At 42.3% G+C, this 120,601-nt stretch overlaps 4 protein-coding genes across 10 annotated transcripts in view; 3 read left to right on the forward strand and 1 right to left on the reverse strand.

The window, feature by feature from the left end:
* Positions 1–2,253, forward strand: part of LOC117965592 (zinc finger protein Gfi-1-like) — a 6,713-nt gene extending 4,460 nt beyond the window's left edge. For both annotated transcript variants that reach the window (XM_059007157.1, XM_059007158.1), the window contains exons 5-6: positions 1–33; positions 853–2,253. The exon at positions 1–33 is cut by the window's left edge and continues 133 nt beyond it. In XM_059007157.1, coding sequence (XP_058863140.1) covers positions 1–33; positions 853–1,046 — 227 coding nt within the window. In that variant the 3' untranslated portion in view covers positions 1,047–2,253. The remainder of the gene's footprint in view (positions 34–852) is intronic.
* Positions 2,254–6,311: 4,058 nt separating this feature from the next.
* LOC117962433 (volume-regulated anion channel subunit LRRC8C-like) lies at positions 6,312–18,998 on the forward strand. Of its 2 annotated transcripts, none has more exons than XM_034910317.2 (3): positions 6,312–6,377; positions 13,381–13,523; positions 15,488–18,998. In XM_034910317.2, the coding sequence occupies exons 2-3, from the start codon at positions 13,386–13,388 to the stop codon at positions 17,843–17,845; spliced, it is 2,496 nt and encodes an 831-aa protein (XP_034766208.1). In that variant the 5' UTR covers positions 6,312–6,377; positions 13,381–13,385; the 3' UTR covers positions 17,846–18,998. The 2 variants fall into 2 exon arrangements, with proteins under 2 accessions (XP_034766208.1, XP_034766207.1); XM_034910316.2 differs by lacking the exon at positions 6,312–6,377 and adding an exon at positions 10,293–10,628.
* A 5,931-nt stretch (positions 18,999–24,929) lies between these two features.
* LOC117968259 (KN motif and ankyrin repeat domain-containing protein 2-like) lies at positions 24,930–93,821 on the forward strand. 2 transcript variants are annotated; one of them, XM_034915884.2, is made up of 13 exons: positions 24,930–25,073; positions 53,746–53,872; positions 77,506–77,607; positions 78,203–80,002; positions 80,466–80,705; positions 80,883–80,991; positions 81,461–81,790; positions 82,718–82,805; positions 83,472–83,691; positions 85,287–85,429; positions 86,186–86,386; positions 87,273–87,371; positions 88,734–93,821. In XM_034915884.2, exons 3-13 carry the CDS (start codon positions 77,571–77,573, stop codon positions 88,782–88,784), a joined length of 3,318 nt encoding a protein of 1,105 aa, XP_034771775.2. In that variant the 5' UTR covers positions 24,930–25,073; positions 53,746–53,872; positions 77,506–77,570; the 3' UTR covers positions 88,785–93,821. The 2 variants fall into 2 exon arrangements, with proteins under 2 accessions (XP_034771775.2, XP_058863000.1); XM_059007017.1 differs by lacking the exons at positions 24,930–25,073; positions 53,746–53,872 and adding an exon at positions 71,441–71,717.
* Positions 91,424–117,258, reverse strand: LOC117965607 (transforming growth factor beta receptor type 3-like). 4 transcript variants are annotated; one of them, XM_059007018.1, is made up of 18 exons: positions 117,055–117,258; positions 114,126–114,266; positions 112,254–112,423; positions 111,575–111,712; positions 111,217–111,397; positions 108,943–109,111; positions 107,413–107,560; positions 105,874–106,057; positions 104,766–105,043; positions 103,792–103,941; positions 101,367–101,492; positions 99,725–99,901; positions 98,516–98,920; positions 97,171–97,330; positions 95,800–95,865; positions 95,444–95,551; positions 93,174–93,267; positions 91,424–91,858 (listed from the first exon to the last, which is right to left on the reverse strand). In XM_059007018.1, exons 2-17 carry the CDS (start codon positions 114,184–114,186, stop codon positions 93,176–93,178), a joined length of 2,613 nt encoding a protein of 870 aa, XP_058863001.1. In that variant the 5' UTR covers positions 114,187–114,266; positions 117,055–117,258; the 3' UTR covers positions 91,424–91,858; positions 93,174–93,175. The 4 variants fall into 4 exon arrangements, with proteins under 4 accessions (XP_058863001.1, XP_058863002.1, XP_058863003.1 ...); XM_059007019.1 differs by having other exon boundaries at positions 116,980–117,258; XM_059007020.1 differs by having other exon boundaries at positions 101,385–101,492; positions 117,055–117,257.
* Positions 117,259–120,601: the final 3,343 nt, after the last annotated feature.

Genomic DNA, 120,601 nt, shown 5'->3' on the forward strand with positions numbered 1-120,601 from the left:
CCGACATGAAGAAGCACACGTTCATCCACACAGGTAAGAAACACCTGGGCCGGCAAGCCTTCCCTTGTAAAGGTGTACCACCGTAAACTTGTACAGGGATTTTCCAATTTTCCCCATGCTTTTCATATGGTTATACTCTGCATCTACCATAGTTTACCATGTTTTTTTGTATATGCTTTACCATACCTCTGTGTGCTTTACAATGCTTTGCCATGTTTTCTCTATGCTTTATTACACTGTGCTGTGCTTTGACTGCGGGAAACTTTTATAAGGGTCAGCCCAACTTTTTACCCCATGTGTCCCAACTAATCGATTTTGATAGGACAGAATCTGATCAAATTTGATAGGACATAATCGGTTTCTGTTTTGCTATTATTTTAAGTTGCCAGACAACCCACTCAGCATTTTGCCTACAGAGAAGCAGACATTTCAACACGCAACAGTGGTAAATTATTTTACCCCCGATTTTTCCTTTTTTTTTTCTCCCCAATTTAGAATGTCTAATTATTTTAGCCCCTCATCGCAGCAGTTCCTCACACAGCTGTTTAAGAGAACTGAAGGTTCAGTGTGCGTCCTCCAATCCCACGACAGTGCCAGCTTCCTCTTTTACACCCAGGAACTCGAGAGCAAATGTCAGCGCGCTACTGACCTCTGGAGGACAAATGCCAGTCCTGCAGGTGTCTGCTCTGAGCTCACTAGGCGTCTGGCCAGCAGGGTCCGCTGTAGCGCAATAAAGAGAAACCGCCCCTGACGGTTTTGCCTCCTTAACCCGCGGGAGAACCAGAGCCAATGCAATGCTTGTTTCCGTCTTGTTTTTAAGCTGAATGTAAAGCTTGTTTATCTGTGTTGCAGGAGAGAAGCCCCACAAGTGTCAGGTGTGTGGGAAAGCATTCAGTCAGAGCTCCAACCTGATCACCCACAGCCGCAAGCACACAGGCTTCAAACCCTTCACCTGCCCCACCTGCAGCAAAGGCTTCCAGCGCAAGGTGGACCTGAGGAGACACCAGGAGATCCATGGGGTCTACACCCAGTCCAGTGAGAAGTGAACCCAACCTAACCCATACTCCCAAACCAAAACCAAAACCCCACACCCCAGCTCTACTGCACTGATCTGAACTGTGATCTCAGCAGGGCTTCCTGCGCAAGGTGGATCTGAGGAGACACCAGGAGATCTATGGGGTCTACACCCAGTCCAGTGAGAACTGAACCCAACCTAACCCACACTCCCAAACCCAAACCAAAACCCCACACCCCAGCTCTACTGCACTGATCTGAACTGTGATCTCAGCAGGGCTTCCTGCACAAGGTGGATCTGAGGAGACACCAGGAGATCCATGGGGTCTACACCCAGTCCAGTGAGAACTGAACCCAACCTAACCCATACTCCCAAACCCAAACCAAAACCCCACACCCCAGCTCTACTGCACTGATCTGAACTGTGATCTCAGCAGGGCTTCCTGCGCAAGGTGGATCTGAGGAGACACCAGGAGATCCATGGGGTCTACACCCAGTCCAGTGAGAACTGAACGCAACCTAACCCACACTCCCAACCCCCAAGCCCTAATGCAATGATCTGAACTGTGATCCCCCATTGTGGAGAGGACAGAGCTGTCAGAAAGTCTGGCAATCTGGCTCTGGGTAGTATAGGAAACTGGAAGGATCTGGAACAAAGGCAAATGATTTTCAAGCTAAGGTTCGGACGTTGGCAATTTTGAGAAGTTCTCATTTGTGTTTTTTGTTTTGTTTTTGGAAACAAGGCTCAGGGAATCACTGCACCTTCACTGCCTGACCAAAAGCTCCTCCCCTCCCCTCCCCTCCGCTCCCCAGCTCAACGAGGGGTAAGCGTTGAGCCACGGCTGCAGTTGTACTTTCCGCTTTCATAACTTTCTTAACTTCCAATGGCCAGCAATTGGCGAGCTGATTCCGCTTCGGTGTACACAGGAGTCCTGCATTTACCACGCTCCCACTTGAGCAGACACACGCAAATCTTTTCTATACCAAAGAATCAGAAGGCAGCTGGGTCAGACCTATTTATTTTTTGCAGTAGCCTGCCCTCTAGTGGCTAAGGCATCTAATAGCACTGCCAGCCAGTCTTCTGTGCATTATTTAAAGAATTGAAGTTAATGTATTGAGGGAACCACATGTTTAATTTAAGCAATATATATATATATATATATATATATTTGAAATGCATGCATTATTTTTGTAAAGTGGATTAATTTCTTTTACTTACGGTTACAAGGCAGAATTGTGTCTAAATGAGATTTGTTGTATATCGAGATTTAAATCTAACTCGAATGCGTTTGTATATAAGTGTTGTACATTATTATTTTTTTTGTTTTGTTTTGTGCAATTGATGTATAAAGAAACCTGACTCAGAAACCTGCCTCCATTTTCCTTCAGAAGCATTGGAGACATCTGGCCATATTATTAGGATCACTGTCTTAAGTGATTCTCATCTACAGCTCTGACCAAAAGTTTTGCATCACCTAGAACTTTAGGATCGAGACATCATTTAAAAAAAGAAAAAAACTACACGAACATAATTTAGATGTTTTATTTAACATCATGTAATCAAAGAAACTACAAAATTATATTGCAAAAGTCTACCGGAAGCCATAATAGCAGTACAATAGTATTTCATGTTAGATTTCAAAATGTCACATTTTTCCATGTGTCCGTTTTTCGTTCAGTATATGGAAAACTACAAAGCGGTGTGTAATTCAATATGTTAACGTAGCATTATTCAGCAGATTTTATTCGACTTTATGAAGCAACATGAGTTAATTCTATCAGTGATGTAGTCCAAAATTCCCCACGGTCCAAGACCAGTATATATGCAAACTGCATAGAAAGTAATATTCAGTGTCTTATGGGCTTCAATAATATTATTCTCATGTTTTCACATACACATAAAATTACTTAATCTTTCACATCAGACTTTTAGAAATAATCAAGCAATACAATGCATTCACTTTTTAAAATATTATTATTATTATTATTATTATTATTATTATTATTATTATTATATGATATGATATATAAATTATATATATATATATATATATATATATATATATATATATATATATATGATATCAAAATATGCATAGGCTGAAGAACTGTGTTTACTTGATACATTGTTCATAGTGGATTAGCAGAAGGTGCTGGTATAATCAGATTACAGTATTGTATATATATATTATACAAAATTATTCTAATACATCGTTGCTTCTGTAGTTTTGATTTGTTGTGCCTATGAAATCAAACCACTGTAACCGAAAATCCTAGAAAATTGGCAAAACTTAGTAAAAAATGGCTGATTGTCTAATTGATGACTTTAAAATGTCACACGTCCAATTAATTTAAAATAGTAATAGAAAAACACATAGCCGCAAATGGTTTAAATGCATGAAACTATTCAGTTGATAATTAAGATGCCTAATTAATGCACAAAGCGGTCAAACATTTTCACATGAGTGCCTGTTGTTTCTATATCGCTAATTACTGAACGAAAATTGAATTGAGGGTTTCTTGCAATAAATGACATTGAGGTGTTATAATAAATTTGCATATATATATATATATATATATATATATATATATATATATATATATATATACACTGAGCATCAAAAGAAACGTATCACTTCTATTTGGATAAAATTCACTAGATGTGATGACAAACTCTGTTTTAGAGCAGGTGCAGTGACTTTTTATTGTGCTGATTAACAATTGACATCACGAAGATGCTGCTGAATCATCTGTGGATCTCGGGCAGGTGTTGTGACTCTTGCTCTCCCAGTTCATGGCCTGTCATTGACAGAGTGTGTCTGGTTCTACCGTCTCACCAGGTTTGAAATCGCTGGCTGTGAGCACACAAGACGACGAGCCACAGTACGCTGCCCTAGTCCAGCCGCCAACATGCCGATCGCACGAAGGCGCTGCTCTCTTGACAGACGTGGCATATTTTTTTGTTTGTTTGTTTGTCAAAGTGTACGATAGACCGTGCAACAGAGGTGCATGGTTACGAACTGTCCACCAGGGGGTGCCAATGAGAACGTATTCGTTTTGGTAAAACATTATTTTTTCAGAAGGGTTTTCATTTATTTGTTTATTAATTGCATTTATATATTGCTTTTTATACAATAATATCGCAAAGCATTGTACAAAGAACAAACCACAATACATGTGTATACAATGTCACACATACAACTGTCACAATCAGACCATTTAAATAACAGTATACACGTAACAATACAAAAGCAGCCATTTTAAAGTTACATTAAAACCCACCAAGATAAGAAAGCCACTTTATAAAAGTTGGCTTGGCTGTCGCCTGCAGGAAGCATTTCAGTATGTATCTCGTAGACCCTTGACCTTTGACACCAGGAGTCTGGTTCACTCGACAGCTCTTTGGTTTTTATTCAGCACCTCCAATATATCTGCTGTTCCCTGTCCACAGTAAACACAGGGCAGACAAGCATGACATATTCAACCCAGGAATTAACAAGAACACCGCAGCCTGCTGCCATGGCAACAAGGCCTCGTGAAATTGAGTTCTTCAAGAAGAAGCGTTTATGGGGTGTGGGGTCAGGGCAGTATGGGATCGTTTGCAAAGGAACAGAGGTTTGGCTGACGTGCAAAGGGGGCACGAAGTATTTTAAACACGCTGGTGTGGAATGTAAAAGCCCATCCTGGCCTGGCTGACAGACATGAATCTGTCACCCCCTGACTGGTGTCAGAAAAGCTGCAGGGCAGCGTTTATAAGTGTGTTGCTTTTAATTTTTGAATCCAGCTCTGGTTCTGCTACGAGTACAGCCTATTCCCCAGGCAGCTGGTATGCATTTAAAACCGAAAATAGCTCCCTAAAGAGGCGCTGGCAAAAGAAAACAAATAACAAACCCTGACTGCGCTGCTTGTGCGCTAGAGGCCCTGCACTGGCCAAGCAGGGGAACTGAGAAAAAAGCACAGTCCAATCATTGCTGTGTTTGTGTCAGTAAACAGCTACATTTACCTGCTCCTAATCAGCCATTCACGAGTGATCATTCATTAACACCTCCGGCTGAGATCACTGTCTGGGAGGAATTGAATGCAAATGATGTGACTTCCCCAGGATGTTTTGGGAGGATAATGAGATTAAATGACTGGGAGTTCCACTTAACCAGCGAAAGCCAGGCTGTTAAAATGAAGACAGTAGTAAAGTAATACACAGCCTTTGTAAAGGAAGTACAATTTCTGTTATCGATCTCCGCAGTTTGGGTTAAACAGCTGCAGTATGTCTGTACCGATGAGCAGACATCATGAGTGTGTGTGTGGGAAGAAAGACCGCATGCTGATCTCACATCTTGGTAATGACTTGTTTTTTCCATTATAAAAAGGCTGCATCATACCTTAAAACCGCCACTCTCTCATTTCCCTTATATTAAAAACAGAGCTAATTATATCCAATCCAAAACTGCACTAACCAGATTCCAGGCTGTAGACTGAGCACTGAATGCTACAAGCAAGCAAACGGGGTCGTACTTAGATAAATATAATATAGTAAGGTGCCTCAACAGCACTGTGTAATTAAAGGGAAGCTTAATGTATATTTGTTCTGTAATTGCTTTAACATCACTTTAAACAAAGTGTTTTCCCATCTACAGCTTCTTGTCTTTTGCTTCAAATCATTTTTTTTACATTAAAGGTGTAAGGAGCAAGATTTGTTAACTTTCTGTGTGACAAGTAATAGGCTCCTATCTGCTGCCCCTGTGGGATCAGGTGGGGTTCCATTACCTGTGACACAGTGATGTAGAGGAAATAAGTTCACACCAGTCCGTTGTCTTTGTAGCGAGGAAAAGCTTTAATCACAAGCCCGGGAGGTTACACGAGTGGCATTCCACAAGGCAAGCTCTCAGAACAACAGTTTGCAACGTTACTTATACCTCATTATGATTGCACAATTAGTACCACTTATTGGTTAGAGTTTGCCGCATAGGTGTGTGAGTCCATTTGTCACTTAGTGATTGGTGCTGCTTCTGCCACACGGGCTGTCTAAGACGAACTTTCTGGAAGTTTCTGTATTTGGCTCTGGGCTAGAGCTCCCTCTGTCCTTGCATGCAGCTTATCAGGTACACAGCCCATGGTTGATTTCGGCTCCTGGTATTCTTCACATCACATGTTATCTGGTGGCTGCAGCTGGTGTAATATCTGTATACACACCCTGTTTAGTTGCTAGTTTGTTACACTTATAATCCCTATTTCACACAGGAAGTGTGAGTTGGGGAACTTTTTTTATTCTTCATTAGAACTCTTTCAAGGGTCTGCTCCAAAATACGCTGCTGAGGTGAAATGATCCAGGAAGTGCAAGTGTAACAGATTCCCTGGAAAGCAAGGTAAGCAAACGGAGAGCTTTCTTTGACCTAGTGCAGTCCTAGATGCCTTGTTTTTAAAATGGCAATCCGCGCTTGCGATAGCGTGTGCTTCTTTCAAAACTGCACAAATCGAGACCTCAGTAATGAATGTTAGTGCATGACAGGTCAAAACTACTGAAGGGTTGAAGGGTTTTATTCCTAGCTGTAAAGCATTTGATTCTGTTTAGAAAAAACGAAAACTTTGCAGAGCCTCTAAAGCCCAGTAAATCTGTCCCTTGTCTCATATAATCATCTACTGAATCGTGGGGAATGCGGTGGAGAGCAGAATGCCTTTGTCTTTTTTTATCAAGTGCTTTTCCTGTTGGGAGCACAATGCAGTCCCATAAACATCTGGAACATTAAACCAGTTTGATTCTGCGGTGCTCAGCTACCACCCTGTTCTGTTTGCTTCGTTCTAATGAAACCTTTTCTTTATTTTTTGTCGCTGTTTGCTTTTGTCTGCTCTTGCCTGTCTCTAGTCATTTTGACTCATTCTTTTAGTTATTTACTGAGTGAGGAAAAAAAGGGTTCGCCTGCCTGCTCATTACATAATTACTTGAAAAACACCCAGCTCCTCCCAAATCATTTAACTGACTGGCTCACAATGTTAAAGGATTGCTTGGCTTACATGAAAAATAAAAGGTTTTTTTTTTTGGTTGTATCTCAACTCTCAATGTGAACCCAGCTGCTTTGGAAAACAATCCCAGCCTGTATGATCAATGGACCTCTCGGAATGGCAGAAAAACAGCTGTAGTCTCTTCCGAATTGAAGCATAAGAGCATGACAAGTAAAGGAGAAAAGGTTGTTCGACACACCCAGGCTCATCCCTTCTTAGCACACCCTTTTCCTCCTCCTATCGGTTTTACTCAGCTTTCATTCATGCCCTCTTGTTCTGCTCTCTGTGATAAATATGGAACAGTGTAATGGGTTAACTTTATCTCTCACTTAGGATCCTATGAACTTCCATTAAATCCAATCTTTTCCTTCATTTTTCTAGACTGGTTGAGTTTGTTTATCCTGTAGCTCAAGCCCTAGTTAGACCCCCACCTAGAATACTTGGTGCAGTTTTGGTCACCTCACTGCAAAAAAGACATCACTGCACTCGAGAAGGTGCAGAGAAGGGCTGATCCCAGGACTTAAAGACATGAGCGATGAGGACAGGTTAGAAGAATTAAATCTCTTCAGTTTAGAAAGAAGAATGGAAAGGGGACTTGATTGAAGTTTAAAATAACAAATGGTCTGGATAAAGTCAACCCAAGACACGACTTCAAATTTAGCACAGAGTGGGCATAAGTGGAAGGAAGCTGAGTAACAGTAAGTTTAGAACAGAAGCTGGGAAGCACAGTTTTACACAGAGAGTTATAAATGCACGGAATAGCCTACCAGGTGAAGTAGAAGGATCTAAAACACTGGGATTAAAAAAGATTAGATTCTGTGCTTTCAAACTCCTTGGTCTCTATTTGCATCCCATTAATTTTGCACTTACGTGTAAGATTTCTATACCCAATATGCAATGTTTTACAACTCTCTCTCCACAAGTCTGCCCAGTCTCACACCCTTTACTGTGATGGTGAGTATTCGCTACATTCCTCTCTAGTTTACCCTTTTGTACTCTTGTTTACATTTCCCTGAGTTGCTGTTTATGTTTATTGGAAATAGAGCAGCACATGTTTACAGATTATTAATTTCTTAGCAGACGCCCTTATCCAGGGCGACTTACAATTGTTACAAGATAACACATTATTTTTACATAAAATTACATTATATTATTGGGACATGCATTATTATTATTATTATTATTATTATTATTATTATTATTATTATTATTTCTTTATTTAGTTGACGCCTTTATCCAAGGCGACCTGCAGAGACTAGGGTGTGTGAACTATGCATCAGCTGCAGAGTCACTTACAATTACATCTCACCTGAAAGACGGAGCACAAGGAGGTTAAGTGACTTGCTCAGGGTCACACAATGAGTCAGTGGCTGAGGTGGGATTTGAACCGGGGACCTTCTGGTTACAAGCCCTTTCTTTAATCATTATCATCATCATCATCATCATCATCATCCTCCTCCTTTTTCAATCCACTGCTGGATGAAGGCCTCCCCAAGATTCTTCCACGAAAGCCTGTCTGCTGCGTCCCTCATCCACGTTGCTCTGGCGTGTTTCCTAATTTCATCTTGCCATCTTCCTGGAGGTCTTCTTCTTGGTCGCTTTATACCTCTTGGGATCCAGTCTAGTATCTCCTTGGTCCAGCGATGGTCTCTTCTTCTTGCTACATGTCTGGCCCCACTGCCATTTCAGTTTTTCCACTCTTACAATAACATTGCATACTTTTGTTTCCACTCTTATCCATATATATACTGTATATAATTTCATTTACATAGCGCTTTACAAAAACGCTCAGCAAGCCAAAAGAGCTCCAAAGTGCTCGCTATTAGTGAAAGGCCAAGTCAATGAGATATGTTTTAAGCTTAGATTTAAAATACTGATGGACTCAGCCTTGCGGATAAAAGCTGTTTGTGAGTTCCAGTGTGGGAGCTCGAGAACTAAAAGCCCTCGCATTGCAGGGTTTTAATCGAGTTCTAGGAATTAAGAGACCATCATTGGATCTTGGCAGATCTCAGACTATGAGCCAGAACCATAAATAACCTTTTAAGTAAGGAGCAACGCTGTGAAATCAATATGCTTTGCAGGAAGCCAATATAGTGACCTTAATGGGAAATATGTCAAATAAACATGTATATACCTGTGTCGAGGGAAAGTGTGTTTGAGGGAAAGTGTGTTTGAAAACAAACAGCGGAGGTTCATAGGCTTTCGATGCCATGGCAACTACACTCATTTCTATTGAATTCTAGTCATGTATTTGTGATGTCATTTACTACACAGTTAATGATGTAATGATCTACTTTTTCTTTCTATTTAAACCTTCAGGCATCGTGGTATTGAGTCTACGTATCCATTTATTTATCTATATTCTTCTGTATTCTACATTTCTTCTAAAACTGCAAATTGTAGGTCATTCATGTTACATTCATTTTTTGTAAAGTGTTGAACTATCTGTTCATTTACTTTTTAAATGTGTTATGTTTGATAAGTGATTAATGTAATGATATTATCAATCTATCTATCGATGCAGCAGAGGTGTTGTGTTACTGTGTGGGTATCCGCTGATAGACGAGAGAGACACACAGAGGGTTTGATATTGAAACGCTGCAGTCGTCCACGTTTCAGTGTAATTCACAGGTATTTCAGGCAGTTGCCACCACTAGGGTACCAACACAGTTATCCCTAGTGCATATATATTATATACACACACACACAGAGGTGTACATTAATATATACAAAAACACTGTACAAAAACAACTAGAAAATAAAAGGTGTCCAAGCTTCGGCCTTGCGCTGCTCTCACTAAAAGGGAGGTCCCGCACCAGGAACCTTTTCCCTGCAAAATCAATATATACTTTTGTGGGACTCAAATCATCTAAATGCATCCCTTTTAAAGTATCCTGCTGTCGTTTGTAGCTCACACCCACTCACACAGGTTCTCTTCCTTCACCTCCAGGCTTGCTGAAGAAAGCACAGCACAAACAAGAGGGACAAAGGGCTAGCAATCAATTATTCAATTGCCATCTGGCCAGATGCTGCACATTCCATTTCAATTCGGCAGGGAGGGTAGTCTAACCTCTGAGCCCTGCCATATCCAGTACACACTTTGTTTTTATAAAATAAACACATTTATTTTAAACACGGTAATTGAAAAAGGAGGCGCTCTGCATATTAAGTACAGTATATGAAACACAGAACATGTGTAATGTGTGTAAAGTAGGGTATTGTTACTGTGTGCTATTGTTTTTTCGTTTTTTAAATACGGCTCTGCTATTTAATAGACCGACAGCCGCACTTTGACGGACCGTGTTTTGGTGTTTTATCTTGAGACTGGAATGGCTCAAGGGGCGGAGGGCATGGATAGCGAGAGGGAGGGAGAGGATCGGATTACACAGTATACAACAACTGCGATAGACCGGTAGACTCTCGCTGTGTAATGTAGACGGAAAACTGGGTGGCAGTGCCGATAGGACAAGCCCTGTTTTCTGTGTTTTGGGAAGCACAGATTCACCGGTGTAGGGCACGATCAAGTTTATCTCATGGTGGGGACTGTAGTCCTTTCAGCCGCTGAGCTACGTGTTTGTGTTTAGTAGTAGTTTCCTTTGGGACACGCTGAAGTACAGGTACGTGTGTTTCTTTGTCGCTTGTTAAATAAAGTTTGACCGCTCGTCTAGTCACGGACGTCACGTTAAATTGAAACAGAAGGGGGAAGGGAGATGTTTTACCAAACGTTACATTCGTTAGGTGGTCCAGGATTAGTGCAAAGCGGGGTTTCTGAAAACTTTAAAAACATGTGCCGCAACTCGTAGACTGCAGCAAACTAGGATACTGAAATTGGTCTGAATGATTAGGTTTATATATGTAGGCCTACTTTTGTATTATTTAAGTTTATTTTATTTGTGTGTGTTTATTTGCAAGTGTAGTTTTGTTCTTTGTCCCGATTAAAACGTGTTGTTTAACTTACTTTAAGTCATTGCTGAGCTAAGGGGTCGTACAAAATGTTCATCAAATACAGAAAGCGCACGCAGCCCCCTCCCCTTTATACTGTGCACAAAGGCAGTCGTTCAGGTAATGCCGATACCCGAAACATTTGTTAAAAAAAAAAAAAAAAAAAAAAAAAGTCATACGAGGTGAAATTTTCTGAAGTTGGAAGTATTTGAGTTTAAATAAATACAGGAATAAATAAAAACAAAACCGGTTGAGTTAGTCGGGTCTGTTTATTAGTGTGTCGACCTAATCACAAAATAAATGAATGGGGCAAAAGCATCGAAAGAAAATAAAAACGTTAACGGAGGTCCAGCTCAAGCGTGAACCGGGCGAGGCAACACAAGCGACAATGATGCGTCGCATATAATGGACCCACTCATCCAAAAAACAACTTTCTTATACTAGTCGTTTGAGGAATACCGTGCTCTCAAATAAAATTAATAAAATAAACACCTGGATTCAATGGACGTTGCATCTGGAATTATTTTAACAATTGTTTATGTATTTGTACACTAGGGGAACACTAGTACAAACAAAAGCATCATTTTCCGTCACTGAACAATAATATTTCCATGTAATGGTACGTGCACGTAACTATATTTGCCAGTCAAATTATCGCCCATGATACACACTATTAGCATTATGTCCCCTACGTGATGATAAACGTGATTTTTTGCTTCAATTTTCACCAACTAGACACCTGTTTCGAGGTTGCACTTGGTGATAAACTCTTAATTTAAAATATATATTTTCAACCGGTACGTTAACGCTTTCACGTGTGTACCTATATGCGCTTACATTCAGACTGTTACTGGCTGTGTAACCGCGTTGTTATCCGGTACCCTACGATTATGAGGACCCTCTGAATATGCTGGAGCTGGTTAATACTGACCCGATTTAAAACGGCGAGTCCGGCCTCTATGACGCCAGAACGGTCGTTACAGGCCGGTGGGCCATACAGTCCAAGGGATGGGTCTCCAACCCCTGTCCCAGAGAGCTACTGTGGCTGCTGGTTTTCATTTCAACCAATTTTGCAGTGAACCAATTACTTGCTTAATTAGTCAAGATTAACATGTGTTCCAGATCTTTAGCCAGTGATATACACAGTGGCTAAATTTAGTAGTAAAACCTGGAATGGGTGAAACTGCTATGCAAGAGGAGTCTTGCATGTGTATTTGGAATCTGTGATTCAGTGATCCATAATCAACTCCTTAAACTCAATTCGCTCACACCTGACCGGTATGAAAATAAGTTGCTACATTTATTTTGGAACATAGGGATGTGGAAAAAACAATCCTGGACAGCAACTCAAACAGAGTTTCACGTTTCCTCTGAAACAGAACATCTTGAATTGCAGGGATGGGAATAAGACTCCCATTGCATAGCAGTTTGATCCATTGCTGGTTTTTACTATGAGTTTAATAAGACGTGCCTGAGCTTGTTACCTCTACACACTGTAGCTGGTCAAGCTCGTAGTAAAACCTGGAATGGGTGACACTGAGGAGTCTTTTTTCCATCCCTGAGTCGTCTTTATTACAGGGTTGTCTCTGTTTCTAATACTGTATTTGAAGCTGCTGGCCCAAGTGCAGCTGTAGTACTATTTCAGGAAGGCATGTGCATGTCTCTAAAAGTGTCCTCATTTTTAAAGTGTGCACAGGGAGAGGGGAGAGAGAGAGGAGGAGGGGAGAGAGGAGGAGGAGAGGAGAGAGGAGGAGAGGGGAGGGGAGAGGAGAGAGGAGGGGAGGGGACAGTGTACATTTTTAAAAACTTTTTTTTAAAAGCGTACCCACAGAAAATGCTGATAATTTTGAACGCCCCCTAACGCAGTTTGCTTAATGTACTGTTTAAACACATGCCAAGTTTAACCATACTTATTTATTTAATCCTTGAGACATACAGTTCATTTCAAGGGGGTCCTGGCAGGAGAAGAAATACTGTTAATAAATCAATGGCAGAAAGAGACTAATCATTCAAACAGGACAAAAACACCTAAAACAATCATACAAACTGTAATTCAAAATAAAATCCCAGAAAAGAAAACCATTCTAATTCACATGCTCCTGGTCATAGTCAGGATTTGCAACCCTGGTCAGATTTAAAATGAATATTGATGAGTGATTTTTAAAGGTATTGTGAAGAGGCTGTTTTTATGTTCCAGCAATGAGTTTCAAAGATGAGATGCTTGATATACAAAGGCATGCTGGCTCATATTAGATCCTAATCTAAGGATTCATCTACATGATGACTGTAATAACTGTCTTGATTTTGCCTCAGTTTTCTAAAAAAAACTTTCACCATGCTCTCCCAGCCTCAGTTAGATGTTTGGGATCGCGTTTGTCTGTGATCTGATAAACTCTCGATTTTCACTCTCTCTCCTGCTTCTTCCAGGCAGGATGATCCCGGTCACAGAGTTCAAGCAGTTCACAGACCAGCAGCCTGCGTTCCGTGTCCTCAAGCCGTGGTGGGACGTCTTCACGGAGTACATCTGCGTCTCCATGCTCATGATCGGAGTGTTCGGATGCACCCTGCAGGTGGGTGGAGCTGCCCAGGTGGACCGTCCATATCGGAGCAAAACGCTTTAACTGCACAGAAAGGGAGCATCGGTGACCAGACGCCTAGAGCAAAGGGCCTGGTTACAAAATAATAATGCCAGTGATAACGGCAAGACTCGATCAGAGATCGTTTTAAATGTCAATTAAGAAATGTTCCTCTGCAAGTGTAATGGAGCTGACTGGTTTGGGTTAGTGAATGAAACAGGGGGCAACGTTAGTTATGCTAATAAGAGCACTTCTTTCGAGTATGCGATACAAAACCTGATCAGATAGCGGAGCTCAGCCGCTTGGGCAAGTCGTGGAAGCACCATGTTTTGTTGCCATGGGCAGGAGCGCCCAGCACTGAACACAGGGCACTAGCTGGGTGGTGTCCAAACTGAGAAATCTGTGCATGTTTTATTTAAGAAGAGCTTGCAGCAATTGATTCTGTGCATAGCGGAGTGCCGTTGTAAGCATTAGCAAGCTTGTAAATGCCAGGATGCAATGCAATTAGTGACATGTTTATGATGTGAATCCCTGACAGAAGTAGAAGGGCTTGTCTGTACTTTGTATAGTCTCTTAAACAGCAGGTATTCATATGCAGAGCTGCTCACTAAACCCACAAGACCAAGTGTTGCATCTTCTTTAAGAACAAAGTCCCTGTCTGTGCTGTCCTCTCATAAACAAATCACTTTGAAACACAAGTTGCAATTCTCATAGTGTGTTTGGCACTGTTACTTTGAAGGTCTTTTTTTATTAATGGCTGTTTTGCTTTCTGGGCTATAGCTCAGTGATAACAAGGCACAATCCGAGATGATAACGTGTCCCTTATTTTAAATGTTAATTAAGAAGTGCTCCCTTACAAGTATCCAGGAGCTTGTAATGAAACAGAGGCAACGTTGGTTCGTGAAAACCTTTTATTTTAACAAGAGCCCTCCTCCCTCTACCTCCCTCTCTTTGTCTCTCCTTCCTTTACCCAGAGAATACCGGTATTTAGTGAGGTTTTGCTCTCCCAGTCTTTCCCTCTCCTCCTTTTCCCTCCCTCCTTTGTTTTGTCGTTGCCTCTTTTCCCTGAGAGAATATTTCCTTTAGGGGCACGCACGTGAGGTTGGGATCTGGGCAGCTCTGTGCATTCCTGAGCTGTCACACCCCTATGAAAGAAAGAATGTTTGCAATCCAGCTGTCTGCACTGGCTGGCATTGTGTGTGTTTCTAAGATTTCCCTGCGTCTCTCTGTAATCCAATGCCTTCAGATCTCCGGGAAGTCCAGCTTCATGATGTTCCTCTGGGACACGGTTTTGCTTTTCGAAATTGATACTCGAACGCTGTAGAGCAGGACAGCCATTGCTAATAGAATTCGATTTTCACATGTTTCTAACAGGATGACTGGGACAGCACATAACAAATGGCATTTTAATATATGCAATCGATTAAGAGAAATAGAAATAAGAGAATTACAGATGTTTTTGAATGTTCTTTTTTTAATGTTTAGAGCCTCCAATGCTCTACTCTCTAATGTAAATGTCCCAAACAGAAAACACATGGTTTAGACAAACAACGCAAGTCTAGGAATGAGCTGGAGGATGTCCAAGCTGAGAAGTCTGTGCATGTTTTATTCAAGAACAACTTACAGCATTAGTGGTGTGCAGTTGCAAGCATGAGCAAGCTTGTAATACCAAGATGCAATGCAGTTATTATTCCCATGTGGGGGATATGATTCCCTGACAGGAGTAGAGGGCCTTTTGTTTTGCTTTCTGGGCTGTAGCCCTTTTAAGAAGCTGTTTTTAACATGCATCTGCTGCTGGTAGTAGCATGAGCATGTCTGCTTGGCTCGCAGAGGTAGTCCATACAGCTTAAACCGGCATGCCAACAAAGCCTGCTTTCTCACAGGGCCTGAGAAATTACATTTTGCAATCTCAGAATTTTTGCTCCATTTCATGCATTTGTTTTCTGTTTGTAACGCAGGTGACACAAGACAAGATCATCTGTCTCCCTAGCCATGTCTCTGATCCTTCTCGGGGAGAGATCGACTGCCAGCAGTTCAAAGACAGAAGCCAAAATGCCAGCGCTAGCGTCCGATCCCTGTCCCCCTTGCCCAGCCCCTCGTCAGCTCCTCCTCACCCTGGAGCGGGACCACAGGAGGGACCTCGTGAAATGAGCGGGCTGAAGAACAACCTGGACATCCAGCAGTACAGCTTCATTAACCAGGTCTGCTATGAGCAGGCCCTGCACTGGTATGCCAAGTACTTTCCCTACCTGGTCGTCATCCACACGCTCATCTTCATGATCTGCAGCAGCTTTTGGTTCAAGTTCCCCGGCACGAGCTCCAAACTGGAGCATTTCATCTCCATCCTAGGAAAGTGCTTCGATTCCCCCTGGACCACGAGGGCCATCAGCGAGGTGTCTGGGGAGGCTCAGGAGGATCAGAACGGGTGGGAGAAGATGAAGGATCTGGCCACCCTTTCCAAGTCCAGGTTGAATGTCTCCAACGTAGATGCGTCCCCTGCTGGTGATGACACCGCCAGCTTGGTGCATTCGCCCTCGGTCAGGTCCATCCCGGATAAAATGGTAGCGGACAAACCGAACGTCTCTCTCATGGACAAGAAGGAAGGAGAGCAGACCAAGGCGCTCTTCGAGAAGGTCAAGAAGTTCAGGCTTCACGTGGAGGAAGGGGACATTCTCTACACCATGTACGTGCGTCAGACGGTGCTCAAGGTTTTCAAGTTTGTGCTGATCATCGTCTACAACGCTGCTCTGGTCCCCAACATCCACATCATAGTGCCCTGCACCTTGGCCGTGGAGGATATGACTGGCTACGACAGCTTCTGCTGCAACCACACCAAAGCGCACCTCTTCTCCAAGCTGGCTATCTGCTACATCTGTTTTGTAGGGGTCTACGGCATGGTGTGCCTTTACACTTTGTACTGGCTGTTCTACAGACCCCTGAAGGAGTATTCCTTCGAGTACGTGCGGCAGGAGACCGGGATTAATGACATACCGGACGTGAAGAACGACTTTGCCTTCATGCTCCACCTGATCGACCAGTACGACTCCCTGTACTCCAAGCGCTTTGCCGTCTTCCTCTCGGAGGTCAGCGAGAGCAAGCTGCGTCAGCTCAACTTGAACCATGAGTGGACGGTGGACAAGCTGAGGGAGAAGCTGCAAAAGAACAGCCAGAATCGCTTGGAGATGCACCTTTTCATGCTTTCGGGTCTCCCGGACACGGTCTTCGAGGTGACAGAAGTCGAATCGCTAAAGCTGGAGCTCCTAAACGACGTCACCATCCCTCCCATGGTGTCCCAGCTGGCGTGTTTGGAGGAGCTCACCCTGCTAAACTGTCCCGTCCGACTCCAGCTGCCGGCTTTGACCTACCTGCGGAACCATCTGAAGGTCTTGAGGATAAAATTTGACGACATGCGCCAGGTTCCCCTGTGGATGTACACCTTGCGCAGCTTGGAGGAGCTGCATCTGGTGGGCCCCCTGACCCAGGATCTCTCCAGGAACGTCTCGCTGGACACCTTGAGGGAGCTGAGGAACCTCAAGATCCTGACCCTCGCCAAGAGCAACTTGAGCAAGGTGCCGCAGAGCGTGGTAGACCTGGCTGGCCACCTCCACAGACTCTGCATCTACAACGACGGCACCAAGCTCCTCACACTCAACAACCTGAAGAAGCTCTTCAACCTGGCACAGCTGGAGCTGGTCCACTGCGACCTGCAGCGGATCCCCCATGCCGTCTTCAGCCTGACCAACCTCCAGGAGCTGGACCTCAAGGAGAACCATCTCACGTCCATCGAGGAAATCCTGAGCTTCCAGCACTGCCGCCGGCTCACCTGCCTCAAGCTGTGGCACAACAGCATCGCCTCCATTCCCGAGCACATCAAGAAGCTGAAGTCCTTAGAGAGGCTCTACCTGAGCAGGAACCGGATCGAAACCCTCCCGCCCCAGCTCTTCCTCTGCACCCGGCTGCGCCACCTGGACCTGTCCCACAACCACATCCGCAGCATCCCACCAGAGGTGGGCGTCCTGCAGAACCTCCAGTACTTTTCTGCTTCCGGAAACTCCCTCGATTCTCTACCCGACGAGCTGTTCTTCTGCAAGAAGCTCAGGACCCTCAAGCTGGGCCAGAACAACCTCACGGCTCTCTCGCCCAAAGTGGGCAACCTGACCCAGCTCACGAAGCTGGACCTGAAGGAGAACCACTTGGAAGTGCTGCCACTGGAGATCAGTGATTGTAGCTCTTTGAGACTCAGCGGGCTCCTAGTGGAAGACAACCTTTTTGATCTCTTGCCCACTGAGATACAGCAGCAGTTAAAGGATGAATAGGTGCAAGGTGTCCTGCAACGTACGCAGAGCTATGAAATCTTTGTGATTAGCCACAACATTTCTGTATTCAGAACATTCCTGTTTGATTTACTGGCAACAGTGGCAAGCTGGCTTTCAAAGAAGGAGAATGTTGTTGTTGTTGTTGTTGTTGATGGATATAAGAAACTTTGAACAAACTAAGTTTGGAGATTTTCTTCATGAAGTAGATTTCACAGAAGGATGAACCATGGAAGTAAAACTGTAGAGAGCAATATCCCAGGGAATCATGCACAAGAAACTACAGCCGTTAATAATAATAATAATAATAATAATAATAATAATATTATTGATAATTATAATATTTTTATTAATTCAATCAGTGCCCTTGACAGTTGTCCCAGTGGTGCTAACCACGTCTATTCTCAATTTTACAGTTATCTACTTCTATACAAAATCTGTAGCTCAACCTTGTTCATTAATCTAGTACAATTCAGGCTAATGGTTCACTATCAAGTCAGATTTCTTTCAAATGTACCATGATTGCAATACCCTGAACCTATTTAAATTAATTACTATATCTGTTTAATGTTAGCTCTAGTATTTATGTGCATAACGCATTAAGCTATTTTTTTTTAATTCTTATTATTCTAGTCTAGCAGCACCCCCTAGTGTTTGTAAAGTGAATAGGCACCACCAATATATTTAGTACAGGCATGTGTGCATTCTGTCAATACCAGGGACAAAAGTGGAGAAAATGAATCGATTGGGGTTTGTGTATGTAGCCTTGCATTGACAACAGGAATTCATAAATATGCATAATGACTGTAGAACTTTTTGAATACTGGAATATGTCTTGGTATATATTTATTTTATTTTTATTTTATTTTTAAAGGTAGATGATGAGAACCAAGCATTTTAAAGTGGTGATCTTTTTCACAGCATTTTAATACAGAACATTTTGTTGTTTGTGTGAAACTACCACCAACAATCACACCAACTTAAAAATGAACCAGTGGAACTAGCATAAGAAGCCCTGCTTTAAAGGAACTTCTTCAGGAGTCTTACCATGTAAAAGGAGTTCAATAAAATACCATATGATCTCAATCCAGACCTCCACATTAGAAAGGGTTAAGATTTTAAAATACGTATAGTCACATACTATTCACCTCTTTTTTTTTTAAAAAAAAAAAGATATTTAGGAGGTTTGTTCATTAAAACCTTGTGTTTTTATATATTAATGAATTACATTTTATATTTGCCACTGTGTGGCAGTGTTGTAATCGTTCAACGTTGCTACTGGTACCCATTCAAGCAGTACACCAAGCAATAAGAGAATATAAAAACACATCTTTTTTTTCTCATTCTATCAAGTAAAGGTCAGTAAAACGTGTACATGGACCACAGTGTGTGTTTCATTTTCACCCCTTCTGGATGAATCATTTCCCTACAAGCATTAAAAAAAAAGAGTTTTATTTAAAACTTTCCACCGAAAGGGAAGTTACTGTGACCCCGGTCAGTGCAGATTCAACCCATGCTTCTGTTCAGTACTGACCCCGGTCAGTGCAGATTCAACCCATGCTTCTGTTCAATACTGACCCTGGTCAGTGCAGATTCAACCCATGCTTCTGTTGAATACTGACCCTGGTCAGTGCAGATTCAACCCATGCTTCTGTTCAATACTGACCCTGGTCAGTGCAGCTTCAACCCATGCTTCTGTTCAATACTGACCCTGGTCAGTGCAGATTCAACCCATGCTTCTGTTCAATACTGACCCCGGTCAGTGCAGATTCAACCCATGCTTCTATTCAACCAAGACGTTTCTGAAGGCAGGAAGGGTTTTAGACCCTCAAAAAGACTTTTATTTAAAATTTATATATATATATATATATATATATATATATATATATATATATATATATATATATATATATATATATATATAATATATATAAATACAGTGCCTTGCATAAGTGTTCACCCCCCTTGGACTTTTCCACATTTTGTAGTGTTACAACCTGGAACTAAAATGGATTTAATTGAGATTTTTACCATTTGATTTACACAACATACTTAACACTTTGAAGGTGCAAAATATTTTTTATTGTGACACAAAAGTTAATTAAACAAAAAAAAAAAGACATTTGTTGGTTGCATAAGTATTCACCCCCCTGAGTCAATACTTGGTAGAAGCACCTTTGGCAGCAATTACAGCTGTGAGTCTTTTTGGGTAAGTCTCTACCAGCTTTGCACATGTGGATCCTGCAATTTTTGCCCATTCTTGGCAAAATTGCTCAAGCTCTGTCAAGCTGGATGGGGACCGTTGGTGAACAGCAGTTTTCAAGTCTTGCCACAGATTCTCAATCGGATTGAGGTCTGGGCTTTGACTGGGCCATTCTAAGACATTCAGGTTCTTGTTTTTAAACCACATATTTCTGACAGTATCAATATGGTCATTTTAGGTTGCTGTGGTTTTTCTGGGAGACAATTAGTTTTAATCTTTGAAATAATATGGGTCATCAAATTGTAACATTAACATCATCATCCAAGGGACTTAATATTGCTTTGCAGTTTACATTAACAGTCTCTAAGCTTTATAAGATGATAACTTTTACCTTTGTAACATGAACAGGATCTGCAAGAGGTTTGTTCAACTTTTTTTTTTGTTTTTGCCTCAGTAAAAATCTAATCCTAGCTACCCCCCTGATCTATATCAGATAGCATGAATATTTTATGGTATTTAAGATAATTGTTTAATATATATTTTATAAGTACACATTACAGGATGTTGCCGAGTTATATATATATGTTATACTAAATATATCGTAGGACAGGTGGGGTTTGGAGAGGGATAGATAGGGACCGAAGTTCCACCTGTATTGTAGGAAGAACACCGGGGTTTAAATGCAGCACAGACGTCACAGTTAGACACTACATTTCCCAGTAGCCCCAGCGAAGCCAATCACTGCCAGGTGGGTACTGGCACCAGCTTTATAAAACCTTCTTTAGATAGTAGCAAAGCAGGATGGCAACTGAAGATCCCTTTGTGGTATGGAGCAGACACAACCTTGGTGAAGGAGCTGTACAGGTGCTGTGAGATATTGCTGGGAGTGCTGTCCAAAGTGAAGGGCAGACGCAAAGCAACGCACACCGACACGAAGCTACCACAACAGTGAGTACGCTATTATTTTGTGCTAACGACGGAAAGGACAGGACGCTGTTTTTTTTTTTTTTGTATGTCCTGTGTTTTAAACTTACTGTTTTAAAATAATTACCAAGAGAAGTCAGCTGGGTTTAAAATACATTTTATTGACTGTTCAGAAGAGAACGGGTTGGTTCGTGGAATATCACAGATGGGAAGTGGTACCTGAAAAGAACTGTGGATTATAAACGCATTAGTGTTCCTAAAAACGGAGTACTGGACTAATACTCACCCGTACAGCAGCCTGGTTGTTCCGTCTCCATTAAGGGACGGCTGGGAGCCGGTTGCATTGCAGTACCCCAGTGAACCGGCGGACTTTGAGCGCAACATCCTGGTACTCCTACTTTACCTGATGAGCCTGGCCTCGCAGCGCCATCTGGTGGTCGATCCCGGGAACATGGAAAAGAAAAATCAAAAGCCAAACTGAACCGTACACAACAACAAAGACTTACCTGGGAACTCTACGGAAGAGGAACTGCAGGAACCACCAAACCCGAGACATCCGCTCGGGATTATAATTATTATTTACTATTGTTATTGCAGAGGAACATTTCTGTGTTTTATTGTTTCATTTGGAAAAATTTAAAAACAATAATTTGTCACTCCTGGTTTCTGCCACCTCATTCTGCATTACTAAAGACAAGCAGCAACCCTATCGTTATGTGGGCCTCACGGGTCTCTGTGTTTCTGTCTCTGTATACAAAATTGTAATAATCAGACATTTACTGTCACTGAATGACTGATGTCTTGTACATTGCCTCAACTGTATGTAAAAATAAGCAGAGAACACACCACCTGTCCACCCGTATAGACGTTTACTAAAAGCGTTGTAAAGCCCGGAGATATGATAAAGTATATTGACAACCATGTTAAAATTTGATCAATGCTTTCGGTAAGCACGAGAAAAGCACAGTTTACTAATTCACCAAGTATTCTACAGTAACGGTTAGTTTTCAAAATGTGCATTTTTCACACGTGCGTTAAATGATTTGGTGTTGCGTTATTGTAATATTTATTTTACTGTTTTATATTTGAATAAAACCATGGTTTTAAAGTCTTGGGTAATCCGAGTGTGTCCTGCAGCAGTGTGTCTAAAACACTGAATTTTGAAACATTTTAAAAGGAAATGAATGTCATATACAAGGGTAGCGTGGTGGGTAGTGGTCTAATTCAATTACCTTGCACACCTCTTGGAGGGCCGGGTTCGAATCTCTTTAACCAATTTATTGCAAATAAATGATGAAGTTCCTATATTATCAATGATAAACCAAGCTTCTCCATGGACGTGAGATGGCGCAGTAGGTTTATTGACAAGCATGCTGTGCCATCCTCCTCAGGGGAGAGGATTCAAATCATCCAGAAGCCTTCCTTTTGGTTTTAAAGGAAAATTGGTTAATTGACAAAACTGTCCTGGGGGAGCTTAAACATAATTTAAATATTTTATTTATCATGTAATAAATAATAATAAAAAAAAATGATATCGCAAAAGTCTACCGGGAGCCATAATCGTAGTACAATATTTCATTTTAGATTTTGTATATGGAAAAACACAAAACGGTATGTAATTCAACAGGCTAACGTTATTCAGCAGGTTTCATTCGACTTTATGAAGCCAATGAGTTCGTTCTATAGGGTGACGCAACACTTTTGTAGATACTTGGGAAACTTATGTTTAAGGAAGCATTGTCGCTTTTAAACTACAGACACAGATTAATACACTGAAAAAGATTCCCACAGTCAGCCACAGATTCAAATTATACAGTATGGTTTCAAAAGATTCGATTGTAGAAATTCAGCACCAAGGGCAGCTCCGAAGAGCTGTTTAAATTCAGCACCAGGGACAGCTCCCAGAAGAGTTCAACCAAACCCCCGGAGTCTTGCACAAGGAGCCCCCAACACAGGGCTTCCACCGGGCCAAGACAACCATGTTTAAGAATCGTGCATCAGACAGGTCAACTTTTAAATGTCTTTATTAAATCAGGATAGAACCCTTGATCTATACATCTCGTTATCAAGAGGGTCCGGGAAAGAAAATCAACAGCAAAAATAAATAAATAAATAAATAAATAATTCAAACAGGACAAAACCATTATTAGAAGACAGTTTAAGTCCAGGATTAAAGGTACTGGTCTCTGTTGTTTTCCTTTCCCCGGTGCACAGTCATAACCCTTCCTTACACATCTGCTTTGGGTTTGGAAAGATGAAAGCGGCTGTGATCAATGACTCGCGTATAACCAGCCTGGGGAATCATAGAGGAAGGACCAGCGGCAATTATGGTTGGAAGCATTAGCAGTTTTAAGCCCACGCTACCCAGGCAGCAAGGGGCCCGCTGTTCTCGTGGCTCAGTTACTATAAGCTTATATTCACCTCGAGTCTGCACCAGAATGAATGACTTGTTAGCCATTGTAACGTTCTTTTTATCGATACGCCATAAAAAGAAAAAAACAACGTGTAGCGGTTGAAAGCCGAGCGCAAGTTTGTCATTATGTGCCTCGTAATCATGTAACTCACGATTTAAGCTAAAAAAAAAAAAGGTAAGACATTTAAAAATGAACTAATTTTGACACACTGCTCGCCTCTTGCGATGCTCGACTACATCTAAGGGCAGTTTGCTGGGCTGCACTAACATCAGCATTGGCTTGCGTCTGCTCTGGACTGTGCCTGTCACAGTAGCGTCAGGGGAGAGAAGACTTTCTTCCCTGAACATGAAATTAATCAAAAACTACGTACTTCATGTCGTAGGAACGAAAACTGCATTTTCCATCTATAATTGCAGACTTTGCCGCTGCGAAATCACGAAAGATTCATTTCTAACTGTCTCTGTGATTTTGCGATTGCTGTAGTAAAACGCAATACATTTATTAGTGTCGTTGTTGCCCTGTTTGAAAGTCATGGTCTCGTAGACAATATTCATATTACAAAAGTAGTACTAAACAGCAATGCGGGGCAGGAGAGGGGCCTCTTAATGACGTTATTTAAAAGCACTGAACACCTTGTATCACGATACCTGTATGCTGACACCGTTTACTTTACACACGGATTCAATATGAAATAAGATCATTTTAAAAAAAGTGTAGCACTTGGTTCAAACCGCATTATTATTTGCAATTGCGAGCTCTTAATAAACGTGATGTCGTTGTTCAAGTTTGTGAGTGTGTCTTGGTGAGTGGATATTGCACCACACTAGCGTTAGCTATGTGGCAGCGCCATGCGCTCTGATTTAATTAATAAAGAATACAGATAAAGAATTAGCTGTACTGCGTCACCATGCCCCCCACCCTCCACCCTCCCCGCTTTACACATTTCTGAAATGAATATACAATGGCATCGAATTAGGACATCCGACACTATGCCCCAAACTCTAGACACGGATCTGTCCGCCTTGTATTTATTTCATTCAAATAGAGAACAATATGGGTGGGATTATCTTTTTTTTTTTTTTAAAGGAGAATGATGAATGGTCGTGATGTATGACAAGCTGCATAATCAACAACGCTAGAGCAATGGAAACTAACGCTTTATCATTTTTTGAGAGACATCTCAAACTGGGAATGATGAAGTGGTTCAAATGAATTTTTACCCCTTCCACGTGGGCTGACCAGTCGAAATTTGCTTTAAAAGACATAAAATAGAATGAAAAATATCTACACACACACACACACACACATTCATATATGAAGGGTGTCAAATTGACCAAAATAAGTTTGATGTTAGAAAAAAATACAATTATATGCATAAATACATGTATCAAGTTAACCAAAAGGATGCCAAACTAAGCAAAACATGACCGTAGAGTGCAGAATTTTATAAGAAGTCATTCTTCTGAATGTTTCTAGACTAGTGCGTCTTTAAACCCCCGTCTGTTTTTGCGCGCTTGTTCCTCTCTCGAGTCGCGCCGGCGCTGGCGTTGCCCTTTTAAGAAGCAGGCAATGGGAGGCGACTGGGCTCTGTCGGGTCTCGGAGTGTGCAGGAGCCCCCTGTCAGTGCGGGTCCGGCTTGAAGCGGAGCCAGGGCGGTGTAGGATCGACTGTCTGGACAGCGAGAGCGAAGGTAAGCAAAACCTACCATTGCACCGAACTCTGTTAAACAGTAAGATGAGAAAAGACTCAATGCGCAGAACTTAACTTTCATTTGCTCTTATTACTGTATATGCTCGCTTATTATTCTGTTTTCAGCGACATATACAGAACAGTGGTCTAGCTGATGCATTATAACGGTATGGATTTCTTTTTAAAGGCGCCTCGCAAAGTTTGGGAAACACGTCGCTAGTTTTCAGTCTCCCTCTAAATATGGAGTTTAGATCATATTTAGATACTTAACCACTCGATTAATATATATCCATCATCATTTCATGCTAAAATGAATCATGTTTAAATGTTTTATTCTGGTTTGTTGGAATACTTTTTAAAAACACACGTTCAGGTTAAAACTATTGTAAATGTCCATTTTTGTTTGTACCGTATATTAATTAATCCTTTTTTTAAATGCGTTGACTGGTTTTGTCTGACGGTTTTGTCAAGTAGATAATCGGTTTCTTTATCGTGCGGTTTTTAATTCTCGTTGCTTTGCTGTTTACATTTCATGCAGTAAAAGACTACACTTTATTATTGTATCCGATTGAGCTGTATTATTATTATTATTATTATTATTATTATTATTATTATTATTATTATTATTGAGGAAAACGCAGCAGTATGTTAGTCTTCATTTTAAATAAAGTTTGTATTTTCTTTTAAAGTCTTTCATTATTACGTTTGATATATTTATTTATTTATTTGTTGGTCTAATTCGCGTGTTTTTAATGCACTTTTATGAAAAAGTTGCAGGCAATGGGGATAATGCGAGAAGCAAAACTTTTCCACCACTGCCTAGGGTAAACAGCGCTGTGTGTTTGTGTTGTTAATGTGATACGCATGTCTTTCTAATAGCCTCATAATAAACACAGCCTACAGCCGTACTGCATGTCCACATTGCGGATCGGTCTGCGGACGGGTCAGGCACAATAATAACATGAAACTAGATACTTCTGTTTCTTCACAGAGAAAGAAAGAGCGAGAGAGAGAGAGAGAGAGAGAGGCGTTTTCATAGACACAGCGCAACTTGCGACTATACAGCTTTACTGCTTGTTGCTGAGTAGAGGGTGGGTCGGTTGGGGGTCTTTCCCTCTCCCCCCTCTCCCCCTCTCCCTCTCTCCTCTTATTGAACTAACATGTGTTTGTCATTAACTCCGATTGCCTTTTCATTCACTGCTCCGCCGCTTCTCTCCATTCCGTTCTGGGACCTCTTTTTTTTTAATACTCCGCCGTGACGTGAGATTTGTGATTCATGTTTGCAATTAGTCACAAGCTATGAAAACATATCCTGATACAAAAAATAAATATATTTGGGACGCATTGACCGACGCCCCCTTCCTCTTCAATGGCAATTGAAATGCGGCACACGATATAAAGGCACACATAATTACGTTACCATACACACATGAATAGTTTATTTGCAAAATTAACTGTATTACAGTTAAATACAAATGTATTTATTATTATTATTATTACCGTATCATCATCAAGATTTATTTTTAGCATTCAGCATTTTCCTGTCTGCGATAAAAGTTGAATTCAAACTGTAGTGTACGCCCTTTTTCTGAACACAACAGGACGCGACAACAAAACATCATTGAAGTTCCACTTCACTTACCACAGAACACGAGTAAAATAAAAGTTCGATCTGGAATGTTGCTTTGAGATTCGCATTCCCAATTAGGAGTCTGGAATGTGATGCTGATGGAATGTTCTTGTGGAATTTCATTTAGAACGCTGGTTTTAATCTGGAATTAGACAGCACATGTATGTTTAGCATTTCTATATTAGTTCACAATTATATTGATCATTGTTATTACTGTATTGCTATTCTTGTTGCTGTTTAGTTGTGGGTTTCTCATTGCACGTACATATTTTCTCACGTCGTCTTTTATATATTTTTTAAATCAGATTTTTAAATCTCCGTTTGTTTTGTGCCTCTGTCGACTGAACTTGTCCTGTCAGAACCTAGCAGACCCTGTCCTGTATACAACTTGTAAGAAACTGCTCCATACAGTGCAACCGCCCTATTTCTTGCTAGCTCGAATAGGAAACTTGCCCTAAAACAGTGCGTTTTCTGGTACAGTCTGCTGGGTTGGGGGTTTGGGGGTGTATTATAAATGGATTGCATAGACTGTCTGGAATGCAGTGCAGCTGAATGGTCTGTGTTCTATTGCAACGTGCAAAAAAGCACGGAATTTTAGATGAACTGTTCTGAATGGAGTCGATTTACTGCAAAGAAAGGTATGCTTCTGACTCGAGTATGAATATCTATGTAGATCTTGCCCACTAGAAATAATGACTCTTCTATTAGAAATCTGAGCCCAGAGCTCTGTGACTGTTGCAGCGAGACTCTAGGGATGCGCGCTTGAGCACTGCCGAGTCGCTTGTTTATATAATATGTGCATCGCTGCTCGGTGTAATCTGATCGACCGCGGCTGCGTGTAACCCCCTCCCCCCTGCGTTTCTTATATGAAAAATGAAAAAAAAACACATGGAAGATTGAGAAGTCAAGCAGATGTCTGTGTTTCGTCCCTCTGCTTCAATTAAAACAGTGACATCAACCCCCCCCCTTCCACTATTACTAACACAGGTGTCTGTTCACAATGGCACACCAACAATGACGTTAAGTCTGCCACACAGAATAGTTCTGTACAAAGTAAAGTAGTAACTTCATAAAAAAAAAATCCCTACCTCTCAGAAGCCTAACTTTCTTGCAAGTCAGTTTTTGCCCGTAGATTGTTTGTTTTCCCAACTTTTCACTTTGTATCCGGTATTTAGGGTCCTACCGACACCACTTAAACGGAGTGCAGCTGGGTGCGGTAATACCTGTTGCACTGGGGTGTACCGTGTGGTTGCAGGTTAAATGGGCGTGCATCACCTGCAGTGTTTTTAAAGGCACCATTATCGCGCATTTGGAGGTAAAGGAGTTAGCCCAGCACATTTCACACTGCAGGTACAAGTGTCGGATTAAATAGATGTTCTTCTATTAAACTACTTTTACTGCTTCACGTATGACAGAAAACTTGGAAGGAAAGGAAAGCATCGGTGGTGTTGCATCACTGATAATTACAAGCTGTCTGGAATACGGTGCTAATGTTGTCTACTGGTATAAAAACAGACAGATACACACAGAGAGAAAGAGGGGGGGGGGGGGCACCTCCAGGCTGTCTGGTCAGAGATACAGCAGTTGCTCAAGAAGTCAGAATATTTTTTCCAAGTTTTACTAATCTGCTTGGTTTCTTTAACAGGAAGGCAGGGACAATCTGCTTTATATACATGGCTTATGAGAAATCATCCAATTACAGTGCGTCTTACCTGTTTATACAGTAGATATCAAATTCTAAAGTTTAAAAAACAAGAAGCCTTTTTATGTTTTATAGTAGTTTGTGAGTTCAGCACTTTGTTTTTGTGATTTATAATCAAACTGCATTCAAAGACATCTCATAGCAATAAGCGACTGGCTACACACAATGTATTAACTTATAAAAGTTAATACCCCAGTCAGGTACTTATCTGAAGCAGCAGACAGGAGCAGCAACTGGCTGTGGTTGAGATGGAAAGATTCAATAGAAAGAAAGAAATGCTGATGTACGGGTAAGTAAGCTGGGCTGAGTTGAGTGGGGGACGGAGGGGGGTGATGCTGGGACGCCAGCATCACTGTCGAGCCCTCTTGAGGTGTCGTGGGCTAGTCGACGAAACACTGAGGATGGAAGGTGCCCACTTGAAGACCCCAGAGATGTTCCCTACTTAGCTCAATCCAGACGGTTGTCATGCTGATGCACTGGGGAGACCGCACTGTGGTTGATCCCCGGAGCCAGCATCGCAGCCGTTGTGTGTGCTGATGCACTAGCGAGGCAATAAGCTGATCCCTGGAGCCAGCATTACACTTTAGCCATCAACACCAGTCAGAAGGACATCTACATCATCATATGGAAGGAAACACAAATGGATGGAGACACAGATGGATCACATTAGTTTACTGTAAAGCTACGTCTTAGTTAGTGCTTATCTTGGCGAGAGCCGAGTTCAAATCAGCATGAAGTTTTAACATCTACTCTCATGTAATGGAAATCACTAATTTCTACAGGCAGCTCAGTCATCATCTTTCTGCCACAAAGTAAAGCATTGCGAAAAGGTGGAGAAAGACACTTTGTGGAAGTACCTGTAGAAATGAGACACATGCATTACCTATTATAGGTCTTACTAGAAGTTCAGTATACACATAAAATGGGAATTCGTATAATAAGAATTCTTGTGTAAGAAAATCGATATTTTAGCGGCGTTCCGGCAGATTTCGGACTACAGTGCTGGCTGACCCAGTGCTAATCAACGGTTGTTTAAAAGGCATTACAACTGTGGAGTTCAGGAATGCGCTGTGGCCGTCTGAGTGGAAAATCTCCCTCTAATGACATCGTATATTATCCGGGGGAACAGGGAGAAGCTATTTCGGTGTGTTTTATTAGGCTCTGGGCTTGTTTACTCCTCCTCTCACTGCAGCAGCAGCATGCACAGGATTCCAGGAGCCTGGTTCCCCTGAAACCGATTAGAAACTCTGCTGAAGGCTCGAGTCGGAACATTTGTCTGCTTCGCTTCGGTTTCTCGTAGGTTTCACCTCAAGGCAACCATTTGAAGTTGTGGAGAAAGGAGTTCTCTGTTTCCAGCTGTCCTTTCCAGACATTGGATGGATTGTATTGAACTGTAAGGATGAGAAACGGGTTACCTCTGCCCTTCACTTTCAATGTGATTCCAATTCTGTTATCCTGCGGTAACACGACATGGATAAACAAACGTCACAGAGGGTCCATTGACAGCACAGCAACAGCAGCTTATCACTGAGCCGAATGACTGATTCGATTGCATTAGGAGGAGCTCTTAGTTGGTCTGGTGTTAAAATCCAGGATTTTTGAAAAAAAAATTAAAGAACGAAACACTACAAACTATATCCCCTTCGGTCATGAATGCTCAATTTAATTTATAGAAATTTTAAAACAGGTTTGTGTGAACTCTGCGGAGTTCGAGAAGTTGCCCTGCCATAACTTTGAAAAAAAACAACATATATGGGTTATATAATAGATACAGAGCTAGGAAACTTAATGTGGAACAATTATGCGCACAGTGACTGAAGGGACTATACAGTACATACACATGTAAAATACATTCTGAGACAGCCACCTACCTCCCTATTATAAAAACCTTGACTCTGTCTTGGATTGTATCATTCAGAAGACAGTTACCTCCTAAATACATGCACCCTGTACTTGTCTTTTAAACGTTATGTTACACTTTTTTGAAACAGCTTAATAATAGCATGACAGCAGACTAACCAATACAGAGATAACTAATTCTGAATACTAAACCACATACTGCACAGAATGTCATTTATGTAGGCAGAGTTTGAAGGTACAGGGATGGCACTGTATTCTTTTCAATGTCATGTCAATGACATTATTATTATTATTATTATTATTATTATTATTATTATTATTATTATTATTATTATTATTATTATTAATAAAATAATAATACTAGTCATTTAGCAGATGCTTTTATCCAAAGCAACTTACAGAGACCAAGGGGTGAAAGGCAATCATGTTCCATTTTAAAATAGAATCTATCTGTATCAGTTTCCTTCATGCTTCCACACATTAGTTCCAGGTAGTTGTGTCAGTGTGAGACACAAGCTTACCCCTCCTGCTCCTGTCAGTGTGCATTCAGATTCGTTCTCAGCAGCATGTTGCTGTTTTGATTTGTTTTTTCTTGTCTGCAGGTCAAGGGCTTCGGAGCCTTGGCCGGTCACTTTGTGTCTGGGATCTTGTCACTCTCAACAGCGTGTTAATGAACTCAGCAGGATTTTGAATGCAGATTAGCGAGTCAGACTAGCGAGGAAATAGAAAGTGACTGAAATGGAAAGGTCAAAGGGAGGTGTTGCTCACTTATCATGTGAGCTGTGAGCAGCACAGCTCTACAGCCCAGCAACACTGGCACGGCATGAGCCAGCTTGAGAACGGGTACTGTAGCTTCAACACAAATGTTGTGTTATTAGACTGACAACGTTTCTTTTAGATGTGAAACTGTTCAGTGTGCACAGCTATGGCCAAACGTTTTGCATCATCCTAGAACACAAAGTCGAATGAAACCAGCTGAATAATGTTACGTTAACATATTGAACTATATACTGCTTTATAGTTTTCCATATACTTCATGAAAAAGTGACAAAAATTGAAAAATGTGACATTTTGAAATCTAACATGAAATACTGTACTACTATTATGGCTTCCGGTAGACTTTTGCAATATCATTTTGTAGTTTCTTTGATTACATGATGCTAAATAAAAGATCTGAATTATGTTCATATACAGTAGTTTTTTTAAATTATGTCTCAATCCTAAAATTCTAAGTGATGCAAAACTTTTTGTTGTAGCTGCAGAAGTGAATGGCGATACTTCCTTTGCATGATCTATAGTCTCGTGATGTGAAGAACACCCAGCTGAATCCATCGTTCGCAGGGTACAGGCTGAGGGACCTAACTCTTCTTTAGCAAGAACAAAGAATTAGGGAGGACTTGATTGTCTTTAAAATCTTAAAGGGGAGTTGACAAAGTTAACACTAACCATTACATGCAGCACAGAAACCAGGACACTGCTGGAAATAAAGGGAGACAGACTCATAATTTATTTCTTAGCAGACACCCTTACCAGGACGACTTACAATTGTAACATCACATTATTTTTGCATACAATTACATTATTGTTTACATACAATTACCCATTTATACAGTTGGGTTTTTACTACATTACTGGAGCAATCTAGGTAAAGTAACTTGCTCAAGGGTACAGCAGCAGTGTCCTCCACCGGGGATTGAACCCATGACCCTCAGGTCAGAGGGTCATGAGTCCAGAGCCCTAACCACTACTCCACACTGCTGCCTGCGACAGAGGGTAGGAGACACTTCTTCACACAGTGAGGGTATGCCAATGAAAATGAGCTCCGCTAAATCTGGGTGCAATGCATCTTATGACACGTCATAGATGTTAAAAACTGTCCGCTGTCCCTGTCAAATAAATACATACATAAATACAAATGGAATGGGTTGCCTAGCCACGTTGTTGATGCTGACTCACTGAGATCCTTGAAGATGGGACTTGACAGTTTTGAGGGCAGTCGGCTACTAGGAACCGGACAAGCTTAGATTCCCATTCGTAAACTTTCTAATGTACTGGAACCCAGGGATGCATGAAATCCCAAACTATTTTCAAGTACATTTTGTCCACTGTGCTCTCTTAGATCACACAATTCAACTTGCATTCGCAGAGCACCTATTAGAATAGAATCTCTTTACAAAACGCTGTGCAGCCGAGGGAACCAGACCATTTAAAGCTACCTACGCTCTATCTTTAGCTCCGGTTGCTGGTGCCGTCTACCCAAGTGGCTTATACCGTCTGCCGGACTACTTGAAAAGTGCAGAGATCATGTAAGCAGGTGTCAAAACTTTAAATAAATAATATTAATAATAATAAAAAATGCATCGGGAGCTTTTGATCCAGGAGTGCTGCATCTTCACAGAGACGCATTTGTAATTAAATATATGACATGTTAAATAGGCAGACAGGATACAGTCCATAACTGATAGAAACAGACTATATAAAACAGGAATCCTTAGATCACGAGGAAGATTACACTCTCCCTTCCAGCTGCCTTTGCCTCCGTGTGCACATTTGCGTTTACACTTTCACATACACCAGCGTGCACACTTATTGAAACACCTCCTTGCTTCTGTAGTTTTGATTTGCTGTGCTTATGAAATCAAACCACTGGAATCTTGGAAAAATGTCAAAATAGCCAAATTAGCGATTGTCTAATTCAATTGATGACTTAAATAGGCCACACGTGCAATTCATTTAAAATAGTAAGATAAAAGGAACACAGCCACAAATGGTAAATTCCATGAGACTTTTTAAGTTGTTTAAGATGCCTAATTAAAGAACAAATGGGGTGTAACATTTTCACACACAAGTGCCTATTGTTTCTGTATTGCTGATTGCTGACCAAAAATTGAAATTCTCACACCGAGGGTTTCATGCAGGTAGGTCTATAAAGGAGATAAATGACACATCTTGAGGTGTTCTAATAAATATGCACATGACTATGCAATAAAATGTACGAACGGCTGGCCCATCGGTGCTGGTTAATCTCAAAACGTTATCAAATCGTGTCTTCAAGATTGGCTTGGTAACACATTCCATCCCCTCACCACTTCCCCTGTGCAAAGAAGTGTCTCCACCTTCCAACTCTGTGCCCTGGTTTCGTGCTGCACTTGAATTTCTGGCTATTGTCCAATTGCGATTACATTTGGTTACATTTATTTATCACAAGAGCATCACATTTAATTTTTAAATAAATCTCTTCATATTGAGAGCAATGACATGTGGGGGTAATTGCATTATTGATCATTACTGCTACTGTACATGGGGTCTCTTCTCATAAGCAATTCCCATGTAGAAGTTTCCCATAGTAAACGCATATCAAAGTGTAATAAAGGATCGCGAAATCGGGGTCCCAAGTGGCGCATCCGGTGAAGGCACTCCACCAGGAGTGCAGGATGCGCCCTATAGCTTGGAGATCAATGGTTCGAATCCAAGCTAAGGCACTGCCAACCGTGGACGGGAGTTCCCAGGGGGCGGCACGCAATTGGCCAAGCGCTGCCCAAGCGGGGTAGGGAGTCAGCTGGGGAGTCCTTGGCTCACCGCACACCAGTGACCCCTGTGGCTAGCCGGATATCTGCAGGCCGGCCTGTACGGAATTCAGAACTGTGTGGTCCTCCGATGCTGTACGTTGTGATATAGCTGCATGGCGGGCTTGCAGAGTGAAAACAAGCGGATGGCTGATGGCACTCATTTCGGACGCTCATCTCTCCCGAGTTAGTTTGGGGTTTGCAGCGGTGAGCCAGGTTGAATAACTAATTGGACATTACAAAAATTGGGAGAAAAATTGGAAAATGAATACAAATAATTGTCAATTTTTTTTAAATAAAAAATAAAGGATAGCGAAAGCATGGTAAAGCTTTGGTAAAGAGCAGGGTAAATGTATAACCGCAGGACAAGCATGGGCAACATGACAGGTTTGAATTACCGTTGAAAACTTTTCTAAGGATTCATCTACAAGGATGTAAGTAAAAAGCTGCTGTACTTGTAATAAACGTGGAGCTGGGAATGTTGAAAATCTTTTGCTCAGCTGAAATGGCTGCTGCTGCTGCTCCCAGGCTGGGGTCAGAAAGTTGTTTTTCATGTGATTTTTTTTTTTTTTTATCTCTCGCTTGCTCTCGGGGGGAGGGTGGGCCGACAGGAAGTGCCAGAGGTTTTTTTGGGATCCGCAGGGACCTCTGAGAGTGAGGCCCTTTCCTTTAACCCCAAATTGGCCGGATTTCGAGCGGCTTTACGTAAACTGTGTTAAATGCAGAACAACGTGTGTCAAAGCAGTGAGGAGCACGGAAAAAACGGGGAAAAGTACAGTAAAGCACAGAGCAAGTATGGCAAAGCAGAGAGGAGTAAGGTAAAGCACAGAAAAATATGGAAAAGCAAAAGAGCAGTATGTCAAAGCCTGGTTAAAAACCAAAGTGAATAATATGCTAAACTCCCAGCTCTATTTAAATACCAGCTGAACATTGAGCCCACTATCTGTCCCTTCCACTCTGGAGTCTGATGACCAGCTTTTTATTAAAAAGTACACAGAGTTAACTAAATAATTCCAGTAAATCCCGTCTGATTGTAGTACCATCCCTTCAAAGCAGGTCTCACATTTTCCTATATTAAAGATGCACGCATGCAGCAATCATCCATACACTGTGCACACAATGTCCCACAGTAAAAGCAGAATTTGAATAAGCACACTGAAAGCATAGGTAAGCATTGTATAGAACAGAGAGGTGTGGTGCACAATATTATGGCAAACTATGGTAAAATGCATGGTACTGTAGCTGCAAAATGACTGTGGTAAACATTTATTATAAGGGTACTGCTGTATAAACCACACACAGAGGCCGACAGCTGCATTTCACATGCTTATCTTTGGCAATGGGAAAGCAGTTAAGCAAAATGGTTTAACGTGTTCCAACTCTTTCAATTTGATATTTATGCCTAAAGATGGTGCTGACTGTCCTTTCAGCGATCTCGTTCTCTTTCACTGCTTCCTTGCGTAGTTTACTGGAGCGCTCTTCTGCATGCTACAACTTAAGATCCAGTCATTTTATTAAACTGCTTGTTCCCCTGAAGGGTAACGACAGTTTTTGGTCGTCGCTCATTTCAGTTTGCAGCAGATAAACGACTCTGGAATGAGTTTCAACAAAAGATCAAATTAGAACGGTTCATATCTGAGGTTGCTTTAAGCCGTAGGGTCGACTCGTTGCTGACTGACATCTGTATCTAAGTTGCTGCTGAGTTTTATGTTTTATGATTGGTTATGTGTTTCTTACTCCTTATGTATTGTGTTTGATGTTTTTTGCTGTGGTGATGTCAGCCTCTTGCCAGGTCGTCCTTGGAAATGAGAATTTGTTCTCAGTTGACTCATCTGGATAAATAAAGGTTTTGATTGACTGGGAGTCGAGGGATGTGTTCAGATGTTCTACAATTAACTTAGCCACTCTGCATTCACGACCTGCCCCTCGATTAAGAGGAGGTCTCCTGTCAGCAGCTCGGTCCATCTGGCACCCCCCTACCCCGAGCCCACCTACCACCTACCCCCCTGCCCCCTACAGACAGTTGTGTAGCATAGCCTTCATAGTTGCTCTGCACTGCCATCACAGACCATCCGATGAGAGCTTTCGTACCAGGGACATTTGGTAGTGGTTGTGATTTACTGGCAGGCGTTGCATTGGCAATCTGTATGATATGTTTTACTGGATCGTGGAAACCATTTATAGTTTTTTTGTATTTCTTACTTCTGCTTTGATCTTGTTTATTGTATTGGAGCACAATCAACACGCATAAAGATCCTCAGATAATAATACAAAACACAGTCTGTAGCGCCTGCCAACTTAATAAAGATCACAAGGGCTTGGAAATTCAAAAACATAACGCTGAGGCTGCCTGGAAGGACTAACACAAGTTTTAGCTACACTACGTTTGAATTTTGCTCTGGATAAAGCTGGCCCTAGAAAAATCACTGGAAAGCCCGGGGCTGCTTTAGGGTTTAAATGAAATGTGAGCTTGCTTCCCTGCTTGTCTGATCTTTCCTTGGCTGCTTCAGTCGCTGTTTTCTGTGCTGCTTAAGGAGTTTCCAACCAGCCTGCGTCTCACCACCTCTCAGATGTGTGGCAGATGCTGGCGAGAGCGAGCTAATTGGTGCCATGTGTGAGTGATGTCATCAATTCCATACACCGTGTACCAGGGGCAGTGAAAACAAACCGAACAGAAAAACAACATGCGTCACACTGTAGAGTTCTACACATGTTCTGTGCACATAGATATCTTGCTTTATATACAGCTATGGCCAAATGTTTTTTCATCACCTTGAATGTTAGGATTGAGACATTAATTTAAAAAAAAATAAAATAACAACTATCTGGACATAATTTAGATATCTTATTTAACATTGTGTAATTAAAGAAAAAAGAAAGTATTTCATGTTAGATTTCAAAATGTCATTTTTCAATTTTTGTCATGTAATTAATGTATGTAATTCAATATGTTAACATAACATTATTCATTTGACTTTATGAAGCAAAATTAGTTCATTCTATAGGGTGATGCAAAACTTTTGGCCATCACTGTAGAATATAGTTATTAAATTCATTAAGAGAGTCGTGCATGTTGAAATGCAGTGTAACAGGTAGTGCATCAATAAGGCAAACATCCGCTTTATTTATTGTTAAGTGATATGCATAACTACACTGTTCTTTCAGAAATGGGAATTTTCAAAGGGAACTACATATTACACGGGAATGGGTAAATCCGTGATCCGTACTGTGAAAAGAATACAGCCTCAGAGATCTTCAGAATCTGGGCGATAACATCTTGTGTTATACTTGCATGTTTACTTGTGTCCAGAGAACAGCTTATCTGACTGTGGTAAAGCTTTGCTTCCCACATGCATCATCACAAGCTGTCCAGAGTACCAGAATCTAGAGGTATTACTACTGGCCCAAACTTAACTCTTAAGAACTATCTAATTCTTTACCTCAAACCACCATGGGAAAACACTTGCTTCTGCCCCTTTTATAAAGAAATGAACTTGTCTGCTTCAAGCTGATTCTGAGACACTGCTCAATGGACAGTTTCATTTGGGATGGTAGTATGTAGAGGGAGCTGATAATATCAAGCGATACAGTAACAGTACCGCTACAATATACTGACCAAACATCAGCCCCTGTAACCCAGGCACGCTAGCAATCCAGTATGGACACACACAGCTATACATGTCAGTGGATGGCAGCCTCCTTTGTAACAGTCAGTCTCTCCTCCCCACTAATCCTGTTGTGTAAACTCTCCCTAGCAGTTGCTATAAACAGTGGCCCATGCTGTTGGGATCTCTAAGACATGCTGATTCCATTATCTCTGCCCAGGGTGAACCATAACCACACATCAGAATGAGTCACCCAATCAAACTAGTCATGGGGTCTCTGAAACAGCACTGGGAGTGGCCGCTAGCATCACATCGCTCATTTATGGAAAAGGAAAAACATTGCAACAGTAAAGCCAAGAAACACCCATAAACTGCACTCATCTTTAAAACCCGACAACGCCCTTTTCAATTCCACAAGGAAAAATGTGGCTGTGCTTCAGTACTGCTCCCCTGCGTTGCCAAGCACTTAAAGATCTCTGGGCTTAGCAAAGCATAGTAAAGCAGAAAAGTAACCCTTATGAAAGTTTCCCGCACAGTAAAAGCAAAGTTTAATATGTAGTGGAAGCATGGTAAAGGATAAGCATGGAAAAGCACAGAGCAGTATGGTAAAGCATGGTCAAAGGCATGGCAAACCAGGGAGGAAAAGTGACGGCTCATATATTATTTGGTTGGTCCCCACTACTATTCTCCCCGCATGTTGCTACAACTGTTTAAATAATGAACTTGTCATTTTTCTTTTCATTGTTAACATCCTGACAGCTTTTTACACTTAGAACTTTGAAGTCTGTTTCAAAGCTCTTTTCGAAATGGCTGCTCTAGTGCACTGGGGTTTGAGATCTGTCCTCTAAATCTCTGCAGGATAAAAAAAAAACACATAACAACAAGTGCTCTGCTTTTCTGTTCCGTACCACATCATGGATCGTTATCGCTGTGTTACCTGTTTGAGAATGTTGGCATTAATCCTTACGCTATCAGTGCACTAGAGCGGAATTTTTTTAAAGAGCTTTGAAACAAACTTTAAAAGTTAGAAGTGTAAAAAGTTGTCAGGATGTTAACAATAAAAACAGAAATCACAGGTGCGTTATTTAAACAGTTGTAGCAACACGTGGGGACGTGGAGCGCTATATTTTTCAGAACCCCGCTGCTTACTCTGTAAAGTATAGGACAGGGTTAACTTTTATCTTGCTCGGATTGTAACTGGATCTTGGAAACAGCTTGTCCAATTGTAACGGTTGAGATGCACTGTACTGAATCACAAGTTATGAAGTTCACTGAATCTAGCTCATGGTGTCATGCGTCAGTTGTGTCTTGTGATGCTGTGTTACTGAACACACTATCCATGCTGATCACACCGAAGGCAAAGGGTGTTCATGTGCATTTTTAAAAAGTCTCATCCTAGCAGCTCTAATAAAACTTTCCCATAGCTTTGAGCAAGGTACTTTACCTAGATTGCTCCAGTAAAAACCCAACTGTATAAATGGGTAATTGCATGTAAAAATAATGTGTAAAAAATAATGTAATTGTATGTAAAAATAATGTGATATCTTGTAACAATTGTAAGTCGCCCTGGATAAGGGCGTCTGCTAAGAAATAAATAATAATAATAATAATAATGGTAAAAGCACAGGAAAGTGTAATAAAGCACAGTGAAAATATGGTAAAGCATAGGGAAGCATTGTAAAGCTCAGAGAGGTATGGTACAGCATATAAAAAACAAACCATGGCAAAATAACCCTTATAAAAGTTTCCCTTAGTAAAAGCATAGCAGAGTGTAATAATGCATAGTGAAAGCATGGTAAAGTATAGGGAAGCATTGTATAGAATAGTAATAATACTGCATATTAATAAGCATGGCAAACCAGGATGGAGGTAAAACTGCAAAAATACCCTGGTCAACTTTTACAAGGCAGGGGGTTTGCATGTTACTTAAGATTACTTTCCAGTGCTATAAAAACACGTGTTCATGTGTTAATTGTAACTTCTAACTGCTGCAAGTAGACCCACAGTGTTTTTGCCCGCCAAGTGCCCAAATTCACCCCAAATCTTAAAACAAAAAGCATTTCTTTTTGATTGCTAGTGTATGAAGTTATAGTCTTAGAAGTCTCTTTGCATGTACACTGACACACACCGCACGTATTTCCCTGCGTAATTCACTAGGCACCCTGGCTCTGGAGCTCTGACTCAGAGATTCGACTCCAGGCAGCTCCACAGAAAATGTCTGCAGCGTTTAATCAATTTCGGACAGGGAGTGGGAGTGGGAGTGGGGTGGGGCATTTGGGGAGGCTGGGGTTTCACAGCTTTTTTTCACTAACCTCCCCCCCCCCCCCTTCCAGTCACGCCTGTCAGAAAGAAATATTTCTCAATGGACATCTCCGATCCTGTTCCCAGATATCTATTTTAATAAACCTGGTAATAAAAATGAATGCCTGTTTACGTCTCGTCAGAAATTCCTGTGTCAGAAAGGGCTGCCAATAGCCCAATCATGCGAACACAGACCAGCACACTTAAACTACACATACAATCTGTGGTGTAACTGCAGAAAACAACCCTATTACAGCTCAATACAAGATGCCCTTCAGAAGTGTTGAGCCACACAACCTTTCAGTACCCCCAAATGCAAACAAATAAACCACAGGAAGCATTAATAAAAGCTTCAGGCTTTGTGTATTATGTGCGTGCATATCTGGGTCAGACACCACTGACAGGCAACTAAACTTACAAGCAGTGTCCTTACCCTCAAAATCAATTCAGATCAGTGTTATACAAGAGCTGCAGGGCTAGCAATAAGACTCCCATTGCACAGCAGTCTGCTCCATGCCTGGTTTTATTATGTTTAATAAGACTCACCTGAGCTTGTTACCTGTATCCTGTGGCTAATCAAGCTTGTGGTAAAACCTGGAATGGGTGACACTGCTATGCAATAGGAGTCTTGTTTCCATGCCTGATTTAGCAAAAGTTAACGGGAGTATCCGATTGTCCTATTTTTAAGAGTACATTGAACAACCGATGGATAAGAAATGCTGGCGTGGGCTTACAACTTTTTATTTATCTAACTGTAATCTTATTGTCATAGAGAATAGAATGAGTTTCCACTGGAACCAGATCCTTTTAAGAGGGGCGAATAATAAACTGTTTATCTAAATATTCCAGGAGTTTAATTGTGTTTATTTCTCATAAAATGTCGGTGATACTAAACACTTCAAAATACCAACAGTGAGAAGTACTGCTGGAAGTGAAACTTTTGCTGCCCCCTCAGACTGGAATAAACTACCCAGATCCACAGAGTCACTTTCTCATTTTAAGAGATTCCCGTTTGATCATTTGAACCAGTCCTGTAATTGTAATAACTGTGGGCTCACTGTATGCTTGTACTGTGTATAGCTGTAACTTGCTCCTGTGTTTCTCCTGGGACGCCTTTGTAAACAAGCGGATTACAGCTTGTATGCATTTTCCATTGCATACAAATTTGTAATAAAATCTGTTTAAACCAGACCAAATCACCAAAATAAGCCTGATCGGTGTTTCAGAAAGAACAATACGCAGATGCCAGGGGCAACAGCAGCAGAAGTAATGGAGACTGTTGTCGAAAACCTATCCTCAAGCTTTCGGAAGAAGTCTTGTTCTAATTTAGTCAGCCCCGTCGGCTGTGCTGCAGCTTTGGTTCTCAGGGTCTGTTGTTTATAGCTAGCGTTGGTGGAAAAAAATATCCCAGATGCTGTTGTGTGGAGCGTGCCAGCTACAGATAAACAAAGAGCGCTGTGAGAAACCAGGATCTTAAAATACAAGGCTCGCTCCGGAACTGAAGAGCTGCAGCATTGTTTTCTGCACCAGACAGTTTGGAAAAGAGAAAACTGCGATAAACACATACTAGATCCATGGGAAATGCGCTTTGGCAAAATCTTGTGCTGCTTCAATTTTTTGTGTCGGGTTAAATCCTCTGCTGCAGAGACTCAAAAACTGCCCTGTCACCTCCCCCATCGGAAAAGGTTAGAGGCACAGAAACTGAACTGCTCTCTCCCTCACCAACCTAAGAGAAAGGGAGCTCCCTCCAGTCCAGGGCAGGCTTGAGGTATGGAGACTGAACTGCTCCCTCCCTCCCTCCCTCACCCCCCTAAGAGTAAGGGTGCTCCCTCCAGTCCAGGGCAGGCTTGAGGTATGGAGACTGAACTGCTCCCTCCCTCCCTCACCCCCCTTAGAGACAGGGTGCTCCTGCCAGTCCAGGGCAGGCTTAAGGCATGGAGACTGAACTGCTCCCTCCCTCCCTCCCTCAACCCCTAAGAGAAAGTGTAATCTCTTCAGTTCATGCCTGGTCAGCACTGTTTGGATTGTGATGATCAGCTCAATAACTCAATAAACCTAAGACGTTTGGTAAAGGTCAGGTCAGTACTTCTTCTCTCAAGTGTGATTTGCTCAGATCTCAGAAGGCTAGCTGCAGCAGCAGCAGGGTCAGGTCTGGTCAGTACTGTTTGGATTATGACTTGATCAGATTCCATGCTTTACAGGGTTAAAAGTCATTGCTGGAGTCTTTGACCAAAGCTGCAAAAAAAAAAACACCCATGCAACCAGCAGCTAAGTGCGGAAAACAAACTACCCAGTGGTGTTGAAGGCGAGAGATATAAGTTAGACTAGGGAGTGATGGTAGAGCATTCTGATCTCTCCTACAAGATTTTAAAAGACAGCCCATAGATCATTCCCGAGTGTGAGAACATTGCTGTCTTCCTAATGCTCAGATCCAGGTTAGGATTACAAGGTTATCTGCTGGGAGGAGTTGTAGGAACTGTTCCTTTAGCTCAAGATAAGAATCTCGTCATTGGTCCTGGGTCCTGTCCCTCAGTAACTGGACTCTGAACGCTTAAGCTTGAATTAATATCGTATTGCAAGAAAATCTTTACTATATTATGATGAAAAATGTGCAAACATTTTAATGCACAAAAAACGTGGCCTGCCTTACCCAACGTAACTGAAAATATACCCACTGCAGCACCTGTTTGAATAAAAACTGTAGAAAAAAGTACCACTGTAGTCGTTTTCACAATCAGTATGAAAATCCTCAATACAGCCTGCAATTCCAAACGCTGTTTCTCACTTAAATGGTCGCTGTTTAGAGTCACTGTCCGTTCCTTCAGGTGTGTGTTCAATCCTTGAAGGATCTCTCAAGTTCTTAGAAAGTCAAACTGAGCCTTGCCTTTCTAGCTCTTCTTCTGGGATTGTGATTCGATCAGAAACCACAACCTTTAAACAGAGTCAAGCCTGGCCATTCATCCTTAACTTTACCAAAACACTAACAAGAAACAGTGTCAGGCAGACAGACACTTCAGCTAGTGCCTTTAAGTCAGATCCCAGTGACCTGATCATTTATCTAATGCACAGCAACAAAGAGTTTTAATTCCTTGGAAAGGGGAGAGGGGGTGGTGAATACATTGCACACTTAAACAGCTTAATTAACCACTGGGCATTACTGGAGTCTGCTCTCCATCATTACACCTTCTCAGATGACCGCTCCGCAGACACACAGAGCTGTTAAGTGAATGCTGGGGTAGCACCTGAGCGTGGAGAGAGGACTGGACAGTGCAGGAGAGCTGATGGGTCTGACAGATTTATATCCCTCCATTAAAGAGTCTGCATTGCTGTGTTAGTAAACACAAAGACAGAGAGTCCTCCCATGGCCCTGTTTGTTTTTATGTAGCCATCAGAGCCTGAACCAAGACTAAACAAAAACAGAGAGTCCATGTTTAAATAATACAGAGGATTTATTACTGGATAAACTTCTCAAAGTGTATCCCGATATCACGCTCTCAAACAAGTGGGTTTCAAAGACATATCGTCTAGGTGTGAGAGAGAGGACGTTTGGTATTTTCACAGCCAATTCAAAGTCTATTTATCAATGGCTGCAGATGCCTGGTTTAAATCTGGCTGAGTCACTATTGAAATGAGTTAGTGTTCCCTCCCTCACCCCCTAAGAGAAAGGGGGTTCCCTCCAGTCCAGGGCAGACTTGAGGTATGTGAGGGACTGTTCCCAGTGCCACTGCTACACTATAGAGGACTAAATATCCTATTATTCTTTCTCTGTTTCCAGTCCTGCAAATCCTGCACCTTTCACAAGTACCGAAACAGAGAAAAAAAGAAAGAAAGAAAGAAGGAATCAAAGAAGTTATTTATTTTTTTAACTAAAACAGCCTTGTGTGTAATTGAACAGAAGCATGCTTTTAGGTCAGGGTTCGGGTACAGCCCAGAAAATTATTATTATTATTATTATTATTTATTTATTATTATTATTATTATTTATTTCTTAGCAGACGCCCTTATCCAGGGCGACTTACAATCGTAAGCAAAAACATTTCAAGCGTTACAATACAAGTAATACAATAAGACTTACAATCGCAAGCAAATACAAATACATTCAAGTGTTACATTACAAGTAATACAATAAGAGCAAGAAATACAATAATTTTTTCAAGTGTGACAAACCACAATTCAATAATACAGCAGATAATAGTGAAAGTTACATCAGGATATGATGTATATGATTATACCATTGCAATGAATTCAGTACAAGGCTGAAAGGGAGGGCAGATCTGCTACTGCTAACGCAAACCCAGATGTTTAGGGCCAGATTAAAACACTCTCCGCTAAGCATTGCCTTCTTTAGGCAGGGCTGTCGATTGTTTGGCTCAGGAGAGATAGAGCGGCTGTGCAGAGGGGGCAGAGAGAATTCATTTATATAACCAAAAAAAGACAAAAAGTCTTTCACCTGCGCCGCCCACCGCCGATTATACAGACCACGTAGCTGAGAAGCAGAGGCGTCAATGCATCAGGAGCCGAGCAATTCAAGAAGGTCTAGCGCTTTCTAGGCGTTTCTTACAAGATCGTTCCAAGAAACAACAAACTCCAACAGCAATCGAAGGAGGAACAAGCAGAGCTGTGTTTACATTGTTGTATATCTTCCTTCCTTGAGATGAAACAGACGTCCATACCGCCTCCCTCTGCTGCTGAAAGTTTCAAGGAGGGAGGAAGCGTGTGGGCTTGCAGCTCAAACTATGTTAAGTAGAGGCTGGTTCATATACTGCAATTGTGTGATTGTCGCAAAGGGGGATTTTTAGTCTCCATAGTTCTGTGACCGTTCCAGGAGCATGGAGACTGAACTGCTCCCTCCCTCCCTCCCTCATCCCCTTAAGAGAAAGGGTGTTCCCTCCAGTCCAGGACAGGCTTGAGGCATGGAGACTGAACTGCTGCCTCAGCCCCTAAAGAGAAAGGGTGCTCCCTCCAGTCCAGGGCAGGCTTGAGGTATGGAGACTGAACTGCTCCCTCCTTCCCTCAGCCCCTAAGAGAAAGGGTGCTCCCTCCAGTCCAGGGCAGGCTTGAGGTATGGAGACTGAACTGCTCCCTCCCTCCCTCAGCCCATAAGAGAAAGGGTGCTCCCTCCAGTCCAGGGCAGGCTTGAGGTATGGAGACTGAACTGCTCCCTCACCCCTAAGATCCTTATTACTCCTGGAATAGTATAACGGTGCGAGACTTTGATGAGGCAGCTGCTGAGGGAGTGTTGGACTATATGGCACGTACAGCGTCTCTAAGGGGTTTAAAGGTCAGTCAATAGGCTTGGTGATGCTACTAAAAACTAGCAACAGGTGTGGTCTGGTGGAGCCACACGCCAGGCTGCAGACCCCTGGAATCGGGTTCAAATCCCTAGGGAGGCAGCTGGGTGTCTTTGTTTTAGATGCTGGGCTAAGGTTTCACACCACGACTTGCTAAGACATCAGCAATACCCCTTCCCTTAACAGCTCTGCCTGAGACAGGCGGTCTGTACTGCAAAGTTATAATCTAGCATAGCGCCGGTGGAGACACGTACGGTCACATTGCATGGCTTATCTTGATTCAAAGACACACTTGGTATTGGACAGCTGAGGTGAATGTAATCTAAACTTAGGGAGGAGAATTAATAGAACTCGCCATTGCTGCAGAGAATATTTGAAAGGCAAAAAATATTACAAAGTCATTTGAAGGCTTTGAATTGCGTTTACCTTGGTTTTGCCATGTTTATTAATATGCTTTACCAGACCTCTCTGTGCTTTACAATGCTTACCTATGCTGTATCATGCTTTCACTGTGCTTTATTATACTTTGCTGTGCTTTTACTATGGGAAACTTTTATAAGGGAACCACTGTACATTGTATACAGTGGGCTTACACATACATATAATTAACGCATTAAAAAAAAGATTCTTGAAGCTAATTGCTTCACGGTACTAATTGGGTTGGAGTTTATAATTTATAAGCACTTTACAGACCTGTCATTATAGGATGATGCATTATGAAGCACAGATTTAGAAAAGCTCTATATGATAAAGTAACTAAACATGCAGAATTGAGTTTGACTCACACAAGTATTTTCTATAGAGGTACTCACAGTATGGGAATCTTTTCCTATTGGTTTGGGCAGCGTTTTGTTTTTTTTTTCTATTAGGCCGGGTAAAGCAAGGATTTCGGATACATAAAAATGACACCCAAAGAATAGCTTTAGGTTACCTTCCACTGAAAGTACCGTTTTATCAAAAGAAAGGCTGTAGAATAAAATATGAATCTACACTTTAACTACATGTACAGCAGTGTGCACGTGTAGCAGAACACACCATTGCTTCTGCAGTTTACTGCGCTCTATTCTTGACAAAACTACCGACTGTACAATAGAAAGGTTTTGGATACAACTTCAAGAAAAAGTGAGACAAATGACACCAGCGATTTTGAGACACGTTGCCAAAAAGATGCCCAGCTGTTATTGATGCCAAAGGGGGCCATCCTAACTATTACCACTAAAGACACTTTAAGACATCGCTGTGTTTTTAGTTTTGAATGAGTTTCATGTAAAATGCGTTCGCAAAAACTCATTTCTGTAGTACATTTGTGTGCGCAGAACTCAATAAATGACAAATCTTGAGGTGCTCTAATAAACCTGCACATTAGTGTAGCTACACTATCCTTTGTTACCGAAGCCACCCACCCACTCACCCACCCACTCTGTGTTTGTTGAGGCATCAAAAAAATATACTGCCATAAATAAAAGGTGCTAATATCTACACTGTTGAGTTGTTAAGTTGCTCTGTTGTACAAAAGAACAGCAGACTGGCAAGGAAAATGATTTGGTGCAGGATGGGGGGAGTGGGGGGGGGACATATGGAAGCAATTAGGCAACAGAGGTCCCGACAGCACCCCCCTCCCCCTGACAGCCCCACAGAGTCCTGCCTGCGTTAAATCTCTGAAACACGCTTGTTTTTCCTGCTGGACTCTCCAGTGATTGGGAGTGTCTCTCCCTCTCCCTCCCCCTCTCTCCTGTGCTTATTAAATCCAGCTGTGGCATTCTCCTCTGCATAAATGGCTCTTTGTGATTCAAACTGCATTCCATCTCTGGCATTTTTTTCGCTGTCTATAATCAAGCTTCGCTTTTTATGTTTTTTTTGTCCAACCTTGGAAAGCCGGTATGTTGTCGAAATTTTCCAACCCCAAGACAAATTAATAATGGGAAGAATGCTAATATAATAACTAGTAAATGAGACACATCTCTCTCGTTCCCTCTCCGCATGTTCCAGCATCATGACGAGGTTTTGTTCTGTAATATAGTTGGTATGTCGTGTGTAGGGTGTCTCTGATTATTTTAAGAGGTGTCATCTCATACAGTTTGGAGGAGAGGACCACTAAGCAAAGTTAAGTGGTTCTGTTTGCTTAAACTGTGCATTGATTTATTTTATGAGAGACACCCTACATGTGATATAATAACTTTACATCACAAAAAAAACAAACTGTACTCGGGAACATAAAGGAGGGCTGGTGTTTAACTTTAGAGCTATGCTGTGTGCTCTATGCACCAGATGACATATATACCAGGGAGAGAAACAAGACCCACTGCATAGCAGTTTGATCCATTCCTGGTTTTACTAGGAGTTTACCTATACCTATATCCCCTTCGGTCACAATTGTTTTTTTTTTTTATTTAAGTTTTAGAAATTAAAACATTTGTGTGAAGTCTATGGAGTCTGAGAAGTAGTCCTGCCATAACTTTTGAAAAAAAAAAAAAACCATACATGTATATAAAATCAATACATAGATAGGAAACTTAACATGGTGCAATAATGCCTATAATAAGTCATATTTTCTTTTGGAAGAAATCACAGTCCGGTTTACTATAGGGTCTTAAGCCTAAATTGGGTGCTCTATTCCATATAAAAGTCTCCCATAGTAAAAGTGTAATAATGAAACGCAGTGAAAGCATGGTAAAGCACAGAGATGTGTGGTATTTAAAAACACACCCTGGTAAACTAACCCTTAGAAAGGTCTCCCATAGTAAAAGCACAGAAACGTGTAATAAAGCACAGTGAAAGCACACTGAAAGCCTGGTAAAGTACACGCACGCTTTGTAACGCACACATACTGTATGGCAAAGCATATTAAAAAGCAAACCATGGCTAACTATGGTAAATGCCTGAAACCTGCCAACTTACCATTCAGAGTACCACGATACACTTTTCTAAGGGAAGCGGTTAACAGACGGGGAGCTGAAGCTTTCCTCCAACCCCTTCTGTTATCACCATCCGAGTCCTACAGCAGGGGCTGCAGCCACACACGCGGAGCAGCCTACCCTGTACCGCAGCATGGGTGTTTACATACAGACAGCTACGAATAACACACGGCTGGTTTGCATCCTTGTTGAGTGTTTGCGGATGAACATCATGCAGTGTATCTCAGGGTGGGTCTATCTATAACGACTGGGATCGAAAGCGCTCAGCGGTGCCGTTGTAATAAATCTTCCCTTTCAACACCCTCAGTGTTTTCACTGTCCTTGAAACTGCAGCTGCACGGCATTAATAAAGAGGGTGTTTGGACTTGTGCCTGACAGTGCTGCAGGTGTGAGACACAGACAATGACAACCACTTCACTCACTGTCCTGCACAGAAATAAATAGCACACTGAATTGCACAAGCCTTGTGTTACACAAATTGACCTACTGGCTTTTTCAACATCGGTGAATTGCTTTGTGATAATTAAATGGTGTGCTATACAAAAGGGCATGCGTGTATATATATATATACACACACAGTAATGTTCAGAGGACATTAAAAGGGCTCATTGAGAAAAACAGGCACTTTTCAAGCATTGCATGACTGAGAAAAAGGGCACTTTTGGGGCATAAGGGCAGGAAGGCAGGGGCTTAAGGGGAAACTATGGCCCCCAAGGGAAGAACTTTAGTTACCAAAAGGGGACTATAATGCCCAAAGCCACAGCATGATGATGTAATTTGAGAGAGTTTGTTAGAAAAAAAAAAAAAAAAAAAATTATTGACTATCGTCACAGGGGCAATAGTTGGATCTATTTTTGGTTATGTGATGAGGTTTTAACCCATCACATGCCAGAATTTTAAAAAGGAAAACTGCTGTGTACCATAAGGTGCAAAATCAAAAAGAAAAATAAAAGTAAAGTAGGTACACAAAAATGTGAATACTTAAAATTAATTATATCAGGACGTTTCGGACTACAAGTCCTTCTTCAGCTGGATGGGAAAAAAAAAAATAATAAAATTATATATATAGATAGATAGATAGATAGATAGATAGATAGATAGATAGATAGATAGATAGATAGATAGATAGATAGATAGATATAATGTATGGCAGTAAAAATGTCAGCGCCCAGGATCAGCTTTTAAAACACACTCAGTGTGGAATCTGATTGTCATTGATTGGTACTCAGTTGTAAAGGTGAGGTAAGGACAGCTTTTCTTGTTTTGAAATCAACACATTAGTGAATGGATTCACTTAATACCTGCCTATAAATGCTTCTTAGAAGGGGATTTCGAGTATGAGTACAAGTATAAGCACGCCACAAGTAAAGATATTGATGTGATACGGCCACCTGAAATTTCTGTGTGTCGGATGGCTTGCATCAGATGGAAATGGTGTCCCATTAAAATGATCTGTGCCGTTTATTCTTCCATCAGTGTGTGCTTTTACTAGAGCACCTCAAGATGTGTCATTTACATCCTTTATATACCTACCTGCATGAAAACCTCTGGGGGTGAGAATTTCAACTTTCGGTCTGTAATCAGTCATAGAGAAACAATAGGCACTCGTGTGAAAACATGACCATTTTGTGCTTTTAATTAGGCATCTTAAACAACTTATAAAAAGTCTCATGCATTGTATCATGTGTAGCTGTGTGTTCCCTTTCTCTTACTATTTTAAATGGATTGCACATGTGTAGCTTATTAAAGTCATCAATTAAATTAGAAAATCACTACTTTCCTATTTTGACAGTCTTCCAAGATTTCCAGTTCCAGTGGTTTGATTTCATATGCACAACAAATCAAAACTACAGAAGCAATGGGGTGTTCTAATACATGTGCACACTACTGTAGATGGATATATATATATATATATATATATATATATATATATATATATATATTTACATATGTTATTGGGTGTTGTGTAAGATAGACAGTGATAGCCAGTAATTCTACTTGTGGATATGGGCCTGTACTGTAGAGCACCCTGTGTCATATATATATATATATATATATATATATATATATATATATATATATATATATATATATATATATATATATATATATATGACTTGGCCAGTCTGTGATTTTTGATTCCAGAAGAAAAAAAACATGCAAATCCTTTCATCTCTGCTGGCTCTGCGTGCTTCTATAAAATCCCTAATAATGAGACTACAAAAAGGTAGGGGCTAGTAAGGTTTGATGTTTTTTTTAGTTTTTCGTGCACAATTAAAACTGTTAAGACACAAAGCATCCGGTACACAGGGGTGAACCAGGAGGTGTTCGTGACACACGCAGGTGACCTGGTCCACATCAGCTTATTATAAGTTTATCTCCGATTATTCTAAATGAATTGCATGTGTGGCCTATTAAAGTCATCAATTACATTTTCAGTGACTGTGCTTTGATTTCATGTGCACAGCCAATCAAAACTACAGAAGCAATGGGGTGCTCTAATAAGATCTTTATTTAAGAACGCCAGAACATTTTAATTGGCGATCTGAACATCTAATATATACACGTGTTAACCTCTATCCTGTTCGGAATGTGTCCTCGTGTCACTTCTGTCTGTGGCCTCGGGTCCTACCATGTCTGGGTTCATATTGACACCATGCAGCACTCTGATGTAATGCGATTGGACAGCCTCACTACAATACTGGAGGCTCACTGATCTGCAGCCTGGAAGGAGGGCTTTTCAAGTCCAGTCCTCTAAGGCGAGCAGATCTGTTCGAATGCCAGACGTCCAACCCCAAATAACTTGTGGTTAGAGCTAGGAGCCTGGGGGTGAAGCTGGCCTTGAATCCCAATCACATCTCATCCACTCCTAGAATGATTGTGTGATCTGTAAGTGGTGTAGGCTAGCGGTTACAGAGAGGACAAACAATGATGGGAAAACTCAAAAATAATCAAGTGAGGTTCAGTTAGGAAACTCATGTGATAGATGATTTATTAAAGCTCAGACAACACTACTGCATTATACATATTTTCATACTACATTCTTTGACCTCATCTTTCGAGGTACCCCTGCCCATAAATTAGCTTGCTGATAAGTGGAGAGGCTGACCGCAGAGATGCCATGGGCAGGGGGGAAAGATAGCTGCCCTCCCCTGTAAGACGAAGCTAACAAGCAGGAGGCAAACTGGCACACAGGGGGGACGTAAGGGATTGAGGTGAGATAGAAATCCTTTCCTTGCCGATCGTTGGATGTATCGTTTATCGAAAGATGAATAGATAGTAGCTATTTGATGGAGGATTTGATCTGGTATTGGATTGATCTCAGGTTAAAAGGGAGTTCCCTGCCTGAACCACCGCTTTGCGTAATGAAGAGATAAACACAGAGAGACGATCATCTGAGCACAATGACGTACCCACTCTAATGTGAAGATTATCTCTATGGAGGGTTGAAACTTTTTCTAAATGTTTTAATATAGATGACAGACTAAGAGGGACTGTCACTAATTCATTGTGATTTATTTAAATGATCTATTTTCGCTTTACGAATTAATCACTGCAATTCTGAATTCAAACCCTGGTGAGGATGCTACTGTGTCAAGCTGGCTGTTGAAATATATAAAAAAACAAACACATGTAGTATAAAGCAAGTGGACTGTCCTGCTTATAAACCTCCCTCCTCCCAAACACAATCTCTGGCATATTGCCAGCGAGCACCATCCTTCCTGCCCCCCACCCCCCCACGCCAATCAAAACTCTACCAGTGTTCAAACTGCGAACATCCAGAGCACAGAAAACAAACTGCACCACATTCTGTCAAAGCAGCAGACAGGCTTACAAAAAAGACATCCAGAGTGCTATTATGATAAGCTTGTTAAAGCAGGCGGGGCTAAATTATTTTTAATGCCTTTTTCGGCTCAGATTATTATTAGCATGGTTATTATGGTGATTCATGAGATCTGAGGTCTGGTTCTCCAAGCAATTGTATTTGTTGACGTAATACAAAAAAAAACACATTTTAAATGTTGCAAAACTATCCTAACGGTTAAAAGTTCACTGCTGCAAATGGTTACCTACCACATGTAGCACACACTTTTTAGTGACGTCCTGGCTGCCCAACCCATGCAGATACAGCTTCACCAGAGCTGGAGTTTGACTCGTGGCCCAGGCAGAGGTTAAGGCGTGGGCCCCTCCCTCCTCCCTCCTCCCACCCGCACTCTGGACGACTTCCAATGCTGCTTTGCTTGGAAAAGGACTTTCACATCAGAAATAAACAAATCACTTAAAACATTCAGAATGTGAACGAAAAGATCAGTCGGCCTAATTACTGTCACGTACCTGTTAAAAGATAATGCTAGCATTTTATGTGAGCAATTAAACAGTGTCATGAACTAGACTATGCAACTTTAAGGTGACACACCGTAATGTGCAAATGTATTTGAACACCCCATTTCTTCTGATTTCATTTGCTGTGCATATGAAATCAAACCACTGTAACTGGAAAATTGGAAAATTGTCAAATTAGTGATTGTCTAATTGAATTGATGACTTAAATAGGCCACACATGCAATTAATTCAAAATTGTAAGAGAAAAGGAACACACTTTGTAGATATGACCTAACTTAGCCTAGTGGGGTCCCCCATGGCCTGGGGCCCCAGGCAACTGCCCGGGTCGCTGGCCCCTAAAACCACCTCCAAGCGTCACGACTGAACTAATGGGTTTGAACAAAGAATACAAACTAAAAGCAAAGAAGTCATGGGGAGAGTGACAGGAAATTGAGAGACGTGGATTGTGGCCAGGATAGGAAAGGTGTTGAAAGCTGATTGAGTTATGATTCAGAGGCACTTTAGTTAACATGCGGCAGGTGTCAATGATGCTGTGGTTACATCAGAATGAGTCTGTCTGTCTGTCTGTCTGTCTGTCTGTCTGTCTAGAGAGAGAGAGAGAGAGAGAATCTAGGCAGAGTATCTAAAAGACAAACACTTATTAACTAAATACAGTCAGTGACCACAAATTGGATATTGAAACAGAGACCCAGAGACACAGCGGAGGGATTGAGACTGAGACCCACTTCATCCTTCACTGTGAGAGACACAGAGAGAGCGATACTCCCTCAGACTGGCTGACAGAATAGTGGGGCTGCCTGTTCCAGAGCCAAGAGGAGAAACTGCAGGTCTTTCTGGGGGAGAGGAGAGGAGAGAGGGAACAGTAACAGCTGCAGAGTTTGTAGAGTCCTGCCACAAAGCCAGAGACACACAGCAGACGAGCCCGACACACACAAATACCACTGTTTATTTAATGTCTGTTATTTTGTGTTCTCTAACACATTGTATCTTTGGCAATACTTGTTCAACTTGTCATGCCAATAAAGTATTTGAACTGGAACTTGAACTTGACAGAGACAGAGAGAGTGAGTGGGAGACCGTTTTCCTTCATTTGAATACACAAGTACACTTAATTTCGACGAGAGTGTAGATCTCCCACTCAGAATGTCAACAGCAAAGCATTATAAATGTTTAAACCACAGCAGGTTCTAAATGAACAAATTAATTAGGTAAAAAAAAAAATAGATTCACATCAGCTGTTCGTCTTTTTTTTATTTCGATTTCATGACTTGTATGATATGTTTCAAAGTGGCTCCCTCTAATCAAGCTGAGAGAGTACTTTCTCTTGCACTCTGTGTGACAAACCTGGCAAAGCAGAGAGTGTGTGAGAATGAAATACACTCTCAACTTGATTCGAGGCAGCCCCCGAACACTTACAAACAGACGTGATAATAACAATGCCCCTGTTGTCCTTGTCTAGGTTATTTAACTGAGAAAGCACATGTGGGAAAGTCAGCTCTGAATGGAAGTGGAAGTGTGACGGTATGTTTCTGGCAGGTAGCCCTCTCCTATCAAGACTGAAAAACCTTCAGGACTCCGACTGTTAGGTGGGTGCAAAACTTCAATTTCAGTTAGAAAAGCAACAATTAATCGATTATTGATCGTCACGGCGATCCTCAATTAAACATCCATTGATCGATCAGTAACTAGCTACCTGGTTACTCTTTGCTTTCCTTCATGGAATGGAAATAAGACTCCCACTGCATAGCAGTTTGATCCATTCCTGGTTTTACTAGGAGTTTACTAAGACACACCTGAGCTTGTTACTGTACCTATATGCTGTGGCTTATCAAGCTCGTAGTAAAACCTGGAATGGGTGAAACTGCTATGCAATGGGAGTCTTACTTCCATCCCTGGCGTTGCTAGTCGATAATCATTCTATTAGGAAACTGGTTGACTTCACCTCCATTGATTTTTAATATCCGTCTAAAATACTGCATGATTCTTCAGTGTCTGTATTGCACATTCATCCCTAGTTACCTCTCCGTGCCCTGTGCCTCATTACGTGGCAAGACCGTGTTTACATTCCAGTATGTTTGCATTGAAAGAAAGCTGATACCTCAGGGACAGGGTGAAGATAATGTTTAACTTGCATGGTCTGGCAGTGCAGATAGAGTGGAGGGTAGCAGCTTCATAAACAGAAAGCTTCAAACCAAAAGGATATGCATGGTGTTCCAGTCATCATTGCGGGCACTCATTTGTTTTTAAATTAGTAATAATGGGGGCGGATTGCAAGAAGCATATTTGAGGAGAGACGTTTATCTGTTCCAGTAAGCACCAGTGTCTAGTTTGAAGACCAGTGTCTAGTTGGAAGACGGATTTCTCTTTCTTGACCGTGGTAACAACCTGTGAACTGTTAACCTTGAGAAAAGCTCAAAAGCAAAATAATATTGTTTGAGAGAATTTTTATGATGTTTAATAAAGTCTCAAGGCAGCTGCTGATGGGAGTGGGGGGGGGGGGTTCATGAACCAGACAAGCACTTCCGCTGTTTCGGTCTGGAATGTGGCGGGGCAGGGGGGCTTACATAATCCACCGGGATCAGACAGCTCCAGAACTGGGGCTTCTTCAAACATCCTGCAGGATATCAGTGGTCAAAGTGTCTCTTGAGGAGGCTGTGGTGTCCCTTATAAAATGTTTTTTTGGTATTTTTGTGGTTTTCCCATGGTTATGTTATGCATTTACCACAGTTTACCCTGGTTTGCCATGTTTAATAACAAGCTTCACCATACCTCCCTATGCTTTGTTATACTTGGCTATGCTTTTACTGTGGGACACTTTATAAGGGGTCTTCTTAGATTTGCTGGCTACAGTTTAGTGTAATCAACAAAAACTACAAAATGATATTGCAAAAGTCTACCAGAAGGAAGCTATAATAGTAGTACAGTATTTCATATTAGATTTTGAAATGTCATTTTTTTTAACTTGTCAGTTTTTCGTTAAGTATATGGGAAACGACACGGAACATTATTCAGCAGGTTTCATTCGACTTTATGAAGCAACATTAGTTAATTCTGCAGGGCGATGCAAAACTTTTGCCACAGCTGTACAGTGAGTGTACAGGGCGCTGGCGGAGTGTGTCGGAGTGCAGTGAGGGTGTGGGTACAGTGAGTGTACAGTGCACTGATGGAGTGCAGTGAGGATGTGGGTACAGTGAGTGTACAGGGCGCTGGCGGAGTGTGTCGGAGTGCAGTGAGGGTGTGGGTACAGTGAGTGTACAGGGCGCTGGCGGAGTGTGTCGGAGTGCAGTGAGGGTGTGGGTACAGTGAGTGTACAGTGCACTGATGGAGTGCAGTGAGGATGTGGGTACAGTGAGTGTACAGGGCGCTGGCGGAGTGCAGTGAGGGTGTGGGTACAGTGAGTGTACAGGGCGCTGGTGGAGTGCGTCGGAGCGCAGTGAGGGTGTGGGTACAGTGAGTGTACAGTGCATTGATGGAGTGCAGTGAGGATGTGGGTACAGTGAGTGTACAGTGCACTGATGGAGTGCAGTGAGGATGTGGGTACAGTGAGTGTACAGGGCGCTGGCGGAGTGCAGTGAGGATGTGGGTACAGTGAGTGTACAGGGCGCTGGTGGAGTGCAGTGAGGGTGTGGGTACAGTGAGTGTACAGGGTGCTGGTGGAGTGCAGTGAGGGTGTGGGTACAGTGAGTGTACAGGGCGCTGGCGGAGTGCAGTGAGGGTGTGGGTACAGTGAGTGTACAGGGCGCTGGCGGAGTGCAGTGAGGGTGTGGGTACAGTGAGTGTACAGGGTGCTGGTGGAGTGCAGTGAGGGTGTGGGTACAGTGAGTGTACAGGGCGCTGGTGGAGTGCGTCGGAGTGCAGTGAGGGTGTGGGTACAGTGAGTGTACAGTGCACTGATGGAGTGCAGTGAGGATGTGGGTACAGTGAGTGTACAGGGTGCTGGCGGAGTGCAGTGAGGGTGTGGGTACAGTGAGTGTACAGGGCGCTGGTCGAGTGCGTCGGAGCGCAGTGAAGGTGTGGGTACAGTGAGTGTACAGTGCACTGATGGAGCGCAGTGAAGGTGTGGGTACAGTGAGTGTACAGTGCACTGATGGAGTGCAGTGAGGGTGTGGGTACAGTGAGTGTACAGGGCGCTGATGGAGTGCAGTGAGGGTGTGGGTACAGTGAGTGTACAGGGCGCTGGCGGAGTGTGTTGGAGTGCAGTGAGGGTGTGGGTACAGTGAGTGTACAGGGCGCTGATGGAGTGCAGTGAGGGTGTGGGTACAGTGAGTGTACAGGGCGCTGGTGGAGTGCGTCGGAGCGCAGTGAAGGTGTGGGTACAGTGAGTGTACAGGGTGCTGGTGGAGTGCAGTGAAGGTGTGGGTACAGTGAGTGTACAGGGCGCTGGTGGAGTGCAGTGAGGGTGTGGGTACAGTGAATGTACAGGGCGCTGATGGAGTGCAGTGAGGGTGTGGGTACAGTGAGTGTACAGGGCGCTGGTGGAGTGCGTCGGAGCGCAGTGAGGGTGTGGTTAACGGGATTGTTTGCAGCCCGGTCAAGGGGATCCTATTTGAGAATCAAAGCAGAAGCAGTGGCTCCAGATGGCGGCTCGTTAGAGGCAGATCACATGCTGGGCTACGGCTCAGGATCGGGCTAATTATAGCTAATCAAGCATGCTAGACCAACCCCCCACCTCCCTCCCTTAAAGAGACCTACTCCTGCAATGAGCCAGAAATCTGATATTGATGATGAGCCTAGGAAAATACATACAAAAAATAATGCACCTTAAGGGGCTCCCACCTTATAAACGTTTCTCATAGAAGAGTAAGAAATCATCATAGAAGAGTAAGAAAGCACAGAGAGGTACGGTAAAGAACATTAAAAAAACATGGCAAACCAGGGTGAGCTATGGTAAATGGATAACATAATAACCATGGGAAAAAGGGAAACATACCATGCCAAAATACCGTGGTAAACTTTGATAAGGAGATAACAGAACAGGATTAGGAGGACATTTAATTCATTATAAAATGCATCGGAGTCAATGGGGAAGTCCTCCTTTCTTTAAATAAATACTTAGTAGTCTCTATTTTTGTTTGTGTTGTGTCCTTTTAAGAGAGTCTTTCTAGAAGAAGCTGGAAGATTGTAATAGTTTCCATAAACCCAAACTATAGCCTGGTACTTACTAACCCCGAAATAAAATTAAAAAAAAAAAAAACCCACACACACACCGAAAAAAACAAAAAATAAAGAATTGTATTTAGTGCAGTTCAGCGGTTCCAAGTTGTGGGCTCAAGCAATCCACAAACTCCCACAGCGGTGGGCGTTGTTAGTTTGAAGCTGAACACTTTGGACACTGAAGCCAAGATTTTTTTGGTCTTTTTCTTTCTTTAAAAGCTCAGGAAGTTCTCATGTGACGGGGCAGCAGCTCTGTTTATTCTGCAGGAAAATTGCTTCCATATACAGGAAAGGAGCCTTTTTAGCAAATCCTTGATTGTACGGAGGGGTAGGTTTCTAATAACAACCAGGTGCCAGAGCTAGTAGGCCTAAAACAAAAGAAAACTCTAAAGCTGAGGGAACACAAAGCCACTTTTTCAGGAACTGTGGCTTGAAACCTGGTTCCAGGAGACCTAGTTTGAGGCAACTTTGTTGTCTCCCCTCAGTGGCCTGAAACCTAGTCTCTTGAAACCAAGTTCCAAGCCCCAAAGTGGCTTCGTGTTCCCTCGACTTAGGGATCAGATTTGCTAAATTTAGCTAGGGGGCTTTTTCCAAGGGCTGAAACCTTGCTGTAGGCTGATAAACTACAAGTTGTTTTTTTGAAGCCCGGGGTTTCAAATCCAGCCCCCTTTGCACTGGACCCTCGTTAGGCAGCTTCCTCCACCAGTATGGAGAGATCCCGTTCTGCCAGCCCAGTAATCCTAACTGGGGCCCAGTTTGAAACCGGTTTTGATTTCTGCTGGTTTTTCAAACTGCTTTGATGTTGTCAGAAGAAAACATCACAAAGGTCAAGCTAGACTGAACCTATATGCTTGAAAGTCTTACGTTGCCAATAAACACTGCATTCGGCTGCTAACAATAAATATAATTATGTACTGCGTCGATACAGTTTTTTATTTTGTTTTAAGGTACCCCCATGTTTGAAACAGACCCTCTTTGTGTCTGAACTCCTCTTTCTCCTTGCCGTTGATAAATGATCTTTAAGAGATCTTTAAGACTGCCGCACACTTCCTGTAGGTGGATCACAGGAGCACAGGAAGGAGCAGAGGTCAGTTCCCTTCTTCAAGAAAAAGGGAATTCCCAGCAGAACACTGAGTTGCCATGGCAATCCCAGAGGTTCTTGGAAAGTGCTGTGCGGTTCCATTTTAGAGCTCCAGAGCGTTTGGGGTTTCTTTAATTTAAGACCACACTGCTGGTTGGTGACAGGTGATCTTAAATTGTACTCGCTTTTAGACCGTCATCTAACCATTCAAAAAATAAATACATGGGTTTAAAAAGCCTTTGACCACTGCATAAATACGCCTTGGTGCACCAGTGGTTAAAGAAAAGGGCTTGATACCAGGAGGTCCCCCGGTACAAATCCCAGCTCAGCCTCTGACTCACTGTGTGACCCTGAGCAAGTCACTCAACCTCCTTGTGCACCGTCCTTCGGATGAGACATAAAACCGAGGTCCTATTGTAAGTGACTCTGCAGCAGCAGTTGATGCATAGTTCATCCCCTAGTCTCCAAGTTGCTTTGGATAAAAGCATCTATTATATGGGATTGAGCTCAGGTGCTGAAGTCATTAAATGGAATAGATAAAGTTAACCCAAGACTTCAAAGTTAGTACAGAGAGAAGAATAAGAGGGCATACATGGAAGCTGAGTAAAAGCAAGTGTGGGAAGGAAGGTAGGAAGCACTTTTTTACCAGTTATAAATGCATGGAATAGCCTACCAGCTGACGTAGCAGGATCTAAAACACTGGCACTAAAAACAAAAAGACTAGATTCTGTGCTTTTAAATTAGACCCCCCCCCCCCAGTAGGGGAGAATGGTGTGCTAACAACGGACAAGCCTTGATGGGCTGAATGGCCTTTTCTCGTCTCGGATTTGTGATAATTGCTTTATTTTTTGAACTCTGCGGAGAAAAGCGATCCACGCAAACCCAATCAGCTGTTTCTTCACTCATTTCACTCAAAATGGTAAATTAGCCAAGTCAACACTAACTGCTAGACCCTAGAGATAACCTGCTATGACAAAAGAGTTTCATTTCCATCTCTGGAATACATATAGGTGGCTGTCAGAACACAAGGACGACAAAAACTAAAACCAAGTTCAAAAAGCCAACTGCAGAACTCAAACAGTTATCCAATTATGCCATGCAAGCCAAGAAGTAGTACGTTCTTCACACTTAATCGCAATGTTACAACGGGTCTTCTGTTATCCATGAGGCACAGAATCACGGTCAACGTTTCAATGCAGGACACAGGAAGCGAGCGGTGTGGGTTGTGCGAGGGTCCGATCGGGCCGAGCCGTACGATTGGGAAGACAGCTGGACGGGTCTCGCTCTGCATCCCACGGTCAGGCTGTCTGCGAGGGAGTGCAGCTGACCGCCCTAAAGCAAGATGAAGAGTTTAGGCTGGAGCACACCTGCCAAACCCTCCCTGCTCTCCAGCTGTCCTCGATCACTGCACTAGAATGAGTCACATTATCATTGGCAGTTTTCCTGGTGCTTCATTTTCAATGTCAGTAATTTAGATGTAAATGTCTACTTACTTTTTAACTCTTTACGCTACACACTTCTACACTAGAACTAACGAAACAGTTCTGCTGTCTTCTGCTGACGAGCACGCTTTTATATAAGGAAAGCCTACTGTAAAGCTCTGGCCAAAAGTTTTGCTCAATAGAATGAGCTCATTTTGCTTCATAAAGTCGAATGAAACCTGTTGAATAATGTTACGTTAACATACTGAATTACATATCGCTTTGTAGTTTTCCATATACATAGAGAAAAAAACTGACATTCCAACATGAAATACTACTGTACTACTATTAAGGCTTCTGGGATAGACTTCTGCACTGCAGTATCATTTTGTAGTTTCTTTGATGACATGATATAAAATAAAAGATCTAAATGATGTTCATATAGTTCTTTTTTTATGTCTCAATCCTAAAATTCTAGGTGATGCAAAATTTTTGGTCCGTAGCTGTACATTCTTGTTATGAGTGGAGTTCTCTGCCTTTGCACACCTCAGTTGCTTTCACACTGCAGGAAGCAACCATCTGCTCTTTTTCCAATGTGAAAACGTGCAAAATGCCATCATTCCCTTCCATCTGCCTTAAAACACTGAGCGTCAGGAACAGACTGATAGCGAGCAGAGCAACATGGGCAAGGACAGAACACTGCAGTAGCATGCTTAAAACATAGCAGAGCTTTACCACACACTGGTATTTTATTCTGCTGTTCCATTCAGTCCCTACAGCCAAGGAAACGCAAAGGTAAGCATTGCAAAAGCACAGAGAGGCGTGATATTGTTCACTGTTATTGCTCATTGTTACTTATTTTAATATTTGTCTATGTTTAATGTAAAGTGCTTTGGGGCGATTTATCGTGAAAGGCGCTATATAAAAAAAAAGATTGATGGATTAATTAAGCACATTAAAAAACAAGGGAAACTATAATAAACTATGGTCAATGCATAGCATAACCATGGGCAAACCTTGGGAAATTACCATGGTTATAGTTCACAGCACAGACAGTGGTCCTGATGCAGTACAGCACTGGTTGGTACACTTGCGAGACCACTGGTGGGTCAGAACTGTGGTGCCACTCCACCAAAGGCAGCCACGTACCATGGCATCTTCCCTCGTGGTACAGGTTCGGCACATGGCCCCTTAAGATCATTTTGCAAGCGTTCCCAAAAACACAAACGAGAATACCGTCAAGAGGAAGGCAGCACTGGAGACAGAAATCCCTGCTGCTTTTTTGTTGTTGTTCTAATAATTCTCAGTTACTTGGTGGGAGTAATTTGCTCTGCTTGTGAACCAGGCTCCTGGGACCCTGCCGGTGTAAAGGAAATGAGTTTGGGGCCTCGTTTCTGAGCCCGCCCTTCCCTCCGCTCTTATCAGCATTGCTCATCGTGAGCCGAGGAGCACCCAATAAAAATATAAACCGGGGGTTAGCAGTAGTACTGCTCTGGCATGTCTCCGCTCCCTCTCCCTCTCTGTGTGTGGTTGGGGCGGGCCGTCTGAGGTCAAAGTTCACCCCTAATGTCTTTTTAAAACAATGACAGCTTTTGTTTTTGCTGGTGTGTGTGTGTGTGGTTGCAAGTCAACCATTCAGCCTCCTAACTTCCCACAGAGTAATGTGAAAAACATAAAAACCCAGCATCGTTAAAATAAGTGCTTCACTGCTGTCCATATCCATCGCCAGGCCTTTCTTATAAATAAGAGGATTCGTCTGAGAGAGGCTGTTCTGTTCCAAAAAAGGATTTCCGTTTCTACAATGGTCGTGTAGAACACACATCTTGAAGTAACTAGCCCTATTCATGCTTTGACTGTATTAATATTGATGGTTTCCTACCTTTAATGCTGCCAAACAGCTTAGCGCTTATAGTAACACCAGTTTTAACATGAGAGGGCTGTGCTGCACAATGGAACACAGTTTGTACCCGAGTAATGTTTCTTTGACAAGTTTAAATATGCTTTTTTTAATTAAAAATGAGTATGGCGAAATATCAGTATGACGAAAACGTTGATGGCCGTCACGTATGTAAACAGTATGCGTAGAATAGTACAGAATAATAAATGGACGGACGAACATACTGATGGATGGCTGTCTTCGCTGTACCCACTGGAGAGGATAATTAGAGGGGGGGCGTGACTGACCTAGTGCGTTATCGATTTTAAAATCCTGTTAATTAAAATGTCTGGGTTGTGTTTTTACCAGGCAAGAAGCCACAAACGCTGCAGACTGCCCTGCAGGCACTAACAACTCCCTTGATCGCTGCATTCACTTTTACAAATGGGCTCTATGATGTGCTTAACTGTTGTTCAAATAAATGTGAGGCCGATCAATGAACAGTCCATTGTGGAACTGCATCTGTTTTTTTTACATTCTTCACATGGTTTAGCATTCCATACATTCATCTATTTTCTTTTACAGCACACAGTAACACAGTATTGAATACAACCCAGCCTGATACCTTTGGACATTTTCTAAATCTGACTATCTGACTACAGTACAATACAAATGTATTTTTTACATATAGCGCCTTCCCTTCACGCCATGGCATCGCAGAACACTGTGACAAGTTAATAAACAAAACAAGAGAGCTCATATGTACAACACACTCCGGCTACAACCACTTATACACAAGCACATTCAAAAAGGAATGTTTTCAATCTAGACTTTGAAGAATCCATCGTATCATCCTGCCTAATGTCAACCGGAATAGAGTTCCTCAAGCCAGGAGCACAACAGCAGAAAGCTCTGGCTCCACATGATTTGAGACGATTTATTTTGGAACAACTAAAAATTCTGTATTTTCTGATCTCAAGGAACGAATAGGAAAATACAGAGTTGGCAGTTATTGGAGACAGGATGGCCCTAACCCATGAAGGACCTTGTAAATTATTACAGCAACTTTTAAATCAATTTGGTAGCTCACCGGTAACCAATGTAAGCAGTCTGGCAGCTGTAGCCTGCTGAGTTTAGTGACAGATATACCAACAAACAACTAGGTTGCCTTTGAATGCTATGTGTTTTTTAACAGCAAATTAATAATATTTTAACCGATGCACAGCTTGCAAATAATGGAAAATAAAAACATATAACCCCCCCCCCCCCCCCCCCACCAATACAATCTCCGAACCACCAGAAGTTTACCTTAGACTGGTGTCTGTATTCCTGGCAGCCGTACCAGGGTTAGTTTGATTTGTCTCTGCAAGCTGGTTAAAATTAACAGGCAAGTTCTGTGTGTTATTTATACGAGTCACGTGGTGCACAGCGCGGTTTAAATCGCGTGCCGTTTCCAAAGCACTTTAAAAGAACCTGCAGTGTTGTCGCCAGGCTGTGATTAAACGTTACGAGTATACCAACGCGTCATTTAATTACATTTCTTTTTTTTTCTTTTTTCTTTTTTTTATGTCAGATCCAAAACAGAGCTGTCATATGGCAGTCATTACACCCCCCAAACCCTGCCACGCAGCTGCAGGTAGTATGAGGCGGTTGTCTGTGTTCACTACCTTAGTTAAGCTAAAAATATATATATATTTAAAAACTGGCAACAGTATCTAATGAACCAAAGTGCACTCACAGAAGGCTATAGGAGAATATTAAAAATATTTCAAACTGAACCGGGCACTGCTAGCTGTAACGCATATCAGCAACATACCGTACGCTGCATTAAATAGACGTCATGCTGTCTAATATCTCTATACTCATACGCTTCTGATTGATCTGTTTTCCATAGCCAGGGGATGTGTGGTGTAATTGTAGTAGTGCATTACTTCCCCCCCTTCAGTCTTCACTCGTTTCCTATTGGGGTTTGATGCGACTGCTGTGAAAGCAGCCAGAGAAGGTGCAGCAGGAGACGCTTTGCCAAATTTCCTGAGCTCGTCCGAACGACGTCGCAAACATCCGAGCGCCGACTTGAAGCGTTTATTGTTCCGAGGAGGTTTGAATCGGTCACCCCCGGCCCTTTCTCAAGCAGCAAACCTAAATATTTAATCCACGCTCTGTCCTTGGCGCCTTTGTGGCTGGATCACCTCCGAGGATGACAAATAATTATTTTTAGATTTTTTTTTTTTTAAGCAAGGTACAATGTGATGCGTTTAAAATGCAGCAATTACGGTTTTAAATTGTTGCAAAATAAAATTATAGGTCTAGGTAAGCTAGACGACTTGTTGTTAATTGGCTTTGTGTTTAAATAATTAGCTCACTGGACGAAATGGAGGCAGATTACTAGCTTTATTTTCTTGTCTTTGCTTCACCTTTGCAAGCAAAGAATAATCCAATCCGGACTCAATAACAAATCACAACGTCAACGCATTTTTTGCGTTTGGTTCCCATTGGTTCCCATTTTCTGCATGTTTGAATTTGAACCACAAATGTGATCTTATGAACAGACTTAATTGGCTTAATTAGCAAATTAAACTAAATTAGACTTGCATCACATCAATATTCAATAACTTTCACCCTTTTTTGTTTAAACCTCATCACTCAGTATAACTAAAAATACCTTAGGATAACAAACAAAATATGAATCCTTTTTAAATTTGACTTTGCACATAATAATAATAATAATATATTTATATAGCACCTTTCATAGTGGGCCACCATCACAGAGCACTTTAGAGAGGTAGGCTGTGAACTGTGCATTATAAGCAGAGTCACTTACAACAGGACATTGATTTAACATCTCATCCGCAGGACAGAGCACAAGGAGGTGAAGTGACTTGCTCAGGGTCACACAGTGAGTCAGTCAGTGGCAGAGGTGGGATGTGAACTGATGACTTGCTGGTTACAAGCCCTGGACTTTAACCACTGGACCACACTGCCTCAATAGTCATACAGTTTTAACACTGCCTGTTACATTAAGAAGGGATGCACCATATTAACCTGTACCAAAAACAACAAAAACGCAAAAAAGTGAGGCAAGACCAGAAGTTTAAAGCATGATCAATGTAAGGATAGTGCAAGCATAAGAAAAGATTGCATGCATGCCTTGCACAAAACGTGCATGTCTTTCTGGGTTCTCATCTTGCAAATTCCTTTTGTGATCCGTGCATCCCTTGCATCACCCAGGCACAATCCTTCTCGTGTTTTTTTTTGTGCAAGGCACGAAACCTTATCCTTGTACCATCCTTGCACCGTTCTTGCTTTAAACTTCATGATCTGGCTTGATCCTAACATAAAACGTATTTATTGCTGTGGTTATGGGGACCGTTACACAGCGCAACGTCTGTCTCAACAGAAGGCTGTGTGGTCCAGTGGTTAAAAGAAAAGGGCTTGTAACCAGGAGGTCCCCAGTTCAAATCCCACCTCAGCCACTGACTCATTGTGTGACCCTGAGCAAATCACTTAACCTCCTTGTGCTCAGTCTTTCGGGTTAGACGTAGTTGTAAGTGACTCTGCAGCTGATGCATAGTTCACACACCCTAGTCTCTGTAAGTCGCCTTGGGTAAAGGTGTCTGCTAAATAAACAAATAATAACAACCACATGGGGGAAACACTATACCTTTAAAAGCAGATTTATTTTACTTGTGAAGATTATATTTTTTTTTAAACTCTGTAGCCGCTGGAGCGTGCTAGCGCTCTTTTCCATCCCACTCCTAATGGCACTCAGACCACCCCTGGGCGCTTCCGTTCTGCCACTCTCATTATCTCGGTCGATCGATCAGCCTTCTAGCTTGCCTGCACCCCGGTGAGCCGATGGCGTATCATTAAACAAATGCATGCAGTGTCCGAGGGCTGTACTCAGATCTCTTTATTTAAGAGCATCGGGGGCAGCTTGTGATTCCCTGATAAGGGTTAAGTCAGGCCAGCTTGGACCAAACTGGGTGCACAATGGTTTCATGAGCATTGTAGTGCATGCAGACATAGTCTCTCATAAGTGGCACCGACGCCTGATAAAGCAATGCGATGCGAAACTCAGTAGACTAATCACACTCTACAACGTCAAAGCAGCAGCAGCAACTAAGTAATGCTGGTGTGTGTTTAAAGTGTCCACTAGCAGGGAGCTAGCAATGCCAGCATTTCAGTTGTATGCAGCTGTTTGAATTGAATGGAAAGTAATTGTGAAGGGTGCGGTTTCAGATGGAGGGAAGTTGCGCTTATTGCAATGCATTTACATATAATAAATTACATTTTAGAACATCATTTCAAAATTCCAATTGGTTTTAAAATATAGAGCGTTTTACAGAACTGTATACATAAATAGGTGGCAACTAGTCGACTATTTCTCCCTTGACTGTTTGGCCTGAAATCTACAGCGACGACTCCATTCACTTCGCAAAAGCGAACAGAATGCAAAACTTTTGGCCATATTTGTATATTTACACTATCGTAGGACAGTATTATTCAATTGCTGAAACATTTTTTGGCACCCCCCATTATTAGGTGCTCTAGGCAGCCTTCCTATGTTGCTTACCCCTAACGCCGGTCTAGTCTGGCGACAAGTAATCATTCTACTCCTACCATCCACACCAGCTCATACATTAATAACCTGCCTAACCTGGACTAGTTGACAGTGACCCTGTCTTCCTGAGGGTCTGCGTTGAGTAATATAGAGTGAAGCAGCCTCACAGACACACCGAGAGACACACAGAGAGATATAAACAGGAGGTCGTGGCTCGATCACCTCCAAGCACTTAATGGTCTTTGCTGTGCCCTGTGTTCAGTGTTCGGAAGCTTGCTTTGGAGTGTAATAAAATAATACTGTGCATTATAACAGCAGTTGCTTTTCAAATCTGGAGAGCGGGAATCGAATCGAAGTGAAATGCGTTCCAGTAGGTGCTCTTGGCATCCATTCAGCACTATGCATTGCTATAGAACACGTATGGCTGGTTTTACATACCCTGATTAGCAATAGTCTTAGACTTCCTTTAGGTAGCATTAGGTAGTCTGTGATTGGAGCCAATCAGGGTCTGTGAAAGCAGTCGTCAGTGGCAAAATATAACTAGGAAAATATTATTTACAAATGTGTCTGGAGTTCTGTCTCGGTGTAAACTTCTTCTTCGCCCCCACAGAGAAATGCTCGGGGAAGCTCACACATATGATTGTCCTAGCCCTGTTTTATGTTTTATGAATAGAGGAATATTCTCTCTCTCTCTCTCTCTCTCTCTCTCTCTCTCTCTCTCTCTCTCTCTCTCTCTCTCTCTCTCTCTCTCTCTCTCTCTCTCTCTTCCATCTTTTCAGGACTTTTCACCAAAATGAAAAATCACAAAATACTTAATTACAATGTTATTATACATAGTTACAATATACTTAATGTGTATTTTTTTGCATGATATAACCCTAACCCAGACTCTAATCCTAACCCTAACTCTAATTCTAAGCCTAACCCTTTTCTGATACAATTGTATGCTTACATACTGTATATCGTGCAAAAATATTGACACATTAAGTACATTGCTACTAGGCATAATAACATTGTAATAACATGCACATATACATGTATTTACTAAGTAACTACTATGTAAATATACAGTAATTAGAGACACTTCATGGAAAGTGTTACCAATCATATTTCCTAGAAAATATCTCTTCACACTAGATCTGCCATGCCTTAAAACAACAGCCTTGAGCACTGTGTAATAGGAGCTCTCCAACCACACTGGTAGGTAGACAGTGATGTGGTTAAAGGACTTACTATGACTCATAGGCACACACACACGCAAATTAATACATCTTTCCTACTTTCCTTGGGCGCTAGTTAGAAAAGACTGCTGAGTGAAATTTGGGTCATTCTCCTTGGCGAGTGTGTTCCAAGTTGGCATGAAGTCTTGGCACACTTCACTAATGCCCTTCAGAGGTCCACGGTGGGTTTTGTTTTGCGCATTTAAGTGTTTATTGTTGCCAACGTTTCGAAATCTATTTTCCTACCACTCGTAAAGAAAAAAATAGAAACACCTGCCATAGCACTGTCAATGGGGGCCAGAGCCGCCTTGGGCAACACTGTAGAGGTCATTTATAACCTGCTACTTCTGTAGGTAGTTGTTTTGTCTCATAGAGTACATAGAGGATGTGGCAATTTTAGGGGCTGGAGAAAGGGAGAAAGAAGATTCTGGATGACAAGATGGAATGCTAAGAACGTGCATGTCAAATTCGTTTTAATTTACTGTATATAGAGGATAGTGCATGATTGTGGTATACGGTTTTTATTTACCGCAGGAGGATGTCCCAGTGAATCACACGCAGCTAGATCAGTAGCTGGCATTTCTTGACTAAACTCTCAAGGATGTCGGGATCCACCACTAAACAACAGTAGAAATTAGAAGTGATAAAGTTGTTATAAAACACTATCAGTGGCAGTATTGTTTGAACTACCGAAGCACACCTTCGTCCTGGATTTCAGAAGCACACCACCAGATTGGAATGTAAGGAAAGACGTATTGGAAACTCATCCCAGTAAGCATGTTATTCCATTCATGTTAACAAAAATCAGTTCAGCCCTTACGAAAGTTTACCACAATACATTTGCACAGTAATTGAGCTGTTTTCCAATGGTTTTCCCATGCTATGCAATTACCATGTTTGTTTCCCCCAATTATTTTACTGTGGTAAGCTTCTCTAAAGGCGAGAATAGGGGACTCTAAGCTGTGGCACTAGAATCCAATGCAGGGATGAATATTGCGGTGACACAAATACAAGACGCTTCTTTCAAAGTTCAGAAACGTGTTAAAAATGAAGGTTCCACTATGCAATGATTAGGGGAGCAGTGACTCTGGTACTAAAGCCATCGAGAGCCAGGGAATGGATTTCAAAAGTTTCTTTAAGGAGATTTTAGGCAACCCTTTTATTAGGCTGGCAAATAAGGAAAAAATGACCAATAGCTTGAACAATTTAAGACTGAAGCTTTAAAAAAACAGGAAATGGGAGTTTAATTCTAATTTTAATTTTAATTGTATCTATTTTTATATTTATATACCGTAATAATAAAAATAATCCCGGAGCCAAAATCTTGACTCCTACTTTTATTTTTTACAGCATATAAAAATGAAACATATTTTTCTGTTGACGTTTATTACTTGCGTACAAGTTTGGGGATTTTGTGGTCTCCAAAAAGCAATAAAAAAGAAGAAATCTGTACCTTGTCTGTTTATTGAACAGTTTGGCCAATGCAGCTCATTCCAGTTGTTGTCTGGGGCTTTATTTTGTCTTCAAATTATTTATTATTTCTTAGCAGACACCCTTATCCAGGGCAACTTACAATCATTAGAAGATATCACATTATTTTTACATACAATTACCCATTTATACAGTTGGGTTTTTACTAGAGCAATCTAGGTAAGTACCTTGCTGAAGGGTACAGCAGCAGTGTCCCCCCACCTGGGATTGAACCCACGACCCTCCAGTCAAGAGTCCAGAGCCCTAACCACTATTCAAATGACGAACCCACAGTGAAGAGCAGTTTCCATTGATGTTCCACACTTTTCAACATGTGTATGATTAAACACATACAGGACTGGGAAGCTCTTAACCAGAGAAGCCATTTCAAGAAGCCGGCCATCACTTCTTATAAACTACAGCAACATGTATTGGTGTGTACGACTGCACTGTATCTGTACAGCCTTTCATTGTGTAAGGAAAAAAAACTGAAGAAATATTCAATATGAAATAAACTGGCCCATCTACACTTCCACAGCTCTGGCCAAAAGTTTAGCATCACCTAGAATTTTAGGATTGAAAAATAAATGATCATAATTTAGATCTTTTATTTAACACATCATGTAATCAAAGAAACTACACAATGATATCGCAAAAGCCTACCGGAAGCCATAATAGGAGTACAGTATTTCATGTTAGATTTCGAAATGTCACGTTTTTCAAATTGTCAGTTTTTCGTTAAGTATATGGAAAGCTACAAAGCAGTGTGTAATTCAGTATGTTAATGAAACATTATTCAGCAGGTTTCATTCGACCATTATGAAGCAAAATGTGTTCATTCTATAGGGTGATGCTAAACTTTAGGCCATAGCTGTACATTTACTACTCTGTAAACACTAAGGCAATATATTTGACAACGGTAAACAGTTAATAGGCAAAATTATACATGTTTAACACTGATCTAAATAGCACCGGACTTTAACTCCATATTAATCCAGGAGAGTTTGCCCCTTCGGGTGATTTATAGACCCACTTATAAACTACAGCTGTGGCCAAAAGTTTTGCAATCACCCTATAGAATTAACACATTTTGCTTAATAAAGTCGAATGAAACCTGCTGAATAATGTTACGTTAACATATTGAATTACACACCGCTTTGTAGTTTTCCACATACTTTTTTTTTTTTTTTAAATTTAGTCGTCGCCAATTATTTTTACCCCGGTTTTCACCCCAATTTAGCATGCCCAATTATTATCTGTATCCCCGGCTCACCGCTCGCAACCCCCCCGCCGACTCAGGAAACGGAGGCTGAAACACGCGTCCTCCGAAACGTGCTCCTTCCAAGCCGTCATTTTTCGCACTGCAAATCCACAGCAATGCTACCAGACCTATAGTGCCGGAGGACAACACAGATCTGGCGGCTCCGCTGCAGAGCCACAGGCGCCCTATCGGCCACGGGTCGCTGATGCGCGGTGAGCCGTGGATTCCCCTGCCGACCTAAGCCCTCCCTACCCGGGCAGCGCTCAGCCAATTGTGCGCCGCCCCCTAGGAACTCTCGGTCACGGTCAGCTGTGACATAGCCTGGATTCGAACCTGCGATCTCCAGGCTATAGGGCACATCCTGCGAGGAGCGTCTTTACTGGATGCGCCACTCGGGAGCCCCCCGTTTTCCACATACTTAACGAAAAACTGAAAAATTGAAAAATTTGACATTTCAAAATCTAACATGAAATACTGTACTACTATCATGGCTTCCAGTAGACTTTTACAATATCATTTAGTAGTTTCATTGCTTAAATGATTATAAAAACTCAAAATTATGTTCAGATAGTTGTTGTTTTTTTTTTAATTATGTCTCAGTCCTAAAATTCTAGGTAATGCAGTGAAAGGGAGTTCATTTTAGGCCGGCAGTATTAAGATCCAGCACCGTTTAGATCATTAAAATAGCGTTCATCGTTCCAAAAGATTCAGTATAAAGAGATTTAAGCCATTTCAGAACTAAAACAAGCAGGACCCCAAGAAGCCCTGTTCTTGTTGCTGTTTCTCCAGCAGGTTTCAGCTCCGGTGTTGCTGTGAGATGATGAAATAAGTCTTTCTTTCTCTAGAGTGTGCACTGCTGAACAAAACCAGAGCTTGTAGAAGCACTGAGATCTTCTCATTGAACCTCTAACAGCAGGGCTGATAAACAGAATCACATGACGCTGCAACTGAATGCTTTCTGGTGTGGAAATCTCAGTGTGAGGGAGAGGAGGAAAGAGAGGGAGGGGGAGAGAAAGGGGAGCTAGCAAGCAAGAGAGAGTGTGTGTGTGTTAGCAAGCTAGAGAGAGAGAGAGGGAGGGGAGAGAGAGGGAGGGGGTGAGAGAGAAAGAGAGCGTTAGCAACCTAGAGAGAGATTTGAGATCATTTTATTCCTCATTTTCAGCTCACAGGGGCAAAGATTTTCATAAATAATGTAACCACGGTAACTCGCTTCAGAAATCGGCTTCATCATTTTTCCACCAGCGACAGACCATCACAGACCCAGAGGAGTTCAGAGACTGCCGATTGGGTTTCCAGATGAACAAAGTAAATACCTTCATTAATTTAAGAGAACAATGGTGAGACCGGCAGAGGGTAGCTAAACACTGTAGACAGCTGCCAAATGAAGGTAAGGTCTTTGTGGTCTGGGGTTGTCATATTGTACAACGCTGTACTGGCTTTGTGTTTTGTTTCTGCTTAATCGTTTTAGTTTTGATTTAATTATTTTAGTTTTTAGTGTGATATATATATATATATGTTGGTGCATGTCAATGATCCCAGACAGAAAAGCAGACAGAGAAAGGAAGAAAGACAACTGGTGTCTTTCTCCACAGAGCAGGCATGCTGCAGTATAGCACAGGTAGAGCACAGACAGAGACAATGTAGCATTTCCCATTGTTAGCATGTTGGCCCCTCTTTGTTGTACAGTGTGACTGCCAGTGTCAGCAGTTGTTCTACATGGCAGTGCAATTTAGTGCTTCACATTGCAGTCCTGTGCGAATTGCATTTGGTACACCAAGCTCGTTTCACTTGTGTCAGATTTGAACCCTGGTCCCCAGAGATGAAGGGCAAGAGCGTTAACCCACTATGCAAATACATTATATTATAGTTGTTTGGCTTCCTGTGCTGTAGTTGAGTTAGATGTCAAGATGTGTGCATTCCCCCCCCCCTATAGAACTAAAAGGTTTTGCGTGAAATTTCTGTCCCCTTGCGGCTACGTTGCTGCTAATGACCTCCCTCATTTCAACTGCTGTTGCATGGTGAGGGAGGAAGCATCGTCACACTTGTGCTCCAGACTGTCATTTAGAATTGGCAAACAAAAGCCGAGGGAACGTTGCCTGGTACAGTACAAGAGTGAGCCATCCCACAAACGATCTTCCAAGGCCATTCAGCATTGGGGCTACATTGGCAATGCAATGACCGTTTTAAGACTCAGTGATCGCACCTAGACAGGCAACTTGTATGCATTTAAGTGGCGGACCAACGCTTTCTAGGCATGGCGGTCTTGTCAAGGAGTCTGCTGGGACCACCAACCCATTTCACTTGCCCCACTCGAACCCAGACCTCCGAAGATGAAAGGCTAGTGGGTTGACCCACTGCACCATCTAGCCCCCTTCTCTTTCTCGTAGCAACTGAGCTGTCAAACTTCAAACCACACTTTCAGACAAACTCTCAAAGCAGCGTGTAGGATCATTTAATCCAATCCACAGACCACTGTCAAGCCAAAGACATCTGGCCTCATATCCCGAGAACAGAGATCTGATAGCCCTGCACGCCACAAACTGCACCAGGGATAATCACATCTGTGCTGTCGGAGTGATTGCCACTTAAGCAGCATCTACCAAGACCGTGATTAGATCTGCCTTAATCCGTTACCGGTTTCGAAGGAGGATCCAACAGCTGGATTTAAAAAATACTGCTTCTCCATTGCAGTGCTGAAAAGAAACATGGTAACAGGATGAAATGTTGATGTTTTTTACATTTTATAAAATGTTGTTATACGATTGACTGCGATATATTTTAGGATTGTGCCTGACTAGGAGTGCTACAGTAGAGGAGAGCTATAGGATTTTCTTGCAGTTCACATGTACGCAAAATGTTTCCACATGTCAAAAGCAAAGAATGCCAATGCAAGGAAAATCTGAGATTCAGGGTCAGCTTATCCCTTCTGATCATCAGCAGAGAATCCAGGAAATGCCTCATTAGAACCGCCAAGACACTGCTGGAGAATGAGGTTCGCTGTTAACCCCTTACTGCCCTGCGGGGTATCTTTGCAGCTGCATTTACTCACCCTGAACCCCTTACATTGAGGGGTCTGGCATTGAGGGGTGTGGCACCAAAAAAGAAAATAAAACGTCCACCGATCTGCAAAGCATGACCAGTGGAAAATTCGAGCCACACTGACTTGTCAGACAGGTCAGAAGCACAATGCTAGAGAAGGCACCGTAAACAAGCAAATCAAATTATTTTCAATAAAAGGGCATTACACCAATGTTCAATTAATGTATTCCAATTATGCTAAACTTGTATTCAATTCCTAATGATATTCAATTGCATAGCAGTGGTTCTGGAAGGGTAGTGCAATGCAAGGGGTTGACCAGGGACACTCAAACAGTTTCTCATTGTTTAGACTGGCTTTTATCCTACCAGGGCTGTTTCAGCTGGGAATAATATTTTTCTTATGAGTCTTTTGCAGGCTTAGAAGCTCCATCTGGTCAGAATAGATGTGGATGCACACTCACACTCACTCACACACAGGCACAGACACACACAAAGGGGTCCACTTTTCTACAGAAGTAAGGGCATTGCATTGACTCCCACTATACTATAACTCCATGATGAGGTAGAGGAGAAACACTTTATAGTTTTTTTTTATCTTAATGAATAATGAAAGCAGCTTTTTTAAGCGAAGTGCTCAATACAAGTTAAGACCGTGATTTTTATCCTCAGCATGTTGATGTATATACAGCTAAAATCTCCTTATTTCTAAAGCAGAGTGATTGATGCACACTCACACACATTAACGCAGACACACATACAGTACAACAAAATTACTTTGCCAGAAGCACTGGAGTTATGAAGCCAAGGAGCCTCTCAAGGCAACTTAAGCCCTTTCGATGCAGTCATCACCGCATCAGCATGCTTTAAACTCTAGATGACCACAAACAGTTTTTTTTATATATATATTCTTTTTATCATATGTTTTTCTCCTTGTGGCAGAAGAAACATTATAGAAGCTCTGGTTTAAAGATCATTTAGTTTGTAAAAAAAAATAAAATCTGTTTCTGCCGCGGTACACCAGTATTTAGACATGCTGCAGTCACTTTGTAGTAGTACTGCATTATATGCAGTGCAGAACATTTAGAAGTAGCTCATTCAAAATCCATTTTACTGCAGTCTATTGTAGTAATGGTACGTAATAAAGGTATCAAATCTAAAACAGTTAGAACTCCCCTAACACAAGCTGCTCAATACTGATTCCCTTACTATCGGATGGTACTAGCCCAGTTAATCCCATTTTGAGGTTGTGCTCAGTCTAAGTGCATATAAATTGCCAGTGACTAGACTAATTATTGGATACGGCTAATCAGATAAGTGGCGAAGATAAAAACGTTTAGCGATGGAATGTCGGTATGCAGTAACACGCAAGTTGCTCTGGGGCTGCGATGTGGAAGGCAGTGGGTTTGAGTAGCTCAGTGGTTAGAGTGCTGGGCTGCAGTGTGGAAGGCAGTGGGTTTCAGTAGCTCAGTGGTTAGAGTGTTGGGCTGCAGTGTGGAAGGCAGTGGGTTTCAGTAGCTCAGTGGTTAGAGTGCTGGGCTGCAGTGTGGAAGGCAGTGGGTTTCAGTAGCTCAGTGGTTAGAGTGTTGGGCTGCAGTGTGGAAGGCAGTGAATTTGAGTAGCTCAGTAGTTAAGGTGCTTTTCAGATTGAGGGAATGTTGTTGCAATACTGTAGTATTGTTTTTTCTTTATACAGTAGGTTAAGAGGTCAACACACAGCACTCTCTCACCCAGTAAAGTAAGACAGCGCTCTCCCCAAACTGTTTTTTGAAAATAACATATCGCAAACAGAAAGGAATCTTATTGCCTAATTCATCGTGTATGTCTGAGAGCGAGTGTGTTTAATAACTTGTGTTATCTGAGCTATTTCAAATGCTACGATTAGATTTCTGTGCCTCTGCTGCCAAGGGTACTCTGGTGAGGTACATAACAGTACATGCACTTAACACACAGTCGCTATTAGGAAAAACTAAGCCAGTCTCACCAGGAGCAAATGATGTGTCAAGATGGATCTGAGCCAGGGAATTGCACTATATTAGGACCTAGAGCAGTTAGCTGTTGTTGTTTAGCTGTAAAATGAGCAGAGCAGATTTGAAAGGGCAGTTGTTGATCCTTAACTTGTAACTCTGCGTAGCAGACAATGCAAGGCAGACAACAGAACTGCAGAAATCATGGTGTTTAACGGACTTACAGTATTTTATTTATTTATTTCTTAGCAGATGTTATATCTTGTAACAACTTACAATTGTTACAAGATATCACATTAGATATCACATTATTGTTACATGCAATTACCCATTTATATAGTTGGGTTTTTACTGGAGCAATCTAGGTAAAGTACCTTGCTCAAGGGTAGAGCAGCAGTGTCCCCAACCTGGGATTGAACCAACGACCCTCTGGTCAAGAGTCTAGAGCCCTAACCACTACTCCACACTACAGCTCTGGCCAGAAGTTTTGCATCACCCTACAGAATGAACACATTATGCTTCATAAAGTCGAATGAAACCTGCTGAATAATGTTACGTTAACATATTGAATTACACACCACTTTGCAGTTTTCCATATACTTCCATAAAATTGACAAATGTGATACTTCAAAATCTAACTGTTATGGCTTCCGGTAGACTTTTTGCAATATCATTGTAGTAGTTTCTTTGATTACATGATGTTAAATAAAAGATCAAAATTATATTCATATAGTTTTTTTTCAATCCTAAAATTCTAGGTGATGCAAAGCTTTTGGCCATAGCTGTAGTATTGCCTGCTGTGTGCTCAGCAAGTTCCATGGACGGGGCAATAGAACCATAGGAGGCTGTGTGGTCCAGTGGTTAAAGAAAAGGGCTTGTAACCAGGAGGTCCCCGGTTCAAATCCCAACTCAGCCACTGACTCACTGTGTGACTCACTTAACCTCCTTGTGCTCCGTCTTTCGGGTGAGACGTAATTGTAAGTGACTCTGCAGCTGATGCATAGTTCACACACCCTAGTCTCTGTGAGTCGCCTTGGATAAAGGAGTCTGCTAAATAAACAAATAATAATAATAGGAACGGAACTGAGAACCCCCTTGATCTATATCTGCAGAGCTACACAAAATTAAAGCAGTTGCTTCCCAATCAGCCAGGCTCCTGGTGTACCAAAGCCAGCATGAGTACCCCAAGCTGATACCTGGGACCCAGGACATAAGCAGGATCACCAGTGTTGTTTCTGTGCACAAGTGCAGCTTCAGGATTGATCGTAACAAGCTTGCTGCGTGTGTGGAACTGCATGCTGTAGTTTTTCAACATCTTCTTCACGTTGATCAGGCTCTGCTGGAGTATAGGAGTAAAGACACCGGTCCTTGTTGTTTGCTGTAATGATAAAGCATGGCTTATTTAATCTAGTAAGGTTAATATACAGTGATATAACAGCACTATCTGAAACTCTTTACTCCCAGAACTACATTTCCCATCATCCTCCTGCTCACATATGTAACTGAGATGGATTTACCAGTGAGCAGGAGGATGATGGGAAATGTAGTTCTGAGGGCCATGCGGGTACATGGGAAGCCATCTTGAGACAGGGAATGCAAATTAAAAGTTAAAAAAGTGGTCAAAATGTAAAAAAACAAACAAAAAACAATTAAAACAAAGCACACACCTTACGTAAACAGTTGTAGCAACACATGGGAGCATGTAACACAATGAAATAAAAAGGTTCTTATGTGCCCTTTAGATGAAGAGACCTTACAACACTGCTTAATAAAGTGTGGAATTCAGACCAGAATTCACAAAGATTTTACACATGCGTTATTTTAAAGAAGGCTTATTTCAAAGTTTGTTTTCGTTAGTTAAAAAATGCTAATTGATGATTTTTTTATTTTTTTTTGGTATGCTTTTAACTCTGCAATTCTTTAACCCATTCAGTGCCCTCATTTTGAGGACAGGCTACTTCGTAATTTTATGGAGCGTTTTTTAACTGGCATCTACCTGTTGTTTAAATTCTCACTTTAACTATACAGTATTGTTATGATAACATACTCTAATTCTGTCAGCCGCAAAAGTGATGTATCAGATTACATAAATACAGCTTGTGTTGTGATTTTTGCAATGAAAGTGAATTTGGTTCTTCATACTGTGCTAACGTGGCTCTTATTTATTTGCAGTTGGCAGCGTTTAGTCGACAAGTTTGTGATTCCTCGAGGCTGAATGAGTGACAGAGAAACTCACAATGGCTCAAGTTCTTCACATGGACCCTAACTTTCCAGGTATGAAAAAAAACTGCCTTACACAATTCCTATTGTGAAATAGAAAATGCGCCTTTGTAGCGTTTAATTACTTCATACTTTGTGCAATAAAGCACCGCGAAAGCATGGTAAAACATAGCTAAGCATTGTAAAGAACAGAGAGGTATGCTAAACTATTCTAAAAAGAATATTTAAAAAACAATGGGATACTGTAGGACAGAAAATAAGTCATTTGTATTACTCATGTTTCAAATGTGTGTCTACACCTTTAAATGAGAGGTCTGAATTAATGCACATTGGCATTTTACATTAATGTAGGGGGTACAGGAAGTGAGAATGAGAGAGAAACGTGGGGGGGACTTGTAAGCAAGACTATAAACAGCTGCACTATCTCTTTGATCTGTACATCTCCTAATCCTGTGTAGTCTCCCAATAAAGCCTTTTGAACCGATTTATTGTGTATCGACAATTAATTGAAGTCTTACAATACTATGGTTACTGCAAAATATAACCGTGCGAAAAAGCATGAGGGGAAACTGCTAAATTACCATGCAAATGTACTGTGGTAAACTCTTATATGGATGCCCTTTAAAATGTCTGCGTTTCTCATTGTCAGGGAAATGCAACCCGACCTCCCCCAGTGTCCTGCAAGGCAAGGACAAGGAGCTTCCCTACTCAGTGGAGACCCCGTACGGCTACCGGCTAGACCTGGATTTCCTCAAGTACGTCAATGACATCGAGAAAGGCAACACCATCAAGAAGGTGCCCATCCACCGCCGGCCACGCTACAGCTCCCTCCCGCGGGGCGCTGGATACACCGGCTCCTGGTGGACCTCCACAGAGTCCCTGTGCTCCAACGTCAGCATGGACAGCCGCCACTCCTCCTTCTCGTATTGCGCGCCAGGGTATCACGGCTCCTACAGGGCTGATACCCGACCCCCGTTCCTGGCTGGAGGCTTCAACGCCCGGGTGGAGAAGACCCTGCTGGATGCCCGCAAGAAGCTCGAGCAGAACCAGACAGACTCCGCAGGGAGGCAGCAGCCGTTCTCCAACTTGGGGAGCATGCAGAGCAGCGTGTCAGGGTCCGCCAGCTCCCTGGTGGGCTCCTCTCTGAACCAGTCCTACTCCAAGTCCCAGAACGGAACCCAGGGGGGCCAGTTCACTCCCATGAGCTCTGGGCTCTCCACTCCGGTCTCCCCCACTCCGGCTCACCTTCAGCACGTCAGGGAGCAGATGGCGGTGGCCCTGAGGAAGATCCGGGAGCTGGAGGAGCAGGTGAAGGTGATCCCCGTGCAGCAGGTGAAGATCTCCGTCCTCCAGGAGGAGAAAAGGCAGCTGAGCGTCCAGCTCAAGAGCCAGAAGTTCTTGGGGCACAGCATGAGTTTTGGGAAGCCCAGACCCAGGGGGGAGCTTTACATTGACATCCCGGAAGAGGACAGCCCTGGAGGAGGGGGCAAGGTCTTGTCACCAACATTTGCCGACACTTCACGCCAGGATTCCGGGTGCGAGATCGAGGATACGGTTATCGTGGGCGGCGCCAGGCAGCTGGGGCAGATGGGCGGCAGGAAGGAAGTGAGGTCGGTGGGCGTGGGAACGGAAGCAGTAGAAGAGGGAAGAGGATGTGCGAAGGATGGTGGAAGTTCGAAGGCGGTTGACGTGAGGCATGTAGGCATAGCGGTGAAGGAGCAGGACCTGGGGCTTTCCTCAGAGGCTACCCAAGCTCAGGTGGAGCAGCAGCGGCAGAACACTGAAGGCCTGAAGACCAAGATGATGGTTCTGGAGACCCAGCTGAGGAAGGCCCTGCAAGAGCTCAAGACTGCCCATCAAAGGCTGGAGCAGCAGGGCAAGGAGATGGCAGAGAGGGGCAAGGATGCCAAGCTGTCCATGGCCGACGCGGTTATCATGACCAGCGTTGGGTGGCAGGATCTTCAGGAGACCAGCAACAAGATAGGGCGCCCGGGGGAAGCTCCAGGACTCCAGACAGTGGTCTCCTTCAACCAGCAGCCCCAGAAGAAGGAACAGAGGACGGTGGGGATCCAGGTTTATACCCTGGAGCAGCCAACGGTGGTGGGACTGAGGAAGTGCCAAGAGGTGGCCCTCGCGGCGGATCAAGCAGCGTTTGCGCACAGGCCGATGAGAGCTGAAGCCCCAGCTGCCTGCAGTGTCCCGGACGTTGTTACGAGCGCGCCTCCCGGAGTTCTGGAAAGCGGGGCGCACAGCAGAGCCCAGGAGGAAGCCAGGTCGTCCGCGGGAGTGCCATACATTGTTTACAGGAGCAACGAGACCGTAGAGACCACCTTTCCCGTTCATGGACAGGCAGTCGCACTGACTGGGAGCCACCAGGTGAAGATCAGCCTGAGGAGCGGAGAGGGAGAGGGGGAGGCGAGGAGCACGGAGGGGACTGCAGGAGTACCAGGTACAAGTCCAGGGTTGTTGTATGGTGACCTTGAATATTCATCAGACAGCCCTGGTTTAGGTTATATTGCACTGGAGGATAGTTCAGTACAGATACAGCAACAAACAATACACAGCTAATCAGGAGGTTAGGAAAATATGTGAATCCTCTCAAAAGAGCAGGATTTAGATGAGGCTGCTGAACACAGTGCGGGCAATACTAATACATTATTGAGGACACTGTTAACTTTGCAGTAGTAAAACAAAAAAACGGCAACATTTACACTGCTCTAAGTTGAGTCAAAAATGTAGTAATACTTCATTATAGGTTTTAGGGAAAAATGCATTCTCTTTAGGAGGAACACAAATAGACTTAACTATGCTTCCAGACAACAGAATGAAACTGTTGTGTATTGCATTGTGTAAAGGAATACAGGTGGCACGCTGCAGTTCATGTAGGTTTTTTTCTCTGCTGGTTCCCTCAGACACGTCCCCTGAGCTGCCAATCGCCATCTGCTCCAGAGAGGTGCGCGAGGTCCTTCCGAAGTGTGAGGTGTCCTCCTCGGTGCCCGTCTCAAGCCCGGCAGTCGTCATGGAGACAGTCAGCGCCGTCCAGCTTGTATCCAATCAGCAAGCGCCTCTGTGTCAAAGGTTAAAGGAAGTCGAAGCGGAGAACGAAGCGCTCATGAATGCAGCGGCAGGGAGCGAGGAGGTGCAGGAGCCAGGTGCGAGAGACAAACTGTGGAATAATCCCTCAAGTCTGACTGTAGTTTGCCATGAATGAGGGGGAGGGCGGGTGGGGTGTCAGGGTACCCCGGGTATATTCACGAATATAAAAACGTCATTAAGTGCAGCAAAGCGACTATTCTTTTTTGATATAGGCTTTGCTCCTTCCCTTTCAGATTCTCCCCCGGCGAGTCTGAAATCGATCATGAAGAGGACAGACCAGCTCGGCCCCTCCGATTCCCCCACCACCAAGAAGAACCTGCAGTTTGTAGGAGTCAATGGAGGGTGCGACTCTTTTTTTCATATTTTTTTGGGCAATACCTGTGGATGAGGGCACTGTAAAAAGCAATAAAACAAATACAGCTGTGGCTTGTAAGTTTGATCAAATAACACTAACTATAAACAACAACGAAAACATATTTATTTGAGAACTGGTAAAAAAAAATGTGGATGTGTCACATTCAACTAATTGCTTCAACACCATCATCCATAATCCCTCCAGTAGAAGGGTGTGCTAACAAGGGACGAGCCTTGATGGGCTGAATGGCCTTTTCTCGTTCCCAAACTTTTCTTATGTTCTAACTATTGAACACTCAATAGTGCTGAGTTTAAAAATACCTGAAAGTTTCCTTTGGGTTTCTTGAGATAAGATTCTCAAAAACAAATCTAGGTTATTGAGAATATTGTGTGTATCTGGAGAATGTTACTGACATGCTTGTCGTATTTGTTTTTTGTTTTTTTTCTCTCTGGGCAGCTACGAGTCCACCTCCTCAGAGGAGTCCAGCTCAGAGTCCAGCTCGGAGGAGAACGTGAGCTCAGAGAGCGAGTACCATGAGGCCAACGAGCGACTCACTGAGGCTGGGACACAGGCGCAGGGGAGTAAGGACCAAACCATCCCCACACAGGACCACCCTGCCCCTGCGCCTGCCCCAGCCCCTGCGCCTGCCCCTGCCCCTGCCCAGGCAGTGTGCAAGGAAGAGTCTCCTCAGACCCTGCGAGAGAGTCAGACCACCCCCACGCCAGACAACCCCTCCCCACAGGAGAAGGAGGAGGAGAAGGGGAGGGAGGGGACAGAGGGCAGCAGGTACCGTGACTGCGTCTGTCTTATTGATTTATTTAATGGGAACGCTGGAACAGGGGCCAGTTCCCCTAATTTAAAAAACTTTCCCGCAGTAAAAACATAGCAACGTGTAATAGCAAATGCGTCATCTCTGTATTGAATTACTATTTTATTATTATTTGTTTATTTAGCAGACGCCTTTATCCAAGGCGACTTACAGAGACTAGGGTGTGTGAACTATGCATCAGCTGCAGAGTCACTTACAACTACGTCTCACCCGAAAGACGGAGCACAAGGAGGTGAAGTGATTTGCTCAGGGTCACACAATGAGTCAGTGGCTGAGGTGGGATTTGAACCGGGGACCTCCTGGTTACAAGCCCTTTTCTTTAACCACTGGACCACACAGCCTCCACAATTGTAATAATATTATTATATTATTACAATTGTGGGATTGTGCTCGTGGGCAAATCCACAGTTATGGCCAAAAGTTTTGCATCACCTAGAATTTTAGGAGTGAAACATTATTTAAAAAAAAAAAAAACTATATGAACATAATTGAGATATTTTATTTAACATCATGTAATCAAAGAAACTACACAATGAGATTGCAAAAGTCTATCAGAAGCCATAATACTATTTCATGTTAGAGTTCAAAATGTCACACTTTTCAATGTCAGTTTTCCGTTAAGTATATGGAAAACTACAAAGCGGTATGCAATTCAATATGTTAACATAACATTATTCAGCAGGTTTCATTCTACTTTATGAAGCAAAATCAGTTCGTTCTATAGGATGTTGCAAAACCTTTGGCCAGAGCTGTAGATTAAACTCGACAAAGAAATGCATATCCCAGTTTCCACAGCCGGTAGCTCTCGAGTAATCAGGGGTGTACCACATGGAAAAAGCTCAATAGAGAGTCGAATCTCATGTCTATCTGGGTTTGTTTTGCAGCGTTGAGCTGAGTGAGAGCCTGGTCACAGCCTGTACGGTCCTGCAGAAAGCTCTGGGGGAGCCTAATGCATTCAGCCACCAAGAACCGGTACACAGTTTATCTTGTTATTTCTATTTGTTTTGGTTTTTTTTTTCAATTATTAAGTGTTCAAAGTGTAGAATTTTGATAACCTTGTTTAAAATATGCAGGGGCAATGTAGGCATCAAGATTAGTGCTTACATATACATGTACCATTATTATTTATTATTTATTTATTTATTTATTTAGTGTTTTCCATAAACAATAAGATGCTGTACACATACAGTCTTGCAGTAATGTGTAAAGATGTCTGGCTTCCATTTCACTTACTGTTTCATGGCGTTTGCAATCAGGCTGAGCGGTTCCATCGCGGAATGCTATAGATAAAGTTACCCCAAGAAACAACTTCAAATTTAGCACAGAGAGAAAAACAAGAGGGCATAAGTGGAAGCTGAGTAACAGTGAGTTTAGAACAGAAGGTAGGAGGCATTGTGAGACCTTTCAGCTCTACCAGCCCCACCTCCTCTCTCTGCCTTTTAAAAACACAGAGTAGCTGGCACTTAGGATTCTCCAGGTAAGCACAAAACAAGTAAACGCTGATTTTGAGAAAGCTGTCAAACTAAACCTTGGAGAACCCGGAAGCACTTAGAATGATTGCAAACAGTGTAAATTAATAAGTGATTTGTAAAAAAAATTTAAAAGTGGTGACGTGCAATTCCCCCGCTCTGCCTGCAGAGGGCGGCCTACACCGCAGTGCTGCAGGAGTGGCTGCGTGTTTCCTGTCACAAGGCAGCCAATCCGGAAGTGGTTCGCCAGCACATGGCGGTGTTCAGGGCCCTGTCACCGCAGCTGCTGGCGTTTATCGTCAACATGGCCGATGGCAACGGCAACACAGCCCTCCACTACACCGTGTCACACTCCAACTTCCCTGTGGTCAAGCTGCTGCTGGACACAGGTAACCATCTGCGCCCGGCGCCCTTTTAGAAACCTGCAGAGCTTTCGTTCACTGGTCAGGAAGCTCAGTTAACACAGTAGATGACAGCCGAAGAAGGTTCCCTTCAAAGGCTTTTATCTAAGGTTTTAAAACCCGTGTTTCTGTCCTTTTTATTTTGTTTGTTTTACTCTAGTGCTGCATTAACCGATTATTCGATCATTCAGATTGAGCTCTTCACAGAAATCAGGGGCTGACAAGCAGGTGAGGGTCACTGGGGTCGACTGGGCTAGTTTACCTTTCAAGTGAAACGAGTGAAGAAACAGCTGCTGGGTTTGTGCTGATCGCTGCTTTTCTTAGACTCTGTGGAGCACAGCGATCCGCACAAACCCAAGCTGCTGTCTCTTCACTCTGAATGGTAATTTAGCCCGATCAACACCAGTGACCCTCCTGTGGAGCGATCAACCCAAATACTCATTTCACGCAGCACTGTTTTATCCTGTTATAAAATGATGTCTGAAAAATCAACTGATTACTGATGAAGACAATCCCAGCACAGCTTGTCCTGTGTACATCCTGTGTATAGAATATACAGCACAATTGTAATGCTAAAACATTTGCTTAATAGTAGGTCCTTGAGTACAAGATTCATTTTTGTGATTTATACAGTAAGAAAATACGTAATGTGTTCTGTAGGGTGTTGATTATTAATATTTTGCAGTTTGACCTTTTAAAAACAGGGGGTGCTAGAAAGGAACCACCTCTTCTTGTTCCAAACGTTTCTTGGGAAAGAATCCAACCAAAATTTTCAATTACCTTCAAAGCTGCTGTTTGAACAATGGGATTAAAACCGATTGCGCTACCATTGATTAGCTTCAGTGCCCAGTTTTAGAAAGAAAAAAAAAATTAGTTTTGAAAGATCTTTGAAGCGGACAATCCTGGACAGATTTCTTTGAAAAGAAGTACAGGGTATGAGGAGATTACAAAACCATTCACATAAACGGAAACTCCTACCTACCAAGCCATACCACTTTCATTCATACAGCGTCCTTCATGTACAAGCATCCCAAAGCACGTTACAAAAATACACAGCAAGCCAAAGGAGCTCCAAACTGTTTGCTAGAAAATCAAAGAGATGTGTTTTGAGCTTAGATTTAAAAATGCTGACAGACTCAGCATTCCGGAACAAAGATTTGGAGTTGAGTTCCACAGTGAAGGAGATCGAAAACTGAAAGCCTTTGAACCCGTAGGTTTTGAATCGGGTTCTTGGGATTACCAAGAGAGCTTCGTTTACTGATCTCAAAGTACGAGCCGGTTTACAGGGAACAAGTAACTCATGCAGACAGGCAGGGCCAGAACCACGAATAGCCTTGTAAGAGAGAAGCAGCGTTTTGAATGCAGTGCTCTAGCAGCTTCAAGGCAAGCCAACGTACCTCAGTTTAAAAGGCATGTCTCTCTCTCTCTCTCTCTCTCTCTCTCTCTCTCTCTCTCTCTCTCTCTCTCTCTCTCTCTCTCTCTCTCTCTCTCTCTCTCTCTCTCTCTCTCTCTCTCTCTCTCTCTCTCTCTCTCTCTCTCTCTCTCTCTCTCTCTCTCTCTCTCTCTCTCTCTCTCTCTCGCAGGTCTCTGTAACCCAGACAAGCAGAACAAGGCAGGCTACACTGCTATCATGCTGACTGCCCTGGCTGCCTTCCGCTCCGAGTGTGATCTGGAGACGGTCATGCAGCTCCTCAGGATGGGAGACGTCAACGCCAAGGCCAGCCAGGTGAGAGACAGACCAAGGAGGCAGGACAGGGGCAAGGGAAGAGGGTCTGCACTAGAAATGCAAAATCCAGGAGGAGAACTAATAAGAAACTAAAAGGGTTGATTTCATCATCCTGTACCCCCAGCTGTGCGTACAGGAAGAGCAAATCCTGATAACTCCTGATTTTTTCTTCCCCCCACAACATTTTTATCAGTACCAGGGAATCCCCAGGAATGGTAATAAGACTCCTATCGCATAGCAGTTTCACCCATTCCAGGTTTTACTATAAGCTTGATTAGCCACAGTGTGTATAGGTAACAAGCTCAGGTGTGTCACGATCATCACAATTGCGAATGGCAATCACATGGTTTAAATGTGCATTATTTAGGTAGGGTGGATAGCTTATAGAATAATATAATTATTCATGATCTGCTACATACCAGTCATTGTATGTCTTTTTCTTTTATGGAGCAGGAATCTACCAAGTCTCAAAAAAACATACTCAACATGCATATGAAATAGGAGCTCAAATGGCAGCCTAATGATACACACATGCATGGCATATCTATTGACTGCTTATTAACACTGATTAATTAAATTTATGCCACGCAAATACCCATTCCTGTACTTGGAAGAGTGACCATGTTCTGGTTCACCAACTTTGCCAAGCAGCACTCCCCAGTACACACCATCTTCTACCACCAGGGGAAGACAAAGCTTGGCTGTATTTGTCTGCTCCCTGATCTCTGCTAATCCAGCCCCCCTCTCTCTTTGCAGGCGGGACAGACAGCCCTGATGCTGGCGGTGAGTCACGGTCGGATCGATATGGTGCGCGCCCTGCTGGCGAGCGGAGCACACGTGAACCTGCAGGACCACGACGGCTCCACGGCGCTCATGTGCGCTTGTGAGCACGGACACGTGGACATCGTGAAGCAGCTGCTGGCAGTGCCGGGCTGTGACGCCACGCTCACGGATAACGTAAGTTGGTTCTCTGCCACGCCACGCCACGCCACGCAGATCTCAGAAAGATAAGCAGCTGCCCCAGGGTCAGGCCTGGTCAGCACTTCTTCTAGGATTGTGATCTGCTGGGATTATGATCGGCTCAATGTTTGTATTGTGATCGGCTCAATAACTCAATAAATACATAAGAACATAAGAACGTTTACAAACGAGGGGAGGCCATTCGGCCCATCTTGCTCGTTTGGTTGTTAGTAGCTTATTGATCCCAGAATCTCATCAAGCAGCTTCTTGAAGTATCCCAGGGAGTCAGCTTCAACAACATTACAGGGGAGTTGGTTCCAGACCTAAGACGTTTGGTCAAAGTCTGGTCAGCACTTCTTCTCTCAAGTGTGATTTGCTCAGATCTCAGAAAGCTAGTTGCAGCAGCAGCAGGGTCAGGTCTGGTTCTTGGATTGTGATCTGCTTCGATCGCAGAAAAGCTAAATAGTTTAACAGAGTGATTTCTGGTCAGTATTCTTAGGAGTGATCTGCTCAGATCTCAGAAAGCTAAGCAGCAGCAGGGTCAGGCCTGGTCAGTCTTTCTCCTTCTTTTTGGATCATGATTTGATGAGATCTAAGATAAGGTTGGTCAGGAAACCCTTTGGTTTATTCACAAAGTATTTATAATCACGCTAAGCTTGCACCACTTTTTTTTTGTAAAATGAAAAAACAAACTGATAAAAGATACCAAATTTGCAAGAAAAAAACTATTCTTAAATGAACCTGCCGAGTTATTTATTTGAAGCCTTTTAACAAATATACTTTTTTTTGCATGTTTTTCCCCTGCGTTTGAATTCCACAGTCTAGCAACCGTTTTAGACCGGAGTTCCTTACTCTCTCTCTCTCTCTCTCTCTGATCTCTCAGGATGGCAGCTCAGCCCTGTCCATCGCTCTGGAAGCCAGTCAGAATGACATCGCCGTCCTCCTCTATGCCCATCTCAACTTTGCCAAGCCCCCCTCCCCGGTACGTACCATCTTCCACCACCAGGGGGAGACAAAGCTCAATTCTGAGAACTTCCACCATCAGTAACAGCAGGGTCAAACGAGCTTACAAGAATTCCTCCATCACACAAAAAAAAGAGTTCTTCTTCTTCTCCTTGAAGAGCACAGACTTGCAGCAGCACATGGTTCCTGCTTGTACAGTAACATTCATGAAGTATCTCCGCTCCACCTCCTTTTAGCTAGTCATTAAAAATGCAGCTGGTTAATTGCCAGCTAAGTGTGAAATGCCTAGCCTTCCCCAGCTCCCAGTTGACCCTCTTGTCAGCTTGGATTTAGTACAGCTCTGACTTGGGTTGCCAGACATCCCGGAAAAATGGAGATGGATATAACTGTAGGCTCGGGGCACTTGCTTGTGGTGGCCGTGGTGGCTTAGCTGTGGTGGCCTAGCTGTGGTGGCCTATGCTCGCATGGGGTTGTGGTTCTCGATACACGTGACATTTGAGATGGAAATAAAATCAACACGATGTTGTTCAGACCAACTGGAGAAGGGTGATGAGTGCAGAAAGTTTAAATTCGTCCCGTGTGTTGAATAATGCACATTATTAATTAAGAAAATAGTTGTGAATGACTTTAAAGTCCTAATTTGAAAAATGTTTCATGTCAGGACAATCGTATATAAATCGTATTTTTATTCACGCACAGCCGAAAATATAATTTAGTAATACAAAATGAAACTAAATGTGTTTATAAAAATGAACAACAGCAAAACCGTGTGCGTCGTAGCATAGGCCACCACGAGCAAGGTCTCCGAGCCTCCAGTTATACACTCTTGGAAAAACTGGGGTTGTGCCAGTTTTCAGCCTTAATTTTTTTTGTCCCGGTCGAAAACAGTACATTTGTTAGATCGTCCTGATTCTTTTTTTGTTTGTTTGTTTGTTTGTTTGTTTGTTTTTGTTGTTTAAAGTACAAAACCGTAGCCGTGCGCTCAGCAAGTTAACAGCAGAGTCATTCATTAGGTTGTGTAATCTCCATTCAAAAATAAATGAAACAATCCTATGGGCTAGTTGTTCAATAATTCAGATTGTGTGTTTAATAGTCCCAATTGTCTTTTTGTTTATTTAACATGTTTTGGACAGATGACAGTAGAGTGAAAACAGTGAATTGTTATGATCTGCAATAAACCGATGTTTTAACTTTTCAATTAAAGTCGTGTTATTATACATACAGTCCTTTTAATTGCTTCAGAGTTGCTACAGTGTAAATTAATTGAAGAAAAAAAATGTCCCGGTTTTTCACTCTGGAAATCTAGTAACCCTAGCTGTGATATTTTGGGGGTGGGGGGTATATGTTACTGTGTTATTAACCCCCCTATTTTGTTTTTCAGGTGGCCCAGAAGTCACTACTTGGGACAAGTCCACCCGCTGAGGCAAAGTAACTTGGGAGGGTTTGGGATTACCCTGCCCTAGGGGGGAACTGCTTTGATTTCTTACATACTATAATAATATAATGATCTCCTGTCTTCCAAAATGAACTGCTCTGAAATGGAGACCTTCTCAACTGCGTGGCTTCCAAGACTTCCGCTAAGCAGCCATGGCTCTGGATCAATTCTGAATAAAGATGTCCTTTATCGGTCCGTCCAGCTCGATTTTAACAACTCCTTACAGATTCCTGTAACCTCTGCAATATTCTGTACCAGGGGTGGTCAAAGTCATCCCTTCCACTCCTGGTCTTTGTTCCAACGCTGTTCTAAATTGTTTAATTGAACCAATTAAACCACTCCATCCAGAAGTAGTTCATTATGTCATTTTAGGTGTTAAACCTGGAGTGGAAAGGCTGTCCAGGACGGCGATTGGACACCCCTGTATCCCTATCCCTCTCAATCAGGACGTATCTGTTTCTGACACTACACAGCACTAAACACTGCACCGTACAAACTGCTGAAACTGAAGGACGCAGTCGTTTGTCTAAAAGTTAGTGGCGGGGAGGAAGTTAGGAAGATGGACTGCTTTGCAGATTGGTGGCACTGTGGTTTCTATAGAAAAGTTGCTTGTCATTTTAGAAAAATGTATTAGATTTTGTATTAAATGTGCTCCCATTTCTATCCGTTTTTACATGTTAAAGTATAATATTTAAGAAATAAAACACACACACACACAACGACCCAGTTTAATTCCAGCAAGGAGATGGTTTGATATTTCTTTTTAAATTTCGACATTTCACTGCAGCTGAACCGTGTCTATCGTTACACACGCCACACAGCTATGTAAACGTCAGTCTGGAAGTCGCAGCCCCCTTTTTCCAGGAACCCCGGAACTGCACCTTCATGAAACCTCTTTAAAGTGAATTTAGGGTTTGGGCAACATTTAGGACAGGGAACACTGCTGTTGGTTTTAAAGGATTTTGATCGGAGACCCCTTCTTTATTTAATGAGGTTATTTTGTTTTACAAGGTCCTACCTTCTTTATGCTTCTTTTGCTCCTTGATACTCGCTTTCAACATCAGTTTTTTTACATGCAGACTGGCGCGCTATTGTACAATGTTTTACAGTATGTGAAAATATATACCAAATAACGCAATCAATAAATACATAATTACAATATTATACTTTTATTTAAAATCAAAACTACATAAAAATACAAGCCAAATAAAATGGAGAAGCAATATAAGCTGTTTTATAAGCTTTTTTTTTTTTTTTTAAGGTTTAAAACACTACTTTTTAATTTTATTCAAAAACTTTCCTACACTTAGTTTAAGATTAGTACTGATGTATAATCTGAATACTTTATATTTGTATTATTTAACTGATATATATAAAACCCTAGACTGTTTATTGTATGGTATTTTTGTATTTTATTGAACGTTCACTATTTCTTTGTAATTTTTCCTGTTTTTACTTGTGTCTTTTCAGAATTGTGCAGAAAAAAAGTTTTTCTCCTGTGTATAAAATGAACTGTACATTTCACACTTCAGAGTTCCTTTTTCTTATGTCAGATCGTTGTTTTCCCCAAATAAGGCGACTTTTCTTATATTTAATTACATTTTTTAACTGTGTGTCTTCTCATTAATAGACGTTTCACAGACTCTGATTAGCACTCATTTAGAACAAAAGATTGTAAGAACATTTACGAGCGAGAGGAGGCCATTCGGCCTGTCTGTGCTCGTCCGGTTCCTAGCAGCTGATTGATCTCAGAACTTTGTCAAGTCGGGTCTTAAAGGATCCCAGTGAGGAGTAGAGGCAGGCCAGATCCGCTGAAATTTTCAGTAGATATCTGTGAAGTGTTCTGCGGACCATCCTTCGTGTTTAGTATTTGTATTAATAATACATTATAAAATTGTCAATCAAGTAAACAGAATCATATCAAACACTTTATGGGTTAAGCGCTTCCAATTTAATATAGCAAGCACCTTTGTCAGTAGAATCTTTAGAAACTGTCGAAACAAAACCATCACGTCTCATTAGACTTTATATTGGCCACATTTCCAAAGCCTCAACGCCAGTCTTAAAATGAACTCCTGCTTTTTGATGGACATTTTGAATCAATAAAAGCAATAACACTGGTTCATGTTGATGTTGATGTTGATAAACCTTATCTGCTTATTCAGACTCTAGTCCTGTGCTGCACACTGAGGCCGGGAACCAGCCAAGATTGACCTTAAATCAAATCTCACATATCAGTTTGATTTTGCGGGTTGTACAATGACTGTCGCGGGTCTGCAGGTTTTAATGTCAATTTGCAGGTCTGACCAGCGAAATACAGTCACTTGGGTGGTCTGGAAGCCTATTAGGAAAATATAAAACAGAGCAAATGTGGATCACCGGAAATAACAGTACTATTTCTATATTTAAAAACCTGTTTGTAGATTAAATTGGGCCTCCATGTTTGGGACAATACGTTTACAACACGCCTGGTTGGGACTGTCTCTTATGACATTACTGTAAATTGTTTTTTGAATGTTCCTGCTCTGTTACAAATCACACACACACACACACACACAATCACACACACACAATCACACAGACATACAACTTTATATAAGTTGAGAAACACCACAACATCAAAAGAGTACATTTGAAAAAAAAAAAAAAGAAGATTTATTATATTAAAACAAGGCATCACATTTTCAGATACAAAGCAGCATATTTGTATTATTCTTATAATTACCAGTATTTCTTTCTTCCTTTTTTACATACAATCAAACTGAGTCAACGCTGAATTGTCGGTATAAAAAAAAAAAAAAAAAAAAGTCTAGGTAAACAGAACTTGTCTTTTTGTGCTCAGGGTAGCTGGTAGCAGTAGAGAAGTGCAATGGCTTAACTGTAGAGAGAGAGGACACAGCTACTCCGAGCTGGTTTGAAAACGAACAAAAACGCAGATGGAAAAATGCTGTAGCTCAACAGCTGTGCCGTTTTTCCTTGAGTGGGTTTGAGAGACAGTAAGCGGACAGGCACTGAGACACATTCAATGCAGAATAAAGTGAGGCTGTTTATCTTGTCGGGAAGCAACAAGCCTGAAATGAAGAGGGAAAAGAAAGCGTTTACTTTTTTTCTTTGTTGAATTGGACGACGCTTGTGAATGCAGGGTGTAGTGGAGTGTTGAGTGGGGTTCTATTTGCTCTAGTACTAGAGCGCTCTGCAGTGCTGAGTGGAGTTCTCTTTCCTATACTACTGCAGCGCTCTGCAGTGTTGAGTGGAGTTCTCTTTCCTATACTGCTGGAGCACTCTGCAGTGTTGAGTGGAGTTCTCTTTCCTATACTATTAGAGCGCTCTGCAGTGTTGAGTGGAGTTCTCTTTCCTATACTGCTAGAGCGCTCTGCAGTGTTGAGTGGAGTTCTCTTTCTTATACTACTAGAGCGCTCTGCGATGTTGAGAGGAGTTCTCTTTCCTATACTACTAGAGTGCTCTGCAGTGTTTAGTGGAGTTCTCTTTCCTATACTACTAGAGCGCTCTGCAGTGTTTAGTGGAGTTCTCTTTCCTATACTACTGGAGCACTCTGCAGTGTTGAGTGGAGTTCTCTTTCCTATACTACTGGAGCGCTCTGCAGTGTTTAGTGGAGTTCTCTTTCCTATACTACTAGAGCGCTCTGCAGTGTTGAGTGGAGTTCTCTTTCCTATACTACTAGAGTGCTCTGCAGTGTTTAGTGGAGTTCTCTTTCCTATACTACTGGAGCACTCTGCAGTGTTGAGTGGAGTTCTCTTTCCTATACTACTAGAGCGCTCTGCAGTGTTGAGTGGAGTTCTCTTTCCTATACTACTAGAGTGCTCTGCAGTGTTTAGTGGAGTTCCCTTTCCTATACTACTGGAGCACTCTGCAGTGTTGAGTGGAGTTCTCTTTCCTATACTACTAAAGCGCTCTGCAGTGTTGAGTGGAGTTCTCTTTCCTATACTACTAGAGTGCTCTGCAGTGTTTAGTGGAGTTCTCTTTCCTATACTACTGGAGCACTCTGCAGTGTTGAGTGGAGTTCTCTTTCCTATACTACTAGAGCGCTCTGCAGTGTTGAGTGGAGTTCTCTTTCCTATACTACTAGAGCGCTTTGCAGTGTTGAGTGGAGTTCTCTTTCCTATACTACTAGAGCGCTCTGCAGTGTTGAGTGGAGTTCCCTTTCCTATACTACTAGAGCGCTCTGCAGTGTTGAGAGTGGAGTTCTCTTTCCTATACTACTAGAGCGCTCTGCAGTGTTGAGTGGAGTTCTCTTTCCTATACTACTAGAGCGCTCTGCAGTGTTGAGAGTGGAGTTCTCTTTCCTATACTACAGAGCGCTCTGCGGTGTTGAGTGGAGTTCTCTATCATCAGGTTATGGGGTACACAATGGGGTACAGTCCTCACCTCTACACAGAGCTACTGCAGCGGTCCACACAGGGTCTCCGGGGATCTTCATTGTCGTTGAAAGGTGGGTTTCCCTTTTTTTGCTTCGACACGTCTGAAAACACAAAGCAGTTACCTCAGGAATAGAAATAAGACTCCCATTGCATAGCAGTTTGATGCATCAGTAAGACACACGTGAGCATGTTACCTATACACTGGAGCTAATCAAGTTGTAGTAAAACCTGGAATGGGTGAAACTGCTATGCAATAGGAGTCTTGATTCCATTGCTGGTACCTGCCAGATATTTCACAGTGGCAACAGCCGAGTGTAATGAGTCGAAGGCGAGTTGGCAAAAGACGAGGTCAGTTATCTAGCAGGTACTAACCGCTGTGAAGGGTGTTAATGCTATTATATACCAAACAAATGTTTTTGGTTTTTTTTGTGTGTGTGTGAAGACATTTTGCTAGTTTTTGTTAGCTTTAGAGTGATAACGAACTTTGTGGGTAAAATGCAACATTACCTTGAAGCCATGAGCACTTTCACGAAATACTGTACATACTTTAATGCTAACTTATGGGCTATGCATTAACTAGTCTTACATTTGAACTGCAATGTTACTTTCGATAAATGTACAAAAAGTTGGTCTCACAATAAAAACAATAAATGATTCTTATTTGCTTTATTGACCACAAACAATATGGCTGTGAAGCTAATAAAACACAGAAACGGAACATACATATTTTTAATTCCAACGCTGCAGATGGAATATACTGAACAAAAGGTCTGCATTCACATACTATATATTTATAAAGAAACGATAATATTGTATTCCTGACTGATTGCTTTGCTATAGCAATATAAAGCATCCAAACACAGAATATTGTCAAAATTCAGTTGACATGTACAGGTAGTGGACAAAAAAATGGAAACACCTGGGTAAATGAGGGACACCAAGTATATTGAAAGCAAAGGCTTCCACACAGGTGTCGCTCATGCGTTAATTAAGCATATAACATCCCAGCATGCTTAGGGTCATGTATAAAAATGATGAACAGGCCTGGTTGCCTATAATTATGGCTAGCATGGCTGCAAGAGGAGACCTCAGTGACTTTGAAAGAGGGGTGATTTTTGGGGTGCGTTTGGCAGGAGCTTCAGTGACCAAGACAGCTCAACTTGCTGATGTTTCACGAGCAACGGTGTCTAAGGTGATGTCGGCATGGAACTCCGAGAGAATGACATCATCAGCAAAGGGCAATAGTGGGCGGAAGCGCATACTCCAGGATCGTGATATCCGTGCATTAATTCGAAGTGCAAGGCAAAACAGGCGAGCCACTGCAGATCAATTGACTGCAAATTTCAACCTGGGGCGCGAGCAGCCAGTTTCATCAAAAACGGTCCGCCGGGAACTCCACAGAGCGGGATGCCATAGTGGCCCAACGCCCTATTAAGTGACTTTACATTGGTGTTTCCATTTTTCTGTCCACTACCTGTAGGTAAAATGGTAGATTAGGTTGAGAGGGACACTAAGACAGCGCAGAGAAATCCAGAATCCAGTCTCTTATTCACCTGTCACAAACACGCATTGCAAGTGAGTGGATTCAACTGTATGTTGTTTTAAAATATATATATATTTTTTTTAACTTGTACTTATTGGTCACGTTTCTGGCAATTCCCAGGCAGGCTACAATGTCCCGGCATTCTCTAGCCACGGCATGCAGGATATGCAGTATATGGGGCAGCAGTGTGGAGTAGTGGTTAGGGCTCTGGACTCTTGACCGGAGGGTCGTTGGTTCAATCCCAGGTGGGGGACACTGCTGTTGTACCCTTGAGCAAGGTACTTTACCTAGATTGCTCCAGTAAAAAACCAACTGTATAAATGGGTAATTGTATGTAAAAATAATGTGATATCTGTATAATGTGAAATAATGTATAATGTGATATCTTGTAACAATTGTAAGTCGCCCTGGATAAGGGCGTCTGCTAAGAAATAAATAATAATAATAATAATAATAATAATAATAATAATAATATTTACAATTAACCACCGAGACTCCGGGAACCAATGAACCACAAGAAGCGTGATAACATGCAAACTCAAGCTGTGCAGTGAAACTGCTCTGTGTATTTGTTACACATGACATTTAAACATCATGCGTAATTCATATTCTGTCAATGCGTAAAACACCCAGTACGCAGATCATCTGGAGCGCTGTTGATTACTTGCATTTATCCCCAGTGCTAGTCCCCTTGAAGAAGCAGGCAGAGTGAAGGGAAGAGGCAGACAGTTTACCTGTTCTGGAGTAGATGCACCAGAGCGCCGCAGTCAGGCACACGCCGATCAGGAAGGCTGTGAACGTGATGCCAACAACCACGCGGGCGTCCAGCCCAGCGTCCACGTCTGTGTGCGAGAGAGGCAGTTAAACAATGCAGACAGGAAATTCTACACGGACCGTAGCGTGTGGGTCTGCTCAATACAACTCAAGCATTTACCACTTGGAAATGTGCAAACTATTAACAGCTCTAAATGATCCCAGCAACCTGGGCTCACGCGCTACCATGCTGGATTCGGCCTGGGCCGGCCAGCTTCTCCTCCAAGCCCCTCGTTTCAACATGTTTAGTCTGGACGAAGTGATCGCAGACACTTACAAGCAGCCGAAGGGCTGGCCCAGGGAACGGAAAGGGAGCCGGCTCTTGGTTTTCCCATTATATTTCCTGGGAAAAAAAATTGAATAATAATAATGAAGAACTTTTTCTTTGTTAACAACCTCAGTATGTTTGCACTTTTACTTGCCATGCATAGTTTACCCTGGTTTGCCGTGCTTTTTAATGTTTTACCATACCTCTCTCTGCTTTACTATGCTTTCACTTGGCTTTAATTCCACTTTACTATGCTTGTACTATGGGAAACTTCTATAAGGGTTAGTTAGCATGGTTTGCTTTTTAATATGCTTTACCATGCCTCTCTGCGATTTCCAATGCGTACCTATGCTTTACCATGATTTCACTGTGCTTTGTTCCACTTTGCTGTGCTTTTACTATGGGAAACTTTTATAAGGAAACAGTAACAACTACATTATGAATATTCTATGAACACACAGACCTGTGAAGTTACACACACAGAGAACGGTTTTCAAGTACTGCCCTAACACCATCCATAACTAGAAGTGCCAGCTTTAAAAATACCAAATATATAATAAATGTAATGACAAATGTCAACTGAAGACATTGAAAAAGACTTTTAGGACTTCTAAACTGTGGATCTGTGAAACCTGCTGTTGGTATTAAAAATAAAAAAATGTATCAGAACCTCAGAGTTACGAACACCAGACTTACGAACACCCCACTTTCAGACGGAAGCATGCAATCACTCAACCAGTGTGTGAAATGCAACCAGACAGGCGCTCCTATAGTGAATGCTGGTCATGGAGAAGGCAAAATGACTGTACCAACAAATGCATTCAGACAGAGGTGAGGCAGATTTCAAAGCAAGTACGGGCAACTTTACTAACAACATTTTAGTTTTAAACACAAGGTCCCTAATTCTACAGTCTAACATAATTGTACTGACCATACAGTCGTGTGAAAACGTATCTGAACACCTCAAGATTTGTCATTTATATCCTTTATATACCTACCTGCATGAAAACCTATGGGTGTGAGAATTTTAATTTTCTGTCAGTAAACAGTGATATAGAAACATTAGGCACTCATGTGTGAAAATGTTGACCGCTTTGTGCTTTAAGTATCTTAAACAACTTCTAAAATGTCTCGTGCATTTTACCAGGTGTGACTATGTGTTCTTTTTCTCTTACTATTTTAAATGAATTGCACGTGTGGCCTATTACAGTCATCAATTAAATTAGACAATCGCTAATTTGCCTATTTTGACAATTTTCCAAGATTTTCATTGACAGTGCTTTGATTTCATACGTACAAAAAAAAAACTACAGAAGCAATGAGGCGCGCTAATAAATGTGCACACTGCTGTATTAACATCCCGTTGTTTTGTGAGCTGACCGGCAGAATGGGCTGCTATCCTGGGCAATCCTAGGGCAGGCAGCTCCCCCTCCTGAGTGACCAGGATGGGTTTGGACAGCGTCCGGCCAAACTGACCCCAGAGAGAGCTGTCCGAGAGCGGGGCGATACTGCCAGTGCAGGCCTCGTCCAGGGACACACACTGCAGACAGAGAGGGAGGGAGGGGTGAAAGGGAGTGAGCGAGAGAGAGGGAGAGGGAAAAAGACAAGGAAGCAACAAACAACAGCACAATTAATAACCGATAACCCATTACCAAAATACCACCACAAAATCTATAACTCTCCCCTACTTCCTCGTCTTTTCTTTCTCTATCGTTTCTCTTTATCTTCTAAAACATTCCTCCCAGTGAGACCAGTACAAGATCCTTCCCACTTTAACACTTTGGGAAGTGGAGTCCACACCACCCAGCGATATAAGGAATGTTTTTTATAACATGAGAGTAGCTGTTATTTATTTCATGCTAATACTGGACTCGGCTTTTGTTAAGATACAATGAGATAGTAGTGATGGGGACCAACCAAGACGTAGCTTCACTGTAATATATGAGCCTCCAGCGCTTTACCTCCAGGTAACATGTATTTGCTACTGGCCCGGTGCTGAAGTGTAATGCTGGCTCCAGGGATCAGCACTTTATGTAAATCAAAACTCGAACATTGAAGACTGAGAAAGACATATTTAAAGCGTTACTGAACAGGCTGTCGGGTTTAAAACACAATGCATCACTTTCCCTTGCTTTCTGCTTTGTTGTATGTATTCCTGCAACATCTTTTTCAACATATCCCTGGTCATAAAATTAGGTTTGACTACTTATTTTACCTCGGAAATCAAAAACACTGAACTTTGCGAGAGGAGTCGGGAAGCAATGACATGTTTCTGATTGAAAGGGCTGGATTGAAGCTGCAGATGTTGAGAATGCAGAAGACACTCTGATGGGGAAGACCCGATGCATAACTGATGCACAACAAAAATAAAACTGATTTATAACTAGGGGGATGTTAACAACAATATCAAAACAATCGTGATAATGTTGCAGGAATGCGTACAAAATAATGCATTGTGTTTTAAACCCTACAGCCTTGTCAGTAACACTTTTTGTTACTTTTAGTATTTAACCCTGTAATCCCCAACCATTTTTGAAATGAGAAAAACTACATCATTTACATAACTAGATTCCGTTTCTGGTACAAAACCCTTTTTTTATCCCCCACTGTCCGGCAACACATAATGTACTGCATATTCTGGCTTGTGAGACTGGATTTAAAAAATAATAATATAGGAGGGGTGGCTAAGCACTGTATCAGATGTCAGACATAACGCTGCACCTACCCTGGGCATGCCAGCCCCATGGCTTGGGGGCGCACCCCCCCTCTCACACAGCGTCAGTTTGCAGTGCAGGAACTGGACCGAGTTGTTGTACTGCGGACGCAACACAAAGCTAAACAGCCGTCTGTCCCTTGTCCCCCCCCGTCCCTCCGGGGCACGCTCTGCGGTGTAGAAGGTCTGTCCCCCGCTGTGTCCCTGGTTGAAGAAGGAGCTCCTCCCCGCTCCCTCCCAGGCAGGGCTGCTCCTCTTCCCCCCCGCTCCCTCGCTGTAGAACGTGACCGAGTCGTCCTGAGGACACTCCCCCGCGATGACCGTCCAGCCCGGCCCCCCCTCGGGGTCCGAGAGAGGGGACAGGAAGCAGGACTGCACCCCCAGACCCAGGCCAGGCTCGCTCCACAGAACCACCACCTGGAGAGAGAATTAGAGAGAAAGAGGAGCCACTTCGGGTTGGCTTTACCACTTCCTCTTAAGTTGTGTTGGTCCTTCGATTAAGTTACATCAGTTTAAGGCACGTTTACATCAGTTTAAGGCACAATAAAAATAAATCTAAGTCAGGAACTAAAAAGGAAAGTGTGAAACAGGCGCAATTAAACTACTGCGTCATTTTTAACCTTAAACAGCACAGGGATGGGAATAAGACTCTAATTGCATAGTGGTTTGATCCATGCTTGGTTTTACTGTGAGTTTAATAAGACACCTGAGCTTGTTACCTAGATACTGTGGCTAACCAAGCTCATAGTAAAACCTGAAATGGGTGAAACTGCTATGCAAAGTCTTATTTCAAAGGCAGGGGGAAATCAGTACTGAATGGCATATGGGGTGCATTTTTATTTCAAAGACAAGTTTACATACGCTGCCTTGCAGATTCTCCTCTCCTCTGTACAGAAATGAATCCTTTTTAAAAGGATGGCAAGGGAACTTGTATTCTCATAAGGGGAGAGGACTGACTGTAATGTGCTTTGTGAGGAACTTCTTTTCTTTCTTTAATTTTAAAAGTTTTGGAGGCGACAGAAAAAAAAGGCAGGTATTGCACATTTAAAACCTGGAATGATCAAACCTGCTATGCAATAGCCTTATTTCCATGCCTGTTATAAAATAAGCCATGCATTTTGAATACAGCACAACGGAAAACAGGTGCCTGGATCCAAGCCCTGTTTCTATACCGTGCCACTCTCTCATTTGCTTCTTCCTCATCTGGCTGCAGTACTTTACCTCCACGAAGACCCGACTGTTGGCTGAGATGATGCAGGGGCCCGGGTAGTGTTGTAGGAAGGACTCTGAGCTGTACAGGTCCATGCTGAAGAAAGGGGGTCCGCCCAGACCCCCCGAGATACGCACTGCCCCGGGCTGCCCGCCTCGGAAGGCTGGGGAGGGGGCCAGGCAGCTGAACTGCCGTGACAGACAGTGGGAAAGAGAGAGAGAGAGATTGACAGGTGCCTGGTAATGACAGCGAGGAGTGGAGGCCAAACTGGCAATAATCAAAAGCAGAATAAAACCCTGCCAGAACCAGGTTTTAACTGGAGGTGTTTCAGTCATTTTTAAAGTGCTGGCAGCCTCTAGAGTCTAAACTGAATGTGTTTGAAATGATCTGGGGTATAGAAGGTGTGCTTTTTGGAGGATGAAGAACTTGCTTTGTATGTGTAATCATTTTCCATGTGCAGTTTTAATTGTGTAATGGTACCTGATTGTTTCTTTAAAAATAATAACAACAGCAACGTGTAAATTAATCATTATTGCTGTTCGTACATTTTATCTGTAATGTAATGTTTAATTAAGAAACATTTAAATAGTGAAAGTAATACCAACTTTCCCATCTCATGAGAACTACTATGGTGATGTACAGCTATGGCCAAACGTTTTGCATCACCCTATAGAATGAACTAATTTTGCTTTACAAAGGTCAAATGAAACCTGATGAATAATGTTACATTAACATATTGAATTACACACCGCTTTGTAGTTTTCTGTATACTGACAAAAATTTAAAAATGTGACATTTTGAAATCTAACATTAAATACTGTACTGCTATTATGGCTTCCTGTAGACTTCTGCAATAACAATATGTAGTTTTTTTTTATTACATGATATTAAATAAGAGATCTAAATTGAGTTTTTTTTGTTTTGTTTTTTATATTAAATGTCTCAATCCTAAAATTCTAGGTGATGCAAAACTTGTGGCCATAGCTGTCTGTTACACACGTTTACAGAAAATAAATCATTTAGCAGAGCGGACACAATCAACAAACAACCTTCGAGTGCACGTGCTGAATGAATAAGTACAATTTTAAAGCTGGCACGCTTAAGTGAGCACCGACCCTCCAGCAGGACCCGTATGATCAGTTGTTAACCAGTTCACTAGGAACTCTGACCAATATAAACTTCAGGATTGCTCCGTCTCTCACTGTCTTCCATCGCCTCCTCACGACCCCCCTGTTCAGACTGCGCTTGCAGATCTCTTGATCTGCCCCTCCTACCTTGCACTGGACTTGCCTGACCTCAGCACCACGTTACTGGATCCTCAGCTGATGCACTATTGTACTACAATGTCTTTGTAGATATATCTGTTGTAATCCTAACTTGCTGCATCCTAGTTCATACTGTATTCTAATAGTATTACTGCACTTACTGTAAACCATACTGTACTTGCATTGCAACCCTGCACTGCCCTGTAACACCAGCAAGTCGTCTTGGAGGAAGGCGTCGGTCAAATAAATAAATAAATAAATAAATAAATAACCCAGTGCTGCTCCCTGCTGGACTTCCCTTACACAGCACCCAAACACCGTTGTCAACTATTGGTGGTGAACAGGTTACAAAATGTACACAAGATAAAAAAATACAAAAATAAAACACCTTTCCTAATTCTCTCACATTAATAACTTGAGGCGATCGGCCAGCGCCTCTCGGTGCAGGAGGGGTCTCTTTCTCTTCTGTGTCGTTGCCGGTGGTAACGGAACCTGAAGGTTTCCATAGCAACACCTGGGCAGCAGAGAAATTAGAGGATATGGATATAATTACGACCAGCTGGAGTCGAGGCATTTTTATATCAACCTAAAAAACCTGAAAGAGGCAACAGTGACAAGCAAACTCCCTCACCCTCCCTGCACCTAAATGAGACCATGCATATATACAATACAACTCTTCATTTCACTGTCTGACCCACGCATCAAAAAACAGGGAAATATTGATAACAGCAAAGGAGTGTCCTTATACAGCAACATATAGGACTCGATTCCAATAGAAGTGTACAATCCTAACATGTTAGATAAAAGGGAAAACTTCTGGATTCGTAGACTTGAGGCTTCACTTCCCCATGGACTGAACCTGGAAGATGATGCATCCTTTTAGGATTGGAACTCCACCTCAGAAGTGTCTCAGTGTTCTTAGAACATTCAGCTGTAAGTCACTGTGCAGCTTTCAAACTGAAACTACAGCCTCAGTCTTCCTGGCTGTTTCTACCATGCTAGCTGAAGAAGGAGGAAGCCAAAACGTTGCAGCTAACTATTAAAATCGTGAGTTTTCAGTTTCTCAATTACTTTTTTTCTTCGTTATGTATAAATGTAGATAGGTAGATAGTGCGAGAGACATTCTCTCGGGTTCTTTTTCCAGCACGTACCTGACCCAGACACACACAGGAACTTGTTTTCAGCACTTTCTCTGCACACTTTTATTTTACATAGCAAAATAATAACCAAAACACACACCTAGCTCTTTCAAGCCCTTACTAGACACTTATGCAGGTTCCCCGACTAACTTGCAGGACAGCTAAGCTGTTTACCTGACATTATCTACACAAACACGAATGTTCACACAGTATCTTTGAACACAGTACACGACGCACCATCAGGCTCTTCACACAGTAGCAGCCCCCGAGCAGACTGGCTGCTCTCCTGTTATACTTGGCAGGTGGCCTCAATTTGCAATAACAAGGCCAACTGCCAAAACAATTAACTAATACAATTAAACAATTAAACTTGGCAGGGAGGCTTTTAACCCTGTCCCTGCCACAACAGATAGATAGACAGGTAGATAGATATAGATAGATAGATAGATAGGTAGTCCCTTCTTTCTACTATAGTGTATATACTCTTGTAATGTATACTGTGTTTATTATTTTCCATTGTTTTTTTTGTATTGTTTCCTAAAATGTTAAGCTGAGGGAACACAAAAGGGCTCCCGAGTGGCGCATCCAGTAAAGGCGCTCCTCGCAGGATGTGCCCTATAGCCTGGAGATCGCTGGTTCGAATCCAGGCTATGTCACAGCTGACCGTGACCGAGAGTTCCTAGGGGGCGGCGCACAATTGGCTGAGCGCTGCCCGGGTAGGGAGGGCTTAGGTCGGCAGGGGAATCCACGGCTCACCGCGCATCAGCGACCCCTGTGGCTGATAGGGCGCCTGTGGCTCTGCAGCGGAGCCGCCAGATCTGTGTTGTCCTCCGGCACTATAGGTCTGGTAGCATTGCTGTGGATCTGCAGTGCGAAAAATGACGGCTTGGAAGGAGCACGTTTCGGAGGACGCGTGTTTCAGCCTCCGTTTCCTGAGTCGGTGGGGGGGTTGCGAGCGGTGAGCCGGGGATACAGATAATAATTGGGCATGCTAAATTGGGGTGAAAACCGGGGTAAAAATAATTGGCGACGACTAAATTTATTAAAAAAAAAATTTAAAAAAAAAAAAAAAAGCTGAGGGAACACGAAGCCACTCTGTGGCTTATAACGTGGCTTCGTTTCACGAGACTAGGGTTCAGACCACTGTTCCTAAAAAAAGTGGCTTTGTGTTCCTTCAGCTTGAGAGTTCTTTGTGTCTCGATTCTCAATAGCTGTAAGGGGAATGATATGGAATGAACAGATTCTTTCAGGTCACTGTAGAAAGTTCAGGGATTTTCAAACCTGTTTGTATGCTTCTATGTTCTTAGAGTGGTTCTTTGGGCATCTGTGTTGCTGTCAGTAGGCATTCTGCATTGATAGATCTGTACTTGGTTGACTGCAGTGTGTTGTTAAAAGGGTAGTAAAGCATGGGAAAGCACAGCAATGTAACTGAGGTAAATGCATTACAGCATGGCAAACTGCAAGATTTCTTCTCTGATAAGAGAACGCAACTCAAATGAAACTTCTTTAATCCTGGTCCTCAAGCGCCCTGGAAGCAAATCACAGCAGCTACACACTGGTTAAAATCTCATCGGATGCCTTATGTGCACTGGAAAACAATGGTTTATTTTTTGAGTTGCTGGTTGAACCCTTTTTGTGAAAACCCAGTTGCAGTGCTTTCTGCCCGTGACTCACCGCGTTCCGATACCTCACTCCCAATGAGCTCCAATCTGCCACCGTCCCACAGGAAGTGACGTCAAACTCCAGCAGGAAGTCGGTGCCATTTGATTCCACCTTGCAGCTGGGATCCTTTAGAGTGAGATCTGCCGACGCCAGACCCAGAGACTGAGAAGAGAGAGGGAGAGGGAAAGAGGGAGGGATAGCATCACTTCTCTGAGCCAAACAGAAATGTCTGTTAAAATACAAAACGGGTTTAAAAATCAACTCAAGTATTGCATCATCTCAGAAATATTTGTATGTATCGTTTCATGTTTAAGCTGTGCAGCGATTGGGATTGTAGAGGTTAATGAAGGGCAAACAACTATTGGGAGCACACTTGAGAACACTGCCTCAGCACAGCTGTAAGCTAAGCACTTGTGGGAGGAGGTTTTCCAACTCAAATCAAATACAAAAGGAACAAGGAAATGATAAAGTGCGGCACATTTGACCTTGTGTTGAAGAGATGTGTGTTCGGTGTCTGGAACAACATTGTAACTCACACCATGAGATTGATAGGGTTTAGATGTTGTTAGGAAAACAGATCAGCTTCACACACACACACTTGAGACATCAAATTAGATTCCTTACAGGGAGGCAGAGCAAAAGCTTTAACCAGGGAGCAGGCAGCTGTAGCAGTACATAAGAACATAAGAAAAGTTTGGGAACGGGAAAAGGCCATTCGGACCATCAAGGCTCGTCCCTTGTTAGCACACAATCGAGTCTTTCTTAATCTCAGTGTTTTAGATACGTCACCTGGTAGGCTATTCCATGCATTCATAACTCTCTGTGTAAAAACAGTGCTTCCTACCTTCTGTTCTAAACTTATACCCAGTTTCCACTTGTCATCTTGTTCTTCTCTCTGTGCTAAATTTCAAGTAGTGCCTTGGGTTAACTTCATCCAGACCATTTATGATTTCAAAGATTTCAAATCAGTAGCTGTGGGCACTAACCTGGAGCAGATCCACTTGTACCAGGATGGATATAGTGGCTCCCAGGCACTGGACAAGCACAACCCCGTCGACAAAGTGGTCCTGACCTAGGAGTGACTCGCTGTCTCCCCTCCATTCTTCTCCTCCTCCTCCTGCGCCCCCTGGAGACATCCAGTGCTTCAGCAAGCCCTCCAACCCAACACCAGGGGGCACCATGGGCACAGAGTCTGCGTGCCAGGGTTGAGGCTGCTGGAGGGGCAAGGTGGAGTCCAGGAGATCAGCAACACCTGGAACGATACCTGGCATGGGATTGCACAAATCACAATGAGTGGAGAAAGTGTTCTACACACTGATTGGCTGAGAGAAGAAACTAGTGAACTAAAAGGCCAATAGAAACGGCAGGAAAGGAGAACAGGGGCGGGAAAGAAGGAGACTGAACTAACAGGCCATTAAACTCACGAGCGTTGTACCCATCTCTCTCATTCATTTTACGTCATCAGAATAATCCTCGTGGCTCCCACACAACCACGAAAATTGTTCTGTATGCAAGTCCATTCTCGCAGCTAAAACAAACATGGAACTTTATTCCAGTTGACATTAGGCAGGTTGAAGTCTAAACTGAAAAAAAATCTCTTCTAAGGATCGCAATGTATCCAAATCACGCTCCCTCCTACAACAATGCTGTTTTTTTTTTGTTCCACTCATTTCAATCAGAGCCCCAGCGTTGTTGCAGGAGGGAGCGTGATTTGGATACACTGCGATCCTTAGAAGAGATTTTTTTTCAGTTTAGATTTAAAATAATCCAATGTTTCAACCTGCCTAATGTCAACCAGAATGAACTGGATACACCGCGATGTGCAGAACAGAATCTCTTTCTCCTGGCGAACGTTCCTGAGTAGAAGTTGAAAACAGTAATTCCCTAGTTAATTTATGTGTAAATACAAAAATATTAAAAACAAAAAATCGAGGGAATGTGTGTGGGGTGGGGGGGGGGGATGTTGTGATATATATATACACATACATAGCTATATATATATACACACACACACACACACACTGTGTATATATATATATATATATATATATATATATATATATATAAAGACAAAATGTTCATTTCTTAAAGTACCGTGCTTAGTCACTGTGACCACAAATCTGTTGGCCAGCCCCGCCTCTGTGTATGATGTCACGGCAGGGAAACCCCTCTCACTGGCCCAGGCCAGGAGGTCAGGGGTCACCTGCAGGTCAGCGGAGACGATGGTGGTGAGGGCCAGGTGCTCGGGACCCAAACCAATGGAGATGCTGTTGGACGCCTGCCAAGAAACAAACAAACAAACCAAAAAAAACCCACACAATCAGATCCACACATTTCATACTGAAACCACTGAACAATGAAAGACAAAGAAAGGCTTACTTACAAAGCCTTTGCCCCAGCCTAATTTACTTGATATATGCTTTGTATTGTCAGGCATGATAGGCATCCTTGTTAATACTGGTTGTCAATAGGGGAGTGCAGAAACCCAAACTCACGATTGCCTCATAACTGCCAGTTTATTGCCTCAGTACGGCAATAAAAAACATCAATGCCCCGGATAAGAGGACGATTCCTCCAATCGGCTTTTAAAACACTCAATGCGGAAGTTAACTGCCATTGACTGGTAATCGATTGTAAAGGTGAGGAAAGGACAGCGTTTCTTGTTTTCAAATCAACACATTACTGAATGGATGTATTAAATACCTGCCGATAAATATTTATTTAAAGGTAGTTGCAAGTATCGGTTCAGCCCTAGTTGTCACTCTATTTCTTTCAGGTGTGAAATGTCTTTTTGCAAAGAGGAATGAATTCAGACTGCTGTGTAGTCAGAGTGCGGCCACTCGATTGAACTCTAAGGTACAAGGGCCATGTGTGTCCTACAAATAAAAATGATGCTAACTTTCTAATTTTTGCAATGAGGTGCACGAAACAGGGTTTAAAATGTACTGACGGGTTGGATCTGGTCATCCAAATTGTCAGTTTCCTCCTTGTGATACTTCAGTCGCTCTGAAATGGATTTTAAGAAGAAACCGTTTTAACAAAAAAGCAAAAATCCTTGTGTACCTTAAGGGGTTTAACAAGAATATCCTAATTGGCCGAATTTATGACATTGCCCCCCGATCCCTGACTCACCATGTAGTTCATGTATTTAAGAAATGTGTCTTGTCCTGCATCAACAAATTAATTATTATAACCGCAGATTGGGCATCCACAAAAAGCTCATTCAAGGCACTGAGAAAACTTGTGTCAGTGGGTTTTGCAAAGTTTATTTTAGTATTACAGCATATATAACACTTTCCCCCTAGTAAAAATGTTACAAAGTGTAATAAAGCACAGTGAAAGGATGGGAGAGCAAAGGTAAGCATTGTAAAAGCACAGAGAGAAGTATGGTCAAACACATGGTAAACTAACCCTTATAAAAGTTTCCCATAGTAAAAGCACAGCAAAGTGTAGTAAAGCACAGTGAAAGCATGGTAAAGCATAAGTAAGCATTGTAAAGAACAACAAGGTATATAAAGCATCTTAATAAGGGTAAATGATTGTATATGCACAGTACAACCATGAGAAAAGCATGGGGGTAAAACTGCAAAAATTCAGTGCAAAAAATTTTCCAAGAGGAACGGCTGGACTCACATAAACACGCAGCCTGCCTCGCACTCCTCGTGGTTTGATAACCCAGTTGACAGACGCATCGCACTTCAGCAGCAGGATGACATCACTCCAGACTGTGAGCAGAGCGTCAGGGGGCTGCAGAGTGACCATCACGTCCACCTGCAGGGAGCTGGACACACAAACACAGTCACTCGCTCTTCCCCACACCACATCTCGACCAGGGAATCACCAGAGTAAGTAGCGGGGTTCAGGAAAATATAGCATCACACGTCCCCACGTGCTGCTACAACTGTTTAAATAACGGACCTGATGTTTTTTTTTTCATTGTTAACATTCTGAACATTTTACACTTATAACTTTAAAGTGTGTTTCAAAACTCTTTCCAAAATGCCTGCTCCAGTGCACTGATAGCGTCAGGATTACTGCCCACATTGTCAAGCAGGTAACACAGCGATAACGATCCATGGTGTGGTACGGAACAGAAAAGCCAGAGCACTTCTTGTGGCTTTTTATTCTTTTTAAATCGCTCTTCCTGCAGTGATTTAGAGGATGGATCTCAAACCCCAGTGCACTACAGCGAACATTTTGAAAAGAGCTTTGAAACAGACTTTATAGTTAGAAGTTTAAAAAGTTGTCCGGATGTTAATGAAAAGAAAAATGACAGGTACATTATTTAAGCAGTAGCAACACGCAGGGATGTATAACGCTATATTTTTTGGAACCCCTCTACTTACTCTTTAACAGATTAATGGTGGCAGCAAACAAAATATTCCACGATGTGGACCTTGATTCACTATATACATCTCAAATGATACATGTGTAGGGGTCAACGAAGGCTAAACAAATATTGTGAAGCACACTTGAGAAGGAACACTGTGCTGAGCACAGCTGCAAGCTATGCTGTTATCAACAGAGAAATGTTTATCTGCTCAAGACAAGGAACTGAGTGGAGTGTGGGAACTTGACTGACCTTGGTTGGAACACCGAAGCAGAGTTCACAAAGTTCAGCTTCACACACACGCAGTTGAGTAAGATATGTAAGACAGGCACTCGAGAGTGCGAGTGAGAAAAGGAGACTTGAATCCTCCCCCGACGACAGACCATCTCCGTACCTGAGCTTTCTCCCAGAACATTAGGTAACCGATCACCATCTGATTCCTGTTTAGGTGCTACATTGTTGTGTCTAACAATAAATGTTTAAGCTAAAACGTGTGAAACACTTGAATACTGGAATCAATAAATAGAAACTTGCTAATATAGTAGCTGGTATTGTGCGCACTCATCTGCAGACATCAGATTAGTTTCCTTACACAAGTCATGGTCCTGTTATCGTCATGATGGACTACTATATTTTCTTAAGAGACAAAAATCACACGAGATAGGGAGAGTATGTAATCACACCAGCTATAAAGCTCGGTCTAATACGTACTGTGTTGCGATACAATACACGATTTAAAGGAAGCAGCTGATTCATTGCTACACCTACTGTATGCAGTGTTCGATTTTGACCATTTTTTTTCAGCTGGTCTCTGACTGCATTCCATCACGTACCCAGACAGGTTTGACCCGGCAGACCGGAGGTGAACCAGGTGTACTTCCGGGTCCATTTCCAGGCCAGGGGTCACACAACCTGTCACTTCCTGGGGTTGAAGGTCAGAGGCCAAGTAGTTCTGAGACAGGAAGAGCTTTTTCAGGACGCAGGAGCTCGGCATCATCGGATCTGGAGCAGAAAAAAAAGCGAAGACCCCTGTCATGGTGCACTGTAGTTATTCCACGAATCAGGATAACCGAATAACCTGGGTGAGCTCCTAAAGTGGTAGAGTGGGTTGTTCATGGCAATCTCTGCGAGACTGCCTTGTTTGTTGCCTCATCCTGCTGAATGGTTAATCTATGCAGCTGATGACTGTAATGAACTCAGATTGTTTGTATTTTGAATATTTTGCACGTGTTGTGCATGGAATTGGTGACCGCACCTCTAATTGTGTACAGTTGTAATATGGGAATAGCATGCTGGCAGCTCGCATGCTCAGTGTTAAGAGTCCTGATCTGAGAGCATGTGACATGTTTACATGTTACCGTTTACTCAGTGAGTTAGTGCTGTTAATTATAATATTAAATACACCACAGCAAGCACATTGTCATGTATTTCAGATATTTCCAAACCATTGTTTTTTACAATCCGAGAGTTAAATTCAGTGAACGACAGTTTTTCTATTGTTATCAAGTAAGCTGATGTACATTTCATTTCAGTTTTTTTTTCTCTCAGCAGTACTCTTCCCAACTACAGTCCCAAGTATTTCTATGCGTTCTGCTTTCACCGTTCATAAAATGATCAGTTTGAGAAATAAACTCTGTTCTCCCTGCAACAGCTGACCCTGCTTTTGTACAAACCTCAGGCTACATTACTGTTTTTCATTATGGTAGCATCTTTCATTGCCAAGTCTGCTTCTTTGGCTGAAGAGATAGCAGCTCCTGATCTAACTAGGGAAGCTGCTGCGCATTTAAATCACCCTCAAAACTCCAGATGTTAAACAATACAGCAGAACTCCCGAGTTACATCACCATGGGAACAGAGGCTGTTTGTAAGCCTGAAATGACTGTAACTCTGAAAATTGATTTCCAGTGGTAATGCATGTGCACACCTGCTATCTACACCCCCCCACAGTAATGCAATACTCATTGTGATTCATTTTAAGGAATTGAAAACTGTACTATGCATAGAAAAAGGATACATTTGACTTCCGGCTGAAAGTGGGGTGTTTGGAAGACCGGTCAGTTCATAAGTTTGGTGTTCATAACTCTGACGTTCTACCGTATAACCAAATCCATTATATCTGGGATAGATGCGGCTGCTAAAGAAGATGCAACAGGACGATAAAAAAAATCTTTGTGTTGACTCAAAACTTTATTTCAGCAATTTGCCTGCTGGAGAACGACAGCATTGGTTTATTGGAGTTCACTTCTTTCAGCTTCATACGATAACATATTCACTTATGGCCTTTTTTTAAAATAAATTTACCTTTTTGCTGTCTTAATTCTAATTATTTTCTGCATATAGTTTTCAGGGGTCACACTAAAAGAGGGCCTGGATGATTGGGTGACTGCCTGCAATAAATATGGCAGTCACTAGGTGGCACTACAAAAAAAAAAAGTTTAAAATGTGTTTTGCTCATTTTAAATGCTATTCGGGAAATATTTTTGTATGGTTTAGTAAGCTGATCTGTATGTGAAGAAATCTTGATATGGACCGTCACGTATGCTTTTCTAGCAGGAATATTGTTATTAAAACAGTCTATGCAGTGGGGAAATGACGAGAAACTACAAAGAAAACCGTTTCTGCCAATTATTACTGGGAAGATGAGTGATATAATAGGATATGTAAAGCAATGCGGCAAAGAAGCACTGCTTAGCTACCAGGATCACTGTCTGGAAGATATTTTACTGGGAAGCTGGGCGTTGGCAAGAGTTTTCTGGAGGACGGTGGCAAAGAAACACTGTCTATCTACACAGATGACTGTTTTCCATCTGTTTTTACAGGGAAGACGGGTAGGGCTGTATTTTTTTCAAAGTAATAAATGGCTTATTTCACGGTCCTGTATAACGTCTGAGAAGAAAAGGTTGTTTTATCCTAAATAAAACTCCTTGGATAAAGCTCTGCAGTTGCTGAGCACCGTGGAAAATAAAAACAGGGCGATTCGGATGGCCGCTCTGTCGTCGGATTTGAATGAGTGCAAGACGGATTCAGCAGACTCGAACACGAAACAGTTATTCAACGCCACACCTCTCCACACTTGTTGTATAATTTCAATTAAAAACAGCACTCACCCTCTCCGATGCGGATGTAGATGTGGTTGACCTGGTCAAACTCTGTGAAAGACGTCACTGTCCGGTACTTTCTCAATGTCCAGCGCAAGAGGCGTTCACTCCGACTGGGTAAGCTTTTCTCAGACAGCAGGGACAGCGTGAAGTTCTCCAACGGGCTTTGGACAGCTGACCCCTCTGACACCTTGTAAACACACACAGACAATCACGAGAAGGGAGCCCTTTACATGAAGCGTCTTTACATAGTAGTTACTTAGCAAATACACATTGTTACAATGTTATTGTGCATTGTTCCAATGTACTTAATGTGTAAGAGCTACAGAATTATGGAAGGTGCAGTAACTGGCCAATCAGAACTCACGTGGAACAGGTGTCGGACCCCGGGTTCCAATCGCTCCGCCTCCACACGCCAGCCCAGGGCACGCTGGGATCGCAGCACGAAGATCAGAGGCCTGCGGTGGACGGACAGCATGGAGATCGGTCTTAAATGCAGCGTCACCTGGGAGGGACAAACAGACACTGGGGTGATACCTGAAGAGGTTTCCACCAATTCCAGGGCTTTCATTTCCAACCTGTACTGGAGTTCACCGAGCCAGGATTCAAAAGGAAGGACTGACCAGGCCTGGCTCTTTTAGCTGCTTAGCTTTTGAGAGCCGAGCCAATCACAATACAAGAAGGAGAACTACAGACCAGGCTTGACCCTGCTTAGCTTTCTGAGATCTAAGCAGATCGCAATCCTAGAAGAATACTGACCAGCAATCACTCTGTTAAGCTGCTTAGCTTTTCTGAGATCGAAGCAGATTACAATACAAGAATAAGTGTTGACCAGACCTGACCCTGCTGCTGCTTAGCTATGTGAGACCTAAGCAGATCACAATTCAAGAAGTAGAAGAAGTTCTGACTTGATCCTGCTCCTACTGTTCTTGCTTAGCTCTCTGAGAACTTAGTAGATCGCAATCCTAGAAGTACTGACCAAACTTAACCCAGCTTCTTATATTTCCTGGGATGGGATCAGATGGCAATTGGGTTCTGTTCCTCACCTGTTTGGCCCGGTCCAGTGAGGTCCTGCGCAGGTTGATGACGTGGACCTCGTGACCATGTTTCCCCTGCGTGGCACATCCCAGTCCAGCACGGTAGGTCTCCAGAAGACCCTGGACTGGGTGTAGTGCCCCCACTGGAGACTGCCTGCACTGATCTGGAGAAAAGCTTCCTGCAGAGGACGGAGACAGAACAGTACAAGAAGCTCAATTCATTTATGAATAGACTAAAGGAAACATTTTTTTAAATGTCCTGAAGACTTCTTTGTTAGACCACTCTGTGCTTTAATTAGGCACATTAAACAACTTCTAAAAGGTCTCCTGCATTTTACCATTTGTGGCTGTGTTCCTTTTCTCTTACTATTTTAAATTAATTGCATATGTGGCATGTTACCCCTGTTTTGGCCTCTTTACACTGGCTCCCTGTGCAGTATAGAATTGATTTTAAGATGTTGCTGTTAACTTACAAGGCCCTGAATGGATTAGCACCTAGTTATTTGCAGGAGTTACTGACCCCGTATCTTCCAAACCTCACTCTGAGATCACAGGATGCGGGGCTGCTGGTTATTCCTAGGGTCAACAAAAGCAACACGGGAGGCAGGGCTTTTTCTTGTAGAGCTCCAAAATTATGGAATGCTCTGCCTTCGTTTGTCAGGGAAGCTGGGACCGTTACAGTTTTCAAGTCAAGTCTAAAAACACTAGAAAATGGCTCTTATCTTAGTGGGTTTTAATGTAACTTTAAAATTGCTGCTTTTGTATTATTATTATTATTATTATTATTATTATTATTATTATTATTATTATTATTATTATTATTATTATTATTATACTGTTATTTAAATCTGTTACTTAAATGGTCTGACTTGGCAGTTGTATGTGTGACATACTATACAAATGTATTGTGGTTTGTTCTTTTTTTCTGCTATGTACTGTACAGTGCTTTGTAATAGTGTTGTATAAAATGCTATATAAATGCAATAAATAAATAGATAAATACATAAAATGCACTGTGGTTTGATTTCACAACAAATCAAAACAACAAAAGCAATAGGGTGTTCTAATACATCGCACTACTGTAATAATAAAGTACAGTGAAACAGAGAAAACAAATTGAAACTATCGTAGCTCTACAGAGTTACACACATTTAGTTCAAGGGCATTAAAAAACACTTAATAGATAAAAGCTCTGGGGCCCACAGGCACACAAAGCATGGATGTGTTAGCTGACTTTCCAACACTGCCCCTAAACTAGAGATTAAGAGGACATATAAAGATGAATCATTCAAGGTCTTTAACTTTTTTTTTTTTTTTTTAAAACATAATCTGCGAATGAAAAAGCAGGCTTAGACTTGTATAATGATCGGGATATTGAAAATTAAGATGCAATAGTCTGAAACAAGATCTTTCTGTAATGTTCTGATGCTAATCTTAGCAGGGGTTATCCGCTAATCCGTAATGTATCAGGTTCAGCAAGGCTCTCGCCGCTACTAAATTATCATCTGTCGGTGGGAATTAAATTGCAGTTTCCCTGCAGTCCTGCCTTCTCAGGGCAGCGTGGAGATGCTAAGATAGTTTCCCAGTTTACGAAACAGCCTGTTTCTCAGAAACTAAAAGAACTGGGCTTCTGAGAATCAGGTGATTCAGTGCTGTGCTTTAACAAACAAAAAGAATGTTCTAATGAAAGCTGCACAACAGCCTGTGACTTACAGAACATTCGGTAACACTTTCTATAAAGTGTCTCCAATTACTGTGTATTTACACAGTAGTTGCTTAGTAAATACATGTGTACTTACACACAATTACAATGTTATTATGCATAGTTGCAATGTACTTAACAGAGTGTTGCAGTTTCTCAGCCCCTGCCATGAGACCTACCTGCGTAGTTTGCGCAGAACACCAGGTGACACAGAACGAAAAGCAGGGCCATGGACCCCATCTCTGCTCAGGCGTGGCGATGCGAGACACTGCAACCTTGACCTGGCTTTGGCAACGTTTACATGCTGGGGACAAGAGAATCTGCAAAAGGGAACAAAAAATAACTTGGGTGAAACTGCTGCGCAATAGGAATGTTATTTCCATCCCTGTGGTGTTTTAACTGGACAGGAACCCCCTTTCTCGCTAAAAAGAATGGAGGGGCGACTCTGAAAAGTTGTGGAGCAACTTGGAAAAGAGCTGTCTGTGGCGCTGAACCTTCAGAAGCTTGTTAATATGAAGAAACTGGACTGAAGCAGTTAATACGTAACTGCTTTTAAAAATCCCAAGGGTCCCAGGGAATGGAATGAGAAATATTCTGAAACATTACAGCAGGGGTGTCCAGCTCCTGGAGGGCCGCAGTGTGTTCTGGCTTTCGTTCCACCCGAGCTCTCAGTTAATAAATCGCTCTACTTATTTGATTAATTGGACACATTTAACACTTCTCTCCAGGCCTCAAAATGTCTTATAGGTAGCGTACCAGGACCTTGAATCAAGTGCATTTTTAAAATCATGGGCCGTAAAAGACCTTGAAAAAATTATGAAATGTGTCCAAATGAACAAATAATTAGATCAGTTAAGTGAATTGAGAGCTTGAGTTGGAATGAAACCAGAAGACCCTGCGGCCCTCGAGGACTGGAGTTTGACAGCCCTGCATTAAAACTTTCTACATCAACTGCAACTTTAACACTGTAACACATTCTAATCTCCCCCCCAAAAAAATGAGTCTTGTGGTTTTAACTCAAGTGTGGTTCATTCTACAACGTTGACCTTCTCATGAACATCAAGTATCTTACACAGTACATTATAGAAGCGGTTTGAATCGATGTAATGATTAATCACACCTGAGGGATTAAAAAATAATCGATCGATTAATCTTGAGTGTGGTATCAAAAAACTGCGTACGAGAAAGCTTTGCTCATCGCCGGTGCTTTCCTTTCACAGCAATACTACAAGTTTCTCATATCACCTCAGTCGCAAGTTAGCAGATTTTTCTTTTTATTCAACACATTTCTTTCAGACGGTATCAAAAAATGAACAGCTTATACCTTACTTTTTCTTCAGCTAACTGAAATAAAATAGCACTCATATGCCAAGCTTACAGTAAACCAAAAACGGAAACACAGTATTCTCAGTTGTAATGCAACTGGAAATTTACACTAATACAGCCGCTCTTAGTGTATTTTTAATCTTCATGGTATTTGGCTGAAGGAAACGCAAACGGGCAGAACGGCTCAAAAGAAAACGACATTTCACGTCACTAAAAGTGATTACTTGTAATTATCTTTCAATAGTGTCATATCACTAGCAAACATGCGTGATTAATCAATTGCGTAGATCGGATGATTAATCGATCAACAGAAAATGTCAAGATTAAAACCCTTATATTATATTATGTTATACATAGAGAATGCTGCATGGGGTAGTGTGTGATATGAGAATGTAGAGCACACTCAGGGTAGGATGCTACATAAAGCGTGTGCATTCCATTCTGATTTATCACACACTACCCCAGTGTAGTATTTTCTATCATCTCTCTTGGGCAATTTTTTCTCCTGCCAAGTTCTGTGTTGCTTGTTGTTGGGGGCTTACTCTGGTTAATTTTTGTCCATGAGTTATTAGACAGAGAGTGAACTTGCATAACAATTTCTATTTCAAATAGTAACAACTTTGATAACTTGAACAAAATTTGAAATACGGTTTGCATTATGTGAGACAGTACAGAGTGCCAGTTCTGGGGTTTCTTTGCCATCAGGTTTCTGTAGCAACTAGTATTTTTTATATTTTTTTTGAGGAGGCTGAAAAAAGTTTAGGGAGCGTGTTAAAATTAGGCATGTTAACATTTTTTTATAGATACACCTATTTTTATGTTCACTAGTTTGTTCTGAGAGTGTTTGCGTTTGCTAACATTTCTGTGTGTCTTTTTTTTTGTGAGAATCAGCGTGTAATAGAAAGCATCTTCTCCTGTGGATGGGAGATGTTTCGGGAGGCCGATTTATACATGTCTACGCTGACTCCCTCAAGGAAAATGCAGTTTGGCCCGAAGACTGAAAGCAGAGAGCCTGTTGCCGAGGTAGTTTCGACGTTGGAAACGTGTGTTTCTCTTGAATTGATCTGATTTGCACAGGTGGGTTTTCTTTATCAAGGACACACCACAGCAGGGTGGAGATGTGTTGCTGTTTTGATCAGCTCGCGCTGGGGCAACGCTCCGTTGCTGTGGTATTAACTGGCGCGCGTTTCCCGTGCCACGCGGCTGTGTGATACGGGAACTATCAACTGGATGAGCCCATTAAATAAAATGCTCATCAGTTAATATACATTATATTATATTATGCATTTAAATAAGCATAATAGCTATGCCACTTCTATCTTTTAGGGTAACAGCTCATGAAAGCACCCTAATGGCATGAAAGTACTCTAATGGCATACAAGACTGCAAGGCATAAACTTGTATTAACATCAAATACTTTGAATAAAAATCACAACGCAAGCTCTATTGATGTGTTACATTTTACACACACACAGTATATATATATCAACTAAACAGCCCCCCCCCCCCCCAAAGTTGCACACACTGTTACGGTCAATACTATTACAGTAAATATTACCATGCAGTGTTCTCTTTTACTGCTGAGAGCTAATATTGTTTTTTTTTATTCCATACCGTTTAAGATCTTTTTTTTTTTTTGTGAATTAGCATATAAAAAAAGAAATGTAAAACTAGGGGGGGAAACTGCATTAGTAAGAACCGACTTACCGTCCAGTGCCTCTCACTCAAATCGACAGCAGACAACAACAACGACAGCCAAAAAGTTAAAAGCGGCGCGTTTACCTGTTCTTGCGTCTTTGTCGTTCTTGTTTTGCAGCAGCTGTAATTAAATGAACAGCCAAGGCTGGTGTTTAACGGTGCTCGCTTTGCATATCTTCACGAATGAACCTTTGCTCGGTACTATACCGACTGCACCACTGCTGGGTTGCTGCAGCGATGGTAGCCCCCGACCCGGTCACATTAGCAACTTTGCACTACAGTTTTTTTTTTGTTAAAAGGAAAACACAAAAAAGGGGGCGGGGCTAAATTAGAAAGTTGGTTTTTTTTTGTAACTCTTTCGGGTCCATCTGAAACGAAATCCTCCCTTCTAACAACACGTCCAAACAAAAACAAACAAAAAAAAAAATCATGTTTTTTTTTTTTTTTTCTGGTTGATTCAACAGCGTGCACGAAATAAGAAGAAAGGTACATTTTAAAAAAAAAAGTTAAAAGTCAGATTTTATTTGATGTATGTATTTTTATTTCTGTTACTGTCTTTTTAGTTTCAACCCAAACGTAAATCGTTTAAAATGTGATACTCTTTAACTGCTGGGTTCACAGACCCGATACTGCAATGCCAATTTCTTACTATGATACAACTTAGCCATGGCACCCCTCTATCATTTTTTAAAATCCAGCCTCACAAGTCATAATTTTATATATGTTGTACACGAAGCGGAATCTAGTTACATAAATAAATCAAGTAGCTTTTTTCATTTACAAATACTTGGGCATTGTAGGGTTCAGCACTAATTTTAATAAGTACAAGATAAGTACTAATCGGGGTCTGTGTGAAACGAGCCTCAACATGGCTGTGGACCGGACATTGAAGTCTAAATGTATATTGGTCAGAAATCCAGATGTATTTTTTACTAATATCATTAAAATAAATGTAATATTCCTGCAGCGTGTATCAATGTACTGCTTGCATTTTAATTGTGCGGGTCGTTTGTCGGCGTTTGGAAGAATGAGGCTAATCTCTTTTTTTGCTGTTGTGTTGTACTGGCGTATATTCACAAACCAGACAAATCCTGCAAACTACTGACCCTTTCACGGTGAAGCACAATGAGGGGAAACCGCAGCTTGCGCCGTCAGCTGAGATCGTCAACTCTGCTCTATTGGAATCATGCTTGCATGACTCACTATGATGCGGCGGTGCTTTTTCACTCAGTCATGCACTGCTAGCGCTGACCCCAAGATAGGTTAGTTTAATATCATACCATACAGTACCATAGCGATTTCATTTGCATAGCGTCCTTCACGTGCAAGCATCCCAAGGCACGTTACAAAAAAAAAATGCACAAGCCAAAAGAGCGCCCAACTGCTGGCCAAATCAGAGAGGTATGTTATGAGCTTAGATTTAAAAAAAAAGAAACTACTGATACACCCACATTCCGGATACATTTTTAGAAGCGAGTTCCAAACTGAAGGAGCTGGAAAACTAAAACCCGTAGTTTTTTAATCGTATTCTTGGAATAAGAGACCGAGCCGGTTTACACAGGGAAAAAGGAACTCACGCAGGCAGGCAGGGTCAAAACCACGAATAGCCTCACAATTCTACAAATGACTGCTTCTCTTTCAGAGGAAACACTGCATTGTTGTGCAATACTGCATTAAGACACACGCCTCTCCATGACCATTGTTCCAGCAGAGAAGCGGGGCGTCGCAATACAAGATACAAATAGGAATTGCAAACTTCTTTGACGCACGTTTCGACAACAAGCTTTTGGCTTCTATACAAGTCAATTTTCGAGTCAATTTGTCAACTAACTTTCTTTTCAAATGTGTTGATACGCATTGTTTTATAGTTCATCAAGAAGCAGGTCGGCACCGCATTCCGTTTAAAATGGAAAATGACTGTATCTGTCAAAGAAAGCTTGGGAGATTCTGGGAAGTAGTTTGGGTGTCACCACGGCGCTTCTAGATTGTAATCACATTGGCAGACCTACTGACACCCCTGTCTTGATTATGGTCTGCAGTGAACACCTGCCAAGTTGTATTTGAATCTATGGCATGTCCGTCAGTTGGTGAAGTTTGAAGCACACTGCATCTGTCCGTCAATCTATGACGTGCGTCCGTAAAATACGTTTCTCGGGTTTGATTTGTGTTGACCACAGAGCTTCATCTTTCCTAAATCAAAACAATTTAATTCACTAGAAGAAACCTTTTTAGTAGTGTGTGCGTGCGTGCATGTTTTCTTTTACAATTATAGTGTGATTTTCATTGCCATGCCAACAGCTGCTTTTACCCTTTGAAAGTGCTGTATTCCGGAACCTGTCTCAAGTTACTGTTTAGAACTGTCTGGGTACTAATCACAGGCAAGGTTACACCAGGGCTGCTGCAAAATTAATCATATCACTTCGGTGAGATGAACTGTTCCAGCCAGAGATAAGATAAACATCCGTGCACTGTGCTACTGTGCTGTCAGTAATGCTGTGTTTATGTCTGTTGAAACATAGTGTGCACGACAAACTTAGCCCTGACTTCTATCAAAATATTATTATGAGATTTCTCACACTACCCAGCCGTGGACTGGAGGGAGCACCCTTTCTCTTAGGGGGTGAGGGAGGGAGGGAGGGAGCAGTTCAGTCTCCATGCCTCAAGCCTGCTCTGGACTGGAGGGAGCACCCTTTCTCTTAGGGGGGTGAGGGAGGGAGGGAGTGAGGGAGCAGTTCAGTCTCCATGCCTCAAGCCTGCTCTGGACTGGAGGGAGCACCCTTTCTCTTAGGGGGGTGAGGGAGGGAGGTAGCAGTTCAGTCTCTATGCCTCAAGCCTGCTCTGGACTGGAGGGAGCACCCTTTCTCTTAGGGGGGTGAGGGAGGGAGGGAGCAGTTCAGTCTCCATGCCTCAAGCCTGCTCTGGACTGGAGGGAGCACTGTATTGTTTATCGCTGGTTTATTCGTATTCATACCTTGTCCTTTAGAATGTCAAGCAAAATGTTTGATCATGAAATGGAAAATGTACCCACCCTCTTTCCTGGAAAGAGTATATTCTATGAAGACCTTGTCCTGTCTTTATAGACATATTATCTGCTCACTCTACATGCCCTGAGACAGCCACTCTCCACACTGAGACCTGAATGAACCAGGGTCCTGCAGAGGGCAATCATTGGAACAGCACAGCAGACAGCGAGAATGAATTCCAGATCATTATTCACGAGCACAGCTTTAGACACGGCTGTAATTCGGTTACTTTTCCTGGCCGGTTCATTCATTAAATTTAGACTACAATACAACTCCCTTAGTGTCCTTTATTGCATTCTGTGCACTTTAAAAACGATCAGACAGAAAACAAAAACTGTTGACAGCGCCGTTTACATTCCCCAAAGATGTGGTACAAGCTCAGCACCCTTTTAAAAAAAAAATGCTTTCACACCACCCACCAGGTCAAAATAGACATGGCCCACTACCAGTTGCAGCAGCAGTCATGGGTGGTTAGCAACAGACTTGCCCCTTTCACTGTTTATGTTACAGGGGCTCACAAAACAGCGTAGTAAATCACTCACCTTTTTGAGTAACTTATTTATTACTGAGTTGACTCAGGTTCTTTAGTGAAACCTGTTTTATTTTGT

The sequence above is a fragment of the Acipenser ruthenus genome, chromosome 34 (genome assembly GCF_902713425.1).
Source record: "Acipenser ruthenus chromosome 34, fAciRut3.2 maternal haplotype, whole genome shotgun sequence".
Lineage (NCBI taxonomy): Eukaryota > Metazoa > Chordata > Actinopteri > Acipenseriformes > Acipenseridae > Acipenser > Acipenser ruthenus.

Bases quoted from the DNA above. Each gene is read 5' to 3' on its own strand.
- LOC117968259 (XM_034915884.2), top strand. From the start codon at position 77,571: ATGGCTCAAGTTCTTCACATGGACCCTAACTTTCCAG. The intron at 80,706-80,882 runs GTGCGAGAGACA...CTTCCCTTTCAG, and splicing joins CGAGGAGGTGCAGGAGCCAG to ATTCTCCCCCGGCGAGTCTG. The intron at 87,372-88,733 runs GTACGTACCATC...TTTGTTTTTCAG, and splicing joins TTGCCAAGCCCCCCTCCCCG to GTGGCCCAGAAGTCACTACT.
- LOC117965607 (XM_059007018.1), bottom strand. From the start codon at position 114,186: ATGGGGTCCATGGCCCTGCTTTTCGTTCTGTGTCACCTGGTGTTCTGC. The intron at 112,424-114,125 runs GTAGGTCTCATG...CGTCCTCTGCAG, and splicing joins GTTCTGCGCAAACTACGCAG to GAAGCTTTTCTCCAGATCAG. The intron at 103,942-104,765 runs GTTAGTGCCCAC...CTCTCTTCTCAG, and splicing joins TACAAGTGGATCTGCTCCAG to TCTCTGGGTCTGGCGTCGGC.
- LOC117962433 (XM_034910317.2), top strand. From the start codon at position 13,386: ATGATCCCGGTCACAGAGTTCAAGCAGTTCACAGACCAGCAGCCTGCG. The intron at 13,524-15,487 runs GTGGGTGGAGCT...TTTGTAACGCAG, and splicing joins TGTTCGGATGCACCCTGCAG to GTGACACAAGACAAGATCAT.